The sequence below is a fragment of the Odocoileus virginianus genome, chromosome 6 (genome assembly GCF_023699985.2).
Source record: "Odocoileus virginianus isolate 20LAN1187 ecotype Illinois chromosome 6, Ovbor_1.2, whole genome shotgun sequence".
Lineage (NCBI taxonomy): Eukaryota > Metazoa > Chordata > Mammalia > Artiodactyla > Cervidae > Odocoileus > Odocoileus virginianus.
In genome coordinates, this window is record NC_069679.1 from 56,777,519 (window position 1) to 56,921,697 (window position 144,179).

Genomic DNA, 144,179 nt, shown 5'->3' on the forward strand with positions numbered 1-144,179 from the left:
CCTTCTTTCCTTCCTCCCACCCTTCCTCCCTTCCTTCTTCCTTCCCTCCCTTCCTTAAATCATCACAAAAGACTCAGAGTTGGTACACAATTCCTAACAAACTCAAAAGCTCTAAATCTCTGGTTCTTTGGTTGCTGAGGAAGCAGAGTGGCCGGCTCAGGGCAGCAGGAGACAGCTATCTGATGCAGGCTCTGGTAACAGGCCTCCCACGCAGGCTTCCTTCAAGGCCTCTGCCCCGAGCCCACTGCCAGCCAAGAGTGCTTCAGAGACAGCACATTTACCTGCCTTTCTGAAGAGGTTTATCCGCTGGGCTGTGCCCCTACCAGTTCTCCCCGAAATCACTTGCATTGATTCCCAAAAATCATCAATGTCTAAGCTTTTTTTCTTTATTCGACTGCTTGCAAGTATTAAGCACAAGGAAACTTTTCTGAAAAGTTAAATGGAAAGCGTGAGTTAACAGGTTATAGGATGTATAATGCCCTTTACTCTTGGTTGAGGGAAAGAGCCTTCTAAGCAATCATTTTAAATCCTTTTTAGTGGATACCTCAAAGCAATGAAAAGAGTAAAAAAGCAAGCTCTGTGGAGAGCATTAGGCAATTATCACTGAAAATTATTTAAGCTTAAATAACTAAAATAATTTATTCTATAAAATCATATGAAGTACTAGAAAGGATTCTGCATGGTCAATTTTCTTTCTCACGTACCAGCTGAAGAGGTAAGCAAAAATGTTGAATTCTGAAAGTCTCAACTTAGTGAATTAACATAGATTTGGGGGAGGCATTAAATACCTGAAGATGATGAAGAGTCACTGCCACCGATGCACTAGTAAATGGGATTAAATGATTCCCGGTGATGTGAAAATGTAATAAAATGAAAACATTGAGTCCCCCACAATGATGACCCTCTCTGCCATGAAATGAACACTTCTCAGTATTTAGAGAGAACCACTAGAATGTGCTGGTTGTAAACATAGACTCTGGAGTCAGGTCACCTGAACTTGAATCACAGTTCTGCTGATTCAAGCTATGTGCCCTTGGGCAAGTTAAGTAAGCACGCTGTGCCTTGGTCTCTTCACCTGATAAGTAGAGCCCATGAGTTACTAGTTTAAGTGCTTAGAGACAGGCCAGGCACATAGTTCAGTTCAGTTCAGTTGCTTAGTTGTGTCTGACTATTTGCGACCCCATGGATTGCAGCGTGTCAGGCTTCCCTTTCCATCACCAGCTCCTTGGAGCTTGCTCAAACTCATGTGCATTGAGTCAGTGATACCATCCAACCATATCATCTTCTATCATCAACTTCTCCTGCCTTCAATCTTTCCCAGCATCAGAGTCTTTTCCAATGAGTCAGTTTTTCACATCAGATGGCCAAAGTATTGGAGCTTCAGCATCAGTCCTTCCAATGAATATTCAAGACTGATTTCCTTTAGGATTGACTGGTTTGATCTCCTTGCAGTCCAAGGGACTGTCAGGAGTCTTTTCCAACACCACAGTTCAAAAGCATCAATTCTTCGGTGTTCGGCTTTCTTTATGGTCCAACTCTCACATCCATACATGACTACTGGAAAAACCATAGCTTTGACTATATGGACCTTTGTTGGCAACGTAATGTCTATACTTCTTAATATGCTGTCTAGGTTTGTCATAGCTTTTCTTCCAAGGAGCAAGTGTCTTTTAATTTCATGGCTGCAGTCACTGTCTGCAGAGATTTTGGAGCCCAAGAGAATAAAGTCTCTCACTGTTTCCACTGTTTATCCATCTATTTGCCATGAAGTGATGGAACCAGATGCCATCATCTTTGTTTTTTGAAAGTTGAGTTTTAAGCCAGCCTTTTCACTCTCCTCTTTCACTTTCATCAAGAGGCTCTTCAGTTCCTCTTCGCTTTCTGTCATAAGGGGGATGTCATCTGCATATCTAAGGTTACTGGTATTTCCCCGAGCAATCTTGATTCCAGCTTGTACTTCATCCCAGCCTGGCATTTCTCATGATGTACTCTGCATATAAATAAGCAGGGTGACAGTATACAGCCTTGTTGTGCTATTCCTATTACACACACATTCTTGGAACGGTGAGTGTTGGAAGAACTACATCCATCAGCATGCTGTATGCAGTGGTCCTTACAAGGGAATGCTCACACTCCATGGCTCCTCATCATTCCTGGAAGTAGGGGTAGGATTATGCACATTTATACTGGGTTGGGGGAGTGTCTTCTCATCTCACTCCCACTGCTCAGAATGTTCACTACCATTTGTGTGGAGAGGTCCAGTGGTTGCCTGTTTCTGCCTTCAGGACTCTACTCGACAAAGATTTCTTGAGCACCTGCCGTGTGACAGCCCCTGGTGAAGTGCTGGTGATACTGAGACTGACAGGCACTGCATGCCCTGGGGGCCGTGGTGAGACACAGTGAGACAAACAGACAGAGGCAGGCAAGAACTGCCATGAGAGCCAACAGGATGCACCAACTGGGCCTCGGAAGGATCAGGAAAGACTTTATCCAGAGGGTGACTTATTTAATTGAACGCTGAAGAATTGACAGAATTCTCCACATAGGAAAGAAGGGATGAGACTGGAGAAACCAAGCACCGCGGTGCCCAGAATGTAACTAGTTAGGGGAATGACTAGGTCATGTTTTATGGATCTTGCCCTGGTCTTGGGTGAACCCTCTGGAAAGGCTGTGGCTTGTCCACATGGCACCTTCCTAGGTAAAGGACAGGGCTGAGCAATCTACTCTAAGCCACGCTGCTCCTGGGCTAGGCGCCCCGTGCTTTGATCCTGAGCTCGGGCTCCCACCGTCCTTGCCACAACATGTTGCTGTCTTTCTCCTCAAGGTTAGGGACTACATGTGACTCTTCTCTCTATATCTCTGTGACAGCATCTTAAGCTGCGTTTCTTAAACTACCCACAGCATAATCATATGGGAGCAGGTTTAAAAATGCAGATCTCCATCCCCTATCAAGCACTACTGAAGCAAATATCCTGGGGTGAGTGCTGGAAATTTTCATTTCTAATAAAGAAAAAGCCTGAGGTGGAAATACATTTTTAAAAACATATTCCCCCAGATAATTCTGAGGGTCAGAATTCAATGGTTAATTTACATCATAGATTCCAGGTAAATATATCCAAATGAGTATATTTCAAATTCCAAGTAAGAGCTTTATAAACATAGTCCTTCTAAAGCCCTGGATTTCAACCTTGGCTGCACACTGGAATCACCAGAGGAGCATATAAAACTACTCTTGCTAAGTCTCAAGCCCAGAGATTCTGAGTTACTGGCATGGGGTACAGCCTAGGCACTGGGGATTATTTTCAGCTCCTGAAAGGATTCTGATGTGGGTTCACCATGACTGCTATAGAGACATCATCATCTGAGGAATTCCCGTAGTAGAGTCTTCAAGCCTTCTGACAAGTTGGTCCATGGAAGGGTAGTTGGGGGCAGGAGGGTAAAAAAAAAGAAAACCCCAATGGAGGGGCCCTGAGCTGGATAAAGGGAAGCTCAGCAAAAAGGTGCTCATGACCATCTAAAGTATGGTCATGAAATGGAAGACATTTCCTTCTAGAAATGGAAGGAAGTGAAGAATTGCAACAGGTTGGAAGGAATTCTTTGATAAATGTTTAAAATGATTACCTGATGTTTAAAATGATTACCCACCTCCAAAGGGCATGCTATGAGGGGCAGATGGTGATTTCCAAACTGTCTTATAAGAATGAATTCCATTAACTGCAGGAGTTTTCTTTTACTGGGTGGGAATCGAAATTTGGGGACAGAGCTGAGTCATTGATACCAGTAATTGGTGTTTCCCAACCTTGCCACTTTATGCCTTCAACTTTTCAACATACTGATCAAAAATGTAAAGCATATCACTTTGAAAGGGATCCAAATTACTGAAGTCTCTTGTCTCTGGATCTGCCCATCATCTCCTCTACCTCCCTGGAAAAAAGGCTCCAGTCCAGGACCTGCCTCGCACAGACAGTGACATCCAGTCCAGACTGCCACTCATAACAAAGGAAATATCAAAATATTCTTCCGAGATAGCATTTTTATTACAGCTATGGTAAAACCTCTAGCCAATTGAGATTACTTTTTTAACTGTCCAATTATAAAGTACATTTGTGAGCATGTTTCAGTGTTTTAAAAAAAATCCCTATGAATGCTGGTACTTAATAAACATTTTTAAAAACTTTATGTCTTTTCTTGGTCAATTCTTAATATTACTTAACAGGCACAAAAGTGAAAGGATAGGGAAAGGGATCCTGAGCAGAAAATGCCATCTTCCTGGCAACTGGTTGGATGACAAGGTGATAAACAGCTGAGTTCCCAGTGAGGGGGCATCAGGGGTCTTGCAACTACCAGCTGAAGTCAACCCGGCTGCACCCACACAGCTAGCGCATTTTTCAATGTCATAACCCCATTTGCTTGAGATGCTGCCAAAGAGGTCCCTTATCCTCACCTATAAACTACTAAGTAAACTAATTCAACAGGCATTTTATTTGAAACCAAGCCCTAAAGAAAGTGTTCAGTGGGTGTTTTCTCTTCTCTCTAGGAGCTTATAATCTTGATGGGGAGAGAAAGTACATTTATCCATATTAAGCATTTATACTATATGTGTGTGTGTTCAGTCATGTCTGACTCTTTGCGACTCCAGGACTGTAGCACGCCAGGCTCCTCTGTCCATGAGTTCTCCTGGCAAGAATCCTGGAGTGAGCTGCCATTTCTTTCTCCAGGGGATCTTCCCAACTCAGGGATCGAACCCGAATCTCCTATGTCACTGCACTGGCAGGTGGATTCTTTACCACTGAGTCACCAGGGAAGCCCTAAGCAGTTATAGAGCCAAGTCTATCTCAACATAGATTAGAGGATACAGCATGTATTTTAACTCAGTTATTTTACCTGCAAAATAATGATACTTACACACTGGGCTGCTACTAAGCAAAATAACTATACATTATTGAAACAAAACATGTAAATAACCTGAGCATTAAGTAACAGATCAAGAAATGTTACTTCTTTTCCATCTATTAATCAAGGGGAGAAAGAACTTAAAGATCATCCAGTCTAGTAATTTCATTTTAAAGATAAGGAAACTGAGACCTAGAGAAGTAAAATGACTTGCCCAAAGTCATAGCTAGGAAGAGGCAGAGCAAATAAATAAAGGAATTATATGTATTTGTGTTTGGATTTCTCAGAAAGTCAGGGCTTTTCAAAATTCCACACTGCCCTCTAAAATGAATGCCCTAGAACAATGACCTGAGATCATTTAAATGACAAATTATAAGTCCCCCATCTAGGCATAAAGCCACGTTCATCTGTTTTCTGTTGAGAAAGCTGCTAATGGCTCTTACCCTACCTTTCCCAGTTGAAGCACAGAACCAAAACATTTGCAGCCTAAGGATTCCCTCCCACTGTTTGTAGATCAAACACAAACAGAAACAGTGGGAGACCGGGCCATCTCTAACTGAGAGAATCAATATCAATGAAACAGACAAAATCCCAAAATCTCAAAATAATGAAAACAAAGATATCCAAGTAATAAAATCTGCTAGAATCACAAAGACAACACAACTCCGATCTCAGCTGGCTCAAAGAAAGTGTCCATTAACAAGGGATTAACACAAGGGAAGTACACAACCAGTCAATAGGAAATGAAAACATTTCACACAGTCTAGTCCCATTTGAGCCCACCCTTGGATTATGGATGAGGGTGTGTTGAGATGGTGTGGTTCTGACTAGAGAAAGAGTCTCCAGAAACCCTCAGCTATATTCCAACTTAAACATCCCAAACTGCTATTAGCTGGACTGAAAATTTGGTACTGATGAGCCAGAAGATGAGACATAGCACTGATTAACTGCTCTTTTTAGTTTTGTTCATTGTAATTTTCAGCAGACAACGAGAAAGAAAGCCTTAATTACCATAGTACCTTTTAAAATATGCATTTTAAAATACCAAAGTTCCTGAATGCCAGGGTGGGAGGGAAAGGGGGAAAAAAAAACTGAAGTAAAACAAACAAAAAACCCACTGTGGAATAAAATTTTATTAGCTTATCATAAAACGGCATTTCCATGCCCTATATGAAGATAATGTGGGCATTTTTAAATATAAAATACCATAGTCTGAATGAAATCAGAAGCAACTCTCAAATGAATATAGTAGACCTGTGAGCATGAATTAATAATCAAATTCCTATAGTGGTTGTAATACTCTAGTTAATAGCCACACAGCCCATAAATGTGCATTCTCGTGCTCTTATGTGAAAAAATTCAAACATTTCATCAGGTTAACTTCCAAATTAAAATAATTATTTATATTTGCTTATTTTTTGCTTTTATTTATGTTTTGCTTATTTATTCTATTTCAGGGGGAGGCTATAACTACATCCATTTACTCAGCATATCTGCAACCAGGTACAATGACTTCAGAGAAAACATTTTGTGAGTTTGCTGATCACTAGCAACTCCAAGAAGATCCTCCATTCAACAAGATTGCCTGGCACTGTGGCCACAGCAAATTCTGTGGTCTTAACTGCAGAACTGCCTTGACCTGAAAATGCAGCTTTTACACCTGGGAACTTATTACAACAAAAGGAAAAAGGTAAAGAACAAAGAAGAGGGAATAGCCAAACTTTGAATCCCTCATAGAAATTGAGCCTGAAGAGGTTCAGATCATTTTAATCGAAAATGTCCCAATTACCATCAGCTAAGGGGCCGTATTTCACACATGACCGACCGATCAGGACACACTCTCAAGCATTTGATCTGCAACAGGACAGGATACTTAAAACTAGGACAGCCACAGAAGGTCTGACTAATCCGTGAGTCTCCCTCTAATGGATTCTGCTGCTGTCTTAGAAGAAAGTCGTATTTATGGTGATTTCTTTCGTTGCTGCCTGAGTTCTGCAATCCAGGTTCTAACTCATCAACTGCTATCTCTGAAAAATCTTCCACAGTTTCCATGTCTACATGTTTGTATACACAGGCTCACAATAATCACCCACTTGTTTCCTAATTATTAAAATACTTCTTGTTTTTATCTATAGCATCCCACGTCTCCTAAGAAGAAAATGCTATTTTACCAAAAATGTGAAGCTTAGTTCCAGTAACTTGCCACCCAAAGGCAAAGGATTTGAGGCAGCTCTTTGGGGCTAAAAACATATTAGTAAAAGCTTAGACAAAATAAGGAACAAAAGTTAGCTTTGGAATTGTTTTCTCTATCTAGCTAGAGAAAAATCTTTTTATGCAGAAAGTTTCCAAACCTTAAAAAAAAATCACTTAGCATTCCTGCTTTAAAAAAAAAAAAAAGACTATTTTATTTATTTATTTAATTTTTTGGGTCACACCACATGGCATGTGGGATCTTAGTTCTCCGACCAGGGATTGAAACAGTGTCCCTTGCCCTGGAAGCAGAGTCTTAACCAGTGGACTGCCAAGGAAGTCCTAGCATTCCTGCCTTTAAAAAAAAAAAATTCTCTAAACAGAGACAATCTTAATATTGTACAACTGAACTATATAGCCAATGTTGCTGCATTCACCATCACCCAAGGGAGATTAAAAGGAAGGTGGGACACTAAACTTTCTCGGTGGGATTTCAACAGGGTGCCTGAAGTCACAAAACCCGTGTGCCTACTTGTGCCAGTCAAGCGTGGGAATGTGGTAGGGTCCTAAGGAGCCTGCAAAACACTTAAGACATGAGCATGGGTTTTGGACTCAGATAACCCTGGAATCCAACCCCAAAGTGACAGGAGTTAAATTACTTGTCTAATCAGTCTCTTCTTACTTCTTGCTAAAGAATCCAGCTTTAAGTTCATTGTTCAGACAAAAAAATACTGCCCTTGACTTTTCTTGCAGATAGAAGTAGCCATGAGACATGTTCTGTCCAATGAGATGCTGGATATGATTCTGAGGAAACTTTTTAATTGTTATAAGAAGGGCAGTCTCAGCTGGCAGGGTCCTTCACCTCTCTATCCTTCTCCCCCTTCCTGCTAGAGATCTAGCAGTCACACAGCAGTGATGAATCCAAAGACAGAAGCCAACTGACTCTGAATGGCAGAGAGAAAAGACACAAAGAGCCTGGGTCTTTGAGCCAATGCGGCAACCCTAGGTGGCCTCCCCACAATACCTTGCTGCATGGGCCAAGTAAATTCCAACTTGCATAAGCCACCTGGTGTCAGGTGTTCTAGTATTTGCAGCCAAGGCATTTCTCAGTGATAAACCAATGTCCCAGAGCTTCATTTTTTCATCTTCAAAATGGGGATCTAATCTTTATCAACTTGGAAGATTTGCTGTAAAGACTCATTGTACATGCACGCTCTGTTGCTTCAGTTGTGTCCGACTCTTTGCGACCCCATGGACTGTAGCCCATCAGGCTCCTCTGTCTATGGGATTTTCCTGGCAAGAGTACCGGAGTGGGTTGCCATGCCCTCCTCCAGGATCTTCCTGACCCAGGGATCAAATCTGAGTCTCATGCGTCTCTGGCATTGCAGGCAGATTCTTTACCGCTGAGCTATCGGGGAAGCCCTAGTTGATATATCTATAATTCCTAGCCCAATGTCTAACTCAGTAATAGTTAGAGGCTATTATTATTATTATTTACTTATAAGACTGAAATGAGTATTTCTTTTTCTTTCGAGAAACTTAAAGGAGCAGAGCTCAGCTTTCCCTGAGCTGGGGACTGTTCTGGGCAAAAGTTGAGGTCATATTGGGGTGGAAGCCTTAGTTTAGTAGGATGGTCTATAAATAGTCAATATCCAAAAACTTTGTCCTTCTGTTCTTACTTTAGGAGATTTTTCTGGCTTACTGCTAATGCACACTAGCTGTTTCTAACACTCAGAGAGCAAGCTGTTGCTTTGTTTATAGTGAAACCAAATTCCTTGACTATATTTCATTCCTGACAAAATAACCACAGCAGCAAACTGCAAAATTAGCATTTAATAGGGCATTTCAATTAAAAGCCAGAGAAATATTCTCTGGACCACAGATTCTTGCCTCTAAAGATAGCATTTTCTTTTTTTCTTTGTCCTTTTTTCTTGAGTATATGCAATTGCCAAAACTCTGCTTTATTTAGTGTGATATGCTTTTGGCCTCCTGGTTTCAATTTTGAGGACAAAATAATCAATTGTAGCTTTTTCAACTTGAGTCCCATTACAAGGGACTCAAAAACAGATTATTTGGTGATATAAAACATCCCTACAATTCAGCCCAATAACAGTAACACCTCTTTTTCTGAACTTCAGCTAAGTGAATTCAGAATGTTAATCAATGAAGGGTGAGATTTGGTCTAAGACAGAAAAAAGAGCACCTATTTGCTAGGCAGCCTGTTTGAGGAGTGATAACTAGAGAAAAAAAGCTATAATGAGTTTCTCCATCAGTAAAGCAGGAGTTTTCCATACTATAAAAATTCCAGTCCACTACTCTGAGGTATGTAAAGCTGCTCAGTTTCCTAGAGGAAGCTGTAGGCTAGCACTGTCCAACAGAAACAGTGTGAACTACAAATGCCAGCCACATATGTAATTTTAAGTGTTTTAGTAGTCACATTTTTTTAAAGTAAAAAGACACAGATAAAATTCATTTCAATAATATGTTTTGCCTAAAAATATATCCAACATATTACCATTCCAACATGTAATCAATAAAAAAGCTAATGAGATATTTTTTACCTTTTTTGGTAATAGTTAAAATCTAGTGTGTATTTTATACCTACAGCACATCTCAGTGTAGTCTAGTCACATTTCAGTGTTCAATAGCCACAAGTGGCCAGTGGCTAACATCTCAGATTGTAAGCACTAAAATTTCATGTGCTGCCTTGATCTCTTTGAGCCTCACAGGCCAAGTCCTAACTCAGTTCTCCTGTTCTTGCCAGATATGCCTTCCTCCCCCTCGAGGGGAAAGGATTCCTATCCAGCTAGTTCCCCTGGCAGCCAGACCAGCTGCTCCCCACATGGTCCTCCACCTAATGAGTTTCCCCTTTCTGCAAGCCTGTGGCATTTTTCAAACAATCCTCCCGTGGGAACCAGACGTTATCCCACCCTCTCGTTACTGCAAAGCCAGCCTCCTACAGCCCCTGCTGCTTCACTCTGCAGCCTGTATGTGGCGCTGCATGGTATGTGGTGTCCTCCCCCAGGCTGTGAGTATATCGGACCAGTAAACTGCTGTTCGTATCATCTGTTCTGTCCAGTATCACATATTCAGTCCTCCCTGGAACCTTGGGGTAAGACTCTCTCTCCTACCCTTGAGATTAAGAGAAGATGAGCAAAACAATAGCATGAGTCTTATTTTTATTGGGGGCTAATTACTTTACATCAATTACTTTACTTAATAATTATTAATTAATATAATTAATTATATTGTGGTGGTTTTTGCCATAAATTCACATGAATCAGCCACGGGTGTACATGTGTTCTCCATCCTGAAACCCCCTCCCGCCTCCCTCCCCATCCCATCCTTTAGGGTCATCCCAGTGCACCAGCCCTGAGCACCGTCTCATGTAGCAAACCTGGACTGGCGATCTGTTTCACATATGATAATATACATGTTTCAACGCTATTCTCTCAAATCTTGCCACCCTCACCTTCTCCCACAGAGTCCAAAAGTCTGTTCTTTACATCTGTGCCTCTTTTCGCATATAGGGTCATCGTTACCATCTTTCTAAATTCCACATTTATGCGTTAATATACTGTATTGGTGTTTTTCTTTCTGACTTACTTCACTGTGTATAATAGGAATGCATGAGTCTTTTATAGTCAATTTTTCAAAATATCTGGAAGGATCTGGAGTCAGCTCTTAGCTTTCCAACATTTATATTTATAGCACATTGTAATTTACATTTACCTTGCCAGAAAATGGTTGGTGGTAACTTTGTAACATATTTTCTTACTTGGTTAATATTTTTGACATTTCCTGGTACTGATCTTTAACTCAGCTTTGCAGATAGTTATGTGTTGGTTCTGCAGTATCTTGTTGGAACTTCTGGTTTTTAGCATTCATGCTGAAGAGGACCAATAAAACATCATTATCAGGCAATATGATGAGTTTCCTTCAAAGACAAAGGCCTTCTCCACGGCAAACCACTCATTCAGCCTGGAGAGGATGACATACACCCGGCAAGTGTGTTGCCACTGCTCTTCCTGCGCCTGTGGCAAGATCATTAGGCCAGCTCTCCACCTCAGAATCTCTCAGCATTCTAGAGGAAATCTGATTGTCATTTCTGGTCTAGAAACTCAGAGCTATCCTGAGCCTTCTACATGATCCCCAAACTCTAAACAGGAATCAGGAGGCTGCCTCCCTCTCTCCCACCATTCTACTTCCAAAACACCTTCTGAACCTTTATTTTTGTCTTCCTCACGCACCTTGCGCAAACTTTCAGCCAGGTCTTTGGCAGGTCTGAGGTAGCCCATCAGATTCAAGGTGCAATGGGTCTTTCGGTCTCCAATACCTCTAGCTTCCCTCCATCCTCAACGCTGCTGCCCAGGCGGTATAGAACTCAGAGCTTATTTATGACTTTTTGTTTTAAACATCTCCAACTGCACCCTACTCTTATGGGGTAACACCCGAATCCCTTAGACTGGTAATCAAGACCCTTAAAAATCAAGCCCTAATCTGTTCTTTCATTTTAGTCTTCAGTCACCTAATCTCATGTATCCCCATTCCAAACTATTTCCCGTACACCCCACATTAACCTAGCACCTTCATGCCATGGTACCTCTTTTTAAAATATTTATCTATTTATTTACTGGTTGTGCTGGGTCTCCGTTGTTGTGCGGGCTTTCTCTAGTTGCAGTGAGTGGGGTCTACTCTCTAGTTGTGATGCATGGGCTTCTCACTGCGGTGGCTTCTTTTGTTGAGAGGCCTGGACTCTAGGGTGCTTGTCCTTCAGTAGTTGCGGCGAGAGGGCTTAGTTTGCCCTGTGGCATGCAGAGTTTCCCCAGACCAGGGATTGAATCCATGTTCCCTGCATTGGCAGGAGGATTCTTAACCACTGGACCGCCAGGGAAGTCCCTATGGTACCTTTATGGACACTACTCTGTACACGGCTTGCCACTAATTCCTACCTAAAAGAAACGATAGACTGAATTGAACTTACTAAAATTACACTGCAGTGCAGGACACTGTCCACGAGTTCTCTCTCCAGGGCCGTGCACAATCCCCTCCATCAGCCATGCCGGACATAACAGGTAGCTTTTGAGTCTCAGCTGCTCCCAACAGATTTATTTGTGTGATCTGCTTTATCAGTAAAAGTAACTATAAAGAAAAGTTCATCTATAACACATCATGAAATAAAAGTTGAATTTCACTTTATATAGTCTTTTGAGGCTCAGCTTTGTGAGAATGACACCTAGGACAGTATAAAGAACACCACCTCTGCATTCATTCAGAAGGGCCTAGAAATCCTAGCTTTTTCAATTAGAAGAGATATTTTGCTTCTCTTGCCTCAGTTTTCTCATCTGTAAAAAGCAGATGATAAGTTACTTATCTCCTAGAAGTTCTGAAGGATGTAATGAAAAATTTCACACTATATACTTACACAGAACATATAAATGGTACTACTAATATGTAATTTCATACGCTTATTTTAAATTTTAACAACTATCACAGGAATTTGTCTTAGAAAACTCTCTTTGATTGGAAAAAATACTTTAATAAATATCTACTATAGATTATGGCTTCCCTCATAGCTCAGTTGGTAAAGAATCCACCTGCAATGCAGAAGACCCGGTTTGATTCCTGGGCCAGGAAGATCCCCTGGAGAAGGGATAGGCTACCCACTCCAGTATTCTTGGGCTTTCCTTGTGGCTCAGCTGGTAAAGAATCCACCCGCAATGCGGGAGACCTGGGTTCAATCCCTGGGTTGGGAAGATCCCCTGGAAAAGGGAAAGGTTACCCACTCCAGTATTCTGGGCAACTTTCACTTTCACTTTTCACTATGGAATATGGAACCACAAAAGCCTCTTTTTTTTTTAAACTTGTTTTTTCATATCACAAGAATACACCATTTGTGATGACCCCACCAATGATTAGAATCAGAGGGTAGAGGTATTTTGCTATCTCCAGTGCCTGGCATCTAGTAAAAGCAGAAAGCTCCCTTAGATATACCCTGGTAACTAGCCTTCTGTTAGAATTTCTTTCCCCTTGACAGTCGTTTACCTACATATTTCAGCCTGAAGAAAGTTTAGATTTTTCTTCCTGAAAACAGATGCTTTAAACAGAAGACACAGGGGTGTAGGACTCACCAGGGAGGGAGAGGAGCACAAGAAGAGGGAATGGGCCCAAAACAAATTTCTCTCCCTTCATCCCTCTCTAAGGCTGGCACTGAGAAAATTATCATCTTAAACAACAAGGAAAAAGGGAATGAATATTTATTGAGTATCTACCTTACACATGTACTTTGCTAGTACTTTATTATAATTAAAAACAATATTAGCTATCATTTAAAAACTAAGCATTTGCTATACTCTGACCACCTGATGTGTAGAACTGACTCATTGGAAAAGACCTTGATGCTGGGAAAAATTGAAGGCAGGAGAAGATGGGGACAACAGAGGACGAGATGGTTGGATGGCATCACTGACTCGATGGACATGAGTTTGAGCAAACTCCAGGAGCTGGTGATGGACAGGGAAGCTGCAATCCATGGGGTCGCAAAGAGTCGGACACGACTGAGTGACTGAACTGAACTGAGGCATTGTACTAATTGTCTTACATCTATTTGTTTCAGTTCATCCTCATGACAACGTTATGAAGCATTATAGGAAATAGAAACAGGAGATAAAGGAGGAAGTAGAAGCTCAGAAAGGCTAAGTCATTTACCCTAGGTCGAATAGCTAGTTATCCTAACTCCAGCATCTGGAACATAGAAGCTGGAGCCGTCTGACTTCAGTACCTGTGCTCCTTTCCAGGTACCACAGTACTTTTCAAAAAGCAAAGATCTCCATGGGAAGGATGGCTCTTTCTTTTTAATTTTCATATACCCAGTCCTAGTTGGAGTCCTTCACTCATAGTAGGTGCTCAGTAAATGTGTATAGAATGAAAAATCGCAGAGAAAAGACTGGAGAATAGTACAGCGTGTTGCAAAGAAGCAATCGAGGGATTGAGAGAAGGGACAAGTGGGTGTCCTTCATAATTCAGAATGACACCACAGAACACACCGCACCATCCTTGGATGACTACGTTTAACGATGTCCACACCTGATTTACACGGTCGGAAATAAAGTCAACGGCAGCAACTATCATTTTGTGAGCCTGGTCGGGCTCTTCATACCTGCTGATTTTCATTAAATGCTGTTTAGAAAAATAATTGTGTGACTCTGCCCTGTTGGCATTAAATATAAATCGTTGGTTTGGCTGCTAAAATACAACATTCAAGGAGTGCAGAGAGAGAGGCAATTAAAAAAAACCAAATGCTTTAGCTGAAGACAGGAGCTACTAGATGGCTTCCCATCGCATCGGCCACACGAGTGTGGCTCACTCCGCTGGAGGCGCTGTGCTGTCCGCGTCACAGAGCCATCAGTCACGGATTATGGGCTGCAAGGGGTGCCTGGGTTTAATCTCATTTTTGAATGAATTAATATTATTAGTTTTGACAAATTAATGGTATTAAATGTGCAAGGTTAGCGTGAATTATGTTCACATCCACCTATTACTAGAGGTGCCTTATTCTTGTGTGTGAAAGCTTATTGAATCAATTCAGTGGATCCTCTTTTCTATTTTCTAAACTACTTCCTTTGAAGCCTTCAAAATATGGACTAGTATACCCACGGACAAGAGTTTCCTGATACAAATCAATACTTAAGTCCATGCTATAAGGGGCTATACAACTGAGTCAACTGGATGAAGATATAAGTTTCTGGTAGTTTATCATTTATCACAGATAATAAACTGTAATCACTGGGGAAATGCTATCTTCTAGAAAAGTTTCAAGTCTCCCCTCCTGCTTTTTTCCCTTCCAATTAAAAAAAAAAAAATCAGTGCTAAGATATACCCATTTCCTTTGCAGGGAAGGAAGGAAAGTAGGAAGGTAGGAAGAGAGGGAAGAAGCAAGAAAAACAGGCCCATATGCTTCTATGTATCTTTTCCAATTTGAAATCTAAATGAAACACATATGTGAGAGTATTACATCAGCAAAACTAAATTTCATGCCCATGGTTGAAGCTGATCACATATGAATGAGCCCAAATGATTTTTTAGTAATATTTCTGGACTTTCCCAGTGGTCCAATAGTTAAGAATCCACCTGTCAATGCAGGGGACATGGGTTTGATCCCTGGTCTGGGAAGATTCCACATGCTGAGAGGCTACTAAGCCCTCGAGCCACAACTACTGAACCTGCGCTCTACAACTCATGCTCCTCAAGAGAAGCCACCACAATGAGAAGCTCGCATACCACAACTAGAGAGTAGCCCCCTTCATTGAGCTTAGCAATGAAGACCCAGAACAACCAAAAATAAAATAAATTAAAAAAAAATTTTTAAGAGAAACAGTTAATTTTAGTATTACGTTTAACTCAATATTTTATTTCAACACATAATCAATATGAAAAATTTAGGTATTTTACTTTCTCTTTTTCAGATTCTTTGTTCTAGTATGTCTTGTATATAACAGTGCATCTCAATACGCAATAGCCAGTAGCCAGACTTTCTCCCAGTCCAACTTATTCTATTGACCAGATAATTTCATACCATGTTTAATGTTTCAAAGTGTTTCCTTCCCCAAGTTATCTAATTTCTACTCATTTTATATCTTTCAATTTACTAAATATGTATTATTTAATACCAACTATAAAAAATGAAGGAAATATTTTCTACTTTTGAGCCATTTACCTGTTTGATGAAGAGTGCCCTACTTAGAACTAAGGGCTTCTTCTCCCTCCCTATCATGTTTTATATGCATCTGCCTTACTGTAATTGTTGGCCCTTCTGCATGCAGGGAATGGCTAGAGAGACAGAGCACAGATTCTGCTTATAAGAGAGATTTTTTCTTACTTACTAGTGATAAATATAATTTTGTATTACTGAGGCTTAAATTGGAAGAGGCTTCAGAAGGTGGGATGGTTAATTTTATGTGTCAACTTGATTGGGCCATGGGGTATCCAGGTATTTGGTAAAACATGATGATGTTTCTGTGAGGGAAATTTCAGATACAATTAACATTTAAATCAGTTGACTGAGTAAACTGAATTGCCCTCCATAATATGGGTGGGCCTCATCCAATCAGTTCAAGGTCTAAACAGAACTAAAGACTGACCTTCCTCAAGTAACAGAATTCTTTTTGTCTGAAGGCTTTAGAACTGAGCAGCTTTCTTTTTTTTTTTTCTTGCCTTCAAACTCAAACTGAAGCATCAGCTCTTCCCAGGTTTCAGGTCTACTTGCCTCCAGATGGGAACTATGCCATCAAATTTCCTGCTGACTCACCAGCCTCCATAATTACATGAACCAATTCCTTATAATAAATAAATCAATATCCTATTGGTTCTATTTCTCTGGAGAACCCTAACTAATACAGAAGACTTTTCATCTCCTCATTCTAGAGTTGAATCAAATAAGGCAAAGAGAGATTAGTGACTTGCTTAAGGTCACACAGCCAGTCAAGGATGGATCAGTACCAGAAACCAAGTCCTTAAACTCCTACTTTCAGTGCTCCTGCACACGGTACACACGTGTACAGTTCCACACTGGCACACTCACACACACATTTTAAAAAGGGAAGCAACATCCTTCAATGAGAATTTTGCTTTTGTAAAAGCAGGAAATACTTTCGGAATTCAAGTCATGATTAGATAGTCCATCTGGAGGAGGGCATGGCAACCCACTTCAGTATTCTTGCCTGGAGAATCCCATGGACTGAGGAGCCTGGCAGGCTATAGGGTCACAAAGGGTCAGACATGACCTAAGCAACCGATCACGCAGGCACAGTTACATGAAGAGAATTAATTAGCGAGGAGGCCCATTAAGGTTGGTGGTAAAACAGCTGTGGTTTTTCACTCAGTGGATAAACCTGGCTGGAACTGTGGCCATATCAGTGGATCTGGGTTAATGATTTCAGGAGTAAGCTGACCTGACATCTGAGGTTTCTGTTTGGCACATTCTCCTAGGACACTGTGTTCCAACCCAGAAGTGTCAGAACATTGAGAAGCTCAGGGGTCTATGTTAGAAAATAGCAAAGCTGGAGTGAGCCAGAGACACCAGCACAGAGGCAGCACTTGGCTGCTGAGATAGCCTCTCCTCACCAAGGTGGAGCGAGAAGAGCAGCCACTGTCTACTGGGTGCCGTGAGCCAGACAGTCTGCTAAGCCTTCCGCTGGAATTAAATCATTTAATAGAATAGTAATTCTGTGAGGAGGTGCTGTCTTTACCCCTTTTTAACCTGTGGTGAAACTGAGGTACACAAAGGTCAGGAAATGGTGGGTCTGGGGTCCAGCTCCAGTGGTCTGGCTGAAGAACCTGTGCTTTTAACACAAGGAAGCCTGGGCATATTTCCTCAGAAAACTTGAAGTTTTACATTTAATTCAAATATCTGACTTTCACCACTATATCCTGGGTTAGAGTGAGGAGACCTGAGTTAGTCCTAACTCTGCCACTAGTTAGCCACTTGCCCTTCAAAAAGCCACACCACCACTCTAGGCAATCATTTCCTCATATACAAATTATGTTGTCAGTTTAATTCCCACAATCACATCTAGCTATGAAGTCCTATGATCCTAATCCCTCACTCGGAGGTTACTCTATTCAAACCTTAGTTTTATAATTGTTGTTGTTGTTGTTTAGTCCCTAAATTGTGTCTGACTCTTTGCGACCCCACGGACTACAGCATGTCAGGCTCCTCTGTCCTTCACTATCTCCCGGAGGTTTGCTCAGATTTATGTCTACTGAGTCAGTGATGCTATCTAACCACCTCATCCTCTGCCACCCCCTTCTTCTTTTGCCTTCAATCTTTTCCAGTAACAGGGTCTTTTTCAACGAGTCAGCTCTTCGCATCAGGCAGGCAAAATATCGGAGCTTCAGCTTCAGCATCAGTCCTTCCAATGAATATTCAGGACTGATTTCCTTTAGGATTGACTGGTTTGATCTCCTTGCTGTCCAAGGGACTCAAGAGTCTTCTCCAACATCACAGTTCAAAAGCATCAATTCTTCAGTGCTCAGCCTTCTTTATGGTCCAACTCTCACATCCATACATGACTACTGGAAAAAACATAGCTTTGACTATATGGACCTTTGTTGGCAAAGTGATGTCTCTGCTTTTTAATATGCTATCTAGGTTTGTCATAGCTTCTCTTCCAAGAAGTAAGCATCTTTTAATTTCACAGCTGCAGTCACCATCTGCAATGATTTTGGAGCCCGAGAAAATAAAATATGTCACTGCTTCCACTTTTCCCCCTTCTATTTGCCATGAAAGTGATGAGACTGGATGCCATGATCTTAGTTTTTTGAATGTTGAGTTTTAAGTCAACTTTTTCACTCTCCTCTCTTCTCATTACATAGATTCTTAAAACCTTTTTCCTTATATTCAGGAAAAAAATTTAATAATAAATAGATGATTTAACTAATTTGTGAGTAAAACTCCGAGGGTATATATTTTATCCTCTGAATGATATTTTAACATCATGCCCTTCTAATATTTTCAAATGGGACCAGAAAAGACAAAGGATTGCAGGAGGAATTTTTCTAAGAGAAGGCTGAGACTTGTGTTAAGGGAACATTCCCCATAAAACCTGTGTTAAGGGAACATTCCCCATAAAACAATGATTCTTTTGGTTGAGTAGAGACAATTGTTCATCTTCATGATCTTCTTGTGTGTGTGTGTGCCAAAGCTGCCGCTTTCAAACTTGAGTCTTGCCAGTCTCAAACTTCTTTTCAGTGCCTCTGTAAAGATGCTGGGTATGCTTTTTGTACCACGCCTACCAACCCCCAAGTAGGTACTAATCCCCCAGAGTGACTAGCCCTAACCAATATTTAAGTGCTTAATTTTTTTCAAGCTCTGTTTGTTTTGCCCATGACACTAATTTATGGTTAGGTTATAACAATGGCTATTTAAATTGCTGGGGACTTCATTTGTGGGAAAGAAAAACCCCTCAAGTATTGTTTATCATTATTTTTGTTTTAAAATTCTTGCAGGATTTTCTCTCCACACTTTACCTCATTCTAGGTATTTTAGGAAAAACTAACAGTGAACTTGTCTGAGTAAAACTGCCCTGAGCTATTCTTTAAGTTAATTATCACTTCTTTTGGTTCTGTGAATGGCTGTTCAATGACACTGTCAGCAAGTGGAATGAACCAAATTACTTTAATTATGGAGTAATTGCACAGAGTGATGGTAATTAAATCTTGATCAGTTTAAGTGAGTGAATTAATTGCTCTAACTTGGAATGCACACCACAGCAAGAGGAGTTGTTTTGTAGTTTAATTAACACCATCCACTAAAGTCTTATCATATCTAAAATGTAGACAATTAATGAGTTTGATATTATTCTCACCTTCACAAGAACTAGGACAGAATACATGCTGAGAAAGGTAGTGTACTAAGGGAATGACAGAAAACTTAATATTCTTGTCACTTGTATAGATATACTGGTTGCAATCTCTACTTTGCCTTCTGGAGAAATGTGCAAATAGGAATATTTCCATGTAATTAGCTTCTGGCCCCATTTCATTTCAACATTCCCTGATCTATGCAACAGTACACATTTCCAAATTCGTTAAAGTCTTAAATTTCTACCACCTGGATTTCACTGTGAATCTATACATCATTTACTTCCTTTTAGTTTGAAGGAGCACTGCCCTTATGAAGGTGTGCCTGGGGTCTTCATAAAATTTGATCATTTATCATTCACTTATTGGATATAGATTTCCATGCCTGTTTTATTATCCATTCCCCAGTCCTAGTGAATGCTTTATGTTTTTAGAGGAACTTTCCTGCCAAGATCTAGATAAGTGATGTTCAGCCTTGACCATAAATTAAACCTACGAAGCTTTAAAACATTATTCATGCCCAGGTAGCCCTCCAGAATTTAGAGGGTAGACCCAGGCATCCTTAGGTGATCCTAATGTGCACCACAGGTCAAGAACCATTGATTTAGCAAGTTCACACAGCTCATCGATTAACTCTCAGAGGAAGATGGTATTATCACAAATTTTCAGGTGGAGACCCTCTGGCTTGGTCATGTGGTCAGGACAGAATTTGAGGATTAAGACCTGGGTGTAATCCTTGGACCCTCTACTGATGCCTCTTAAGAGCCAGTTCTTCATAGTTGTTTTACACCTGTGTGCTAGAATATATCAAATTGATAATTCCCAGTTTACAAACCAGAGAAGCAAAGGAATATGATTTATTCAGCCATCTTGGGCATTGTCTTATTAAGTTCCAAATAAGAAAAAGATGTAGTGTTCTCAGCCCCAAGACTGTTAATATGTGTGCATTTGGTTTCAGGGTCATTTCTTAAGTGTCAATGATGGTGGTAATAATCAAATAGAATTTGTTGGGGGAATAGCATTTGCTAGTTCAGCCCTAATTTGAGTAATAAGTAAGCTTCTCAATGTCATGCATTGCCAAAGCCAGACCTGAATCTGGCCTTCCTTGATTTCAAGGTCCACAGACTTTGAGCCTCTCCATCATAGGCTCTGGCTGAGACTCAACACTGAACAACGGGAACCTGATCCAAGGAAGAATGTTGGTTCTTGGCAATGTTCACACATGAGTTGACATGGGAGCTGGATTTTGAAAAGATTGAGTTTTCTATGTGGAGACAGGGAGAAAAAAGTTCCTAAAAGCCAAGGGAGCTGCCTGCGCTAAAGGACACAAGTTTGGGAAACTGCACGTGGGCTTGCTGTGACGAGAGCATCTGCTGTGGCAGGGAGAGATGTGTTAAAGCCCATGGACCAAAATTATTGAGAACCTACACCTGGGCAAAAAGGACAAATTTACCAGGCTCATTGCAGCAAGAGAGAAAGATCAGCGAAGGTAAAAGGAAGTTGTGAGGGATTCACTCTGGCTTCTGCTGAGCAGGTCTAAGGAGGGAGTAAGAAAGTGCAGACTTGTTCCGGATTGAGTGCCATCTAGAACAGGGGCTATTCAGTAGTTGGGTATTTGACAATGTGATCAAGGAGCTAAATGGACTAAATCAGAATTAACACTGTTGTAAAGTTTTCCATGTTAGTTGGGAAAAGGGGATATTTAGTTGTCTCTGTGATTGCAAAGCATCCTTGCCTGTTTTAGACAAGGTCATAGAGGGAAGCTGATTAGTGTTCTGTGAGCAGTTTATGTACAGTTGAGAACATCACAGGCGAGCTGCTTCACATGTTTTTACTTTCTCAAGCAACCACGCCACTGACTGCCATTTTTAAGGAGCTAGAATTTACATGTTAAGGAGCTTTTAAAAGTGAAATAACATATGAAGTTTCTGTTTGGGGAAGATCCCTCAGTGGCTATGTAGAGGAAGGTTTTGAATGTGGCAAGACCAGATATAGGTGGTCCATCAGAAGTAGAGGAAAAAAAATGCCCCGGGAGTGGGGATAGAAAGGAAAGCGCTGCTAACATGCTTGAAGAGAAAAGAGAAAATGTGCTACATGACAGTTCAGAGAAAAATAGCAGCACAAAGCTACTGGGACAAATCACAGGATGTCTCTCTATCTCCATTGCTTCATTGGGAAAACTACTTCTGGGGGAAAACTGTAAAGGGTTTTTCTTGAAAACTAAAACCCAGTGTTCACTAAATTCTTACAGGGCAAATAAAATTTCTTAGGCACCTGAAACTTGTTTCAGCTCTGGTAATGGCCCTACAGTAACCTTTTCTTACCTCAGATGCAAAAAGTTTACAATTTAGTCTTCCTGGTACAATTCAGAGCAAATTGATAAAGCACAGACATGCCCCAGGTTTTCTTGGGAGGTGGACTCAGGTGGTCTAGGAAAGTGAGTCCTGAACCAGCTGTCAGAAGCCTGAGTAGCAGATAGGAAGGACTGTTGGTAAAACAGAGTCAGGTCATCCAGTTCCTAGTCCCCAAGATAAAGAGCAAATGGGCCATTCTGGAGAGACAAGAAACTAGTAGAATATAGTAGAACCCTGGAAATTGGGAAGGAAAAAAACAGAGAAAAGAAAGAAAATTTTCTGTAATGTCAGGTGGGAGATTGGGAGTAACTGTGCACAAAGGAGAGGAGACCGTCTTCTTTTTGGAAACAGTGCTAATTATACTGTTGTCGTGCTTTTCTTTTAATCCATAAAATTGTCATTTACTGATGTAAAAATGGACACAGAAAAGACTCATGTAATAGAGGGGGAAATGAAAAATGAAATCAGTAAAATAAATCATATAGTATTATAACTATTAATGACCATAAGATAGACAATTTAGCCATTTAGAAGGAAAAAGGATATGGAAAAATCCAGTCTTCCCTTTTGGTCTTGTTTTGTTCTGGGGAGACTGCCTCAAGTCATAATTCTAATCTGTGACAGCACAGTTACATAAATAGCTTTGAGCAGAGTGCTTCTTAACACATACTCCATTTAACACTACTCCATTTAACGTAAATATTTTGAAGAGCAGACATTACTTTGAAAGCAACATTTCCTAAAACTCAGATGTCTTATTTATCCAGTTCTTCTACAAGCCTATTCAAGAGATTAATCTTTTCTAAAAATGTATTTTAAAGCCAAATGAAACCCTCAGAAAGTGAGGATACTATTAGTTCACGACCTTATGTTTTAGTGGAGAAAAAGTGGCTTTGCAACCCATAAAATGTATTAATGTAGGGATAGAAATCTTTATCCTTCCACTGATACTAGGTCCAATCAATAGGACAGATTAGACCTAAATAATCTGACATTAGTATTAAAATATATTTTAAAACATGTGTATCCATTACTGGTACATTATGTATGGAGCTTTATTTCTTGGTATTAAGACATATCCTGACCCCAAAAACACTGAGTAGAAATCAGGACTATATGTGAAGTTGGGTAGGGGATACAGATTATGACTTACAGCACTTTTTCAATTAGTAGCAAAGATTTGATGGCCATTTAAGAACTGATCAGCGAGTCAACGGATTAAAAACAGGATACCTTGTGACATATTTTGCTTCCCTGCCTTGGAATGTGTTCAACAGCAGTGAAGGACATCTGCCATGATCAACCAACATACCAGTGTTCAGATTTCACGACCAAACAATGTGGCAATGAGCACAAAAGGCATGTCAAAGTCTCCAAAAAGCATAAACCAATTTTTACTGTAATGACAGAAATAGTTAAAAAGAAATACTGAATTTAAAAAATTCATAAATCAGTTCTATTAACAAATTGGAAGTAGCATTAGAACAGTTATTTATATGGTTAAATTATCATCTGAAAATATGATTTTATGTGTTTAAAATGTATTCACTTTCCATTCAACTGCCTAGGTTTTTCTAGCACGTAATTATCAGCAAGTAACTCATTTCTTTAACATATTTTGTTTTGAGCTGAAAACACTAAGATCATGGCATCTGATCACTTCATGGCAAGTAGATGCGGAAAAAATGGAAATGGTGACAGAGTTTATTTTCCTGGGCTCCAAAATCACTGTGGACAGTGACTGCAGCCATGATCACTGTGGACAGTGACTGCAGTTGCTCCTTGAAAGAAAAGCTGTGAGCAACCTAGACAGCATATTAAAAAGCAAAGACATCACTTTGCCAACAAAGTTCCATATAGTCAAAGATACCGGTATTTCCAATAGTCATAAATGGATGTGAGAGTTGGATCATAAAGAAGGCTGACTTCTGAAGAATTGATGCTTTCTAACTGTGGTGCTGGAGAAGACTCTTGGGAGTCCCTTGGACAGCAAGGAGATCAAATCAGTCAATCCTAAAGGAAATCTAAGCTGAATATTCATTGGAAGGACTGATGCTGAAGGTCCAACACTTTGGCCACCTGTTTCAAAGAGCCAGCTCACTGGAAAAGACCCTGATGCTGGGAAAGATTGAGGACAGGATGAGAAGGGGGTGACAAAGAATGAGATAGTTGGATGACAACATTGACTCAATGGACACGAGTTTGAGCAAGCTCCAGGAGACAATGAAGGACAGGGAAGCCTGGCATTCTGCAGTCCATGGGATCACAAAGAGTCAGACTCAAGTTAGTGACTGAACAACAATTTTGAGCACCAGCCGTTCACTTTCATGCTGACAAACCCCATGTGGTAAATAGATAGCACACTCTTCCTGCTCTCATGGAGCTTACAAACCACAAGAAGAATCATTTAACGTTAAATGGAAAAATGTTAAGATAATTCTGAAATATCCTAAGCCACAATATATTGCTTAAGTGTCAAATAAATGGAATAGATTGTACACATGCTCTCAAGCCATGGCAGGCAGGGAATCCTTGTTGAGTTGGAGTTCAAGCTTTATGAGGAAATGAGTATGAAGCTGGTTCATGGAAGATGTATGGCTAGGAGCAGGGGTGTGCTGGTGGGCTGGGGTAGCCTGATTCGCAGCATCTGCGATTTCCGTAAGCACTCCCACCATGGATGACTGGAAGTTACCAACGTGATTCTCTTGAACGTGAAGTGGGAGAGTGCTCTGTTGTGCTTAGTTTCTCAGTCGTATCCGACTCTTCGCGACCCCATGGACTGGAGCCAGCCAGGCTCCTCTGTCCACTGGGATTCTCCAGGCAAGAACACTGGAGTGGGTTGCCATGCCCTCCTCCAGGGGATCTTCCCAACCCAGGGATCAAACCCAGGTCTCCCACACTGAAGGCGGATTCTTTACCATCTGAGCCACCAGGGAAGCCCAAGAGTACTGGGATGGGGCGGGAGAGAAATGTTCACAACTGGCTCTTGTAAGCCAGTGCAAGCTGATATTGATACCACTGAATGCATCTACAAGTGATGAAGATTCATTCAACAAGTATCTGAAAAGAAGAAAAGGTTGGTGTGGTTTTTGAGGTCTTCCTAAAAAGTAAAATAGCATTTTTGCCTATCTCTTTTCCCTTATCAATCCCCAATTAAAGCACAGTCCTAATTATAAATTGAATACTACTGAAAGCTACAGAAGGCTCTTTCCTATTAAAGGTGCAATGCTGACCTATCACCAGCAATGCCTTTGAGGTGCTTTTCCCAAGGGTGATGGTGGTAGTCTTGCCCTGATCGGTTTACCCCTTCTTTCTCAGTATCTCTTATGAACAGGACACACATTTTGCATCTCTTATTAGCAGGACCATGGGGCCCAAATTAGAAGTGCAGGCCGTGTTCCTAAAACAGATCAAAGTTACACACAACCACAAAATTAGACTGGATTTAAAACTTGGTAGAACTTGGCTAATTTGCTCTCTCTCTCAGCCGTACGTTTGAAGTGTTCAGTGGGGACCCCAAATACTGATCTCATCGCTCAGGAAATGTTAAAATGCCTCTAGTGAATCTGACTTTAATTCACCATGACTGATAAAACAGACGCTTTGAAAACTAAAGGAGTAGCAGTTTCCTATCCTATCCTCATAGGAGGATATTCTGCAGCAGCTGCTTTGGATATATATGTGAATCCAAAAAAATAACCTAACAGATACTTCTAGCAACTTTCCAAGTGCAAATGCATGGCTGAGGGGTTAAAGAGGCAAGTCATTCATTTGGTTCTAAAAGGATTAGAACAGACTTCATTTTCCTTGCCTCAAACTTTGCCTCCTTTCTTTCCCTTTTATTTTCTCCAGCCCATCCCATTGTGGCTACCTCCCCCATTCATGACTCTGATTAACAGACAACCTCTAAGCTTACAAAAACAGCTCTTGAAAGAACTATTCTGTTAGTTGCTGGGATGAGACTGCTCAATGATCTTCAGCAAGAATCAGGAACACCCAAAGCAATCTCTGACCATTTGCTGCAAGGAAAAGTTTGCAACAGTTAGAGATTAAGAATTGCAACCTGGGCCAGACCACAAGGTCACGTACTCCTTGCTTCTCAATTTATAAGATGCCAATACTGCTTCATTTTCAAGAGTTTCTGGGTCTTCAGGGCCAGATTTACATCAGCTGAACAAAGCCTTTAACCTCTATTTGGATCACTTGAACGATTTATTTTTCCCTCCAACACAACAAATATTTATTGAGCATCTCCTCTGGCCAAGTACTAACCTTGATGATTTGGGCACACAAGTGAACAATACAAAGGACACCTACCCACATGGGCTCACTGATTTGGATTTGGATAGGACAGCAGGTTTATACAGGGGAGCCGAAAGTAAAACTGAAAGAAAAATTCTAGGATCCTAGACCCATTGCTGATTCCCTGAATAGTTTACATACATAGTCCTCTCTCTGATGTCCCATTTTCCTTCTAACTTCGAATGATGATCTGACTTTTTACACTAGACTTTCCAAGAAAAGGTGAGGTGAGAGATTGAAAATAAAACACTTAACTTATTGGACAGAAGGAATTGGGAAGTCAAATACTTCAGAAAGACTACTGATTTCTCTGAGAGTAATATAAAGCACACAGCTCATACTGTTTCATAAGAATTACTAGGGCAATAAAGGCCTACTACCAGATAGTCTTCTACTGTCTAGAATTGCTGAGACACCATGATAATAAAGAGTGGACTTTTAGTTGGTTTAATTGTTTTTAGATTTTCTCCAGAGAACACACCTTCCTTTTACCTGCACCCCGGGCCACTCTCCCCGCCCCTTGATACACCATAGCTCTTCCGTCAACTATTTTCTTATCTCATCTGTCACATCTTTTTGACCAGCCCTTGTAAAGCCAACTCCTAGTCTGTGAGGATCTTCTGTAGCCATCATACTCTGTCCATCATCACCAGCCCTTATCTAAACACAAACTTAAATGCTAATTATTCCTTTCTGTACATCTTGTTCCTCCTCAAAGAGAACATAACAAGGACAGGTCTGGGTCCAGCATCCATCACTTGCTGAATGACCTAACCAGTGCACAGTTACTGTTTAGCTGGTGGTAGAAGACAGTGGGGATGGCAATGTACAGACCAATGCCCTCAAAGGCCCTACCCCTCTTGCAGAGGGAAAGTGCATCAGCGCCCAGCCTGACCCAAGCCGTGCTCCCTGCAGATTCAGCTCTGTGTGCCCAGCAATGTCTAATAAGTGCAGGTGGGGCAAAGAGGAAGTTGGGCCGCCAAGTATGATCTGGTAAAAACATTTAAGGAATAAAGGGCAGAATTACCTCTGAGTACAAGGTAAGGACTTGCACCTGGGTCAGAGAGAGAAAAGGAAGAAAGTAAAAGCTTAGTGAGACTTTGGAGCCCAAGTAGTACTGCCCTAAGAACAGTGTAACAAAATTCATCTCCCAAAAGGCTGGGACTTTGCCCATCTTTGCCATGAGCCCCTGTGCGGTCTCCAGACCATGGTAGGAGCATCGTGAGGAAGCAATCTGATGGGGGGAAAACAGCAGTGTTAGGGGCCTGCCAACCAAGTGGGGCCTTGTGGGGTGGCTGAGCCCAGCATGTGTCACCTATTAACGGTAAAGAAAAACCCTAACGTTTACTGAAAACATACCTTATCCCAAACACTAGGCTAATGTAATTTAGGTATGTTATTTATTTACTAGTCACAGTCCTTTGAGGTAGCTTGAGGTCTCAGATACAATGCAACAAAACAAAGAAGGTAACAGACTGGATTTGTTTAAGAACACACGTGAGCACCCCACCCCTACCCCATCCCCAGGAAACATGTTTGTGGGGTGGTCACTCAGGTGCTAACTATTGGGGCGAGATTTTCTGCTATTATAATCAAAGCCCATTTGATTTCATTGGCTGGAGAAACCGCAGAAAACATGGGTGACAATAAAATAACCATACTGGGTTAAGGAGAAGGTAGATAATCACAAATCACAAACAGTGTAGTCCTAGCTCAAAGAGCCAAAGAGATGGTGCTGTGCAGTGCTGATGTCCCCAGAGCAGAGATATAACTAGGGAGATACTGATTAGCACTGATGGCTGGCAGATTACTGTTCTGGTAAGATCAAAAAGAAGAAAGAGAAGCCTTAGGGGTGTGTATGGGAGGAGAGGGGCAGCCTCTCTCCCTCCTCCTCTCTCTACACCACCCCTGGGGAAGGCTAATTAGCCAGTGCCTATTACTAGGCTCCTTAGCTTACAGGTAGATGAGTGATTCCCAATCTAAGCTGAACCTCTGAACCACCTGAAGCTTTAAAATACCCTGCTTCGTTGACCCCTCAGGGAGTATGTTTAATTGGGCTGCAGTATGGTGGAAGCGGGGAGGCAGAATTGGGATTTTTCTAAACTCCTTCAGGTGATTCTTACGTGCAGCTGCCAAGGTGCCAAGTTTGAAAACTGTGGATTAGAGCAAGCCCTGATGGGAGTTAATTGTATCTGATATTTATTGAGCAACTACTATCCCCAGGCACTGCACTGGGCACTTTACATGGATTCTTTCCAGGCCTTAACATCTGACTTGCAGATAGGTGTGCTCATCCCCCTTTGAGAAGTGAGTACACTCAAATCAGTCATAGACAGTCTATCCCATCTGCCTGCCCCCAAACCTCATCCTTTCCTGGTCTAACTGCTGCTCTCCTGGAAGGACAGTACCATATTTAAAACACTGAAAAGAGAAGTAGGGAGAGACCAGAGGTGCTCTTATCAAACATTCTTCATGAGAGACTGTAAAGACAAGAAGAGGGCTCTCTGATACCTTTTCTGTCAGTATCACAAACTGTCCTTGAACTCAGGTCTCCTTCCTTGCATCTGTGCTGCATCACCTCTGGAAAGGTTTGCTTCTGAAACTGTTAGTTACTCCATCTTTTTTGTTCTGATGATGGCGCTATGCTAGGTGCTAAGAGATCTACCAAGGAGCTCGAATATGCAGTGCCTGTCTTCAGGAGAGCTCTTGTTGAGTTGAGTGGCAGTTCTTAAATGAAACTTCTTTGAAATAGTATTGAGGGGCAAGTATTTGAAGGGCCAGTAAATTGCTCTAGCCCCTAATTATTTAAAATGAGGTCCTCGAGGACGTCCCTCATAGTCCAGTGGTTAAGATTTTGCCTTCCAATGCAATGGGTATGCATTCAACCCCTGGTCTCAGAGCTAAGATCTCACAGCCAGAAAACCAAAACATAAAACAAAAGCAATATTGTAACACGTTCAATAAAGACTTTGTAAATGGTCCACATCAAAAAAAAAAAAAAAAACTTAAAAAGTAAAATATGGTCCTCAGACTAGCTGCACCAATATCCTGTGTGAGCTTGTCAGAAATACAGAGTCTGAGGCCCTACCCCAGACCTACTGGTCCACAATTTGTATCTTACACAATCCCCAGGTGATAGAATATTTACACAGTAAAGTTGGAAGCAGTGGTCAGGAGCAATACTGACATTACGTCTGTCCCACTTCGTTGTTTTAGGAACATCTGTTTTATCCTTTTTCCTAAGAATGTCTCTCATACGCATTTTTTAAAAAGAGCATAGCTGCAAATCTCCAATTCTTCCTGCCCTTCTTAAAGCACATGAAGCCATGATGAGCAGAGAACTGGGTTCTTGTTCATAACTAAGTCTTTTGTCAGGTCTCCTTATATGGCCCCAGGTGCCCTGGCACAGCTGCTGATATTTAGTTACGTTCTGCACCAGCAATTCTAGCATTTGGGAAGTGAAATTCCTTTTTCTCTCTCTGGCTTATGAGAGCCTAGGGCAAAGGAGGTGAAGAAAGGGGAGCTTGAAGGAAATCAGCCTTGGAAGTATCAAGTGTAGCAGAGAGGTCAAACCATTTTCATTTTAGGTCCTGGTGTTTCATTTAGGCCTTGGCAAGCTATCTCTTTAAATGGAGATGTGAGAATTTCTTTACCAAGGCCACAGACAAAGGTTTGTAGTTCTAAAGGGTTCAACATTTGACTCAGAAGTCCTTATACTGAGTTACACCCTAAACAGGGCTTGTGCTCTGCTCTGTGTTTGGAATAACTCTTGAAATGTCAAGAGAAGTCCTCTCAAGCAGGATCTTCAGACACTGGTAATATTAATTGTTCCATTTAATAAGGGAACTGCAGCCCCACTGATCCTGACATGGATACGATTTTCATTTAGTCAAGTAATAACGTGAATCACGTTCTCAGATCCCAGATGTCTTCTTTCATAAACCCATTCTGTTCCTTGTTTTAGCATTGAGAATAAAAGACCTACTTTTGCTATTGAACAGATTCACAAGCAAAACCTACTCAAAGCAGGGAATGAATTTGCACATATTGGGAAACTCTTTGGAGTTTAAGGATGTGCATGACTTTGAAACTGTATTATTCTTGCAAAGTTGCAGAATTATGCTATATAATGTTTGCATTTGGAAAAATTAATTATGATCCTAAAGTCATGGGTTAGAAATATAATTAAACTGATTAGTGTCATAGGATAAAAATAAAAAGCAAGGTCTGTGACAGCTTCCCACTTTCCCTCCACTCCCCAGAAAGGCTCTTAAAGGAACATTTAAAACACAGCCTTTGTTCCCTCAATCTATGGTGCTCAGGTCAGGTGGACCCTGCAGCGTGGCTGCAATATTTCAAGCAGGCACTCACAAATGTGTCATTTGACCTGCTGTTCTTCCAAAGAGGTAGGAAAAATGTGTTTCTTGCTGAGATAACTTGAAATCAAATAAACATAATCTCTTTAATTCTTTCTAAATAGTTCCATATTTTAAGTCTAAACACAATAGAACACAAAGCTTCTGGCTTTTAAAAAAAGTTTTTCTTTTTTTATATGTGTTGTTGTATTTTCTTCCTCCAGTTTGTGTTTGTTTGATTTTAAGTGTATAATTTACCTTTCAAACTAGTGAATCTATTTCTTTTGGTTGAGAGACACACATAAAAGATGGTAACATTGTTACCTGGCTAAATGAATTTGAGCTCTTTTCTAAGAATGCTATCTATAAGCAAAGACAGACATTCTTATTTATATTAACCATCACTTGACAGATCAGAGAAAAATCTAAACCAAGGCTTGCAACAAATTGAATATTTCCTTATGTAAAATTGGTTCTGGTCCATTGTTTTTATTTATCTGCAATAATGGTACTCACTCGAGTTTGTAATAACACTGTCATGGCTGAAGGGAGTTTGTTTTAGGTATTATATCTATTATCTGCTTCCTCTCCTTTCTTTAAACAGAATCTCCAAGGAGAAAGTCTGCATGTGGCTTGGATTTAAGAAGAAAAAACAAAAGCTTTCCTAAAACCTCACTGGGTAAGGTGTTATTTCAGATTGTTTTACGATTTTGTATAATTTTTATTTGTTTGCCGTTGGCATTGAACATTGGATAAAACAGAACTTGCCCTATTCTCAGAGAATTAGAAGGCTTGGAGTCATTGTAAATGTTCTATTAATTCCCTTAGCTGTTTTGAGGCAAGCCTACATAACCTTTTGCCCAAACAAGGAATGTTTATCTAGCGTGCCCTCGCAGTGGATAAATTCAAGTGTGGAAGAGTCTGCTGTGCCTCGCCACCACTAGAGTGTGCTCTAGTGCTGTCAGAACGTTTTCTTTAGGAAGTGGGAAAGGTAGATGGATGAACCACCTAGGAAAAAAAGCTTTGGCATCTAATTTCACAAGTGTCCTTTTAAGTGTCTTGGTAAGGCTGGATTATGTTCGTGGAGTTAATTAAAGTGGATCTGGAGACTTTACCTTCAATATTAATGCATACTGTTTTGGGTGAGTTCATTTTTTGTATCTGAGTTAGCCTTGTTTAGGTCCAATGGTAAAATTTTTTGCCTGTTCGTCTACAAGCTATGTTTTCAGGCAATAACTCTTTTGATTTATAAAATAACCATCACTACGACCCCAGGGCATGGATGCATAGTGGCAGGGATTTAGGAAGAATTCACACTCTGAGTCTCTGACAGAAGACCCCTCCCCCAGTCCTGGATGCTCTGTTGGTGATGGGAGCACAGTCTCAGTCTCCACTGGGGGCCGCTCATGCTGGAGGGTGATTCTAGCATGTTTTAGCAGCACGTCCTTCCCCTTCAGCTCCCCCATTGGAACAGGGTGCTTTCATCTTTACTTCTCCCCCAGAGGAAGTGGCCCCTCAGTCCCCCTTTTGATCCCTCTTGCTTTAGGGTCTTTGAACAACCTGAGACCCAACACAACTTCCTTTTTTGGGCATCAGTATAGTTGCTTCTGCAAAGTCTGCAACAAGGTCCTTGTAGCCCAGAGTTCTGTGACCACAACCTCTGGGGCTCACATTATCCTTCTGACCAGAGGACAGCTCAGGACCACTTTCACAGCAGTATGTGGCTGGGTGGGCCTGGACAGATGGAGACCCAGTTCAGGTCCTGCTTGGGAGGCCACCCTAAAGCAGACCAGCTCTATAGAGATCACAGCCCAGAGAACTATCTGAGATCTCCCAGTGCGCCAGGCTTCCTTTGCCCCTGGAGAGATCCACGTAGGTGTTTAACCACCCCTGTGCTTCCTCCTATGAACTTCAGATTTGGAATAGACAGTATTCCCACCCCCTTTTCAGCTGGGATGTGGCAGTGAATGCTCCTTAGTTCTCTAGCACAACAGAGTAATAGAGAAGTAGCTTGGAAGGTTTCAGGCCCCCTTTCCCCTGCGATAAACGTTACCAAGCAAGGGCTCACTACAAGAACCTCACAGAAGCCAGTAATATGGCACTTCTTTGAGAAGGCCGTTTCAGAGCCACCCCAAATAGAGACTTCTAGGGTGATCCAGGGGCTAAGACTCTGTGCTCTCAATGCAGGGGCCCCATGTTGGATCTCTGGTCAGGGAACTAGATCCCACATGCCACAACGAAAACTGAAGATCCCGCATGCCACAGCTAAGATCCAGCACAGCCAAATTAAAAAAAAAAAAAATTTTTTTTAAAGAGCCACCCTAAATAAAAGTAGAATCTAAATAAAGGTGGTGTACTTGCTATATCAGTAGAGTTTTAAGCCAAGTTATATGAAGAGCAGCCTTTCCAGCTTCCAAGCAAAGTCCCATCAACGTAGACACCAATGAGCCATCTTTCTTCCAATGCAACTCTGAATGGTTGGTCCTTCATATTCCTCTTCCAGAAACCTGGGGCATCCAGCCCTTGTGGTCTCTAAACCTCAAGGGACACCACCTGTCCTACTCCTGACCCCGAGATTCTATCGGGGCCAGGAGCCCCTCAAATACCTCACTGGCTTCTGAGAACACACATGAGAATGGTTTGTGTGACAGCAAAGACCCCCGGCAGGTCCTGCTTTTTCTCTTGCTCTCAGAGTTCTTCAGCCTTGTATTCCTATGACTTGCACTCCTTGGGCAGGAAAAATGAACACAAACTTCACCGTGTGATGCTGTGTAGGGAGAGAGCACCGGCTTCAAATTCCTTAGTTCATCGGTTGTGTGATCAAGGTTTACTCAAACTTTCTGGACCTCAATTTCCTTTTTTGTAAAACAGAGGTGCTATGAGAACCAGGCTGAGAGTAGCATAATGCTACCAAAAGTGAAAAATCGGAACTGTTAACTCAGATAATTCTTCAATCTACAGAATGGTTTACTCAATCCCATCTATCAAAACTGCCTTTAAAAAGGAAGAAGACTATTACTCCTTCTTGAGTTTATATTATTACCAAACAAGCTATAATGTCAAAAGCAACAAAGTTTTGACAGACTTGGGGAAAAAAAAGAACTCTGAGATTTACACAAAAATAAATGTTTTCCTACCACAACAGAGCTTTCACCACTGAACATATGTTAGTTTTTTTAAAACTCATTGTAATTATTTAACATGGGAGACACTGATGAAATAAAAATTTTAAAATATATGGTTCCAACTTCTGAGCCGCTCACATTCCACTTGGAGTTAGAACACTATGAAGTTGTGAAGAGAGATTGTTCATTGACTTTATTGTGCATAACTATGGTTATTTGCAGTTTAAAACGATGAACACTATTTTATAACTGCATACCACAACACCTTATATTTCGGAGTTTTCCCCCAGAAGCATTCTACCCATTCAATATAGTGACAGGAAGGTAGAGTATTGTGCAAAGAACATTGAATTAAAGCCCAGTTCCACTTCTACCATCAACCAGCTGTGTGGCTCAGGTGAGACACTTAACCTCCCTAGAGTCTGCTTCCTTATCTATAAACTAAGGGGTTGTAACTTTAGATCAGTGGGCCCCAGACCAAGCTAATCAATAGGTTCACCTGGTAAGGTTTGAAAATGTACAGATACCCAAGACCTACCTGGAATCACTAATTAAAACCTCCAGGAGTTGGCCCAGAAATTTACATTTTTTTTAAAGCACTGCCAAATGTTTCTGATGATCAGCCAGGTTTAAGAAAGACTACCTTGGAAAACTGGCCACTCTTGGTCTTTCTTTAATGAGCCTTTTTTCTCACCCTGATTAAAGGAATCTCCCTCAAATTCACCCTGGACTCTTTCATCACTTTCACACTCCTTGCCGAGGGGTTTCACGATGTGCTCCTATGAATCTGTGGCCACAGATATACGTCTCTGCTCCTCCTCTGTCCTCAGGTCCCTCCTCCACTGGAAACCCATCATTCTTCCCACTGCTTGGATTCCTACCACCACCACCACCACCACCCCCCAACCCACCCCCCCCCCCCCAGCCCCGGCAACAGCCGAAGTCATTGATAGGATAAATCCAGTCCTTCCAACATAACCCCACCACCCACACAACCACATATTCAAGCTCTGGGACCATGATTTGCCCAAGACATCAGTTCAGTTCAGTCACTCAGTCATGTCTGACTCTTTGCTACACCATGGACTGTAGCACACCAGGCCTCCCTGTCCTTCACCAACTCCTGGAGTTTGCTCAAACGCATGTCCATTGAGTCGGTGATGACATCAAACCATCTCATCCTCTGTTGTCCCCTTCTCCTCCTGCCTTCAATCTTTCCTGGCATCAGGGTCTTTTCCAATGAGTCAGTTCTTCACCGCAGGTGGCCAAAGTATTGGAGCTTCAGCTTCAGCATCAGTCCTTCCAATGAATATTCACGACTGATTTCCTTTAGGATTGACTAGTTGGATCTCCTTGCAGTCCAGGGGACTCTCAAGAGTCTTCTCCAACACCACAGTTCAAAAGCATCAATTCTTCAGTTCTCAGCTTTCTTTATAGCATTATACCCATTCAATATAGTGACAGGAAGGTAGGGTAATGTGGAAAGAACAATGGGTTAAAGCTCAGTTCCACTTCTGCCATCAACCAGCTGTGTGACTCAAAATGAGATGCTTAACCTCTCTGGCATCTGCTTATCTGTAAACTGAGGGGTTTTAACATTAGATCAGTGGGCCACAAGAAGCCCACATGTACCCTTTCCCATCAAAGCCCCCAGTCACCTCTAGAGGTAACTACCCAACATCTGAGATGATGACTTTTATTTTCTTTATAGTTTAAAATTCTATGGATATATCTCTAAATGATTTATCTTTCAACTTTAAATAGATAGAGTCATTCTGTGTGTATTGTTTTATCACCTGCTCCTTTCGCGCAATTTTGGGGGGGGAGTCATCGATATTTTTGAAAATATTTCATTATTTGGCTGTGCCAGGTCTTAGTTGTGGGATGTAGGATCTTTATTTGTGGCATGTGGGATCTAGTTCCCTGACTGGGGATTGAACCCAGGCCCCTGCATTGGGAGCTCAGACCACTGGACCACCAGGGAAGCTCCAGGAGTCATCCATATTATTCCATGGTAGCTAGCTGTAGTTTGTTCATTCTTTGTTATACAGTATTTCTTTGTATAAATATACCAGGATTTATTTCTCTATTCCAGTGTTAATGAGTGTCCGAGGTTGTTCCTATTTGGGAGTTCTCATGAACAATATTGGGGCTTCCCTGGTGACTCAGATGGTAAAGAATCCTCCTGCAATGTAGAGACACAGGTTCAATCCCTGGATTGGGAAGATCCCCTGGAGAAGGAAATGGCTACCCACTCCAGTATTCTTGCCTGGAGAATCCCATGGACAGAGGAGCCTGGCAGGCTACAGTCTGTAGGGTCGCAAAGAGTTAGACATGACTGAAGCAATTTAGCACACACGCATGCACACATGAACAATATTACCACAAATAGGTACAAACCTTGAGTAGAACTGCTTGGCTGTATGATCTGTATATCTTTGACTTCACTAGAAATGCTTGTTTTCCAAAGTGGTTGCACCATTTTGAATTCCTGCTAACATTTCCATTGTTCTACACACATGCCGACATCATATACAGTTAGACTTGCATTTTTCCTAACCTAGTAAATGTATAGTATTCCACTGTGGCTTTAATTTACATTTCTCTGGTTACTAATAAAGTTGGACACATTTTCATATATTTACTCACAATTCTAGGTCTAATTATATGAGTATCTCACAGATTGTTGATATATGTACCTATACTGCCCTCTAAAATGTTATACCAAATTCCTTCCTCACTAGTACTCTCCTGCTAAGTTGCTTCAGTTGTGACTAGTACTCTAGAGATACTAAGTATCTTTGGAATGCCTGCCTCCATGCTTAGTTGTATCCAACTTTTTAGACTCTAGCCCATCAGGGTCCTCTGTCTATGGGGTTTTCTAGGAGAGAATACTGGAGTGGGATCTTTGGAATGACCATCATCAAAATGTCTACAAATAATAAATGCTGGAGAGGGGGCTTCCCTAGTGGCTCAATGGTAAATAAAAAAAAAAAATCTACCTGCCAATGCAGGAGACACAGGTTCGATTCCTGATACAAGCAGATCCCACATGCTGCAGAGAAACTAAGCCTAAGTCTCAACCATTGAGAATGTGCTCCAGAGCCAGGGGCCCCAAATACTGAGCCCACATGCCACAGCTACTGAAGCCTATGCACCCTAAGCCTCTGCTCCACAGCAAAAGAAACCATGGAAATGAGAAGCCTGCCCACCACAACTACAGAGTAGACCCTGCTCGCTGCAACTGCAGAAAAGCCTGTGCAGCAATACAGACTCAGCAAAGCCTGAATAGATAAATACTGTAAAACTGTTGGTGAGGGTGGGGAGAAGAGGGAACCCTCCTGCACTGTTGGTGGGAATGTAAGTTGGTATAGCCACTATGGAGACCAGTATAGAAGTTCTTTAAAAAACTAAAAATAGAGCTACCAGATGATCCAGCAGTCCCACTCCTGGGCATATATCTGGAAAAGTTGAAAGCTCTAATTCAAAAAGATATGTACACCTCAATGTTCATAGCAGCACTATTTACAACAGCCAAGACATGGAAGCAACCTAAGTGACCACTGACAGATGAATGAATAAAAAATCTGTGGTGTATATGAATACAATGGAATATTACTCAGCCATTAAAAAGGATGAAATAGTGCCCAAAAGGTGGAGAGGATAAGGTAGACCAGACAGGAATCTCGAAACCTAAAGAACATGGTGGTAAGATCCTTGGGTTTCTTTTTGCTTCACGTAGCTCAGATTGGGTGCTAGAAAAGTGGGAGACTCCAATAGCACAGACAAAAAAAGCCCCCACCCCACAAAAACCTCTCTCTCTCTGGTCAAAGGACAAGGAAAAGGTAATACAGATACATTTAGAAAGTAACTCTCAATGTAACTAGAAACCAAAGAAAAAACTGTGGCCTCCCCACCTCCACTTGCTCCAGCAAAGGCTGAGTGGGGAACCGAGACTTCTACCCTCTCCAGATGCCCCAACACACCCACCAGGGTGATGTCAAAAAAGGCCGAGAAGAGAGCCAGAACTTCCATCCATGGCACCAGTGACGTTACCATGGGGAGCCCAGCCCTCTACCCCATCCAGCAGTGTTGAGCTGCCCCTCTTCTCCCTGCAGCGGCGGTGTCAGACAGGACCTAAAGGAGATCCCCGGCCTGCCTCCTCCTCACTGCAGTGTCAGGGGAAGTGCAGGGGAGCAGTCATGAGGCTCTCCTACCCCTTCTCCTCGAGGGAGGTGTCAGTGGAACCCAGGGGAAGAGCTGGAACATCCTCTCTGCCCAGATAGAATGTGGAGCCCTTGAATGTCCATAGATGTGGATGCAGACCACAATGCCAGGAAGGCCTGGCTTTCCCCATGGATTTCAGACGTGCCAAGCCAGCCCCCACAACCACGTGAGACAACTCCCTGCAATAAATTCCATAATATGTATCTCCCTCTAGTTCTGCTTCTCTGGTTGGATCCTGATACACACATTTTTCTGTTTTACAGTAGTAGCTATCTCTAATGCAATGTGGAATGGAGCAGAACATATATAACAGGTAAAAATACTCCTGTATTTTATTAGTCTGCTCCAGGATAAGGTCCACCTCACTATCTCTCTTTTGTAAACAATTCTTAACATTTCCTGTTTTCATCCCTTCTCTTCTTCCCTCCTTGGTTCCATCCCCTCCAGCCTCCTGTACATCTTTTGTTCCTCACTATTTCTCTCCAAATACTCCCCTGGATTACCAAAAACTCATGTGACACTTCAATCCCTGTGTCTTCCTGCACTACTTCTCTCTTTCCCTTCACTGCCAAATTTCTTGCAAATATATTCTATTTTCCCTTTTCCATTTTCTCACTTCTTATTCACTGTTCCTTTGTTTCCATATCTATTAACTTCCTGACACTGACCTGTGGAACTTTCAAGGTTCAAGTACCTGCAGGTCATCAGATCTAACTATGGTAGGACCTGATTATTGATATTCAGTCGCTAAATCATGTCTGACTCTTTGTGACCCCATGGACTGGAGCCTGCCAGGATCCTCTGTCCATGGGATTTCCCAGGCAAGAATACTGGAGTGAGTTGCCATTTCTTTCTCCAGGGGATCTTCCCCACCCAGGGATCAACTCACATCTCCTGCACTGCAGGTGGATTCTTTGACTGCTGAGCCACTGGGGAAGCCCTTTATCAGCCTAGAGTTACTATTTAAAGTCTCAATAAGATTATCTTGGGAAAGAAGGCAGAAAGAGAAAGAAAAGTCTATAACCAAGGCCTGGTGCACTCTCATTATGTGGAGGCTTGATAAAAGCAATCCAGGGCAGAGAGGCCAGGGGCGGAAGGAAAGTCAAAGAAGTGTGCTATCGCTGATACCTGAGGGAGAAACAGTTTCAGGGTGGAGAGGAGTCAGCTTGCTTACTGAGAGGTAGTCACACACAGATACACAGAGAACTGGTTGTTCTCCATCCTCATAGGAGATTAGCCATGAAGCTAACAAAGCTTATATTTCACAGCCTGAATCTTATGGTTACCAAAGGGGAAGGGGAAGGGAGGAATAAATTAGGAGTTTGAGATTAACACATACACACTACTATATATAAAATAGATAAACAACAAGGATCTACTGTATAGCACAAGGAACTCTACTCAATATCTTGTAACAACGTATAACAGAAAATAATCTGAAAAAGAATACATATATATATATATATAGCTCTGAAAAACTTTGCTGTATGCCTAAAACTAACACAACATTGTAAACAAACCATACTTTAATTAAAAAAAAACCTTCACAGTCTGTCACTAGCACAACCTCTTTCCAATGCCCATCATTAATTTTCTATCTGCAGTTTTGTATCTTTTTGCTTACAGGATTCTCCAACTTGATAAACTTAGCCCCATAAACCTAGATGTGGCCCTCCTCATCATCCTTCTCCTCTCTGTAACAACTTGCCCAGGTAAACATCACTGATGTCATTTCTTCCTTAGTTCCCTGTGGTGCATTCCTCTCTTCCACTGTTCTCTTTTCTTCTCCTGCCACTCCCTAAATGAAGATGTGGACTAATATTTGACCTCAACCTTGTTCTCCCTACATTATTCCTCTGTGAACTCATTCATTCATCTCATTCTTATGTAACAATTCCCAAATTCAAACTCCAACACTAAGCTCTACCTCTCAAACGTGGGCAAATAATTATGTTCTTGTGAAATCTGCCGCGATAAAAAGTTATCTTTTCATAAAGCTCATGAACAAAAGATGAAATGGATAAAAAGGGAAAGAAACATATGCTTGGCTCAGTCAGTATTACTCACTGGCATGTTCTTTCAGAAAAGAAATGAAACGGTCCTTCCCTGGTAGAAAGAATCTACCTTGCAATGCAGGGGACATACCGGGTCTGTGAAGATTCCACATGCCTTGGAGCAACTAAACCCCACGCACCACAACTTCTGACCCCGGGTTCTAGGGCCCGTGAACTGCAACTACTGAGCACTCAAACTGCAACTAGAGAAGCCAGGGAGCCCCAGAGCTTGTGCTCCACAAAAGAAGCCACTGCAAGGAGGAGCCCGAGCCCCAAAACAAGACAGTAGCCCCCACTCCTAGCCACTAAAAAAAGCCTGGGCAGCAACAAAGAAGCGGTGCAGAAAAATAAAGAAAGGGGAGGGGGGAGAAATGGAAGGCAGGCTGTGCTGGTAACCCATTGCTGAGAAACAAAGTACCCCCAAATTTAGTGGACAACAGCATTTATTATCTCAAAGTTTTTGCAGGACAGCAATCTGTGTGAGACTTAGCTGGTTCTCTCGCAGGCTGCAATCAAGGTCTTGGCGGAGGCAAGTCATTACTTCAAGGCTCCCATGGGGCAGGATGGGCTTCCTAGCTCCCTCAGGAGGGATTAGCAGGATTTAACTCCTCACAGGTTGTTGGACTGAGGGGCTCAGCTCTGCGTGGGCTGTCTGGCCAGGGGTGACGCTCAGTTCCCTACCATGGGGATGGCTCCATAAGACAGCTCACAACCTGGTGAAGCGGCTTCATCAGAGTGAGTAAGTGGGAAGGCAGCAAGGTGGTGCCCATGGTGGGGAGTGCAAGAAAGATGAAAAGTCAGTCTTTTATAACCTCATCTCCAAAGTGACCTCCATCACTTTTGTCTTATTCTATTGCTAGAAGTGAGTCACTAGGTTCTGCCCACACTCAAGGGCAGAGGATTTACATAAGGTAGTGAATATGGGGAGTCAGATTATGGGGAGCATTTTAGAAGCTGCCTACCGGTTCTCCAGGGACTCTCAATCCTGCAGAGAAAGCCTTATGGAGTACCTGAGAAAGACCAAGGTAATGCTGGCGCCATGGCTGCCAGTCTACACAGGTGTGTTAAGTCACTCTACCTTTGAGACACTGTGCTGTCAGCTTGCTTATAACACGTTTTAGACCATCACTGATCTTCAGTGTCTTTTGAGATGCATTCCAGGGAGGTATCCCACCTCCCCTCCCACTCCAGAATAGTTGCTACAATACTGTATAAAGTAAGCTTAAAGACCTTACCAAGAGTCCCCATTCTTTTTGGTATTGCAGCCAACTGGAAAATGCAGTGACTTCATCTCATTTTCCACTGCGTAGTCAAAGCTTCACAGAAACACTCCTCCTCATCAATGTTGGAGACAGTTTTATCATGATATAAATTATTTGTACTACCTCAGAAACAAGTTTTTCAACTCATCTCCCAAGTTTTCCTCATGCTATAAGGGGGAAAAAAAACCAATTAGCTTTCTTTAATCTCTTTGAAAATAACGACGATTTAACAGTTAGCACACGGGCATATAATGACTCGCTGTAAACATGCGATTTAGGTGTTTGTTGACTTACTAAGGCGCACACTGCGAGCTGGCGGGCTGGGGCCCCTCGTGCAGTTCCACCCCACACCTCAGGGGGAAGTCGCTACCCTTCCTCCCGTCCGCTTGGCGACCCGGCTCCCGTCTCTGTCAGACCCGACCAAGTGGCCAGGAAGTGGGGGAGGCCATAGACACGGCGGCCCAGGCTTCCTCTGTTAAAAGAAGGCTGTCCCTTGTGATGCGCTAGTGGAAAGCACACTATATTCTGTAAACCCCGAGCAGTCTGATGGCTGCCCGGGCCTGGCTCCCGCGAGACCCCGCGTTTTCTACCCCCGCGCCAGCGCAGAAAGGTGCGGTCCGGTCCCACCCGGCCCGACCCGGAAGCTGCCGCGGCCGCCTAGTGCCGAGCTCGCCTCTCGCCCTGTGGGCTCCGGGCGCCCCTACTTTTGGGGTCCGCCGCGTCCTCCTTCCTTGGTCCCCTCTGGCCCATGGGTCTCCATGGAGACGGCGGGGGCCCGACTGGGGGGGCGGGCAGCCCGAGCGGGGGCGCGGCGCGCTGGGGGCCTCCGCGGCGGCGTCGCCGTGTTCGCCGCTGTGGCCGCCGTGTTCACCCTCACGCTGCCCCCCTCGGTGCCGGGGGGCGACTCGGGTAATGTACTCTCAAGGTCGTCCCTCCTGTCCCCTCCCTGATCCTCACCGTTCCCACGAGGTCTGGTCAGTTCGCTCACTCCATTCTCCCCGCCGGAGCCCCCCGTAGTGTTTTGGGTGTCAAAACCAATCTCTGTGCTTTCATTTCTGTAATTTTCCTGTAGTTCTGGTCTCGTAGTTTTCAGGCTTTCGAGGCAGAGCTGGTTGGTTTCGCCTGATGGGACTTAACTGACCGCTCCGCTTCTCCAGATCATTTTCCTTGCCCTGAGTTTTTGCTTTCCATTCCTTTTTCGTCCACAGATATCAGTGTTACTTACAGAGTCTTTGTCGTGTACCAGACAAAGGGCTGACGGGAGCCGCGAACAAGTTTCATGGAGAGTGTTGTAGTGCGGGCAGAGGCAATACACAAACTACTGAATAAACACAACGTATTGGGAGGAGAAGTTATTGGAGACAGTAAGAGGAAAATGTGATTGATAGTGAGGTAGGCAGTGGCTCTATCCGGATGGCTAGTCCGGAAAGGCCTTTAATAAGGTGATATTTTAGCTGAAATCTGAACATTGAAAAGCAACCAGACTTGCAGACTATTTGCGGGAGAATACTTAAAATAGTGGAAACCAGTTGCGGCTTAAAGCTGCTTCTATTGAAAAGCGTGAGTCGGGGGCTGTTTAAATCACATGAATAATCGTTGCGTATTTGGGATGAGAGGCAGATGCAGGTTTTGGTTTATTGTCAAACTGATCCTCTAATACTGCCTAATAATGATCAGTAATTTTGTCAGAATGGTGCTGAAACTTTGAGTAGTGAATCTATAGACTAAAAAAAACTGTAGCACCTTAGTTTCTGCATAGTAGAATACCCCCAAATTGAGTGGCTTGAAACAACAAACGGTTATTCTCTCACATGTTCTGTTGATCAGGAATCTGGGTACAGTTTAAGTGGGTGCTCTTACCCAGTACAAGTTTGTTGTCCTGGTTTGGGCTGGGATGCAGTCAACTCAAAGGTTCAACCTAACAAGGATTAAATTCTAAACTTCATCCAGCTCTTTGATGTGGGGGTTTCACAGAGAGAGAGAGATGGCACTTCTGCCTACAGCTCTGTCATTTTGTAACCCAATCTTGGCAGTAGCAGACCACTGCCCTGTTTTATTCTTGGAAATGAGTCAGTATGTCCAGCCCACACTCAACGGCAGAAGGTTATCCAGTGAGAATACTGGAATTTTGGAGTTTTAGAGGCCGTCCTCAAGGCTGCCTACCACATTGAAGATCCCTGATAATCCTTTTACACATCATTACCTTTATTTTTTCTTTCAGATCCTATTGAATAGGAGCAGTGTTTCATTAGTATAGTGGGGAATGGAGGTACCATATTTCCAAGTTTTATGCCAAATAATAGAACTAACTTTATAGTTGTGAGAGCTTTGATTTTGGAGAGTATTACTTACAGGTTGAATAGTTCTGTACCTTTGGAAAAAAGCATTGATAGTTCTTGACCATGGTTGTCTGAGCCTGAAGGATGAGATTAGAATGAATAATAACACTTGTTGAGCACCTACTATTTGCCAGGCACTGTTCAAAGTGCTTTACATAGATTGCCATTTTAATTCTCCCAGCTGCTACCCTGTGAGGTAGGTACTCATTTATTTTATAGATGACAAAACTAAGGTTAAGCTGTGTCCAGAATCACACAAGTAGAAGAGAGAGGCAATAAAGAGAAAAAATACCCAAGTAGATTGAACTTGGAGCATACTGTCTTAACTAGCCTATGCTCTAAATTGTTTTAAATCTATCATCATGTATTTAGTGATGAAGTCTATTTAAAATTCATGAAAATTTATTTAAATTTATTTAAATTCAAATAATTGTTTAAATAAATTTAAATAATTATTTATTTTAAATTTATGTGTTACCAAGCTCAATTTCATGTTGCTCTCTGCACAGCAGGCCAGTAAATCAGGAAAACAGTTGTTGGAACAAGGACCACTTTAATTGTAAAGCTAGTAGACTGAAAAGATGGCAGACTAGCATCTCAAAAAAAAAACCTTTGTACATATACAATGGAATATTACTCAGTCATTAAAGAATGAAGTAATGCCATTTGCAACAACATGGGTGGACCTAAAGATTCTCATACTGAGTGAAGTAAGTCAGACAGAAGGAGAAATATTGCATGACACCCCTTATATGGACTCTAAAAAGAAATGATACAAATGAACTTACGTAGAAAACAAACAGACTCACAAGCTTAGAGAAAGAACTTACTGGTTTGCCAGGGGGAATGGATAGATAAGGAGTCTGGAATGGACAAGTACACACTGCTGTGTTTAAAATGGATAACCAACAAAAACCTACTATATAGCGTGTGGAACTCTGCTCAGTGTTATGTGGCAGCCTGAATGGGAGGGGAGTTTGGGGGAGAATGAATACATGTATACATGCGGCTGAGTCCCTTTGCTGTCCACCTGAAACTATCACAACGTTAATCCGCTATACCCACTATACCAGGTTTCCCTGGCAGCTCAGTTGTAAAGAATCCACCTGCAAATGCAGGAGATAAGGGCTTCACCCCTGAATTGGGAAGATCCCCTGGAGAAGCAAATGGCAACCCACTTCAGTACTGCCTGGGAAATCCTATGGACAGAGGAGCCTGGCAGGCTACAGCCCGTGGTGTCACAAAAGAGTAGGACACATCTTACCAACTAAACCACCACCACCCCAATACAAAATAAAAAGGTTGTTGTTGTTCAGTCACCTAGTCGTGTCTGACTTTATGCCTATGGACTGCAGCATGCCAGGCCTCCCTTTCCCTCACCATCTCCCTAAGTGTGTCCAAGTTCATGTTCATTGCATTAGTGATGCTGTCCAGCCATCTCATCCTCTGACTCCCTCTTCTGCCCTCAATCTTTCCCAGCATCAGGGACTTTTCCAATGAGTCATCTGTTCACATCAGATGACCAAAATACTGGAGCTTCAGCATCAGTCCTTCCAGTGAATATTCAGAGTTGATCTTCCTCAAGATTGGTTTGATCTCCTTGCATCCAAGGGACTTTCAGGAGTCCTCTCCAGCACTGCAGTTTGAGGGCATCAATTCTTTGGCGTTCTGCCCTCTTTACATTCCAGCTCTCAACAACTGTACATGACCACTGGAAAGACCATAGCCTTGACTACACGGACCTTTGTCAGCAGAGTAATGTCTCTGCTTTTCAACACACCATCTAGGTTTGTCATCGTTTAACTGTCCAGAAGCAATTGTCTTCTGATTTCATGGCTGCAGTCATCATCTGCAGTGATTTTGGAGCCCAAGAAGAGAAAATCTGTCACTATTTCCACCATTTCCCCTTCTATTTGCCTTGCAGTAATGGGACCAGGTGCCATGATCTTAGGTTTTTTAATATTTACTCTTAAGCTGGCTCTTTCACTCTCCTTCACCCCCATCAAGAAGCTCTTTAGTTCCTCTAAACTTCCTGCAATTAGAGTGGTATCATCTCCATATCTGAGGTTGTTGATGTTTCTCCCACCTGTCTTGATTGCAGCTTATAACTCATCCAGCCTGGCCTTTCTCATGATGTGCTCAGCATGTAGGTTAAACAAACAGGGTGACAGCAGACAGCCCTCTCATACTCCTTTCTTGATCTTGAACCAAGATCCTTGAATCCTGTTGTTCCATACAGGATTCTAACTCTTGCTTTTTGACCTGCATTCAGGTTTCTCAGGAGACAGGTGAGATGGTCTGGTATTCCCATCTAAGAGCTTTCCACAGTTTGTCATGATCCATACAGTCAAAGGCTTTGGTGTAGTTGATGAAACAGAAATAGATGTTTTTCTGAAATTCCATTACTTTCTCTATAATCCAGTTAAGGTTAGCAATTTGATCTTCAGTTCCTCTTCCTTTTCTAAACCCACTTTGGACATCTGGAAGTTCTTGGTTCACATAATGCTAAAGCCTAGCATGCAGGATTTTAAGCATGGCCTTATTAGTATGGGAGATCAGCACAATTGTCCGATGGTTAGCACATTTTTTGTACTACCCTTCTTGGGAATTGGGATGAGAATTGACCTTTTCTAGTCCTATGGCTACTGCTGGGTCTTCCAGATTTGCTGACATTGTTTAGTTGCTCAGTCATGTCCGACTCTTTGGGACACCATGGACTGCTACATGCCAGGTTTTCCTATCCTTCCCCATCTTCTGGGACTTGCTCAAACTATGTCCATTAAGTCGGTGATGCCATCCAACCATCTCATCCTCTGTCATCCCCTTCTCCTCCTGCCTTCATTCTTTCCCAGCATCAAAGTCTTTTCTAATGAGTCAGCTCTTCGCATCAGGTGGCCAAAGTATTGGAGTTTCAGCTTCAGCATCTGTCCTTCCAATGAATATTGAGGACTTTAGGACTGACTTTAGGATTGACTGGTTTGATCTTCCAGTCTAAGGGACTGTCAAGAGTCTTCTCCAACACCACAGTTCAAAAGCATCAATTCTTCGGTGCTCAGCCTTCTTTATGGTCCAACCCTCACATCCATATTTGACTACTGGAAAAACCATAGCTTTGACTAGATGGACCTTTGTCAGCAAAGTAATGTCTCTGCTTTTTAATATTCTATCTAGGCTTGTCATAACTTTTCTTCCAAGGAGCAAGTGTCCTTTAATTTCATGGCTGCAGTCAACATCTGCAGTGATTTTGGAGCCCAAGAAAATAAAGCCTCACTGTTTCCATTGTTTCCCCATCTATTTGCCATGAAATGATGGGACCAGATGCCATGATCTTCATTTATTTGAATGTTGAGTTTTAAGCCAGCTTTTTCACTCTCCTCTTTCACTTTCATCAAGAGGCTCTTAAGTTCTTCTTCACTTTCTGCCATAAGGGTGGTGTCGTCTGCATATCTGAAGTTATTGATATTTCTCCTGGCAACCTTGATTCCAGCTTGTGCTTCATCTAACCCAGCATTTTGCAATGATATACTCTGCATATAAGTTAAATAAACAGGGTGACAAATTACTGGCATAATGAATGCAAAACCTGATGGCATCATCCTTTAGGGATTTGAATAGTTCTGCTGGAATTTCATCACATCCACTAGCTTTATTAGCAGCAGTGCTTCTTAAGGCCCTCTTGACTTTGCACTCCAGAATGTCTGGCTCTGGATCACTAACCACACCATTGTAATAATCCGGTTCATTAAGATCTTTTTTATACAGTTCTTCCATGTATTCTTTGCATCTCTTCTTGGTCTCTTCAGGGTCTATTAGGTCTCTACCATTTTTATCCTTTATTGTGCCCGTCTTTGGATGGAATGTTCCCTTGATGTTTCCACTTTTCCTAAAGAGATCTCTAGTCTTTCCCCTTCTGTTGTTTTCTTCTGTTATTAAGCACTGTTCATTGAAGAACGTCTTCTTGTCTCTCCTAGCTATTCTTTGGAACTCTGCATTTAATTGGATGTACTTTTCCCTCTCTCCTTTGCTTTCCACTTTAATTCGTTCTTCCACTATTTGTAAAATCTCCTCAGATACCACTTTGCCTTCTTGCTTTTCTTTTTCTTTGGAATGGTTTTGTTCGCCACCTCCTATACAATATGTGGACTTCTGTCCTTAGTTCTTCAGGCACTCTTTTAACTAGATCTAGTCCCTTGAATCTATTCATTACCTCTACTGTGAATTCATGCGGGATTTGATTTAAGTCATACCTGTCTGGTCGAGTGTTTTTCCCGGTTTTCTTTGTGCTGTGCTTAGTCGCTCAGTCATGTACGACTCTTGGCGACCCTGTGGACTCTGTCCTTGGGGATTTTCCAGGCAAGGATACTAGAGTGTGTTGCCATGCCCTCCTCCAGGGGATCTTCCCAGTCCAGGGATGGAACCCAGGTCTCCCACATTGCAGGCGGGTTCTTTACCATCTGAGCCACCAGAGAATCTTCTATGAGAAGCTGATGATCTGAGCCACAGTCAGCTCCAGGTCTTATTTTTGCTGACTGTATACAGCTTCTCCATCTTTGACTACAAAGAATGTAATCAATTTGATTTCAGTATTGACCATTTGGTGATGTCCATGTGTAAAGTACTCTCTTGATTTGTTGAAAAAGGGTATATGCTATGACTAGAACATTCTCTCGGCAGAATTCAGTTAGTCTTTGCCCTGCTTCATTTTGTTTTCCAAGGCCAAACTTGACTTACTCCAGGTATATCTTGACTCTTCTACTTTTGCATTCCAATCTCCAATGATGAATAGAACATCTTTTTTCAGTGTTAGTTTTAGGAGATCTTCTAGGTCTTCATAGAACTGATAAGCTTCTTTGGCATCGGTGGTAGAGGCATAGACTTGGATTACTGTGATGTTGAATGGCTTGCCTTGGAAATGAACTGAAATCATTCTGTCATTTTTGAGGTTACACCCAAGTACTGTACAAGTACAGTTTCGGACTCTTCTGTTGATTATGAGGGCTACACCACCACCACCCCAATACAAAATAAAAAGTTTATATACACATACACAAAAAAACTTAACCTGAATTTGGGCTCCTTTTATACAGAAGAGGGGGAGAGTCCACTGTGGTGCTGACCAGTACCTGAGCAGAGCTCCTATATCTGGCGCCTGCTCCACACCATTACAATTGTTGCTTTGTTTTCATTAATAATGTCTTTTATTTTTTTCCCCCAAAGAATAAAGTTATCTGTTTGATAACTTAGAGTTATCAAACTTTTTAGGTATTCTGATTTGTTTAATTTGACGCTAGATAGTAGTTGCTTCTAATATTTTTGTTCATTTTTTGAGAATGGTAAATAAACTTTTCCAGTGTTGCCAGTAAAATTTGTATAATCACATCTTTGATAATTCTGCTTATATGTTTAATGTACTGTTCTCTTTGAATTTCATGTTTATGAATTTTTTTTAACCAATAAACAGAATGCATCTCAAGACCAACATAAAGCATATACTCTTCTTCCTGATAAATCTTAAATTATACTTCATGAATCCATCATATTGTGTGACCTAGCCAAAACTACTTTTTGTACTACTTGATATACATTGTTGATTTCTGGGCAAAAGCATTCTTGGTCATTTAGAGGAAAGGTTGGGAATCTAGCCTTCACTTGTGTTTGTTATTCTTTGGAAAAATAAATTAGTTTATATGTATATTTATATGTTTTTAACATATAGAGGGATCTGGGTTATGGAAAGGTGAAGCATCTACTAACTACTCTGAGTTTGCCACCCATTTGTGTCCCAGAGAAAGCTGTGGTTCTCAAGCTTGAATATATTGATACTTGAGAATTGCCTGGAAAACATGGGCCCTGATTCCAGAGGGTGTCATGTAAGTAGATTTGGGTTATGGTCAAGGAATCTTCATTTCTAAAAGGCATCCAGGTAATTCTGATGCAGGTTATATATGATGTAGGACTTAGATTTGACAAATTGTTTGTTGTTTAGTTGCTAAGTACTGTCCAACTCTTGGACCCCACGAACTATAGCCTGCCAGGCTCCTCTGTCCATGAGATTTCCCCGGCAAGAAAACTGGAGTGGGTTGCCATTTTCTTCTCCAGGGGATCTTCTTGGTCCAGGGATCAAACCCACGTCTCCTGCATTGCAGGTGGATGCTTTACCACTGAGCCACCAAACCCTTGTGTAAAGGGTTGATTGAGGGAAAGCAAGGTGCCAGAAGACTTTTTTTTAAACTATTTTTCTTTTTATCATGTTCAGTTTTAAGAGTAGTGCTTCTCTTTAGCTTTTTATCAAGGGTACATAATAGACTTTGAATACTAGCATCTTTTCTACTTAGATTTTAATTCACATACGAAGAGTTGGTGATGGAGGTTTGTAACATTCAAGATTCATCTTTCTACCAACAACTCCCACAAAGAATAACAGTATATTGACTTTTCAATGGTAAAAAGAAGTTAGAGAAAATAGTGCATTTTTCTTAATGTTAAATGTAATTCTAAATACATTTTTATATGAGGAGAATGAATAGTAACCTTGAAAATCTGAAAACTGTGCTTCATCGCACAGAAATGTAAGGATCATAAATTAATTGAAACTGGAGCCCATTATACAGAGCGAAGTAAGCCAGAAAGATAAAGACCATAACAGTATACTAACACATATATATGGACTTTAGAAAGATGGTAACGATAACCCTATATGCAAAACAGAAAAAGAGACTCAGATGTATAGAACAGACTTGTGGACTCTGGGAGAAGGCGAGGGTGGGATGTTTCAAGAGAACAGCATTGAAACATGTATATTATCTAGGGTGAAACAGATAACCAGCCCAAGTTGGGTACATGAGACAAGTGCTCGGGCCTGGTGCACTGGGAAGACCCAGAGGGATCGGGTGGAGAGGGAGGTGGGAGGGGGGACTGGGATGGGGAATACATGTAAATCCATGGCTAATTCATTTCAATGTATAACAAAAACTACTGTAATGATGTAAAGTAATTAGCCTCCAACTAATAAAAATAAATGGGAAAAAAAAAAAAAAAAAACCTTTTGGGACTGAAGACATAAGAGCAAACCCATTCTAGAGTAGAAAATGATAAATACAGTTTTGGTAACAATATATACAAAGGGAAAGTTATTTTAAGCATTTTAAAACCATGAATGATTTGTGTAAGATACAAAAAGGGCTTTTGTCTTCTAAGATGTTCTTGAATTTCTCTGGAAGACTTCAATGATGTCCTTAAGTAAGTGACTTAAGTGAGCAGTATCTGTCTTTCATGCCTTTGTGGGGCTTCTCGGAAGTGAGCAATTATCCCACCTGATGAGGATGTCTGAGTAACAAGGATGACAACATGATAGGTCTTTTTGTCATCTGTGTGCAGGACTCTTCTGGGTGGCACAAGGAGGGAGAGGTGCCGATGTCTTGACAGAACCCTGAAATGGATAACTTAGTGGAAAAGACAAAACAACTCACCAGAATAGAAAGCAATCTAAAGAAGTGCTAAATAGGTTCAAGCAGGTTCTATGAAGGAGGCAGAAGTAATGAATTCTGATGGGTGAAGCTGGGTAGAGGTGTGTGTAGAAAGGTGTCACTGAGAAGGGAACAATTGAACCAGGCCTGGAAGGATTTAGCAGAGAATGCTGGGCGAGAAAGTGAACGATAAAAGGTGCAAAAGAGGACCATTTCAGAGTAACAGTGGGGAGTCTGATCTGACAGAGGTGAGCCTAAGTTTCATGGACATAAGCCTTGGAAAAGGAACCAGAATCTGTAGAGGACTTAGGTGTCATGATGAGGAATCAACTTCATTCAGTGGGCAGAGAGCAGCCATTGAGAAATTTTAGACTAAGGAAACAATCTGACCTTTTGGGGGTGGGGGTGGCAGTAATTAGTGATTTCAGTGGGAAGATGAACTGAAATAGAACATTGTTCAAAAGCTATTGCCATAGCCCAGGACAAGAGAAAAGTTCTAAAATATGATCTGGGCTCTAGAAATGAAGGACATTGATAGCCACTGAAGGATAGAAAATAGACATTAATACATTTTCTGATAGATAATTTTTAACTTTCATAAATCAGTTGATACTGATTGCTTAAACTGTACAGTATTATGTGCATAGGAATGAATCAGAAATAGTCCCTGGATACTAAAAGTACTATCAAATAGGCACTGAATTACTACATCATAATTTTAGAAGTAATTGCTAATGGGGAGGAATTACAAAGAACTATGTAAATGACATGGTGATTCAGTGGTTTGAAAAAAAATGTGCTGTGGTAATCAAAGCTTGCCAAAATAACCTGCAGTTAATAAGCATTTGGCAATTGTTTAAAAATATCCAATGTAATTAATGTAGAGAAGATATCTAAATGCCAGCTTAGGGTGGAAAGGCACATTTTATAGACTGTTCAAATCCAGCTTCTGCACATTTTACATATAAGGTTACATTTTTACAGGCAGTTTTGCACTAAATTCTTGAGGGATAACATAGCGTTCTACACTAATGCTCTGTAAGAGTTTTTATATATTTGCAAGTGTAAACAACCTTCAGAACGGAAAGTAAGCTTTTTTGAAAAATTGAAGTATACTTGATTTACAATCTTGTGTTAGTTTCTGGTGTACAGAAAAGTAATTCAGTTATACATATTTTTTATTATAGGTTATTGCAAGATATTGAATATTATTCCCTGTGCAATATAGTAGGAGTTTGTTTAAAATAAGCATCTTTAGAAACTAGAATTCACCTATTTTTCCACTGACCAGTTATTAAAAACTGTCAAAGATAGTTTGTTCAGTGAGACCTAAGGGAGAAAATACTCTGAGACTATTTCATGCTGTTAAATCTCTACAGATTTACAGTTTTATCCAGTCAAATTAATGCAAAACCCCAATGCAAGCATTTGGATTTTGAAAACTTTGGAGGAGTGTCATTTTCTAATAGTAATTATTGCTTTTACATTATTTTTTCACAGGGGAACTGATCACAGCCGCACATGAGCTTGGAGTAAGTATTAGTTTTATTGTTTAATCAATGCTCTCATTAACAGTTTTAGGAATTAAGAAAGTTTAATTAAGCATAGAGTAAAGTAGATTAATTTATTTTCAAACCCCAGTTTTTAGTAACTTATAAGTACAGTACGTGACAATTTACTTTAAGTTTTAAATCCAATTAAACTAAATTATAAAGCAAAGCCTTTACTATATATACAGTCGCTGGCTTATTATCACCCCAAATTTTGTATAAGCTATGGAGAATAAAATAAATCGGGTTAACAGTTTTAATAAGTTTATTATTTAATAAACTTTATTATGGTGTATGATCCCTTTAGGCAAGACCTCAGGACTGTCAGCATGGTGGTAATCCGATAGCAGTGTGGTCTTTCAACTTTCTAACCAATACGATATTTCAGAACCCGCTTTTTTTCAATAGCCTTTTAAATGACCCTAATGTACTGTGAACCCAGAGAACAAACTGCTTAAGGACTGACAATGAAATATGTCACCCTTTCTCTAGGTGACACACCATGTGATAGACACTGCCAAATCCACTAAAGAAAATATTTATTTGTATTGGCACAAGAGGATTACAATAGAAAACCACTATTCAAACATTTAGTCATTGTCTCTTAATCTTTATACTTGCCTGGGAAAAGGGCTACTTTTCAATTAAAGCCAGTGTGACTTTTCCTTTAAAACTAGATGAAAACCTTCTGACTCTTGCTAATTTTCCTTTAGGTTGCCCATCCTCCTGGCTATCCTTTGTTTACGCTGGTGGCTAAACTGGCAATTCTGCTATTTCCTTTTGGTTCAGTTGCCTACCGAGTCAATCTACTGTGTGGCCTATTTGGAGCAGTAGCTGCAGCTTTACTTTTTTTCACCGTTTTCAGGTAAAGTAGTTGATTAGTTAAAATTAATTTTGACTAATTGGAGATGGAGCTTTCTTATGGCCCATGTACATACATGACCAAAAAAAAGACCTTTTGTTGCTTGAATGGTTTTCCTAATCACTCATGTGATTTCGCTTTCTCAATTTACAGTAATTTCATTTGTGTTTGACCCTCAAATGATTACACAGTTGGTTCTGCTTCATACAGTGGAGAGAAGGTGTCACCAGTTCATTATCACAATTCTCTGTTTAGGCAGAACTAATAAGGTTTGTCATTTTAGGAAGATGCAGATGGGCCAGTTTAATTTAACAGTATGAAGTTCTTCTTTTGGTAAATGGTAAATATTATTTAATTACTCACAGTATTGCTGATCGGCAGCTGCCTATCAGGTCCAGAGTTAATACCTAATTATATTGTATTTTAAATATGCACATGCATACATTTTGAAATGAGGCTATTAACTAAGGGAATCAATTTGGGAATGTGGTTTTAGTAAGGTTTCACTTTGTTGCAGGATAGCTGTAGGGAAGACAGACAAATGAGACGCCACTTACTTCATAATGAAAGGCTTTCCTCGTTTGGAAGGCTACCCTGCTTTTAAAAAAACAGGTCATTAGTTTAGGATATTGGTAATCTCCATTTGTCTTTGCTGTTTCTCTCTCTTTCAGTGCTTAGTCTAACCTATGCCTGAAAGGATTATAGTCAAAACTACAAATTATACTTTCTGCAAAGGGAAAACCAAGTTAAAACATTTCTTTCAAAAAGTATTGCAGATTTTATTATAAAAACAAATAATTTTGTATGTAAATATAGCATAATTTGAATAGAACATTTCAAATGTCATTTTTGGAGACTGTTTTATATACATTTGTCTTATTACTGCCCTTTGACTAAATTCTATCTAAATTCCCCTTTGCTTGTTTGTAAGAAGGTTAAAGTTACTAACTATGGCTAAAACTTACTATTAAATCTATTTGTGGAACGTTTCAGATTCGAAATTGTAATTTTTGATCATTGACTAAATGTTTATCTGTATTATTTAATTTGTTTTTAGTTCAGTCTTACAGGTTTTCAGTGATAGCCATATCTTTAAGTCTGAAATGTTTAAAATAACATTTTTGCTTGGATTAATTAGCATTATGAATACTTTCTTTTTCTAAATGACTAGAGTAATTATTAGAATTGTTCCTTCTGGTCTTTTATAATTAAGACTGTGTCATTATTTTCATTGAGAGAAAAACTATTTTAAATATCTAGGATGAAATTTAGAACATACTAGTTCTGTATTAAATGTATGAGTTACTAATTTTCCTAAGACATTTAAGACAAAGCCATTTAAAAAAAAAACTAATATTTGTTTTGTTAGTTCATTTGTATTTTAGATTATTTCTACAACATATACACACATTTAAATGCTATAGCTACCTCTTAAAGCAAGTAAAGCTATTTGTTTACTAAAACTTTTCCATGGTTTTTTACTATATTAATTGTTGATGCCCTTCCACATAAAAACCACTGCAAAAATCATATATAAATTCTTTGTATTTCCAGAATCCAAATAGTTTGGGACAGTAATTTTCCTTTGAGTTGTCTGCATTTTAAAATAGCTTTAATTATTATGCTTGATTATAATGGGTTTTAGATCAGCACACAGACCTGTGACCATTTTATTTTAATATATAGTCTTAATGATAAACTCATACTGACATGTTTTAAAACAAAAACTCTTTATAGACTGGATATTTGCTTAGTTTTAGTAATCTCGTACTTTGAAAAAGTTATTTTCTTCTGAAATGTGTCCTAACAATATTATCTCTCATGTAATTTTAATATGAAAATACTTCATTATTTTGAATACAAATAATTGACAAGGTACATGTCCTTTGGGAGCAACCTAGTTCAAGTAGCAAATCTGTTTTGTCAAACAATGGCCACCCTTCGGGAAAGAGCAAGCCATCTCTATGGTAATAGGACTAACAGTAGCCTATTGATTGAGTGGAAGAAGACATTATACAATGTCAGCTGGCTTGTTACAATTTCATTTGTCAAATGACCTGAACTTAACCTTTAAAACCTTCCTTCTGTGAATATAAACCCAACAGCAGGACGCGGTTTTTGTGCAGCCGTTACAGTGACGGCTTTTTTCCAGTCCTAGCATACCTTAAATGTATTCCTCACAGGTTGACTCCTTCATCAGAACTCATTCAGAAGACATTTCACTACTTTATTTATCTACCGACCAAGTCATCATTCCATTTTCTTGTTGAATATTGAGGGGTTTTGATCCCGGAGATGGTTGTATTCTTTCTTTCCCCCATCACTTAAGAGAACATTACTGTACATGTAGGATTAGTGCTGACTGGTGTGCAGGAAATTAATTCTTTTAACAGGTTTAGGTTTTTTTCAGGTAATTGTTCACAGAGCATTCACTATATTTAGCTCTTGGGGTGGACGTAAAGACCTTCTGTACCTTTTAAACAAAGATTGTATTTCAAAAGCAAATTTCTGTTTAAATATGTTGATGTAAAAAGCTCCATTTTTTTCAGTAAACATGACTTGGATTGAAAGACCAGTTACTTCGTTGTTTCCAATTACCGTGTAATTTTTGCTTTTCTTTCATCTTTTTTTTGCTTTTAAAAGCCTATAAGATATCATTAACACTGCATTTTTTGTCAATCTTTCTTAATGGTTGGCAAGAATTCTTTTATATTTGCTGAGGTAGAAAGGATATGAGTAAAACAGTACATTGAAAGCTGTATGTGTCACTGTACTTTATTGAATTAAAAATAGTAAGATTGGGGCAGTTATTTCTGCATGTATTTATTTACATATTGTCCCCTTTGGGGGTATTTTAAAGCATGATTATGTTAAAGGAGTTTAATCTAATACATTTCATTTATAGGAAATAGTATTCATTTTATTAATGTGTACATCTATGCATTTAAAACTCTGAACTACAGTTAAGTGATTTAGAGGAACTGGAATTTTTTTTTTCCCTGAAGGCCAATGAAGTAAATGATTTTTTAGTTTGACAGAAGGGTATTTAAAAGTGTCATATTTGAAATTTGCAAATCCTATTAATACAAAAATGTAAAAATTATAGGTCCTATAAATCACTAATAAGAACATTGTTTAGCTTTGCTTAGTACATGAATTGCCAACTTATTTTCTAAAAACCTCAGACTAGATCCCGTCAACATGCACTTAGTAAGGAAGAAGTACTGAACTCACTGTCATTAATATCAACATGCTTCCATTGTCTATGTTCTGGTATCACTAGCAGAGAATGGACCCTGTTGACACTGGAGGGAAGATTTAAATTGCTTATGATCTCAGGTGAAAGCATCTCTAGTATCCTATTTTTTTGATAAGTTCCAGGGCAGGGAATATGTTCTCAACAGGCTTGAGAGTTAGCATATCCTTTTCAAGCTAGCATGGGCCAAATGGAACTCATGAGCAGAACTCATTCAGCAACATTTGTTGTGCATTCATATGAATTGAAAGTAAACTTTTTTTTAGTTTTTATAATCAAAATTCAGTGCTTATTTTAGAGAAAGGTAAAGTTACTCTTAAATAAAATTTTTTTTAATCTTTTTTTCTAAAAGGCATTGTTTCAGGAAGCTTGCATTAAAAAACTTTGTAACTCCATTAAGATTGTACAGTAAGAAATCAGATCTCTTTAATATCAAGCAGGTTCCCTAGAATGTGTAAATATTAATTATAATTAAAGGTATCTTGAAACTCTGCCTGCTTACTACAAAGAACTTACAGCCAATTTCAGTGATATCTAAATATCTCCTGGTAGATTGTTTTGTGCCAGTATTTTGTTTATGCAGTATTTTATTTTTTATAAGTTATGTATTTCTAAACATTCTGCCACTACTAAAAATTAATTTGATTAAACTTTTGGAATAGGAACACTTGATCCTGAGCGCTGTGTCTGCTATTCTTAGGGTTTCAGCTAAGATTCCATTCAATAAAGAATTGAAAATTAAAATGCCATACCTTAGAGGATGTAGAATCTCCTGCTTAAGAGACATTTGGATTTTCCAGCTCAAAGAGTATTTTAGATTATTGCCATAGAGAATAATGTGAAGCTCTTCCTAATTTCGGAGGTAACTATGCATAAGTAACAAATATTCACCAAGTTTTTGTAGTTGAAGAAGAATGGAAAGTACTGGAGCATTAATTTCCATTCAGGAGAATATCTGTCTTGATCCCTGGTTAATTGATCATATATTTCTCTCATACTTGTATTAAAATTGCATTGACTCAGACTGGCTAAGCATATTAAGAGCTTGGTTCATTTGCATTTTCTTATAAGTAGAGGGCCATATTAGGCTCAAATAGCAGCACTTCATTTTGAAGGGAAAAAAGCAGGGCAAAAACTCTTTTTTAAGACTGTAGAGTCTTTTCTGACAGCTAGTCAGAGTTAGAATTAGTTCAAGGAAATGTTAATAATGCACTGCCTGGCCTAATCCCTTTGATATCACCAGGTATCCTCCTGTTCATGGGTTAATTGCTTTAAAAGCAAAGGCAATATTCTGAGCGGTGGGCCGCTTCACCTTTTCACAGCTGTTACCATTGAGTGACAACTAAATCCCATGTGTAAGATGAGGAAGAGCTCAATCTCCAATTGGGAGAAAATTTATGTAAACCACAATCCCTTCAGAATGTGCGGAAGTCATAGACTTTCTTGATTTACTCTGCTTTTCCCAGAAAGCTCTATTGTTCACTTTCCTAAGTCCCATCAACCCTTTGTAGCAGAATATCACAGCGGCAGCAGATAGCTTGAAATATATAAATGCTATCATAGCTCTGATTAATAGCAGTGCTTATGAGTCAAGTCTGATAACAGTGCAGCTCTCCACTCAATTTCAGATACTGCTAATGGAATCTGTCTTCTCCAATTGTAATATGAGAAGGCCTAATTTGCCATGGAGCTTGGAGCTGTCACCAGTAGGGGATTGTGGGGTCAGATGGGAGCTGCCAGGTTTTTGCCCTGCAGCTTGTATCTCTCACTTTGAATAGAGCAGCCCCCTGCCTGCCAGTTAGCTGATAGGCCGCCGTGGGGTTTATGCCACTATATACAATAGGAAAGGGCTACATAGGCTGACTTTATAATTGTGAAGCTAGCTCATATTTCCACAGCTACTGTGCTGCATAATTTCTAATAAGTGGTTTTAACAAATGTCAGATTATGAAAAGTTTCCCCAATTACAAAAACTTATAAAACATTTAAATTGCTAAATCTGTTTCCTGCCGAGATTTTTGCCACTGGAACTAGTCATCTGTCATTATGACTATAATAATAAATGTATACATTTCTCAAAGTTGCAAATAAAATGATAAATCGTAACTCATAGATTTCCTGCTTTTCAAAGCCATAAAAAGTAGAAAACACTCAACGAATTGAAATATTACTATATACTTTATAACTTTGCATAATAAGACAACTTTGTATTAAATCTCTATTGTTTAGTAAGTTGGTTAGTGTTGCTAGTGAAAATAGTTGAATATCCACATTCTGTTGATCTTAGTTATTTGGCTCTTTTAAGTTTACTTCATTTACCTTTAGTATCTTAACATTTTAAAAAGTGTGCAGCATTTTCTAAGTTTTCAGTTAAAAAGGACTTTGAGAATAATAATTCTGAACTATACCCTTAACCAATTTCAGTTTTGCTACCGAATACAAAATATACTATCAAGATTGAGTAATAAGCTCATCTTGAGGCCTTGCATGTTTTTAAACATTTCAAGCAAAATTGACGAAAATCTGCTAGATTGTACCTTAAGAGGATATTGCCTTGCATAGTGCAAGTTATTTGGCATACTATGGACACTTGGTCAAATGTTAAGTAAATGATGGTGATTCCTATAAGGCTCAGTTCAGTTTTTTTCTTTTAGGTATTTGGGTATAAGTTGATGAGATGAGTTGTTCTAAGCCTTGAATAGCTCCATCATTTATTAGTTAGTTTACAAATTTTAATTCTAATGGAAATTGCATGATTATATTTTATTTACGAGAACTATTCATAATCTTGTTCCCTCTGTTTCACTTGTGCCCTTTCCCTATATGAAAGCTTTCCCATTTTCTTCCCAATTTTATTTAGTGGTTTTAAAATCAAGGCTAATACTTTGTACTTTTCCTTTCAGTGTACTGGTAGTTGATATTTATGTAGCTGAAAATTGGGGGTAGAACAATCTTTTTCCTATTGATAGAGTCTCATGGAATAGAATAAACCTTGGTAGGATTTCACCTCGAGTGAAAGTAAATTTTTATAAAATATGAGGAAATGGACTTATTTGCAAATTTATTAAAGATGCAAATGTTTTACATTTTTTTAGTTATGGTGGTGATGGCTTTAGAGATAGAACTTTAATATACCAGGCCCTAAATTATTGATTGATGTTGATTAGGTCTAAACTTGAAAATGACAAGAAAAACATGTAGATTCTACTGCTCTCCAAATACCAACTGACTATAATTTGCCCCAGCTTCCCAGATGGCACTAATGGTAAAGAACCTGCCTGCCAGGAGATAATAAGAGATGTGGGTTCTATTCCTGGATTGGGAAGATCCCCTGGAGGAGGGCATGGCAACCCCCTCCAGTATTCTTGCCTGGAGAATCCCAAAGCCAGGGGAACCTGGCAGGCTACAGTCCATAGGGTGGCAAAGAGTCAGACATGACTGAAGCGACTTAGCACACATGTGCATAATTTGCCCATAGAGCACTTGGCACATATTAGATACTCAATACATATTTGTTGAATGAGTGTTGGTGAACTGCCGCTGAAAGAGAGAAGGTCAGCTGAAACTGAAGATCTTTGCTGTCAATGGCTTAGTTTCCCAGTTTGACGTCTCCAGGTGCATTAAGAGAGAAATCTATGGGTGATGATTTTGCGAATGAGAGCCAGAGGTAATATGTGTATAATCTTCATGAACAAGACTCAGAAGGATAAGAACTTGGGAGGATGGGAGCCGTAGATTTGCCACTAATTGTATCCTGCTTTACTGTATCTCTTCCCTGTAATCTGCTGCATTTTAAGTCGTCAATATGAGTTGACACTAAAAATAATTTTTTTAACAAGAATGCTCAGATGCATTGTGGCCTTCCTACTTGTACTTACTTCAAGTAGGAGTTTTCAATATTCAAGGAGCGTACTGTACCCTCCATGTTGGGTTCTTTGCACACTGAAGAAAAATACATTCATGAATTTTATGAAGCACGTCAAATGTGTGTTCTGAAAGAATTTCAGTTTTCTGTTATTTGTCTTTTGATTGAGGGTTAGACAAACATGTGACTACACATGAAAATCAAGTACTGTGTAGCAGAAAGAAAAATACACCTTATCATCAATAGCAAACCTGTGTCAATGGTGTAAATCTTAACCACCCCCCCCCCAATTTATCCATTGTGTCAACAGATGAATAGCATTCCATCAGTGAGAAAACTACTGCACAATCAGTACCTTTCTTAGGAATCTCGTCTAGGTCTCATAGAATTCTGAGCCTCACATTTGTTAGGATTCTCTGAGAAGCATCACATATTCCTCACCCTAGAATAGAATTTTTCCATTCTCTGGGTGAAATTTTAAATACTTGGCAACCCTTCTTATCCTGTCTGTCATACCCCTGGTGTATCTTTCCTCAGTGACTGACCACTGTGATCCCCTGGAATGTGAACGCCATGGTTTTAGCCTTAGCCCAAGTAAAAAGCAATGAGGAAAATTTATTTATTGCAAATATACTGCAAAATACATTTTATGTGTCACATATATGTAATATGTATTTATTAATACAAAACAAACCAGTAGCTTTTAGACTATTTGTCATTTTGAATCATCTGTATTATTACCTTATTCTGTTAGTCTGAGACCTTGAAAATTAGTAGTGTAAAAACTTGACTTTTATTGTTGACATGTGACTATTTTTTAAAATACAATGGTTGTCTTACTGAAATTTCATAATAATGTTTGAAGTGTGTGTTCTTTATATGGCCTCATAAGATGTTATCTTTCTGTAAGTCATGTTAGATTGTAAAATATGTATTTTACTTGAAGAAATAGCTCCCTTGATATCCTTCTGTGAGGCTCTATGAGCCTCTCAATTGAGAATAGAAAACATTTTTCTCATATTATGTATATATATATAATTTATCATAAGTTACTCTTTAATTAAAGTGGAAAATATTTTAGATTATTTTGCAATTTATTAGTGAGTTGTGCCAAAAACAGTTCTCATTTTATTCACAACTTCATTTAAATTTCTTTTTTCCCTCCAGTTTCCTGTTAGTAGCAGGTTCATCATTTCAGTAGAAAACTGTTTGTCTTTTAAATTTAAATGAGCTAATTTTAAGATATCACTTTTAGCACATTAAATGTAAATAAATATATCAGTTCTTCAGTTGCTTTATAAAAAATAACAACTACTTAAGCATATTTATTTAAAAGAATGAAATGAAAATTAAAAGTAGGCCTCCTTGATTGCCAAGTGAAAACACTTTGGTGTTTTTTTATTATGTCATTTTTCTTTGAAAAAAAAAAAGCCAGGCTTAATCTATAGGTAGAAGACAGTTGTTTTGTCTTATTTGGGAGTTATTTATATTTACTCTCCATCTACTCATTTGACTTTATGAATGATACCAAACAGCTTGTTTTGTGGGTTCAGAAAAACATTTTCACTTAAAACTCATGTTTAAATAACAAGGTCAGATTAAATATTACTTCCCTATATTTTTAAAAGAAGTATTGCTTAGCCAGAAATTTGGACTACAGTTCATTTACCAGCATTCATGCATAGTGTTTCACTATGCTTATATAATCTAAGTCTGCCAAAAAATTACAAAGGTATGTTGTAGACTTTTCAGGGGAAAAAAATTGTAGAGTATGTGTTCTGGTTAGAATTATTGCCCAAAAGAGCAAGTTAGAACTAATTTGTTCAGTCACCGGCATTGGGAATATTATTGGTCAAACTCATAAGATAACAAAGACCCTATCAATCAAAACAGATAATGGATTAATTGGAGGTTTTCAAAAGTCAGCAGATTCATAGAATTCATGCCTTAAAACAAAAAAAAACTGATAAACAGACAATAAAAATGCTTGCTAAGTCATCTTATTTAACAAGTCTAAGACCAGATTCACCTTCAGACATATTTGTCAGTGTGATTTTTGCAGCTTCACTTAGATAAGTCTTTTGCACATTTAATGTCTTTATCCAGAATTCACAGTGACTTTTGATATGAAAGATTCATTGATATTTGGCTCAAAAAGACATAAAGTGGAAACGTTGAGGTATTTTGTGAGATTTACAAAAGCTTGAGAAAATATAAGGAACCCCCTGTACACATCAGTGTGAAAGGCAATGTGAGTAAAGGACGACAACAGTAAAAAGTGAAGGTAAAGTATGTCTGAAATTATATATATATATATATATGTTATATAAACAGTTTCCAAAATATTGAACAGCTTTGTTCTGTGTGTGTGTGTGCAGTCACTCAGTCGTGTCTGACTCTTTGCAATCCCATGGACTGTAGCCCTCCAGACTCCTCTGTCCATGGCATTCTCCAGGCAAGGATACTAGAGTGGGTTGCCATTTCCTCCTCCAGGAGATCATCCAAATGTTTGTAAAATGAGATATTCTTTTAACTTTTAAATGTGCTAATATACTGACACAGCTATCTAGTGGTATGAGTAGTCCAAAAAATTCTATTGGCTCTGTTAATACTTTATTTAGAGAGTTTTAAGTTCCTCACATCTGGTTTCTTAAGTATGTTTTGATTAAGTTACAGTTAAAGTATTTTACTCCTCAAGGTTGTTTTTACTAAGAAATACAGAAAAATCTCCCTATTCAGATTTATTAATACATTTACTTAATCATTAATAATAATAATAAAATATTATTAATACATTTAATTTAATGAGAGTCTGGAGAAGGGGCAGTTACCCTAGTCTTTGCGAAAGTACTTCTGGGAAAACTTCTTGAAAAGGTGAAGCCTGTGCTGAGTTGTAAACAATCAATCAGTGGGAGTGGCCAAGTGAAGGCAAAGCCGTGTTCCAGATACAGAGAATCTCCTGTGCTAGGAAACTCTGAGGTGGGAGAGAAGCAGCCTGTAAGCACAGGGGCAAGTCATTCAGTGTTGCTGGAACACAGTTCAAAATAGGTTGTGTCGAAAATGAAGGTACAGGTGGGCTGAGACCAGATCATGAAAATTCGTGTCTGTTGTCATGGGAAGCTTATAATATGTTTTATAATCAAAGAGGAACCCTTGAAGGGTTGGAAACAGAAAAGCATAACATCAGGTGTGCCTTAGATCCCTCACTCTGGTGGCAGTGGTGGGCCCAGGGCTGGAAGCAGGAAGCACATAAACCTACAACATTGTGTGAGCCTGAGGTGATGAGTCAGATGAGGTGATGAGTCAGATGAGCTGACTCATCTGATTGGGGAAGTGAGCGTGGGTAGAGAGAAGAGTATGGTTTTATAAAATGTTGATGAAGTCCAATCGGCAGGATGTTGGAAAGGGAGGAGAGCTCTGATGATGACTCCTAGGGCTCTTAATTGAGATAACTAAACAAGGAAGATAATGAAATTCACTAAGATAGAGAACACAAGAAATTATTTCAGGGAAGAGGATGAGAAATTAATTTTGCACGTACTGACCCTGAGGTTCTGTGGGACATCCAGAGTCGGGGTGGCTTTGTGGTGAGTGTACAACAGTAAGTTAGGGATAAGATTAAGTTCAAAACTAAGGGAGAGGCAGTGCGGTAGACAGATTTGGTTTCTTTAGTTTGTCACTGGCAGGTGAAGTCCAGATAGTGAATAAAGTCACCCAGGCAAAGTAGTGTGAGAACAATTTCCTGAGAATGACATCTTTGAGAAAAACTGGCTTGAAAGGTGTTAAATGCAAGAAGAGGAGCCATTTGGAGAAAACACAGAAGGAAGACACAGAGCCATAAGAGGAAAACCAGAGGATGTGAAGTCCAGATGGTCAACTTGGTAGAGCGTGGCTGGGGCAGTGGTCAACACAGCAGAGAGGTTCCTCGAGCCTGCCCTGTTTGCTGGTCAGATAGTCACTGGAGACCCCAGTGAGAACAATTCCAATAGAGGACTAGGGTGAGAACAGGATGGAGGCTGCAGATATGGACAACGTGAGGCCAATCCTGAGCCTCACTGTGACCCTGAAATTGCCTTCGGGAAAGTGTTCTCAACATCAGCTTGCCCACTAGTCATTTTATTTCCATCTCAATAAGGGGAAACAAAGCATGCACAGATCTTGTCATATACCGTGAACAATGTAACAAGACTGCCTACCTACAGAGTCAGTGAATGAACTGGAGACCGTCTCTGAAGTCTTCACAAGCTCTTCATCCTCACCATTGCTGACATTATCCTTTGACCTGTCAGCCAGTCACAGACTCAGCTTGCTGTAGGCTGATGTGGGACATCACATCTGCTTGTTTGCCTGCTTGTGATGTTGTAACACTAGACCACACACCTCTCTTCCTACATTGCTCTCACCCTGCAGACTTCCTAATATACCATGTACTGCTTGTCTTTTGAGACAAATGCTTAATTTAACAGTTCTATTAAACTCCTCCATCTCTCTTCCCACTCCCTGCCCGATTTGAGCTTCCAGTTCGCTCATTTTCTTGGCGCCCCTACACTTGTCTTCCATTGAATTGAGACCTAGATCCCTTTGCTCATCCTTTTGATCTCCTCCATCAGCCCCCTACTGTCTCTGCTTCCTTCCCCATTCAGTGTAGACCCTGTAGTTCATTGCTTTAACACCTTGTCCTCTTGTCCTTCTGCCCTACCTACCTAGTAAAACTCACCCTGGCTCCTTACAGCCTTCCCAAGCCCAGGTCAGGCTGCTGCAGACCTTGCCACAGCCATGTGGACTGAGGCTGCCACCCCACATCCACAGCTTCTACAGTCTCCAGCTTCAGCTGACTGCTTATTTTTACACATTATTTGTTACCTGCAAGTCCTTGTTCTGTAGCCCTCCTTAGCTTGCAGAGTTTTGTCAGAGCAGACATTTCAAATTATCTCTACTTTTCTTAATCCACTAGACTATACATGTTACATAGTCAGTAAATGTTGATTGATTCTGAGTCTTAGCACAAAACAAGCTTTTAAAGGCAGTGTGTTCAAACCTGTGCGTTTGAAGGAACATGCACAGTTTGATATATAAAAGGCTGTTGGAAGCAAAGAGACTCTCAAAGGTATAGCCTATATATATTATTTTATGGAAACCAGAGATAGTATTAATAAAATGAGGCCTCCAAAATGTTTTATATTCTCTGTATGGATGCATGCATAACTTTTTGCCCTTAGGCATACTGCCTTCTTTTCTATGTTCCACAAAACTCTGACAACTGCAGCATTTATTTTCAGAATTTCCTCACACAGTTTTTCTTGAAGACAATAGAAATAATAAAGAAGGAAGGCAGATAGTTTTAGTCAGGATTCTCAGTGGCAAGTGATTGGCTGTGTTTAGCAGAAAAGAAGCATATTGAAAGGAAGTTGGGAAGAATGCTACAACTCAGTAATAAAAATGACACAGCAATTTTTTAAATGGGCAAAATATTTGAAAAGACACTTCTCCAAGGAAGATGTAAAAATGACCAATGAGCAATTGAAAAGGTGCTCAGCATTGTTAGCCATTAAGGAAATGCAAATCAAAATCTCAGTGAGATACCCTTTCACACCCAAAGTGATGACTAGAATCAAAGAGTCAGATAACAAGTGTTCACTGGGTTGTGGAAAAATCAGAACCCTCATCTATTGCTGGTGGGAACGTAAAATTGTATAGCCACTTTGGAAAAGAGTCTAGCAGTTTCAAATGATTAAATGGGTTGTTATAGGATCCAGCAATTCCACTGCTAGGTATATACCCTAGAGAAATGAAAACATGTCCACATGAAAACTTGTACTCAAATATTTACAGAAGCACTACTCATAGTAGGCAAAAGATGGAAACAGTCTAGATGTCCATCAGTGAAAGAATAAATAAGCAAAATGTGGAATAGCTATATAGTGGAATACTAATTCAGCTGTATAAAGAAGTAAAATACTGATACATACTACAAGTTGGATGAACCTTGAACACATATGTTAAGTGAAAAAAGTCAGTCACAAAAGTACATGTATTATATGATTCCACTTATATGAAAACCCAGAAGAGGGAAACTCACAGACAGAAGTTAGATTAGCGGTTACTTAAGCCTGGCAGTGAGGTTGGGAGATATAGTAAAAGGAGATAGAGTTTCTTTTTGAGGTGATAAAAAAAGTTATAAAGTTGACTGTAATGATAGGTGCATATATCTGTAAATATACTGAAAATCTTTAATTGTACATTTTAAATTAATGAATTATACAGTATATGAATTATATCTCAATAAAGCTTTTTACTTTTAAATTCAAGAAAGTAGAGAAAACCACTAGACCATTCAGGTATGACCTGTAATCAAATCCCTTATGATTATACAGTGGAAGTAAGAAATAGATTCAAGGCATTAGATCTGATAGAGTGCCTGAAGAACTATGGATGGAGGTTCATGACATTGTACAGGAGGCAGATATCAAGACCATCCCCCAAGAAAAAGACATGCAAAAAGACAAAATGGTTGTCTGAGGAGGCCTTACAAATAACTGAGAAGAGAAGCGAAAAGCAAAGGAGAAAAGGAAAGATATACCCATTTGAATGCAGAGTTCCAAAGAATAGCAAGGAGAGAGAAGAAAGCCTTCCTCAGAGATCAGTGCAAAGAAACCAAGGAAAACAATAGAATGGGCAAGACTAGAGATCTCTTCAGGAAAATTAGAGATACCAAGGGAACATTTCATGCAAAGATGGGCACAATAAAGGACAGAAATGGTAGGGACCTAACAGAAGCAGAAGATATTAAGAAGAGGTGGCAAGAATACACAGAAACTATTCAAAAAGATCTTCACAACTCAAATAATCATGATGGTGTGATCACTCACCTAGAGCCAGACATCCCGGAATGTGAAGTCAAGTGGGTCTTAGAAAGCATCACTACGAACAAAGCTAGTGGAGGTGATGGAATTCCAGTTGAGCTATTTCAAATCCTAAAAGATGATGCTGTAAAAGTGCTACCCTCAGCATGCCAACAAATTTAGAAAACTCAGCAGTGGCCATAGGACTGGAAACGGTCAGTTTTCATTCCAGTCCCAAAGAAAGACAATCCCAAAGAATGCTCAAACTACTGCACAATTGCACTCATCTCACATGCTAGTAAAGTAATGCTCAAAATTCTCCAAGCCAGGCTTCAACGGTACATGAACCGTGAACTTCCAGATGTTCAAGCTGGATTAGGAAAGGCAGACTAACCAGAGATCAAATTGCTAACATCTATTGGATCATCGAAAAAGCAAGAGAGTTCCAGAAAAACATCTGCTTTATTGAGTATGCCAAAGCCTTTGACTGTGTGGATCACAACAAACTGTGGAAAATTCTTCAAGAGATGGGAATACTAGACTACCTGACCTGCCTTTTGAGAAATCTGTGTGCAGGTCAGAAAGCAACAGAACTGGACATGGGACAATAGGCTGGTTCCAAATAGGGAAAGGAGTACGTCAAGGCTGTATATTGTCACCCTGCTTATTTAACTTATATTGCAGAGTACGTCATGAGAAACGCTGGGCTGGATGAAGCACAAGCTGGAATCAAGACTGCTGGAAGAAATATCAATAACCTCAGATATGCAGATGACACCACCCTTATGGCAGAAAGTGAAGAAGAACTAAAGGGCCTCTTGATGAAAGTGAAAGAGGAGAGCAAAAAAATTGGCTTAAAACTCAACATTCAGAAAACTAAAATCATGGTATCCAGTCCCATCACTTCATAGCAAATGGATGGGGAAGCAGTGGAAACAGTAACAGACTTTATTTTGGGGGGCTTCAAAATCATGCAGATGGTGACTGCAGCCATGAAATTAAAGACACTTGCTCCTTGAAAGAAAAGTTATGACCAATCTAGACAGCATATTAAAAAGCAGAGACATTACTTTGCCAACAAAGGTCTCTCTAGTCAAAGCTATGGTTTTTCCTGTAGTCATGTATGGATGTGAGAGTTGGAGTATAAAGAAAGCTGAGCCTGAAGAATTGATGCTTTTGAACTGTGGTATTGGAGAAGACTCTTGAGAGTCCCTTGGACTGAAAGAAGATTCAAGCAGTCCATCCTAAAGGAAATCAGTCCTGAATATTCATTGGACGAATTGATGTTGAAGCTGAATCTCCAATACTTTGGCCACCTGATGTGAAGAAATGATTCATTTGAAAGGACCCTGATACTGGGAAGGATGGAAGGCAGGAGGAGAAGGGGACGACAGGATGAGATGGTTGGATGGATTCACCAACTCAATGGACATGAGTTTGAGTAATCTCCGGGAATTGGTGATGGACAGAGAGGCCTGGCATGCCGCAGTCCATGGGGTCACAAAGCGTCGGACACGACTGAGTGACTGAACTGAACTGAACTGAAAGCTTTGTAAAAGAGGAAACATTCAAATCTAGAATTTAAAAATGAGAGAAGGAAGCTGGAAAGCTTGCAGAATTTCTGGGAAGTCTGGATTAGCAGGCTCTGATCCCAAAGTATTCATAGTCCCAGGCAAGTATGTGCTGGTGAAATCACCACGGCTGCCATCCCTGGGCCCCAGGCACCCCAGCTCACATCACCGACCCTGGTCTGGATTCTGAGCACTAGCCCTGAAAGTGTTCCCATTATTGTCTGTGAAAATGATTCACAAATCCCACCCACCATGTCTGATTCTGTCTCCATACCTACTTTTTGGCCTCATGAATTTCCAATTCAAAGAATGGAGCAGGTGATTCTGACAGGCAGAGCCCAGGTCATATACCCATGCTCTAGCTGCAATGGAGACCAGAAAAATATCCTATATTTCAGTGTGTGTAATAAGAGGGGCTGTGCCTCATAAGCTTGTAAACCTCTAGCATATGAAAGGATTTTAGATGTTGAGTAGCAAAAAAAAAGAGAAGGTCCACTACTCTTGTCTTCAGTCTATAGACTGAATTGATTTCTAAGCAAACACTTTTGAGATGCTAAAAAAATCAAGATTATAGGTTTGATTTTCATTACTGGCTTTATAATAAGTTACCTTCTCTTCTATAACCTTACTCAGCAGTCTCACAAATTATTTCTCTGATATCCAGAAAAATCAGGTGAAAGAGTATGTGGATTATTCATTGTAAAACAATCTTGACCTTGGCAGGGGGGGTGATATGGGACAGAAGTGAGGTGGGAAAACTTCAGATTTTAGACCTTGCTGATGTCGGATTAGTCTTCAATAAAATGCTAATGTACATAAGTATCTGTAATAGTCTAAGGTGACTGGATAAATTTTACCACTGATAATTCTACTTATGCTGTCTTCAATTTCTGAAACCTTATGAAATATTTGAAAAGACACTTAACATAGTTCATAATTCCAATAATTAATGTCAATAATTCAAACACTTTAGGATGTCTTCCTGAGCATAATAATGTGCTAAAAATCATTGTAGATTAATGAGTCTTGAGTTTTCTTCCGGAGGATTTGTACATATCAGTTCTCTTTAATTAACTATTTGCTGGTTTTAAACTTTAACTGCCCTTTCAAAAAAAAAAAAGATTAATATAAGTCTTGAGAGGTGTGTACAATTCAGGTTGGTAGTGTGTTGTTTAGATAACACGTAGACATAAATACAATTCTAATAATTGACAAAACTTCTATTCTTCACTCAAAGAGGTACATATCTAACTAAATAAATGTACAATATATCATTGAAAATGAAAGTGAAATCGCTCAGTTGTTTCTGACTCTTTGCAATCCCATGGACTGTAGCCTACCACGCTCCTCTGTCCATGGGATTTTCCAGACAAGAGTACTCGAGCAGGTTGCCATTTCCTTCTTCTTGACCCAGGGATCGTACCCGGGTCTCCCGCATTGTAGGCAGATGCTTTACCATCTGAGCCACCAGGGAAGTATATCATTAGTCTGAGATAAATGATTTGACATTAAAACTAAAATAGCCATCTCTCACCCATAATATAATTATTTTAAATAGCTAGACTAACAATTTTAATCCCGGTTCTGCCACTTAATTACCTACTATAGGACCCTGGAAAAATTATTTGGCCTCCCTGAGCCTCAATTTCTTCATTTGAGAAAAGGAGACAGACCACCATTTATTCACAGGGTTATTGTGAAAATTAAATGAATATAGAGAAGGCAGTAGAACAATACCTGAAACATGGCTAACAAGAAACTTAACAAATGTTAGCAAATTATCTTGGAAATTTGCTGATTTCTTTAGACTTTTTGTCTTGATGCAATTTCAGATTTATAAAATAAGTGGCACGAATGGCTCACTGTTTGTCTGCCCTTTACTCAGGCTCCCAAATATTAATATATTACCACATTTGCTTTATCCTTGACCCAGTGGATATGTATGTATTATTTTGCTTTTTAACCATTTAAGAATAAGCTGCAGTTATGATGTCCTTTTACCCTTAAATGCTTCAAGATATGTTTCTTTAAACCATCATTGTCTTACATATACACAGTGTAGGTCTCAAAACAAATTATCAGTAATACAACACTGTTTGCCCTTGGGCATGGGGTAGATCCTCAGAGTTCATCAGAGTGCCTGATGAACTATGGATGAAGGTTCGTGACATTGTACAGGAGACAGGAATCAAGACCATCCTGAAGAAAAAGACATGCAAAAAAGCAAAATGGCTGTCTGAGGAGGCCTTACAAATAGCTGTGAAAAGAAGAGAAGCGAAAAGCAAAGGCGAAAAGGAAAGATATACCCATTTGAATGCAGAGTTCCAAAGAATAGCAAGGAGAGAGAAGAAAGCCTTCCTCAGAGATCAGTGCAAAGAAACCAAGGAAAACAATAGAATGGGAAAGACTAGAGATCTCTTCAGGAAAATTAGAGATACCAAGGGAACATTTCATGCAAAGATGGGCACAACAAAGGACAGAAATGGTAGGGACCTAACAGAAGCAGCAGATATTAAGAAGAGGTGGCAAGAATACACAGAAGAACTATACAAAAAAGATCTTCATGACCCAGATGATCACGCTAGTGTGATCACTCACCTAGAGCCAGACATCCTGGAATGTGAAGTCAAGTGGGCCTTAGAAAGCATCACTACGAACAAAGCTAGTGGAGGTGATGGAATTCCAGTTGAGCTATTTCAAATCCTGAAAGATGATGCTGTGAAAGTGCTACACTCAATACACCAGCAAATTTGGAAAACTCAGCAGTGGCCACAGGACTGGAAAAGGTCAGTTTTCATTCCAATCCCAAAGAAAGACAATCCCAAGGAATGCTCAAACTACTGCACAATTGCACTCATCTCACATGCTAATAAAATAATGCTCAAAATTCTCCAAGCTAGGCTTCAGCAACATGTGAACCATGAACTTCCAGATGTTCAAGCTGGTTTTGGAAAAGGCAGAGGAACCACAGATCAAATTGCCAGCATCTGCTGGATCATCAAAAAAGCAAGAGAGTTCCAGAAAAACATCTATTTCTGCTTTATTGATTATGCCAAAGCCTTTGTGGGGATCACAATAAAACTGTGGAAAATTCTGAAAGAGATGGAAATACCAGACCACCTGACCTGCCTCTTGAGAAACCTGTATGCAGCTCAGGAAGCAACAGTTAGAACTGGACATGGAACAACAGACTGATTCCAAATAGGAAAAGGAGTACGTCAAGGCTGTATATTGTCATCCTGCCTATTTAACTTACATGCAAAGTACATCATGAGAATCGCTGGGCTGGAGGAAGCACAAGCTGGAATCAAGATTGCCAGGAGAAATATCAATAACCTCAGATATGCAGATGACACCACCCTTAAGGCAGAAAGTGAAGAACTAAAGAGCCTCTTGATGAAAGAGGAGAGTGAAAAAGTTGGCTTAAAACTCATCATTCAAAAAGCTAAGATCATGGCATCTGGTCCCATTACTTCATGGGAAATAGATAGGGAAGCAGTGGAAACAGTATCAGACTTTATTTTTCTGGGTTCCAAAATCACTGCAGATGGTGATTGCAGCCATGAAATTAAAAGATGCTTACTCCTTGGAAGGAAAATTATGACCAACCTAGACAGCATATTAAAAAGCAGAGACATTGTTTTGCCAACAAAGGTCCGTCTAGTCAATGGTATGGTTTTTCCATTGGTCATGTATGGATGTGAGAGTTGGACAATAAAGAAAGCTGAGCGCCAAAGAATTGATCCTTTTGAACTGTGGTGTTGGAGAAGACTCTTGAGAGTCCCTTGGACTGCAAGGAGATCCATCCAGTCCATCCTAAAGGAGATCAGTCCTGGGTGTTCACTGGAGCTAGGAATAGGCAAGTCTTACTAGGGAATTTTTTTTTTTTTTTTTACTAGGGAATTTTAAGGAGCTTGACTACTTGGTGTGAGTTCATGTTGGTAATTAGTGTCTAGGGGGCCCACTTTATTGGGAGCCTGGATTCCAGGTTGATTCTAATTCATCCTGTAGGAATAAAGAGTATTCACAAAGAGTATGCTTTAGAAAGTTTAGTCTGATGTTATATTGCAGAAGGATTAGAAAAATGTAAGGCAAGTTAGGAAACTATTACTTTGAATCTAAGGCAATAGGAATACAAATGGAAAGGAATCTGGAAATGAATTTGGAAGGAAGAAATAACTTTAGGTTATTGAATCAGGAAAACTGGGAGAATGGAGTGTTCTGCAAGAAACAGGAAACTGATGATTTTTATAAGGGAAGGAGAACAGGAAAACTGTGAAGAGAAATTCAAAGAAAACCAGGTTTGGTGATATTGAAAATTGTTAGCTTTTTTTCCTACTAAGTTTGATTTAAAGCTATACAATTACTCTATAATTTTTATATAGAACAATATAACTAAAAAGTAATGACCTATGATTTGACCTCTCAAGTCATATCTCTAAATTGAGAGAAATTCAAAGAAAACCAGGTTTGGTGATATTGAAAATTGTTAGCTTTTTTCCTACTAAGTTTGATTAAAAGCTATACAATTACCCTATAATTTTTATATAAAACAATATAGCTAAAAAGTAATGACCTATGATTTGACCTCTCAAGTCATATCTCTAAATTGAGATCCAGATTCCTCAATTAATTTGAAATATGGGCTTTCGTTGGCATTGGGAATGTGGAATTTGTTTCCAAGTGTAGCATTTGATTCTTCTGTGTTACTAAAATTCACACTCCCACCCTTCTCTTTAAAAAAAAAATATATCATTTTTAACTTTGACTTTGTGTAAAGAAGAAATCATTAGAAACTAAGAATTTAGCTTACAAGGTCTTAAAATCACCAAATATTATGACCAAGATATACTTTGCCATATGTTGGGAGATAGATGTGGAAAGTACCTAAATCCAAACATTCCACAAGGAGTGAGAGTGAGAGTTCCCGAACAGCTATTCCTTTTTTTCCCTTTTATTTATTTTTTAAAAGCTTTTTATTTTGTATTGAGATATAGCTGATTAACAATGCTGTGATATTTTGATAGTTTCAGGTGAGCAGCGAAGGGACTCAGCCATACACATAAGTGTATCCATTCTCCCCCCGGCTCCCCTCCCATCCAGGCTGACACATAACATTGAGCAGAGTTCCCTGTGCTATACAGTAGGTCCTTGTTGGTTATCCATTTTTAATTTAGCAGTGTGTACATGTCCATCCGAAACTCCATAACTGTCCCTCTACTCTGTCCCTTCCTCACTGGTAACCATAAGTTCATCTCCTAAGTCTGTAAGTCTGTTTCTACCAAACAGATACTCTGCCATTTCATTAATTTTTCAGTCTTAATCAGTCATGATCGTTTTTCTTCTTAGATATAGCAAGAAAAATGGCACAGGTTTGTTATCTTTGTAGTTTCTGTCTCTTCAGGCTTTCTGAAATAGCTTGAATCCTAAAGAGGACATCACTCAGTTCATAAGATACCAAGCAGGTTTGTTCATTTGTTTCTTAATAGGTTAATATTATGGACTTTGTAATTAAAATCTGTTGAAAGGAATTATTACACGAAGTAATGTACTAACCATCTAATGTGTTGGGATAGCGCTGGGCGGCTGTCATAATTTCTGCTGCTACAGTTTGTAAAAAGGAAAATAAAGTCAGTTCTTTTTGTTGGGAAAGAAGATTTCATGTTATCTGTATTTGCAGGCTTTCTGGCTCATATGCTGGAGGAATCCTTGCTGCGGGGGTGTTTTCATTTTCTCGTCTAACATGGCAGTGGTCCATTGCAGCAGAGGTTTTTAGCTTAAACAATCTGTTTGTGGGCCTGCTTATGGCTCTTACTGTACATTTTGAGGAGGCAGCAACTGCTCAAGAAAGATCAAAGGTAACCTATTTTGATCAAAGTGAAATCACTTTTTGTTTTAATTTTAGACAGATGCTCTATTTCTTTTTAACTTTGGTATAGATACTGTTTATCTATTCTGATTACTGTCAAGGTAATCTTAGCTTGTTGAGAGAAAAAACTCTCAAAACACTCTCAGTTTTTTTACTGTGAACTATGAGAGCCTTTATGAAACATGAAAATTTTTTTTCCGTCTCAGAGTTCAAAAGTTTTTTGGAGAATGAGGGTGTTATGAAATCCCCTTTGAGTCTTATTGGAAAGAAAGGCTTGTTAGCTAATCCACTGTTTGTGTGTGTGTGTGTGTGTGTGATCTTAAGATGACAAGCTCTAGGTTGACCACCTTAAATTATTTACCATTACGGTGCATTGGCTTATTCTCTAATTTCACAAAAGATCAAATAATTTGTACATTTTTTTAACTAAAAGGAAAGTAATCAGATGTAAAATGAAGTAGTTCTGAAGAGATTGCAATGACTTCTAAAGCCACCTCTATCATCAAAATAATTTGCAGTGTGGAGTAACCCTGTCTTCTAAGGGCTTACCATCTACACATTGAAGAGTGCCGGATTATCTTAATATATGGGCAACCTGTGTCATTAAATAATTTAGAAACAAAAGAACATCAAGGTTTATCTGTGGTTTCCATAAACAAACCTGTGATGATATTAGAGTTTATTTTTTGTTTAAAATAAACCTTTTTATGATTATGAAAATAACACATGTTCAGAAGTAGCAAAAAGACCACCCATAGGGAACCAGGTTTCTAAATAAAAGTGTTATATTTAATTAATTTAATAGAAGAAAATGTAAAACAAAGAATTGCTGAACTTTAGTTCTAGATTTCACTTGAACTATACTATGTCTTATTACTGTTAGCACTTGTCATCATATAGGACTTCCTGAAACCTAGTTTGAAGACAGTAATTTAAGATCTACATGTAAATCCGTGGCTGATTCATGTCAATGTATGACAAAAACTACTACAATATTGTAAAGTAATTAGCCTCCAACTAATAAAAATAAATGAAAAAAAAAACATCAGCCTGCAGTAATTTTATAAGAATGAAAAATATTAATAAAATAATGGTGATAAATATTAGTGAGTATTAAAAATGATTGTTTACATTAAAAGGTTGATGTTAAACTGGTTTACTGTATAAGTGCTTAGTTTTAATAGAAAGAATAGCTTTCTACTATTGTGCTTTCTTAGTTCTTGGTGAATTTTTAATTTGGATTATTTTCTTTTATTATTTTTCAGATAGCTAAAATTGGTGCTTTCTGCTGTGGCCTTAGCTTATGTAATCAGCACACCATAGTACTCTATGTTTTGTGCATAATACCATGGATTCTCTTTCGACTTTTAAAAGAGAAGGTAGGTTTTTCAGTAAAAATGCCCAATATGACATTTATGGCATCAGAAAACGTGGGATTTATTTATTTATTAGTTTCATACAAGGCTTGATAGGGGTATTATTAAATCGATAAACGGCTTTGGGTAGTATGAACATTTTAACAATTATTTTAATCCATGAACGTGAGATATCTTTTCATATGTGTCTTCTTAAGTTTCTTTCATCAATGTCTTATAGTTTTCAGGATACAGATATTTCAATAATACCTCCTTAGTTAAATTTATTCCTAAACTATCATATTTGATGCTATGCTATTGTAAAAGAAATAGTTTTTTTTTCAGATAGTTCATTGTTAGTATATAGAAATACAACTAATTTTGCATCCTGTAACTTTCCTAAATGTATTAGGTTTTACAGCTTTTTGATAGAATCTTCAGGATTTCCTATTTAAGATCATGTCATTTGCAGAGACAGTTTCACTTCCTTTCTAGTTTGGATTCCTTTTATTTCTTTTTTTTTGGCCTAATTACCCTGAATAGGACTTCCAGTACTATGTTGAACGTAAGAGGTGAGAGTGGGCACCCTTGTCTTATTCCTGATCTCAGAGGAGAAGCGTTCAGTCTGTCACCATTGAGTATTATGTTAGCTGTGGCCTTGTCATATGTGACTTTCATCATGTTAATATATGCCTCACATCAGTTAAATCAAAATTATTTTAGAGTAGGATCAGCCACTGGCTCGGCTCTGTAGATGCGCAGAACTGCTGGCTGAAACCTCTGCTCTGGCACCGCTGCAAGCAGGAATGTGTTCTCCCAAGACTGGAGACTGGTCACTGTAAGCCCTGCTTCCCTTCTCCATGTCTGTCTGATCCCCAGAGGTTGAGCCCCAAAGATCCACTCCCCCTCACCCCGCCACTGTGGCCCCTGCGAGTGAGAACTGAGTGAGTCTCCTGGGGAGCATCCTGCACTGCCTGGGGATCTGGATTTCCACCCTGGGGTCTCTTTTCCCACTGGAAAAAGTGTACCCCAAGGGGAGTCCTCTGATGCAGCGCTGTGCTGGCCTAGGGGAGGAGTGATATGGTCAGAGTGCCCCTCAAAACCTCGAGTGCAGTCCTTCTCAGTCTGTGTGGTCCAGGACTTCAGCCTCAACCAGTGTCTAGGATTTTCACAACAGTATCTTGTCTACAGGTAGTTGTTGATGGTGTTTTGTGGGAAGGACTTAAGTTGGGATTACTTATGTTGCCATCTTGATGGCATCACTCTTAGCCAGCCTTCTGGTATCAGAGAAGGTGCGGCTAGATATCACATACATTCTCTGGCATGAACTTAAAAAGCAGATCTTTTGTTTTAAGTCTTTGAAGGGAGAGCCATATTCTCATGTAAAACATACAAGACCCAGAGCTGACAAGTTAGGAACCTGGTCTTAGAGCCTGTTTACCCTGTACTTAGATCAACTTCTGATGAATGATGAAACTTGGGAAAGTGTGACTCTTCAAAGCACCTTTTATTTTTATTTTTTAAAGAGCAGAGTCTAGAAAATAAGATCTACCAGTGAAGTGATAGGGAATTGGATCTGACTGCTCAGGTGATCTAAGGCAGAGAAGGAAATTAGTTGGTTGCAACCCCAACTGCTCACTTAAATTATCTGGAAAGATTTAAGAAAGTAAGTAGGTGTTTGTGTGTGTGTGTGCCTTTGTGTGCTCTCACTACCCTAACATAATTCTGATTTATTTGTTTGGGTGTGAGGCCCTGGGAATGAGTTTTAAAAGTTCCCCAGGTGACTCCAGTGTGCATGCAGCTAGGACTCAGAGCCACTCTCCTGCACTCTCTGAAATAGTTCTGTGTTTATTTCTCTATGTCCCACACAGAAGGAAAATTCTGCAGCAACTGTGTCTTGCCATTCTAAACTGAACTTTATAGTGTGCAAAATCTGCTAAAATCTAAACATTTACTTACTTTAAAGCTACTTTTAAGAATAGCAAAGGCATATTCTTCAATTAGTTATTTCTTCCATTTTTTTCATCCCATCATTTTTTATGAATCTCATTACCACTTTAGAAATGTCAAACAAAATCAGTACTGTAATAAAAACACTCCATTTTAAACTAAGAATGTTTTTTGAAAATGCCAGTGTAAGTCAACTACTTTTCTACTTCTGGTGAATGCAAATCTTGGTTCTCATATTCATTGTCACCTATGAATTTCCCTTTTTCGTAAAGAAAAAATTGGCAATTTCCAATCACAATATTTGTAAGAGATGACATTTCCAATTACTAAAACAACCATAGAATTCTTTTGGGCTCAATCTTTGTAAAAATTTGGCAGAGTTTCCCTTGGCTTTAGAAATGTGCAGAAGCAGGACTTCCCTGGCAGTACAGTGGTTAAAACTCCATGCTTCAATTACTTCAAGGCTCGATCCTTGGTGGGGGAACTAAAATAACATGCCACATGACATGGCCAAAAAAGAAAAAAGCAAAGAAGAAACTTGCAGATGAGAAATATATTCTGTTTGAGGCAAGATTGTTGCATACAACAACACATTTCCTTCTAAACTTGAGTGTTACTTAAAAACTACCTTCATATGTGCTAAGGATTTCCATGAAATGTTCAAAACCCTACAAGGGGTTTCTACAAGAAAGAATATATTATTAATGTGCAGTCATAATATAGTATATAGTTAAAGCCTACTCCTGATGATGATAATGAAGTGAATCAGTATTAGAACAGTATCTTGGGCAGTTTTGAAAACAGTCAAACACCATAATCAACACTGTAATCACTTCCAAGTGGGTAGTCTCAGCTGTGCAATGCTGCATGTCTTGACATGGTTTTAAATGTAGAGGATGCAATAAACATGAAAATCATGTCTTTGCTAATATTATTTGCTTCACTCAGATTTCACTTGCAAAGGAGTTCAGGCTGATGCAATTTCCTGGTAATCCACAGTAATCAGAAGGTTTAACATCATCTTTCATGGTGACTTGATATAAATTGAGAGATCAGCTCTGAGTAAACATATTTGATGTTTTCCTTGATATGTTCTTGAAGTTCCAGGATGAATCTGACTAAAATAAACATTGTGATACATGTGACTCCGTGTACTCTAATGCAGGAACTCTCCCCAGGCTCCCTGTTGAAGTTGAGTCTGTGCTTCTCTGCTGGTCTGCTGCCCTATATCTACCTGCCTGTCTCATCCTACCTCAATCAAGCTCGTTGGACCTGGGGAGACCAGACAACATTGCTAGGATTTTTGACACATTTTCTCAGGGAAGAATATGGAACATTCAGTCTGGTAAATTTATATTTCAAACACTTTTAAGGAAATAAGTGGCAAAACTTCAGTGTTCTGCCTGGACCATGAGTGGGGAAAAAAACCAGTGTTTATCAATGACCACATGTGGAATTTTCTTTCGTTATTTATCTAGCAGACTTGCCCCTTGAAATGTAGCCTTTCACATGAGTTCAAAAAAACTGAATCACTTAATCTGACATCATCCTTTTGTGTATCCTGAATATATTTTTCAAGATAATAAGCAGTCAAAAGACTCTGCTCCCAGGAGCTGAAGCTTTTCAATCTTTTTATCATAGGGTATTATTTTGGGCCCTTGGTCTATGATTAAAAATATTTGGAAACAATTAGAGGTAAAACACTTCAGAAATTTTAATATACCTTGACCAAAATATTTCTTTCTTTCTTTTTCAAATATTTGATGAACAGTATTAATGCTAGTATTTAGTGGGAGACCTAAATATGTTAATGCTTCATAAAATATGATCTCACTCAATGGAAACAGTATGTTCCAGAGAATTTCAAAAGACTTTGCTTTCCCTAAGACATAGTTTAGGGTAAAACACTAAATGTGCTTGTGAGTAATGGTTATTGAAAAGTGAAAGGATATACAGATGGGTTTTTATTTTTAAATAGGCAGTTATATCTGATTTTTCTTTCATGATTTGTGCTTTTTGTGTCTTACTTGAATTAGGCAAATCTCAGATGACTACAATATTAAAGAATACCATTTATACAAAATTTTAAACCATGCAAAAACTAATAATCTGTTACTCAATAATACATAAAAGGTAGTAAAACTATATGGTTTTAGAACATAGGGTAATAACTAACACAGAGTTCAAGGTAATAGTTACCACTAGGGGATAAGAAAGCCCCTTTCGAGGGCTCTGTGAAATATAGTAGTTGTGCAGTTCTATTTCTTCAGTAAATGGTGAGTCTATAGATTTTTTTTAAAACTCTTTATCACCTAAATATAGATTATATGTTTTTATATATGAGATATTTCCTAATAAAATCATTTAATAAAAGGATAGTTATTATTCTTTGACTGAGAAGGTTTGGTGCTTTAAATTTATACCCTGGTTTACTTACATTGGTTATTCCATTGAAATATCGCTTGAGGGCCATTGCAGATTTGAAAACGTGTATAATTCACACATAATTGTGAAATTATAGGCAGGTGATAATGAGCTCTAATCAAAGTGCCCAAAAAAGAGCTTAAAGAGACTTTGTAATGAAAGTGTAAAGTCTGTTAATTCATTAATGTGTTAATCATTCCTGCTGGAAGAGTTTAACTGATTTTTAGCCAGTTATTATTTCTGAAATGATTCCTAAGGGATGTCTGTGTTTAGTGTTCACTGACTTCTCTTAAAAAATCCAATAAGACTCTGAAATAAACACTTTGAATGAAGAGGAGTTGCATCATATATTTAAAACATGTATCTTTTAAATCAGGGTAGTTAAAATACAATAGCCTTCCAAGTTTCAGTTTAACACTTGTACAAATAAACTTTTCTCTTTTATGTTCAGGCCAAATCTGAAATAGGATCCAGTATGTCTGAAATATTGCTGTGAGTATGAAATATTTTAAACTATTTTTAAATGAACTCCATATTAGTTCCTTTAAATGATCTTAGGGATTTCTGAGTTTATCTCTTTGTGAAGGAGTACATCTGAGAATGTACTCTGTGGTTAACAGTTTTTGCGTATAATGTCAAATATTCTAGCATCCCATCAATAACATAAAGCTTGAAATGAGCACTAAATACACCAGTGAACAAGACTATTAGGAGACTAAATAGAATCTATAAAATGAAAATTTTTACAACTTTCAGTTGCATACAAAATTACCCAATATATTGTGGCTTTATAAATAACTTTTTCTTTGTTTATATCTTCTTGCTTTTGGAGACATTTTAGAACATTGTATTTAGCACAATTTAAACAATCATTTTCTTGTTATTTTGGTTTGAACTATATTGAGGGGAGAAATAGCAATAACATCAGATATGCAGATGATACCACCCTTATGACAGAAAGCAAAGAGGAATTAAAGAGCCTCTTGATGAAGGTGAAAAAGCTGGCTTAAAACTCAACATTCAGAAAACAAATATCATGGCATCCAGTCTCATCACTTCATGGCAAATAGATGGGGAAACAATGGGAGCAATGAGAGACTATTTTCTTGGGCTCCAAAATCACTGTGGACAGTGACTGCAGCCATGAAATTAAAAGACACTTGCTCCTTGGAAGAAAAGCAATAACAAACCTAGACAGCATATTAAAAAGCACAGACACTACTTTGCTTTTGCCTAGAAAAGTCCATCTAGCCAAAGCTATTGTTTTTATTTCATGCAATAATAGACACAATAAAGGACAGAAATGGTAGGGACCTAACAGAGGCAGAAGATAGTAAGAAGAGGTGGCAAGAATACACAGAAGAACTATACAAAAAAGTTCTTCAAGACCCAGATAACCACGATGGTGTGATCACTCACTTAGAGCCAGACATTCTTGAATGCAAAGTCAACTTGGCCTTAAGAAGCATCACTATAAACAAAATTCGTGGAGGTGATGGAATTAGAGTGGAGCTGTTTCAAATCCTAAAAGATGATGCTGTTAAAATGCTGCACTCATGTTACCAGCAAATTTGGAAAACTCAGCAGTGGCCACAGGACTGGAAAAGGTCAGTTTTCATTCCAATCCCAAAGAAAAACAATGCCAAAGTATGTTCAAACCACCACACAATTGCACTCATCTCACACGCTAGCAAAGTAATGCTCAAAATTCTTCAAGCCAGGCTTCAACAGTACATGAACTGTGAATTTCCAGATATTCAAGCTGGATTTAGAAAAGACAGAGGAACCAGAGATCAAATTGCCAACATCCCCTGGATCATAGAAAAAGCAAGAGAGTTCCAGAAAAACATCTATTTCTGCTTTATTGACTATGCCAGAGCCTTTGACTGTGTGGATCACAGTAAACTCTGGAAAATTCTGAAAGAGATGGAATTACCAGACACCTGACCTGCCTCCTGAGATATCTGTGTGCAGGTCAAGGAGCAACAGTTAGAACTAGACATTGAAAAACAGACTGGTTCCAAACTGGGAAAGGAGTACATCAAGGCTGTATATTGTCACCCTGCTTATTTAATTTATATGCAGAGTACATCATGTGAAATGCTGGGCTGGACGAAGCACAAGCTGGAATCAAGATTGATGGGAGAAATATCAATAACCTCAGATACGCAGATGACACCACCCTCATGGCAGAAAGCAAAGAACAAAAGAGCCTCTTGATGAAAGTGAAAGAGGAAAGTGAAAAAACTGACTTAAAACTCAACATTAAAAAAGCTAACTAAAAAAAACTGAGATCATGGCATCTAGTCCCATCACTTCATGGCAAATAGATGGGGAAACAATGGAAACAGTGAGAGACTTTATTTTGGGGGGCTCCAAAACCACTGCATTTGGTGACTGCAGCCGTGAAATTAGAAGATGCTTACTCCTTAGAAGAAAAGCTATAACCAACCTAGACAGAATACTAAAAAGCAGAGACATTACTTTGCTGACAAAGGTCTGTCTAGTCAAAGTTATGGTTTTTCTAGTAGTCATGTATGGATGTGAGAGTTGGATCATAAAGAAAGCTGAGCGCCAAAGAATTGATGCTTTTGAACTGTGGTGTTGGAGAAGACTCTTGAGAGTCCCTTGGACTGCAAGGAGATCCAACCAGTCCATCCTACAGGAGATCAGTCCTTAGTGTTCATTGGAAGGACTGATGTTGAAGCTGAAGCTCCAATACTTTGGTCACCCGATGCAAAGAACTGACTCATTTGAAAAGACCCTGATGCTGGGAAAGATTGAAGGCAGGAGGAGAAGGGGATGACAGAGGCTGAGATGGTTGGATGGCATCACTGACTCGATGGACATGAGTTTGAGCAAGCTCCAGGAGTTGGTGATGGACAGGGAAGCCTGGCATTGCATCCAAGCTGCAATGCATGGGATCACAGAGTCATATGTGAATGAGCGACTGAACTGAACTGATGGTTTTCCAATAGTCGTGTATGGATGTGAGAGTTGGACCATAAAAGGCTGAGCACTGAAGAACTGATGACTTTAAATTGTGGTGCTGGAAAAGACTCAACAGTCCCTCAGACTGCAAGGAGATCAAACCAGTCAATCCTAAAGGAAATCAGTCCTGAATATTCATTGGAAGGATTGATGCTGAAGCTGAAACTCAAATACTTTGGCCACCTGATGCAAAGAGCCAACTCATTGGAAAAGACCCTACTATTTAGAAAAGACCCTGATGCTGGGAAAGATTGAAGGCAGAAGGAGAAGGGGATAAAAGAGGATAAGATGGTTGGATGGCATCACCAACTCAGTGAACATGAGTTTGAGCAAACTCCATGAGTTGGTGAAGGACAGGGAAGCCTGGTGTGCTACAGTCCGTGGGGTCACAAACAGTCAGACATAACTGAATAACTGAACAACAGTATTCATTTAATTCTTCAAATATTAATTTATTTAATGTTTTAATACTTCCTTTAAGCTGTCCTTAAGCTCTGTTTTTGACTTACACATTTTTAAACATCCAGCCTTACTATAACCAGCTTAATATATTTCATCTATATTATCTCTCAGTTTTCTTTGAAAAATGGGTTAATATTTGCTTTAAAACCTATGCAGATTAAGATAACTGAAAATTATCTATAACAATATTGTAATATTCCTACAGTATTTCAATATAAAATTAAGTATGAATAGGTTTACCTAACACTAAAGTGATCTCCTCAGTATTAATATGGAATTCACAGGACAACTTGAAAACTTTTAAAAATATGGGGAAAATATTTTAAATCTATATGTGAGGTAGCTCACATGTTCTCACAATTTCTGTCTTGTTCATTTGCTAATTTTCTTGCTTCCTTCCATACTTTGTTCTTTTCTTTTTAAATTACTTTCATTAAATTTTTTGACTACGCTAAGTGTTCATTGCTTTGTGTGAGCTTTCTCTAGTTTCAGTGAGTGAAGGCTACTCTTCATTGTGGTGCACGGGCTTTTCATTGCATTGGCTTCTCTTGTTGCAGAAAACAGGCTCTAGGTGCACAGGCTTCAGTAGTTGCAACTCATGGGCTCAGTAGTTGCTACTTGTGGGCTCTAGAGCTTGGGCTCAGTAGTTGTGGTGCTTGGGCTTAGTTGCTCCAAGACGTGGGAAATCTTCCCAGACCAGGGATCAAACCTGTGTCCCCTGCATTGGCAAGCAGATTCTTATCCTCTGTGCCTCCAGGGAAGTTCTAAATTACTTTCTTTCTACTCTAAATAAATGATACATAATTGTTATAGAAAATTTAGAAAATACAGGTAAGAAAACCAAGAAAATTAAAATTACCTATAATTCCAGCATGCAGAGATAACTACTGTTCTTAATCCATTAACATTCTTGTCTACTTCCTTCCAATATTATTAATATTTTTGCTTGTTTTTAAAAATGGAATCATAATATACACTGTTTTGTTAGCCTGCTGTTTTTCATTTAATACTATATCTTGAAAATACCTCCCTGCCACCATTTATTCTTGTACAACCTTTTAAGATTCTTACAATTGACTTTAAATATTTCTGTTTATGTCTGATAAAGACTTGTGGCTCCTTTTTCTTTTCTGTTGGGGAGAAGGTAGCAAGAAGCTCAGTTCCCCTTTTAAAGATAAAGACAACTTTATCAGTGTCTGTAGGCTTCTCCTTTGGGGCTTTTCTGCATGCCAAGACTCCTGGCCTGCTGTTTTCTACCTATCTTCCAAAACCGTCATCACGTTCAGGATCATTGATATATTTTGTCTTAACAAACCCCACATGAACTCCAGAGACACCTCAAGAGTAATCCTAGACCATACATCTCTAATTTTCCTTAGCTGCATGTAAAAATCATCTATGGAGGAACTCAAAGTTCTCCTTTACATTGGAATAATAGCAGTTACGTCACATACTCAGACAAAAAGACTTGATAAAAGTGATGCCCATGCACACCCACACTGTTTGTTCCAATGAAATCATATGTAGAATGGGGAAATAATCCTAGCACTCTCTGAGGGAGAGAATTTCTAGTCTTTAATTGTTTCAGGTAGACAGGAGTATTAGGAAGGCAGCTCATAATTAACCTACTAGAAAATTCTTGAATATGATAGAACCTAATCATCTACCCTTTTCCAGCCAAGCAAATTGCATTCTTTCTCCATGCATATCTTTAAATTGCAATCCTGTTGGATTACATACTGGAAATTATTTAATCTAACCCTAGGCAGTGACCATGTTTTAAAGCTTACATTTAAGCAACAGATCTCTACAAATTGATTTTGAGACTGACTTCATTCCTTTTGAAGGATGGTTTGAAATGGGCCTCATGCTGGAACCAATTTTTCAAGTGTATTTGAAAATGAGTAAAGCTACCTTCTCATAGTAGATGAGTCTCCATTAGTAAAATACACATTGTGTGGTTTCTATAATTATGGCATTACATTTTTTCCAATAAAATTGCCAGTAGGGAGAAGAAAGTTCTTTGAGATAGTGTTTAGAGTCATCTTTTATTAAAAATTGGAGATTGCTAGAGCTATTTGAAAACTCAGATAATACTTGGAAAATGTTTATTAGTTAATGAAACAATTTAATTATAGGGGGAAAATACATTTCTTGGAGATTGCTTAAACATTTTTTGTACCAAATAATACAGAAAACAAAGAAGACTTTTAAGAAGGAGATAACCTAGAAAAGGATGGTTGGAGATCAATTCTTTTTCCTTTTTTCTCCATGATTGGATCTCCAGAAAATTTTTTGAATTATTTTCGTTTTCAGTTTCACATGACTTCTTATCAAACTAATCTGGGATATAAATTGGTGTATAATATCAGTATAGGATACCAATATCAAAAATACCAAATAATTATCTGTTCTTAGCTCAAATAGTATAAGTTGGTAATTCAGTGTTACAACTGAAAAACATCTTAGAAATGTTTAGCTCTTTCTTGTACTTTTTCTCCCAAATTTAAAAGAACACAAAATAATTTTAAAATCTGACTCCCAGGCTTAAAATTATTTTTACTGCATAATCAGTTTTACTGCATAGTCTGTAAAGAATGCTTTATTTAGAACTAGCAAATTTGTTTTCTGCCAATAATAAATTAAATTGTCTTTTACAGTTCTCAAGTGACAAATATGAGGACCCAACTCTCATTCAACATTCAGGCCCTTGCAGTTTGGGCAAATATATGTTTAACAAGAAAGTGAGTAAAGTAATTCCTTTTTCTGTAATTTTTTCCATGTTCATTAATTGAATTAATATAGTCACTATATCATTATGGCAAATAGATGGGGAAACAGTGGCTGACTTTATTTTTTGGGGCTCCAAAATCACTGCAGATGGTGACTGCAGCCATGAAATTAAAAGACACTTACTCCTTGGAAGAAAAGTTATGACCAACATAGAGAGCATATTAAAAAAGCAGAGACATTACTTTGTCATCAAAGGCCCATCTAGTCAAAGCTATGGTTTTTCCAGTAGTCATGTGTGGATGTGAGTGTTGGACTATAAAGAAAGCTGAGCACCGAAGAACTGATGCTTTTGAACTGTGTGGCTGGAGAAGACTCTTGAGAGTCCGTTGGACTGCAAGGAGATCCAACCAGTCCATCCTAAAGGAGATCAGTCCTGGGTGTTCATTGGAAGGACTGATGTTGAAGCTGAAACTCCAATACTTTGACCACCTGATGCGAAGAGCTGACTCATTTGAAAAGACCCTGATGCTGGGAAAGATTGAGGGCAGGAGGAGAATGGGACAACAGAGGATGAGATGGTTGGATGGCATTACCAACTCAATAGACATGGGTTTGGGTAGACTCTGGGAGTTGGTGATGAACAGGGAGGCCTGGCGTGCTGCAGTTCATGGGGTCACAAAGAGTCAGACATGACTGAGCAACTGAACTGAACTGAACTGTCATTATATAGAACACTGCCAGTAGTATTTTATATTCCAAATAAATGACTGTGACCAGTTCTATAAAGGCAAATATATATTGCTTTTTTTGCTAGTTTTTTTTCTGCTTATAAATTAATGACTTTGAAAGATTGATTAATAATCTAACTAGGTGAGCCATCTGATGTCTTAAACTTCTGGTTGGATCTCTTACTCTCTCCACAGTCAATCATTATTGTTGCTTTGCAAAAGAGCCAAGCAATTATTTGAACTCCACTGAAGATAAAAGTAACCTCTGATGATAAAAGGAAACCTAAAAAATATCACACTATTAACCTCTGTTAATTTCTTATTCACTGACTTTCTAGTCTATTGAGTATATTCTTATATAAATGTATATTTGCATATATACTTATTGTTTTATTTCCTTTACCCTTAACATTATAGTGAGCATTTTTCCATACCATAAGAAATACTTAGAATCATTTAAATTTCTGTATAATAGTCCATTCTAAAACCTGGGACAATTAATTTAAATGTTTTCCTATTTAAGAGTCTTAGATTGCTTCCACTTTTTCCACTACTGTAAATAAATACCAAGGCATTATTATGGATTAATTCTTATCCAGTATTTCTGATTCTTACGTAAAGATTTATGCCCATATATCAAATTACTGGGTCAATGAATGTGAATATTTTTTAAGGCTCTTGATATATTGATATATTGTCAAATTAATTTTTCTTGAACATTGTACTAACATACATGCTCATAAAACTTCATTCTCACCAGCATTGAGATTTGTCATTTTTAAATTTTTATTATTTTGATGCATGAAATTATTCTTTTGTTTTGCATATGTGTGAAAGTGAAGTCTCTCAGTCGTGTCCAACTCTTTGTGACCACATGGACTGGAGTCTACCAGGCTCTTCCATCCATGGGATTCTCTAGGCAAGAATACTGGAGTGGGTTGCCATAAGCTTAAATTTAATAGGATTAGTAATTTATATTTCTTCTGCAGATTTTAATTTCATATTTTTTGCTGCATAGTTCCAAGTTATGCTTATAATATGTAATGCAATGTGGCTTGTTACTATGTTTTGGTTATCTATTCCAACTCACATTTTTAAGCCTAAGGTCATTCTTTGTTCCTATTTAAAAATGGAAAGGTTTTTAGTTCCAAATATTTTTCCTATAGCTTATAACTGTAATATTATTAATATTCATGTCACATAAGTAATTTTGGACATATTTTAATTTTTTTATAGGGACAGACAGAGCCCATCATTAGTATGGCTTTTTACTGGAATGTTTTGCGTTTATTCATTGTTCTTTGCCTGGAGGGCAAATTTAGATATTTCAAAACCGCTTTTCATGGGTGTGGTAAGTTTTGCCTAGATATATCCTTTGACCAGAAAATTCATGAAGAATGTACAAATCTGTCTTTCATGAATCTTGTAGAAGGGCAAGCTGTCTCAGAAATAGTTAAAATTTTGCATGAAGGGAAGTGAAGTGAAAGTCACTCAGTCATGTCCAACTCTTCTGAATGTTGTAGTGGGTAGCCTTTCTCTTCTCCAGGGAATCTTCCCAACCCTGGGATCGAATCCAGATCTCCAGCATTATAGGTGGATTCTTTACCAGGTGAGCCACAAGGAAAGCCCAAGAATACTGGAGTGAGTAGCCTGTCACTTTTCCAGGGGATATTCGTGACCCAGGAATTGAACCAGGGTCTCCTGCATTACAGGCGGATTCTTTACCAACTGAGCTATCAGTGAAGCCCTGATATTGTGTATACATGATCAGGCTAAGGCCTCTTTTGGGGGGTGAGGAAGCATAGTTTCATTAACACAATAGTTAAATAGAAAAATAAATGTAAGGTAGATTTAAGTTAGTCATTTTATGTGTGTGCTTGCAGATATGTTAATAGGAACCACTACATTTCTTCTGGAATTTTTTAAAATAGCTTGATGAAAATGTTTGATGGTGTGGGGATATCAATGAATGCATTGTTGATGATTTTTATTAGTGGGTATGATTTCTGAATGTTGGTCATTAGTATTCTTATAGTTGAATAACAATGATGGTTTTTCATATCATTACTTGTGGTAAATTCCATGTAAGAATAATGATAACATCCATCATATTTAAGTACTATTTTTGTGATTGGTTTTGTGGGGTTTTCTTCAAAACCTTCACCTATTTATCAGAGACTCATGATAATTGTAAGAGGTGGTGTTGGTTGTGGTATTGTATTGAATTTTGGTGGTTCTTTTTTAGGATTAATGGTGTTTTTAATTTTTTTAGAGGGGGATGTTGGTAGTATTTGGTTATACAATGGCTATGGCTACTGAGCAGTATCCTGAAGTTTAGGTTTCTGATAAGACTGCCTTAGGAATATTCCTTTCTGGTTTACTTATGGTGTTTTCAGTGGTTTTTTACACGCTGAGGATGCAGAGTTGGAAATTGTATTTAAATGTAGTGTTTTAGGGACTGAGCCTCCCTGGGGGTTCAGCTGGTGAAGAACCCGCCTGCAGTGCAGGAGACGCAGCTCAGGCCCCGGGCCGGGAGGATCCCCTGGGGAGGGCACGGCAGCCCGCTCCAGAACTCTTGCCTGGAGAATCCCACGGACAGAGGAGTCTGGTGGGCTGCAGCCCATGGGATCGCAGAGAGTCAGACACCACTGAGTGACTAACACTTTCACTTTCTTTTTCACATTTCTTCTGGAACTTTTTTAAATAGCAAAGAAATATGGGTTGTACTTAGGGTCTCTACCAACATATTCCCTCATTTTCTTACCTCACCAGTCCACACCTGTAGAAAACAGGAAGTATATTTCAATTTTCCCTGACTATAATATCTGAGATTAGAGTATTTCTTCTCCTTAGAACACAAACTATGTAAATGTAGATAGCAGCCAAAACCAACTCTGTGTGTGTGTGTGTATTTCCAAGAGACCTGAGGAATAATACCTTATTTGAGTACCTGAGTTCTGAATCAGTTGAGAACAAGATAAACCAGTACATTGGGTGGGAGAATCACCTTTGTTACCAATAACGATGGGGTTGGAGAATGTGGTTAATATCTGTGGGCAAGGGAGCCTCCTCATCCTGTATCCCTGAACAGTTCAGTCATTAGCAGTGCTGCTCAGGACCGGCCTCTTCCCTCCCCAGTTCACCTCACCCCAAAGTCTGCCCCTGGACAAGTGCTTCTTGTGGGCGACTCACTTCCAAGAGAAAGAAGAAGAAAGAGGAGAGCCCTGCAGGCCCAACCCCCAGACTCTCCAGTCAGCTCAGTCCCTACAATCCTTCCAGAAGAAATAAGTGAGGGGAAAGAGTGTTATACTGGTGGGGCTTCTCACAGAAGGAAACATCAGGAGTTAAGCAAAAGCATTTCTCCACCTCTTCAACTTTGCACGTGAGGATAAAAAATTCAAGATTAAGTGTGCAGTATAGAAAAGACTGTGTGGATCCAAAAAGGGAGATCCACATGTCCAACAGGGAAGGAAGAATGCTTGAAAATGGAAAAATCAAGTGACATGGAGTTGAGTTGGGGAAGTCAGTTAAGAAGACATAAATGACAGGCATAAGCAACTATATGCAATATATATTTTAAAATATATAAATACCTGATCGAATACATAAAACAGTCAGTTGGATTCACTGTTCCCATGCCTCGTTCACAGGTGGAACGATTCTGGATGCAGAGCAATGCAGTGGTGGCTGTCCTTGCTGGCATCGGTTTGGCTGCCCTTGTATCTGAGAGTAACCGAATGCTCAACACCAACGGGCTTCAGTATCTGGAATGGCTTTCAGCAATTCTTTTTGTAACTTGCCAAATATATTCTAACTATAGGTAATACTTGGTTATTTTTATGAAAAGTAGCTTTCCAGCCAGAGACATTTGGGATATTTAGATACTAGGGCTTTGTTTTATCTTTACCTTCCACTAGTTTTCAAAGTGAAATAGCTTGATCTGAATGCAGTGGTTGTTAAACCTTTGAACAAGAATCTCAGGATGAGTAATGTATAGTTTCAGGGCATTACAAACAAGGGTTCAAGTGGTGCTTGTAAACTATCTGTGTATTTTCCACTAAAAAAGATCGTAGAGCTACTTTGTACAATCTTGGATGGCATCAGTGACTCCATGGAGTTTGAGCAAGCTCTGTGGAGTATATGTAAAATTCCATGATCTAAAATACCACTTAGATGGAGAGTAAAGACATTTGAAATTTTGCTTTTGTTTGTTTTTGCCATACCACTAGGCTTGTGGGATCTTAGCTCCCCAACCAGGGATCGAACCTGCACTCCCTGTGTAGAAGCACAGTCTTAACCAATGGACTGGCAGTTCAGTTCAGTCACTTAGTCATGTCTGACTCTTTGTGACCCCATGGACTGCAGCAGACCAGGCTTCCCTACCCATCATCAACTCCCGGAGCTTGCTCAAGCTCATGTCCATGGAGTCATTGATGCCATCCAACCATCTCATGGACTGGAAGGGAAGTCCCAATTTGGGCGTTTTTTGTATGCCTTAAAATAATTCACTTTGTGCTTCAAAGAATTTATCTTTTGAGTAATCCTTGGCCCTTATCTAGTATACTCTGTAGCAGTGTATATTAAATATTTTGAATAATCAAAGTTCTGAAAGTTTCTTAACCCTTATGCATTATTAGTGTTGTTTGTATTTTTCAAAATCTGCTTAATGACCCTTATAATGTAAATGTCAGTCAAACATAAGAGATGTAAAGGCTTAGGTGATAGTTCATTTATTTGCAGGAATATTGAGTAAACTTTATAGAAGTGGAAGAGTCCACCAGAGTTTTGTTATAGTGAGATTTGATTGGTACTTTAAAAGATGGCAGTTCCCCTTTCAACCTAACTTTAAAAGCCAATGTACTTTATAATGCTGAGGAACAGCCATGTTAGGGTCACTGTGTCACCAGGAGGCCTTGTGGGAAGGGGAGGCAGATTCCTGATACAACTCCATAGCTGGCTCAAGAAGGGTTTGCCAGGCCCATAGTGTGTTTCCCACCCCTCTTTTATCCCATTCTTCTCCTGGCTCAGGTCTTTAGGGCAACTCAGTTTCCACACCAGGGATGCCTGCACAGACTGGGTGGCTTGGTTCGCTTTGGATTCTTTTTTGCCCCCAGGTGAATGGAACTTTGCTGGGTGGCAAAAGGTGAGGCATCAGCCTGCAAAGTAGGGAATCACAGTAGGAAACATTTGTGTCATCAGTTACAAAGTCAGGGATAGTATTTTGTTCCTGGAAGTATTAATTTGCTTTGTGATGCTAACTCAGTGATTCAACTTTAGGCTGTGTTTCTTAACACCATTACATGTAACGGAACTGATAATAAGAGGAAGGACCAAAAAAAAGAGGAAGGACATTTCTTGTTCAGTTTTTTGATGCTTTTTCTCTCTTATATTCATTTTCTTTTTGTGTGGAAAGCTCTGAGAATTCATGCCAGTTTTTCCTTTGAAGTTAAAAAGTCCACTTCATCATTGAAAAGAGCTATCCTGCTATTGTTGGCAACAGTAAATAATGCCTGGAGAGAAGTAAATATCTCAACAAATTATTCCTTCCCTTCTTTCTCATTGGGTTCATCCCCTAGTGATAAGCAGCTTCAGTCTAGAAGGGAGAGAGGAACACAGAGAGCGAGTGGTCCGGAGAAGTGGTGGAAAGGATCAACCTCTACATGCTGTCTTGCATGTCAGACAAATGTGCAAATTTATGCCAGAAACTGGCAAATTTCCTTTTGCATTTTTGAAAATCCCTACGAACTAAATGGAATTAACATGAAATTACCTTATACTCCAAATGGAATCAAAAACCTTACTTCTTTTTAGTGAAATTGGATATGTTTTTAGGGGTAAAAAGTACTCAATATTGAGTACTAACTGGTTCCCTTTTTATGGAAATGATTATAAATTCCAGAAGTAAAGCAGTATGCTGATTTTTTTCACTAGCACAATTAGTTCTACTTTTTTTTCCCCAGTTAGTAGTGTTCCCTTTCAAATATATGCATCCTCTTAGAAGATATGTTAGAATATTTAAAACACTAAGTGTAGATTGTGTAATGGGAAAGGAATGGAGTGGGGAATAAGCCAAGTCTTATTAAAACCAAAACAATATGTTGCTATTTTAATATTTTGTAATCCTTTTATTTAGCATTTGTGACCAAAGGACCAACTATGTGATTGATAAATTTGCAAAGAACCTTCTATCCTCTATGCCTCGTGATGCAATTATCTTACTCAGAGGGGATCTGCCAGGGAATTCTCTCCGTTACATGCATTATTGTGAGGGACTGAGGCCAGATATTTCATTAGTGGATCAGGAAGTAAGTATGTGAGAAATATACTTAAAATATAGTAGTAGCAATTGTTTTAAAACATGTGTATTTTAAAGAACTATTTCTTTTTTTTAACAGTGCATGGGTACAGTTTTCATGATCACTCTGAGGTAAAATATATATCACATTCTTTCCTTTATTGTAACTAATAGGATAAGTCATGTGTTTCTTCTTTCTTTTTTAAACTGAGTGATTTAAGAATTTATATGTCTCAGATTCAAACAACATCCTAGGTCTCTAGTTCACATGACAGACCATGACAATACTGTGTTGTAAATTTATTTTTAAATTGTTCTTTTACATCCAGTCAGCTCAGCCATTCAAATTAATACTGCCCACTGGTCCAGGGATTAAAATAAATTAGGCTGACTGTAAAATAAATCATACTGCAAGTAAGTAAACATTGCACTCAAAATAGAAATTATTAACCACAATTCTGTTATAGAATTTGTAAATTTTGTAGATCTTATGACAAAAGTATGTTGGGAAAGGACTTGTGAAAATTTCAAGGTCTCTTAAAACAATCTTCTGGAACTAAAAAAAATGTATTTAAACTATAGGATTTATTGTTTAAGCCATAAATAGTTAAAGGGAACAAATCTATCTCTGGTCTTTTTAGAACAGTCATCAGGAAAAGAGAAATTCTTTTTTTTTTTTTTCCATTTATTTTTATTAGTTGGAGGCTAATTACTTTACATCATTGCAGTGGTTTTTGTCATACATTGAAATGAATTAGCCATGGATTTACATGTATTCCCCATCCCAGTCCCCCCTCCCACCTCCCTCTCCACCCGATCCCTCTGGGTCTTCCCAGTGCACCAGGCCCGAGCACTTGTCTCATGCACCCAACCTGGGCTGGTGATCTGTTTCACCCTAGATAATATACATGTTTCGATGCTGTTCTCTTGAAACATCCCACCCTCGCCTTCTCCCAGAGTCCACAAGTCTATTCTATACATCTGAGTCTAGGAGAAATTCTTAACCTTGAAAAAGTATTACTAGTTTTATTGAGCAAACTAAAGGCACAATACTGATTTTAAAAATTTTTTGAAAAAATACTTATTTAATAATTTCATTCAATTAATAAATAATTTAAAATTTTTGGAACACTTTAAACATTTGCAAATATAGGGAAATTTGAAAATCACACATATTTTTATAAGCAGTTTGCATTTATGTCATGTACACTGATGATTAATTTGGCCTTGATTAAAATGATCTAGAATCTGACAAAAGCTAGATCATTTGTTAATAATATGGTATACCATGATTTTAAATACAGGTACTATGGTTGAGGAGCTTGGATTTCAAAGTTAATTAAACCTGAATTCACATCCTTATCCTCTCACTTCCTAAATGTGTGACTTAGGGCTAAAGAGTTTTCCTTTCAGAACTTCTGTTTCCCTGTCTATTAAATGGAAATAATCATTAGATAAGTAAGTTAGGATGCTTTTGAATGTAAGAAACAAAATCTCTGACTAAGAGTAGCTTAAACTATGGAATTTTTAACCTCACAAAACAAGTAGTCTGGAGAAAGGAGCTTTTAGGATTGATAATACAAGCAGTTCCATGATGGCCATGTTCTAGGGCAGCTTTTCTGCAGGTCTCTTGAACTGAAGGTTGCCTGGTTCCAAACATTGCATGCAAAGTGCTTCTTCTGAGTTCTCTCTCTCTTTCTCTCTCTGTATTGGGAATAACATGTGCCCCAGATGACCCTGCCAGACCTCTATTCAGGCCCCACTAACCAGTATTGGGTCACATGACTACTCCAAAGACTACTCACTAGCAAAGAAGAATGACTGTAACTCCCTGATTAAAACCAGGCTTGTGTTAGTTGAAAACAAGGATTGGATTTTGAGTGGGCAATCAACAGTATCAGAAATAATTATTCTCACATAATAAGGTTATTATGAGAATTGAATGAGAAACAGTAAGGTCCTAGTACATAGTGGGTATTTAATGAATGTTCAGTTCAGTTCAGTTCAGTCACTCAGTTGTGTCCAACTCTTTGCAACCCCATGAATCGCAGCACGCCAGGCCTCCCTGTCCATCACCAACTCCCAGAGTTTACTCAAACTCATGCCCATCGAGTCGGTGATGGGCCATCCAGCCATCTCATCCTCTGTCGTCCCCTTCTCCTCCTGCCCCCAATCCCTCCCAGCATCAGGGTCTTTTCCAATGAGTCAACTCTTCGCATGAGGTGGCCAAAGTACTGGAGTTTCAGCTTCAGCATCAGTCCTTCCAATGAACACCCAGGCGTGATCTCCTTTAGGATGGACTGGTTGGATCTCCTTGCAGTCCAAGGGACTCTCAAGAGTCTTCTCTAACACCACAGTTCAAAAGCATCAATTTTTCGGCACTCAGCTTTCTTCATAGTCCACCTCTCACACCCATGCATGACCACTGGAAAAACCATAGCCTTGACCAGACGGACCTTTGTTGGCAAAGTAATGTCTCTGCTTTTTAATATGCTATCTAGGTTGGTCATAACTTTCCTTCCAAGGAGTAAATGTCTTTTCATTTCATGGCTGCAATCACATCTACAGTGATTTTGGAGCCCCAAAAAATAAAGTCTGACACTGTTTCCACTGTCTCCCCATCTATTTCTCATGAGGTGATGGGACCAGATGCCATGATCTTAATTTTCTGCATGTTAAGCTTTAAACCAACTTTTTCACTCTCCTCTTTCACTTTCATCAAGAGGCTTTTTAGTTCCTCTTCACTTTCTGCCATAAGGGTGGTGTCATCTGCATATCTGAGGTTATTGAATGTTACTATTCCCAAATAGGGGCTTTCCTCATAGCTCAGTTGGTAAAGAATCCACCTGCAATGCAGGAGACTCCGATTCGATTCCTGGATTGGGAAGATCTCCTGGAGAAGGGAATCTTCTCCAGTATTCTGGTCTGGAGAATTCGTAGACTGTATAGCCCATGGGGTCACAAAGGGTCAGACATGACTGAGCGACTTTGACTTTGACTTTTGATTCTCAAATACTTAAACTATTGGGAAATAAACTCTAATTCAATAAGTATTTTTTGAGTATTTCCAATATGTTGTTCAGTAGCTAAGTTGTGTCCGATTCTTTTCAGCACTGTGGATTGTATCCTGCCAGGCTCCTCGGTCCATAGAATTCTCCAGGCAAGAATACTGAAGTGGGTTGCCATGCCCTCCTCCCGGGGATCTTCCCAATGCAGGGATCAAACCCACATCTCCTGCATTTTAAGTGGATTTTTTACCACTGAGCCACCAGGGAAGCACCCTCTACATACTTAGATTAAAGTTAATTTGTCACTTTTAGTTAAATGATTTGTAGAGACAAGTAAAACATAAACATAATTGCTCAAGTAATAATATCCAAACTTTAATGAAGTCTTCTTTAAAAAATTAAATCTGTACATATAAAATTGTAGAATGAAGTATATATTAAGTATAGAATTAAGAAAAAATTTTAATACTAATGATTTATTTTAACCAAAAGAATATGTAAGGACATGTAATTAATTTGGAGTTATTAATAAATTCAGATTATTTAGCCACGGGATTTTTAACTTTGAGGCCTAGGTTATATGATTGAACTTCTCAAGGGCAGGGATTATATCTTCTTCACTATAGGTCAAGCACTACTTGTTTTTATTTTCTGAATTAAATGAATGAAAGAACAGAGTTATGACACACCTCTTTATTTTGCCTAGGTTGTCTAGTCTGGCCATCAAAAAGACATTTCAGCTTCAGCAAACATAGTTTGGGAACTATTCTGTGCCAGGCATTGTGCTAGGTGCAGAGGCAATGAGGTGATAGGATACAGTCTCTTTCCTATAGGAGCTCTCAGTCTAGTGAGGAATGGGCTAGAAGCTATAGTCAAGGTAGGTACATAGTGCTAGAGGAACATCTTGTTCTGCTGTGAAAACTGGGGAGGACATCCTCGAGGAAGTGATGTTTAAGCTGGTTCTGAAAGTTCAGTATACTCCCTAGGTATAAGCACAGTAGGTCCTTCTGGTCATAGACTAGGTGCTGATTTTATTGATAGCTGATAATTATAACTTAAGACATAAGATCTAAGGGCCTAGTCATTAGAAGAATAGTGGCACATACCTTGGTTGCATTTGTATGTGTTTTTCAATTATGTTTATATTTAATGAGTAACTCCACATTTGGTAACTTCTTCATCGTCCTTGATAAACTTGGTTCTTTTTTAAAAAACATATTAAAAACATGATATCACATGTTATCTTTCTGGCAGATGATGACTTACGAGTGGTATTTACCCAAGATGGCAAAACATTTACCAGGCGTCAAGTTTCCTGGGAACCGTTGGAATCCTGTGGAAGGAATATTGCCTAGTGGAATGGTCACATTTAATCTTTATCATTTTCTTGAAGTAAATAAACAGTAAGCATTCTTTTCATATAATAGCTTTTCTAAAATCTTAAGCTTTTCTAAAATTGTTTATGTAGCAGCTGTGCTTCATCCAAAAGACCAATTTTCTACACCTATTTCCCTGTCACCGGTGAGATTATCTTTGTAATTAAATTGAATATCTGTGCATAAATGAGGCCAGGCAGAAATAAATGTTATTGTTCTGGGTAAAGGAAAAATAAAGACAGATTAGCAAGAATAGCAAATAAGATCTTAGTACAATTCAGAGAAATTGGAGATGTGCCTGCCTACTTGAAATCATTGCAGGTAGATCGCAAGCAATTATAGTTTCCCCCTGATCAACACCATGGCCCCCTTTTAAGTTTAATGCAAATGTTTTCCGGGAATAATCACTATATAAAAATAGCTTAAGGATTTTTTTCTAAAGGATAAGGCATTTTTATAAATAAGAAAAACACCTACAGTTATGCTGACTGAGATAACATATGAGAATTGTGAATTCTATACTTCAGAACATAAAATTATTCATAGTTAAGGTCAAGAATAAATAACTCCTGCAGTGGTATACTGTTGAATATTTTTCCTGTCCGTGAAATGCTTGGGATTGTCCAGAGCCTAAAGAAGAAAACTTATTTCATAATTTCTATTCTCTTATAAAGGGGATTTCAGAAATTTTTGTAATTTCCAAAGTTAAACTGTCCCTTACTAAGAACATAATGAAGTGATACTTTGGTGTTCAGAGCCTGAAGTTTACTGTGGCTCATGAAGTAATATGAAGGTAATAGGTACAAATGTGCTGTGAGATTAATAATTAATTGTTCTATTTTGGAATAAAATATTAACAACATCTCCTAATAAGCATTTTTGGTGCACTTTATTTAGTTTAACCTCATAAACATTAATTGAACCTACTATGTACCAGTTTGTATTAGGCAATAAAGTGAGACTCAGCTCCAGATTTAAGCAGACTACAGTCTAGTTTGTATATATACATAGATATGAATACAGTTGACCATAATGGTGTAAGCTCTGTACTAACAAGGCCTTGTAAAGTGTGAGACACAGTAAATGTTCAATGTGTGCTTACTAAATCAATGACTTAATTGACAGTTACAAGCCTAATGTTCAGGGACCATGGATGAGGAAGCAATTAATTCTGCCGAGGGGCATTCATTCAATGTTTATTTAATAAATATTGGGTATTCAAAATGTCCCAACACCTGTACTAGCTGTAGGTGGATGGGTGTGATCCCTGCTGTTACCATCTTTGAGACAGATGTCAAGTGATGCCTTAAATGTGAAACAGATAAGTTACAGTATCAGCTGGTAAGCATGATAATACCGGTATGGATGAAATTTGGAGACTCAAAGACTAGGAATTTGCCAAGTGGGTAGGAACAGTTAGGATACAGAACAAATCCATGATCCCAGAAGCTCCCTTTTGCTGCTCCTTTGTTGTTGAACTGTCCCCAGACCCCTAACCCTCACCACCTCTGTTACTATAGTTTTACCTTTTCCAGATGTCATATAAATGGACTCATAAAGTATGTGACTTTTTGATACTAGCATACCTTACTTGGCAAGACACCTCTGAGATCCTTCCAAGTTATTGTTGTGTATCAATAGTTTATTCCTTTTTGTTACTGATTAGTATTCCTTTGTATGGATGTACTGCAGTTTATCCATTCATCTATTCAAGGACATTTGGGTTGTTTCCAGTTATTTGTGAATAGAGCTGCTATAAACATTCATATACAGGTTTGTGTATGAATATGTTTTCATACCTAGGAGTGGGATTATTGGATTTATTGGATTGTTTGTTTTCTTACTATTGAGTTTTAAGAGTTCTGTGTATATTCTAGATTCAAATCTTTTATTAAATATGTGATATTTTCTCCCAGTATTTTTGTTCTCTTCAAAGTGTCTTTTGCAGGTAATTTTTTTTTATTTTGATGAAATCCAATTATCATATTTCTCTTTTATGGATCATACTTTTTGATCTCCTGTCAAACAACTCTTGCCTAATGCCAGGTCACAAAGATTATCTCATGTTTTCTTCTAAGAGTTTTACAGTTTTATGTTTTATATTTCAGATCAAAAATCACTTTTGAGTTAATTTTTGCAAGGGGGTTGCTTAGAACAAAGATATTTTTGCCTATGAATGTTATTTTGTCCTCATATCATTTGTTCAAAACATTTATTCTTTCTTCATTTAATTGCATTTGCACCTTTTTCTGTATTTACAAAAAAAAAATACTTCTGGGGTTTTTGACTGGTTTTAATTTGATTAGTTTTTTCATGGCGTTATCTTTTTTTTCTTCCTTTTGCTTTTAGCCACCTATGTCATGTTTAAAGTGGGTTTCTTGTAGACAGCACATATTGACTCTTGTTTTATTAGCCATTCTGACAATTTGTCTATCATTTCATTTATATCCAGGCCATTTGCATTGAATGTAAATATTGACATGTTTTAGATGTACATCTATCATTTTATTACTGTTTTCTGTTTTTCATTCCACTGTTTCCCTTCCTGCTTTCTTTTGGATAATTTGATTGTTTTTAGCATTCCATGTTACTGTGTCTCTTGGTACATTTTTTCAGTGGTTGATCTTAGAATTACAGTATACAGACATATTTAACTTTCACAATCTGTTTACTACTTTTGGAGAAGGAAATGACAAACCACTCCAGTACTCTTGCCTGGAAAACCCCATGGACAGAGAAGCCTGGTGGGCAATAGTCCATGGGTCACAAGAGTCGGACATCACTTAGTGACTAAACCAATTTACTACTTCAAGTGAACTGTAGAAATCTTAGTGGCATGTAAGTTCCTTTACTCCACTTTTGATTGTGTTGTCAAACATGTTATATTAGACATGTGATAATTTTTGTTTTCAACATATGTTTTTTAATTTAAGAGAAAAAGTAGTCTTAGATATTTGTTCAGATATTTACCGAATCTGTTGCTCTTCCTTCAATCCTGGTAGTCCAGCTTTCCATCTTGTATCACTTTTCTCCCTTCTGAAGTTAGTCCTTTAGTATTTCTTGCAGAGCAAGACTGTTAGCAGTGAATTCTCTTAGTCTTTCTTTACCCAAAAATGTCTTTATTTCACCTTCATTTTTGAAGGATATTTCTGGATATGGAATTCTGGGTTGGATAGTTCTTTTTTTCTCTCACCACTTTAACAGTGTTATTTTATATCCTTTTGCCATGCATGGCTTCTGTTGAGAAATCTGCAGTTATTCAAATCATTGTTTCCCTTGTGTGAAATGTGTTGTTTTTCTCTGACTGCTTTCAAGATCTTTTGTCTTTAGTTTTAAGCAATTTGATTATGATGTATCTGGGCATGAATTTCTTTGAGTTTAACCTGCTTGGGATTTACTAAGTTTTGTGAATCTGAAAGATTATGTCTTTCACAAAAGTTGGAAGTTTTCTGACGCTATTTCTTTAAGTACTTTTCCTGCTCCACCTTTTTTCTCTTCTTCTGGGATTCTGATGACTCCTGTGTTAGACCTTTTGATATTGTTCCACAGGTACCTAAGACTCTATACTTTCAATATTTTTTCCTCTTTGTTTAAATTATACAATTTCTCTTGATCTAGCTTCAAGTTCATTGACACACGTTCTGTCTTTCTAAAATTATATGAAGCCCATCCAGTGGAGGAGTAATGGGAATTTGCTCCCAATTCTTGGAACCCCAGCTCCTCTGGTTAGCGAGAAGCATCCACTTGGGCAGTGTTACGGGAACCTGCCCAGCTGCCCCGTGCTGCTGCTTCTGCTGATGGCACAGTGTTGTCTGGTGCCCGGGGGAAGGAGAGAAGGGGAAAAGTTCTGGGGATTTCCTCTGCTGTTCCAACCCTTACAAGTTCCTTTTCCTGCTGCTTGGACTCGGGAAAAAGCAAGGGGAAGGCTTCTCTTGAGATCTCTTCGTTCTCACTTGGTATGTATTTTGGGTTTCAGGCTTCCTTTGAGTTCGGGCCAGGTAATCCTGGAAGATGAAAAGGAGTAAACTCACCACGGATTTGGTGGAACTCAGAATTCTGATTTCTTCCCTCAATCTTCTTTCTACCATTTACTGTTAGAGTCTTCAGATAGTTGTTCCATGTTTAGATTTCAGAATTAATTTAGAGATAAAGAGCCTATCCTTAGGATACTTCTGGGCTACTCAGAAGGATTTGTAAATGAAAATAGTAGGTTCAATAAAATAATGCTAAAAGAGATTAAAAGTAAAATGCAATGGAAATTGGAGGACAGAAAGACTACTAGTATTAGTAGTATTACTAATATGAAGACATGTTTCCACCTATAAAATTTAGAAGGTATCAAATAATATGTATATTTACACATGAGACAGAACCACAGAACCACAGACTCTTCCCTTGTGTTTGTCCCCGCCTGATTTCTTACCATGTCACAAACAGGTAGGTTTTATTATTTATGTCTGTGTGCTTTCCTTCAATCCCCAGACAGCTTTTTTCCCCACTAATATAAATTTAAAGCAATCTATTGGCAGAGGTTTAAAGAAACCAAAGTGTTCACAAATGGTTTATTGATAACTGAGGTTTAGAATCAAAAATGACCCTTCCTGAGTTAAATGTATTTGGCATTTAGAACTTTAAGCTGATAATACATATTTTTCTTTCTTCAATAGAAAAGAAACATTTGTTTGCATAGGAATTCACGAAGGCGACCCAACCTGGAAAACAAACTATTCACTTTGGCCATGGGGTTCTTGTGACAAATTAGTTTCTTCAGAGATTGTATTCAACCCTGAGGAGTGGATTAAACTTACGAGAAATATCTATAACTGGACTGAAGACTATGGAAGGTATGGAGAGCAGTTGTTTCCCATCAGTGTATGGCTGTTTTGTGTGCCTAAAAAACTTACTAAATTTTGAAATGACTTTTATTTTGTTGTTGTTGTTTGTTTTTTTATTAGTAGCTAATATTGCTATTTGCTGCCCACAGAGTATCGTGATAGAGAAGGAGAACATATATTTCTTGTCCTCAGGCTTGAAGGACAATGGAGAGGTGGAGGAAGGCAGTGATGGTTAAGCGGGTACCGTATAGTTAGATATGTGCCACCATCCACGTCCACTCTTGTAATGCTACATGGTCCATCATCCTGTATCTCAGACCCTAAAAGTGGAAGAAATTCATTAACTGAAGCAGAGCTTTAAAACTCACTCTGTTGTCCCTAATAGTTTCCACACACATAAACTTGTCACTTTTTTTTTCTTCAGGAATGCCTGATCAGGGACTTCCCTGATGATCCAGTGATTAAGACTCCCCACTTCCACAGCAAAGGGCTCAGGTTCCATTCCTGGTCAGAGAACTAAGATCCTACCTGTCACATGGTGTGGTCAAAATAAGAAAGAAAAAAAAAGAATGGCAGATCACTTCTCTATAGGAAGACTGGGGTTTAAGTAACTTTTTCTTCACAGTTGTTTGTCATTAGCCTTGTTCTGTTGTTTTGATTAGTCTTCCTGGAAGCACCTCTACCTATAGTTAACTCTCTCCCATGTGGAAAATGAGTCACCATCTGAAGATAGCGCTCTCTATTGCCTGATTTTTTAACTAAATTATGAATTATGCAAAGATTAGATAATTACTGCTTATAATTCAAGTGGGTAGCCGTTCCCTGCTCCAGAGAATCTTCCCAACCCAGGGATCGAACCCAGGTCTCCCACATTGCAGGCAGATTCTTTACCAGCTGAGCCACAAAGGAAGCCCAAGACTAGTGGAGTGGGTAGCCTATCCCTTCTCCAGAGGGTCTTCCTGACTCAGGAATCAATCTGGGGTCTCCTGCATTGCAGGCAGATTCTTTACCAACTGAGATATCAGGGAGGCCTATAATTCAAGAGCAACACTCAAAATCATAGAAACAAATGCTACTGAAGTTTTCTGAGTCAATATGAGCAAACAGATCCCACTGCTATGCTCCAGCCAGAGCTGGATAAGTAGTTGTCTATCAAAGTACTCTGTGACCATTGTGAGGAAAAGCTGGAAAATCCCCTGTTCTCCAAACAGCTGATGACAGTGCGGATACACAGCGTCACTCACTGCCTCCAGTCTGTCAAAGTAGATACTTGCTAAGAGAAATTTTAATTAAGTGGGGAAAATTGGCAAATGGTTTAGCTAGGGCTCTTTAAGCAGCATCCTAGCTCCAACAGCGATTTATCAAAGCCAGGAGTCCCCTCTCCTCACAGTTCTACAGCTGTGCCCACAGAGGGACCCAGGCCTCACCCCCACCCCACTGCCCGCCTGACAGCTCTCAGGAACAGCTGACTCCCCAGAAGCCTCCAGCCTCTTCCCACTGAGCTTTAGTGTGCTCCTGTGATGCAGTGGGGCTCATTATGCAGATTAAGAATACATTTACCAAAACCTCAAATTCCTAACCATCAAATATTTCAGGAGAATAAGTTTTGTTATTTTGGTCTCTATCCGTACTTCAAGATGCAACCTATTTTATTTGCCTTGTAAGATTATAAAACAAAAATGATATGTCCATAACAATAAAGGTAGCTAGCAGGAAAATGTTACGATTTTCTTCTAACTACAGGTTTGATCCTTCTTCCTGGGAATCTGTGGCCAATGAGGAGATGTGGCAAGCAAGGTGACTAATGTATACTTTCGGTTTGCAGTCTATTTTTAATGTAGTAGAAGTAGCTTGTGGCACTTTTCATTTGGGGAGCAGGGGGGGCATGGTGGTAATAAAAATAGTATTTATGAGCAATCATTTTGTTTGGGGCATTGTACTAATTGTTACTAAGGCATAATCTCATTTCATCCATACAACAACCTGTGGAGAAGTCATTATTACTCCATTTTACAAAAAGAACAAACTGAAGGCAGAGAGGTTACTTGTCCAAGGCCGTATAGCTCTACCAATAGAGTCCAAAATTCACATCTCTCTGACTGGAACATTCGTCACTCCTGTGCTTTCCCGCCTCCACTAAACCAAAGTCAACATAATTGATTGAGGAGAAATTGATAATTACCACCCTGTCCCATGTGTGATGTGCTAGTTAGTTATTTAAACACTTACTGAAAACTTCCTAGAGACTAGGCACCGTGCTAGTCTTGGAGGCTACAATAGGAATATGACACAGTTCCTATTGTCAATGGAGCAGACAGACATAGTCCAAGAGATTTGACTATTCATGTACTAGATGCTGGACTTTCCTGTTCCTATGTGAATGAACACTTCACGGTGATGCTCTTGTCTGTGTTCCTGCCATTATTTTAAAATAATCAAAATATCTAACACTAACAGACTTTGGCCTAAAATGTAAAAGGCCTAAGTGATGCAGACAGGGGTACCAAGTATGAAGTACTTCCGCCAGGAAAAATGGGCTGATGCCCACTCTGGGCCAGGGGCTGAGTGCACCAGGAATTGAGTTAGAGTGTAATATGTTTGGGTTTTTTTTGTAATATGTTTAAAGAGGGTTTTTTTTTTAATTGTCAAGAAATATGGTTCTTGACAAAATAACAATTACAAAAAAGATAGTCTTTGTAGTAGTGTTTTGGAAATGTCAGAAAATTGCATATTTCAAGTTATCAACCCAGTTATAAGAACAAATACTTGCTTTGAGGGACTAATCAAAGATATACCAAATGTTCGCATGATTCTTCAGTGTGACAGTGTGGGAAAGCTGGGGGAGAAATCACATAAAAGAAGAAAGCAGGTCATTATTCAGGCAGGTATTGATTTAATTGGTGTGCTGAATACAATTTGGATGAGTTCATGTGGTCAAAGAGTCCAGGCACCTTTGAAGAACTGGTCACACACGGCATGAGCTGTCGTGATGGGTACCTTCAGGGATGTGCTGACAGACTCAGCAAGTCTCCCGCTCCCAGCTGCTCTTGCACAGTGAATATGTACATCTGGAGGGAAGGTGATGCAAGATAGTGATGATGAACAGAATGCAGTGTCTTGGTGTGGAGGGAGGGTTACTGTTGGTTCAGAGTAAACTTCTATGAATATGAAAGAAGTAAAAAGAATACAATAAAGGGTTCTGTATGATCGTCATCAATGGAAAAGTTTGGCGGATTTAGCTTTGAATGTGAAATTGACGTGAACACCCTCCCACTCCCAGGATGAAAACACCGTTCTTCATCTTTAACCTGGCAGAAAGTGCAAGTTTGCCTTCAAACGTGAAAGCTCAACTCTACACTCACGCCTATAACGTATGTTACACTTTTACATATATAAATACATTTGGTGGGAGGGTAGTGGTGACTTTGGGATGTTAAGAGTGTATCACAGTAGAGTTTTACTTTTTTGTTTCTAGCTTTATTTGGCATTATAAATCAATACAAATGGAAAAATAGTCATGTGTCTCTCAAATAACATTTAAAGTAAATGACTGTTGTTGACAAAATAATGTAAGAAGTCCATGTTCTCATCTCCAGAATTTGTGAATATGTGGTCTTACATGGCAAAGGGCACATTGCAGATGTGGTTAAGGATCCTGAGGTGGGGAGATTATCCTAGATTATCCAGGTGGGGCTAATATAATCACAAGGGTCCCTAGAAGGAGGAGGCAGGAAGGTCAGAGTCAGAGAAGGAGACGTGGCATTGCAAGCAGAGGTCAGAAAGAGATTTGAAGATTGCCAGGTAGCTGGCCTGAAAGATGGAGGAAGGGGCCACAGGTTAGGAAGTGCAGGCAGCCTCTGAAAGCTAGAAAAAGCAAAAAAAAAAAAAAACAGATTCTAGAGCATCTAGAAATATATGATAATACATTTATATTATTTTAACTGCTATGTTTTAACCACTACATTTGTGGTGATTTGTTACAGCAGTAATAGGAAACTAATATGATGGCTTTATTTTTTAAAAAAGCAGTTCCAATGGGTCGCCCTCTATACAAAAGTCTTGACCCTGGCAACACTTGAAACGATTGGACCATGGCTGGTTGAGATTTCATGAGAGAGATAAAGGGTCATGGAGAATAACCCCAGGAAGCCGGACAGCCTGCACATCCAGCCACGCCAGGGCTCTTGCTTAGCTGGTCCTCTGTGATGGGAACGAGAATACAGACCAGAAGCTTGCTTTGCTGTAGCACTGTGTTAACAAGGCCCTGCTTTTTTGTGATTTATAGCACTGGACTCTTCCACACCTTCTGAACTAGTCTTGGAGCCTACAGTATAGGAAACAGACATCCTGGCAAAAACCAGTGAGACCAGAGCCCAGGAGCTGTATATCTAAGCAAGTAGTTATTTATGCTGTCTCTGGGCTGCTGTGGATCTACTCAGCCAGGGCATTTGTTTGGGACTGAGTCAAAATAGCATGGTGTCCAAGTAGTGTGACAGCCTTTGCTCCTCAGTTATGTATTTTTTGGTCCATGGTTTACTCATGTATTCATTTACTCACAGAGCATTTATGGAGCACCCAGTCTGTACCAAATACTGTGATGGAGATGATCAGGCATTGACCCTACTGTCAAATGGGCACACACCAGAGAGGGAGATAGAAGATAAAGTCCTCAGTTAGTAGTGAGAGATGCAAGAGGTGTGCAGACGTGCCATGGGACAGAGAGAGGCATATGAGCCAGCCTCCTGGAAAGAGGCGGCGAGGAAGGGAGGGAAAGCTGCCAGAGGAGATGTCACTGCACTGTCATCTTGAAAGATCAGAAGAAGCCAGCCAGACACATGTGGTGCAGGAAACCACAGGGATGAAGGTGGACACCTCCGAGGTGCCCATCCAGGACAGCCAGGGACTAGATACAGGAAGCAGTGTTCTGGAGTTTTCTGACTGGCAGTCAGGGAGTCCCGGTTCAAGGCCTGCTCCACCATTCATTGTTAACTGTGTGCCAATTAACCTTTCTATTTTTTCTTTCACACAAAAAATGTGGATTGTAAACTTTATAGATTATCTCTCACATCCTGGCCATGTCAGATCCATTTCATCTCTAACACCCTGTGATTCTGTGAAAAACAAGTCATATTTAGTTGGGAGGAATCTGAGACTTAGTAATATTTTATGTTCTCATCAGTGATCTGTTCCATGGTCAGTCGTTAGGCCACCACTAAAGCCAATTCATGGATTTATTGTCCCTTTGGGTCTGCAGGCATTACTCTGTTCAGTGAATACAAGTCTATAACATAGTCTATAGGTATCTCCTTCACGTATGTCTCCAGGTGTGTGACCTTGTTTGCAAGACAGAGGAGCTCAAATACTTGATGGGTCAACACAAATCACCTCCTCGTACAGGTTTTTCGAGAACATTCTTGTTAGGTGTAGAAGATATTTTTGTTATTATTTACATTGTCCTGTTCAATAGTTACCCAGAACATTAAGTTCAGCTGTATTGGAGAGCAAGAATGATCTGTTATCTTTAGGAATACAGTTGATACACTGAAGATATCCCCCCAAACTAGACTATGTTCCCCTAGACTTAATGTCACAAAGACTCACGCTTAGAGGAGGAAATACTGTTCCCACATGATGAAAAATGACTGTTAGCTTCTTAAGATACAGCACCTGTGGCTAATGGGCCATCCGGAATGAGCTGATGAGACATCAGGATCAGAGTGTTTTAGGAAAGGGGAGTATGGCTGTTCTGATGTCCGAAGACGTAGCAGGGAGGTCATGAGTGAGCCTCTTATTCTATTGAGCCATTGAAAAGTGCTTACTGAGTTGCTGGCATCCATCTTGCACTCCAAAATCTAATCAGGATTTTGAAAACAGCTAAGAAAAGAACCTGAGCAGTTCTTGAGCACCGACTTTGTGCAGGGCAGCCTGCCATGCATTTTACACATGTCCCTCATCAGAGGGAGGCTCAGGAAGAGCAGCAGCAGATAGAGAAAATAAAAAAAGACCTATGAGAAAAAGTAGAGAAACTTTGAACATTTTACCAAGAAAATAAAATGCTGACTTAATAGCTTTGAAGTCTATGAAAAGTACGAGGTGACTCTTTTCTATTTTATGGAGTGAAGGCAAGGGAACAATAGCTTTAAAAGGCAGCTTCAGGACTAAGGGTTATTAAATATCAAAATGACATGAAAAATACAGATTGGAGAATTTTTCATGGGGATGTTGTTTTGAAAAAGATTGGGTATGCGTTTGTCTACTCTAGAGTAGGAGTTGGGGAAATAGATAATATAATTGGGTCCCTTTCAGCTGAATGATGTAATGAGTATAGTTCTAATTCAAAAAGCCCTTGTCCCTGGAGAAAGCATCATTACTTGTCCTGTGCTCTCATGGCAGCTACCGGTTAACTCAAGTGCCTGTGGATTTGACTTCAATTTGATAATCCCTAAGAAGGTTGTGAAATTCCCCAATAAGCTAGCATAATATTGTTTTGTAGATTTGCATCTAGTTATTTTGGTTTATTTGTTAACTTTTTATCTTTTTTCCTCTAGAAAACTCAATATTAAAGATTCTAATTCTATCCAATCAATACTATCTCTGATATTGAAAAACAAAATTCTGAATTCCTGGGGGCAAAGTTTTAACTATGAAAATTTTTATTTTTAGGACACTGGAGATTTTCAACATCTCACTTTTAAGGATGTCTCTTAAATTATATTATGCCCACCCTGTTGGATGCTGGATTTGTTAGAGGTTTTCTATTGCTGCTATTGTTAATACTGTTGCTTATAATGTAGAGATAATTTTATGTAAAAATGAGGGACAAAATTGAAACTTCTTCAAGTTCTTTTTCCATGCAGTTTTCTAAAGAAAGCTACTTTTTTTTTCTTTAGTAGCTAAATTTAGAGTTTCAACCTTTCTGCCTGTTGAGTAAATAGCTTTCCATGAATTAGAACCAAATCCCTTTCCCAGAACATCTTTCTGGAGGAAGAGCATTTTGTCCTGACACCGTGTGTCTAAAGTTCCCTCCTCAACATCCAAAAACCCCAGAAGCAGGTTTATATGAAGTGCATTTGCCTCCTGCTACTGTAATAATTACAGTACCCTCCTTGCATTTTCTGCATGGCCTGGCAACGATTAGATTTTTACTGTAGGCTGCTTGCATTTTTTTTTCCTTGTGTTATTAATTCCTCTGTGTTTCTAGTCTTTTTTTTTAAAAAGTCAAGGGATAATAATGGAATGCCAATGTTTTTGCTGTCTTCCAGCTTTATAAGGAGATTGTCTATTTACGAAAGGAACACCCAGTGAATTGGCACAAGAACTACGCCATCTCCTGTGAACGGATGCTGCGCCTTCAGGAAAGAAGTGCAGACCCTGAAGTCTTGTTGTCTGAAACCATCAGACACTTCCGTCTCTACACTCGAAAGGCCCAGAATGATCCCCAGCTGGCCGATATTTCAGTTGCTCTAAAGCACCTAAGAAAGGAACTACGAAGTCTGAGAAATATGAAAAATGGCTGAGACAGCAAACTGTGAAAAACCAGCTCGGCTTTCAGCTTCCAAAATTCCCAAGTCCAAAAGTTTTTCCTCCAAGAAAAGAAATGGCATTAAAAAATGAAGACTAAGTCATCTCCCAGATATAAGTAACATGGTGTCACGGAACTGTTTTACGGCCAAGTTAGAAACTGAGATGTGCTATTTCCACAAATTCTATTTAGCCTGTGTTACTGAATTAGCATTTCAGTGAGAATATTTTGAAAAATCTTCCTACTTCCACAACCTTTCATCAAATGACTTGCTTGATTAAATTCTAGAAGAGAATGAACTATCTTCATATACTTAAAATATCGACCATGAATCTTAAGGGCCCTGCTTATTGGGATTGGTATTAAAATTAAATTCTTAAAATATTAATACCAGACCAAAGACATTCTCTGGCTCCCAGAAATGAAATTTTTATTATTATTTTTTAATTAATTTTGTTACACTTCAAGCTAGAGTACTGTTTGGGGTACAGGGGATGGGGCGCGGGGGGCGTTGGTTTTCTTTCATTTTTTTTTTTTTGAGTAGCTGTAGTTGTTACATAATCTCACACTTCAAACTAAATACCAACCAGATGATATTTTGAAAAAAGTTAAGGTTTTATTGTGTTCAATCATTCTCTGAAATCACTAAAAATGTAAGCTAATTGTTGTTTGCTTTTTTTTTTTCAGTTGCTTAAACTGGCAAGTAAAAAGGATTTTGTCTTTCCTTAATTAATTTTATATTCATGTTTTACTTCTATTTGGGCTCATAAATCTGGACCCAATAATTAGGAGGCTTCCTGCTGCCAAAAAGGGGGGCATTGGGGGTTCAGGGGTGTGGGGAAGTGGTTCAATAAATTCATTTCTGTTACAAGCATCTTTTATACATATTACTAAAGAGAACATAGTAAGAAATGCAAATAATAGTTCTTTATTTTATTATGACAGTTAATTAATAGCAACCTGTTTTAATGAATAAAGTCACTCAGAGTCCTTCAGCACTTCCTAAGTAGAGGCCTGATTCTGTAGGGATTCTTTTCCCCCCAGTTGTATAGCTCCTAAACTCCAAGCACCATATAGGCCCCTGTATAGAAATGCTCACTAATGAAGAGGGAGGGCTAGAAGCTTGTCTGCATTCAAAGATCACTGGTGAGTCATTCAGCAAGAAAAGGCCCCTTACCAGGAATAGTCACAGTTCCGTGGCATTGTACTAGCGAAAGGGTCTGATCAAAGGTCTCCTGTGGAGCTTGCATGGTTCCCTTTCATACCACGACCATAATTAAAACCACTAATTCTCTTTTAAAATGCTGCAGGATGCCATGTAGGCATCTGTCTGGAGTGTCCTTTGTGATGTCATAAGCTGTTAAGGACCAGTGCCGAGGGCTTTTGAGTGAAATGCCAGTCATGAAGGTGCTTCAAGACAAGGGTGCCTCTAAAAGCTTGACAGGGCCTTGACTGCACAATTCGAGCTGAATTTGCCCCTTGTCAGCTGCCAGTAAATAAATCTCAAAGGGGGAAAAGCTGAAGTTTCATTACCTGATCCATGGGGCTTTGTTGGTTTTGGCACCACACAGGGGAAGCCCTTGCCCCTCCATTCTCTGGATTTGAAGATGTCCATCGGAGCCTGCAGCGCCTGGACAGGGTTCAGAGCGGAACCTTTTGAAGAGTGGCAATAGTTGTAACAGTTCGGCTGTTAGGAAGACAAATAAATGGAGGAGCTCATTAATCCGCTTTTGGCTCCCGGTGCCTTTTGCCCTTTTATCACAGCCTTATTAGGCTCCTACTCATCTTGAACCAGAAAAAAATGAATTGAAGTTGTTGAGTACTAATTGGCAAAGACTTTTAATCATGGGCCAAGAACTTTCACTGACTTGAAAGTAACTTCTCCACAGGGAAGAACCAAAAACCTGGTTTACCTTAAAACAAAAAACCTGTTGGAGTTCATTGTGGTGTAAAAATTTAAGGAAGCATTGAGAAGTTGTCTCAGTTGATCCATTTGAAAGAATTATGTAAGATTATGATTTCTACTTTTCTTTTTTTTTTCCACTTTTCTTTTTAAGCAGTGCAATAAAATTCATATACTCATTCCCTGGAAATGCACTGTCTCTATTTTTTCAGAAAAGACACTGTGTGTGAGATGATCATGTTGGTTTTTGAAATCTATATTCTGTATAGGGAATAATATGTAAATATTCATTTCAGCATTTACCTACACATCTTGTTTTGGAGTAATATTTCCTACTTATGGCCATAAGTATGGCAAATGAGGGCCTCTTCTTGAAAAATATCTGCATTTTAAATATCTGTACTATGATTCCTCATATACATCTGAATATGCTTTGCATATTGACTGTTGTCAGATGGTGCATAGATTATTCTGTATTTGTGCAACAGTGACTTTGGACCACTCTCTTTGAGAAAGCAGTGATACGATGGCCCACTGTAGATGGGGTCATAATTATTTAAATTTCTAAAAACCAGCAGTGAATGGAAAAAGAGCAAACTGAGCTGAGATTTGGGGATGTTGGGCTTCATTCCCAGATCAACTACTTTGAATAATTCTTTCCTTTCTATTTTGTGAGGTTAAACCATTTGCTTTCTTTTCTTTCCCTTCCTTCTCCTGGGCTAGTGCACAAACACCATAAAATCTGACAGAAGGGGTTTCCTTCAGTCTAACCCCTGACATGGAAGAGAATGTGAAGGAGGTGACTTCTCATGGAGGATTTGGCCAGCATTCCCCTAGCAGTGTCCCTGGAGTGCCATGGGTTGGCAGGATGACAGGAACCCCACAAGGCCAACTTCTGCCTGGACTTTGGCCTAAGGAGCAAGTTGGAGCCAGAAGCACTGTCTGCCTCTCCACAGGCTGCAGGGCCCTCCCGCGCAGCACCAAGGCTGGCACACACACCAGAGGGCCAGTGGAGAAGGGGCTAGTGGCTTCCATGTTCCCTAACAAACCTCCCCAGCCCTGTTCCGGCTGATGCGAGGTATACTTGCTTCTTGCTGTTGACTTTCCTCTTTGTTTTTCCAAAGAATCCTTTTTTTTTTTTTTTCAATGCTTTTGTTCTATTATTCAAAATGTAGCCAAAATAGAAGGGAATCAATGACTTGTGTCCTATTTTGAAGTCTTCTAATAGAAGCGAAATGTTATTTCTGCCTGCATTCTTAGTACTTTCTAATGATAGAACCAGGATGTTTATAGCCTTTATGATACTTAAATAAAGCTCTTTTTGAGCGTTAGGATTATTGTATGATATCCTGCTGATTTCTTTAAGACATCAGACTAGGATATGAAGAGTAGTTTTTAAATTCATATTTTGAAAGTTAAACAACGTGAGTCATTTTTCAGAGTTCCCATCAATATCTCTCAGAATTTAGAAATATTAATACTTTTAATATTTAAGAAAAAAGTTAATACCAAAGATTGAAAAAAATGGATCCCATTAAAGCAAATCCTTTTATTCTGTTTTAATTCTGGTATATTTTGTAAAAGCACCAGTGTAGAGTAATACTTAAAATTCTGTTCTTCTAACTGGCTCTGAGCCCTATGGTAAAACGCTAAAGAAATTCTAACCCAGTAGGAGATTCACACTGCTTTGTTCATCCTCATATCTTGTTGTGGATGCAGGCCCATCCTAAGACTAACACTTAGAAACAAATAACTGTTTCCAGGGATTCTGGGAACATCTAAAGGCCAAGATCTTGGCACAGCCTTACAGAGCAAACAGGGAGCTGAAGCTTAGCAGCGATCATATTCAATGAAGACGTCATTGTCAGTACCCTCTAAAGGTCTGTTTGATTTGGATCAGCGTGGGAGATATAAAAAAAGCCTCAGGAATAGCACGATGTGCTTACCTGGATATTGGAAAGTAAACTAATAGGAATATATCTTGAGAAATGGATTTTTCTGAAGAAAACTTCTGATTGCTCTTCAACAATGTAATATATATTTGCATGTACTGGAAAGATTAGCTTATATCATATTGCAAAAAAAAAAAAAAAAAGATGGGGGGGGAGAGACAGGTAGAGGTTCCAAAACTGTAAACATAGAGCCTGAAATTGTTGCCCTGTAAATGGAATTACCTGGATCTTTTCCACTGATCCCAAGTGTTACTGGTGAAGGTTAATTTTCAGTAGCACAGATAATGTGATGATTTTTTAAAAGTTGATAAGGTTAAGAAAGTTTCAAGATACAGATCGAACACAAAGGCAAATAAATGGACCACGCCGCCATCCACGTGCTCCAACTTCACAGGGCACCCAAGTAGTCACAGGTCTTTTGGGTGCCACTAGATGAAGTTTATGTTAAACAAAGGTCTAATAAAAGGTAAATAGAAATAAGCCATATCTAAGTTTTAACCCACTCAGAATGTTTAGAATTTGTTATAAATCTGTATAAGTAGTATGAAAGGGTAAGAATAGATGAAGTATAATTTTTATATTGGCAAGTTCTTTATATATTATATATGATAAACTAATAAATGGAGATTGTCCTTTGTTAAAATATGCAAACCATAACCACATCCTATTTTAGAAATGTTATCTGAAATGGAGTTATTGGGGACTTCCTTGGTAGTCTAGTGGTTAAGAAGCCACTTTCCAATGCAGGGGACGCAAGTTCAATCCCTAGAGGAACTAAGATTCCCACATGCTGCAAGACAGCTTAGCCCAGGTGCCACACCTAGAAAAGCTGACATGCCACAAGGAAAGATCTTGAGTGTCGCAACTATGACCCAACACAGCCAAATAAATAAATGTTTAAGGAGTTTTTTAAAATAATGTAAACTTTTAAAGAAAATCTTTTGGGGACGTCTCTCATATAAATAAAATATTCCCTAATGGTTGAACCATTGGAAATACCCTTAATATCTGTGGTTGTCACTTATATGCATAAGTATGTGTGACTAGAGGGGCTTCCCTTGGTGGCTCCATGGTAAAGAATCTGCCTGCCAGTGCAGGAGACACAGTTTCAAACCCTGGGTCAGGAAGATCCCCTGGAGAAGGAAATGGCAAGCTGCTCCAGTGTTCTTGTCTGGGAAGTCCCATGGACAAAGCCTGAGGAGCCACAGTCCATGGGGTTGCGAAGAGTCAGACACAACTTAGCAACTAAATAACCAATGTGTGACTAAAGCCACAAAGGGAACAATGCTTGGGAAGTTAGACTCAATTTTCTCTCCCTTAGACTGTAGTGTGAAGGAACCTAAATGAATCACTTATTACCACACATCCTTGTGTACTGTCTGAGACCAAGAAATCCCTGGCATTCCAACACTTGAACTCAAAAACTGCAACAGAGGATTAGAGGACAGGGCAAAGGATGCAAGGACTAAAATCTTGTTATGGTATCTTCCCCCAAATGGGTTTGGAAAGTGGAAGGAAAGCATTGTATAATTTTTTTGGGCTGCACCACACAGCTTGCAGAATTTTAGCTCTCTGACTAGGAATCGAACTCAGGCCCCCTGCAGTAGAAGCACAGAGTCTTAACCATGGGACCACCAGGGAATTCCCTATAATTGTTTTATTATTAACAGTGCTTTTAAAAGTTAATATTAAAAAAAAATCAAAGGCTCTTTTAAAATACTCTGGCAAAAGCCACAGGAACTTTTAAAAGGGTTGTTTATAAACAGAAGATGATTAACACCATATTGTAAAGCAGCTATACTCCAATAAAAATTAATTTTAAAAAAAGATGATTCATTTATCAAAACACTAGATTCCTTTGCTTGAAGAGTTAAAAACCAATCTAACAGGTGAGAAGAAGTTTCAAAAGTAATTTCGCTTATGGAAAAATGAAAAACCAAAGTTCGGTTATGCAGAGCTTAATAGAGAGTACTTGTGGTTAGGTATTGTTTTTGTTTAATGTGTCATAATTTTTCACTAAAATTAGAGCATATTCCTTCAATATGTGGACTGGTATTTACACAATTTTTAAATTTCTCTTTTAGTAATCAGAGTTATGCAGTTACCTGCATTCAACTGGAGGCAGTTCTTCCGAGTGCAGGACTGCCTGGTTAAGGTGATTATGACTGCCTCCAATTGTGTGTGTTAAGGTGGCTGTCAAACTGGGTCATAAAAGTCAGTTTAGTGGAAATTGACAAGCTTTTTCTTAATGAAATAGAATAAAAGATATCGTAATGCACCAGAGGTAAGGAGGGTAACTATTGTGTTATAAAACTTTGTTTCATTTCACAGATATGGATGTGTGGTTTATGTCCAGCATATCTTACTATGAGTGATATTAATATAGAGAGATGTAGATATAACACTTACATACAAATCTATAAAGGTAGGTGAACTAGGTCATAATATAAAATATACTTCTTATTGGGGATCACAGTAAAGAATAACTCTGAAAGCCATTGGACTCAGAAAATTTATCCAAATTTATTGAATGTTAATGCCAAAAAGATGGTGAAGGGATCATCTAATATAACTAGTGTAACTAACCTAGATAGGAACTAGAGCACAAGCTTCTTGGCTCAATCTGGTATACTTTCCCTTCTTCCACCACAGTTAAATGAAACTAGTTACATTCCACTCTCAACTCTGTGTCACACTGAAATCCCCAAATTATGCAGTCATATTAAAATTATGATAAACTTTTCCTGCAGTAAATGGTGTGTGAAATCAAGAACTATGTCATAAGAAATTGTTTAAAAGCCATACATCGAACTTCTTTCTTGCCCTCCTCCAAAATTCTGGAATATAATTTCATTTTTTTTCCTTCCTTTTTACACAGGGCCAGTTGTATCCCTGGCTTTTGATAGAGATTTTTTCTACCATTCTGGACTTAGGAATATATATCCAAATTAAAAGGTTTTAGTGTGATAAGAAAAAGTCACTTTGAAACCCAGGAACTTATTAGCATAAATTACATTCCAGCTGAATCAGCTACTGAAAGTTCCATTTGAAAAATGTCCCAGTAGTTTATATATTCCTTCCTGCTCATATGCAGGGTTCAAAACATAATAGTATTTCTATGTTTTGCCGGAGGAACCATGTCCTAGCTCCACTGGAATGTTCATTGGGAATTAGACTTTTCCTCCCAGAAACTAAAACCAGCTACAGCCAATGTTCATGATTGTTCTATTTGGTTCAGCCATGCTATTAAAAAACAGTGTCCAGAAGGTCAGAGGCCTCTTTGAAGAACTAATTATCTGGTTTCCTAATCATGAGCCTTACCAATTCAGTGTCTAGATGACAATGATTTATTTCAAATTTGGCTCTGAAGTCATGTATGTGATTTGTAAAAATGATAACAATAATAATTATTGTCATAACAAGTAATTCCATTTAATATCCATTGAATGGCTTCATTTCTGCATTTACTGTCAGTATTGAAAGTAGTCTGACTTTTCATCTTTGGCAGGCAAATACATTTAGTGGTGCTCATAAGACGAAGATTCCTGATGTCACCACTCAAGCCATGCTACATGAATTTATGTGACAATACTTTTCTCCTTTCACATATCCCCTTGTGAACAATTAAATAGTTGCTCTACAGAGCCTAAACTTGTTGAAAACTATGAGCTAATTTGTACAAGATAAATCTGAAAGTGAAAGAAAGTGAAAGTTGCTCAGTTGTGTCTGACTCTTTGAGACCCCATGGACTATACAGTCCATGAAATTCTCCAGGCCAGAATACTGGAGTGGGTAGCCTTTCCCTTCTCCAAGAGATTTTCTCAACCCAGAGATTGAACTTAGGTCTCCCACACTGCAGGCAGATTCTTTACCAGCTGAATCATCAGGGAAGCCCAAAAATACTGGAGTGGGTAGCCTATCCCTTCTCCAGCGGATCTTCCCAACCCAGGGATCTAACAGGGGTCTCCTGCATTGCAAGCGGATTCTTTACCAGCTCTGCTACCAGAGAAGTCCAAAGGAAAATACGGGAGCCTATATAAGAATCAAAACTAGAACTTTATTTTAAAGCAATTTCATGAGATTTCATAGCAATTGTGCTTATTAATAATAACTATCTTGTGAAAAATGTGACCTGCTTGAAATTTGTGTTCTTTTTTATTATAAGAAATTTATGTTCTTTTTTATTATAGTGATGCTGGATTAAGGAAATACCTTAACAAACACCTTGCTCTCATCTGAAAGCTCCCCCAGTGGTGTGCAATCTCAGCAGGAACTCACTGGGACCTCCCATAGAGGGAGGGACAACTCAAGATCTCCTTGCCTGCATAAAGCAGCAGCGCGCGCGCACGCACACACACACACACACACACACACACACGGGCACACTTGTGCCTGAAAGAGCAGAAACCTAGTCTTTCCCAACTCTTCCATTCACATGTCCAGGAGACAGGCTATTCCAGAAAGCACAGACCTTTTTTAGACAGCACTAGAACACCCAGTGGATAGGGCTGGACTCCCAGCTCTATACTCTGTAGCTGGATGACTTAGTGCAAGTGTCTGCGTGCCTTAACGTCCTCATCTGTAGCGGGGGTTATAGCCACATGGTGCGTCTGTGAGGACGAAATGGGCTGATGTAGACAGCGTGCACTGAAGGGGACCCGGCTCAGAGTGATTGCTCACGGTGCTGCCTGTTCTCGTGAACGCGCGGGAATACCGGAGCTCATCCACTCTACACACCCGAGGACAAGTCTGCAAAGCCTCCTGTTGCTTTGCTTCTCTCCTGAATAATTAAAAAGTTCTCACTAAACATGCATCTGAAAAGCAATTCCATTTAAATTACAATAATTAGACATAATGTGTCATTTAAATTATAAGGAAAACGGGCAGTTTTAAGAGTGTAACCAAGAAGCGCTGAAGGGATGAAGAAATGAATCTTGGCGGCAGGGCCACAGACTTCCAATAAGGAAGGAGTGGAGTGCCCATCAGGGTGTTTCCTAAATGAGGACCTCATCCCCTCACTGCTTTACAGCTCATTTTTAAAATTCATTTCATCAATAATCACTTTTTGAGTTCCTACAGTGTTCCAGGCCTGGGTAATAGGTTTTCAGAGGGGCTGGGGGTGGGGTGAGGGGTGAGGGTTGGGCAGAGGTGGGAACCAGAAAGACAGGAGCCTGTCCCCTAGGGAGCTTCCAATCTAGAGAGGGTAGAAAACCAAATGCAAGCACTGAAAATCTACCGAGTATTCTTTTGCACCACAGCTACATTTAACCTCACTGAGCAAATCTCTCATTGTTACAAATGCTGATTGAGAAATGTTTACCACCACTGCTTCAATAGTTTAACAAGCTTCCCACCCATTTAGATGTCCAAGTCTCATTCTTAGGACATAGAGAGCCCTGATGAACCCGTACATGGCTTCACTGGACTACAGAGCAGTCCCTCTCCCCACACTTCCCCTTGGTCCTCCTCTCCCCACACCTCTTTTCCCCCTAGAGTCCACAATACTCTACCTTCGTTGGCCACACCTTGTTTTTTCTGCAGGTCTCAACAGTGCTGGATTCAAAAAAAACCAAAAACTGGTGCTGTCTGCCTGCAAAGAAGAAACCTCACTTCTGCATTGCTAGCTTGGCAACCAAGAAAGGAGAAGTCAGGTAACAGAAGCATGCTGAGTGCTTTTAGGCTCAATGCCTGACTCTCTGGGACCCACCACCCAGATTCTAAGAGGTGCAGTGGCTCCCTTAGGCCCTCAGCACATGCTATTGCTTCACTCCATTGCTGGAAGAGAACGAGCCCCTCATCCACAAAGCAATGGGAAAGAAGCAGCACTTCCATGGCATTCTTGCCAAAAATGTATAACCTCAGTGTAGTCACAAGAAAACAGCACCCAAGCCCAAATGGAAGGACACTCTGCAAAATATCTGACCAGGACACTTCAAAGTGTCAAAGTTGTGAACGACAAGGAGAGACCGAGAGCATGACACAGATTGAAGGGGACTAAGGAGTTGTGACAACTAAATGGAATATGGGATCCTGGGTTGGATTCTAGAACAGAAGTATTAGTAGAAACACTAGTGAATCTGAATCCAAGTCTGCTGTGTAGTTAATAATATTGCGCTAATGGCAGTTTTTTGGCTTTGTTGTACTGCGGTCACGCGTGCTAAGTTGCTTCAGTTGTGTCTTCTTTGGGACCCTATGGACTGTAGCCTGCCAGGCTTCTTTGTCCATGGACTTCTCCAGGCAAGAATTCTGGAGTGGGTTGCCATACCCTCCTCCAGGGGATCTTCCTGATCCAGGGATCGAACCAGCATGTTTTGTGGCTCTTGCATTGCAAGCAGATTCTTTACCACTGAGCCACCAGGGAAGCCCCTGAAGTCATGTTAGATATTAAATTAGGTGAAATTGAGGGAAGGGTATACAGGAACTCTCTGAGCTATCTTTGCAACTTTTCTATAATTCTAAGATGATTTCACAATAAAACAGTTTACATTTTTAAGGCAACGTGCTCCTTTTTATTTTGGTCCTTGTCATTTTGTTCCTTATTGAAAGCTTTAAACCTCAAGACATGCCGTAGCTAACACCACGGTCTTTACTACTTGGGTGCTCCGATGATCAAAGGGACAAGATTTTTAAGGCCAAAGACCACAGACCTGCCATTCGGGTAGCTGGTCCTCACTGGCCCTGAGCCTGAGCCCCCTTCTAGGGGCCGTCCACTGGGACCTGGGTGAGGACTGGGCATCAACAGGGAGCCTGCAGCTCTGGTTCAGCACCTTGGGGGAGCTCAGGAGAGGTCTGTGGGATTAATTTCCCCGAAAAGCCACTGGACTCAAACCCAGTTTGAAGACAGCAGGGTCTCGCCTCAGATTACTCCTGTGGTCCGGGTTTCTCTCTTTAGGCAGTCCTTCTCCGGGAGGAGAGGGACTGAAGGCAAAGCACCCTTAATTCCCTAATTCTTTCCAAAAGTGATTCAGGTTTTTATAGCTTCATTAGCATTTGCAGATAGAAATACATTTTAAGTGGCATTATGCTAAGTAATTATTCTTACAGGATGTGAAATTAAACACATTTTACTCAGCATGAAATTATTCCTGCCACATACTGAGTTTGGTGACAGCTTGAGAGTTGGGACAGTGGGTTGCAAGGAGAGGAGAAGCAATCTATGCATTTTTTAAAAAATGTGCCAACCCAAAATATTCTACCAAAGGTAAGTCCTTGTAGCAAAATAATTTTGGCTGGCTGGAATATTAAACCTGCTACTATAAATTTCACGCCTTGCATTCCTAAAGCAGATGCGAGAGAGGATGCCAAAAATTAATTGGAAATAATGTGACTTGCTTTGTGTACTCTATCCAGTAGAGGGCATAGCAGATAAGCGTTGTGTGCATTGGTGACTTAGCGACTGATAAGGCTTGTTTGTAATTGCTTCTGTAAAGATATGTAGCAGCATGCTTGGATGCTTATTTACATTTAGGAATGTGGTTCGGAATAGGAGGTTTAGATTTATAACTTTGTTTTTGTCTGTCAATACATGGGAGACTTCGGGTCGTTGCGAGCATTATATTTACCAATGCATAATGTTAAATTGCTGGATTTAATTGTTACAGTACAGTGAATTATTCTATTATTTCTTACTTTTTTATCCTAAGGAAAATTCAAACTTTCCAGGCTTTAGGGCAGGATAAAATGGCTCTGAGCATGTCAATGTCTCAAGAGCACATTATTTTCTTATTGGATTGTATTAACTTTACAGATGGAAATTTGAAGGAGAATTAGAAGGCTTAGGGATGGGAAATTTGGAGAAGAAAAGAATAATGTCTTAAGATTTCTGGAGGGGTTAACTGGTAAGTCATTTTGAAAGCTGCTGATGCTAATTCTCATAGCAAGAGACATAGTAGACCCTAAAATTATCAGGAACGAGGCACAGAATTGCTAAGAAAGAAGAGAATCCTGTGTCACACTCAGAATTGCCAAGGATTATTCAGGTTTTCTGTCTCTGTCTCTGTCTCATTCCCTCCCTCCTTCTTTCTCAATACCTGCTGTAACTGGCAGAGATTTTTCTTCTGTAAACTCCTAATAGGGTAACTTTCCATAATCTAGGAGAGGGTGCTTGGCAGTTCCACTTAGTTTAAAAAACAAACATGGTCTCCTGCCTCAGATGCACGTGTTTGGCCCTGAAAGGACCGCAACATGACATATATAAACAAACATTCGTCCAGAAGCACTCTAATTTGCAGCTGAAGGGAAAGCTTGCTGTGGGAATAACCCACAACATTAAAAAAAAAAAAAAAAAGCCTAACAGACAATAACGCTAAAAAGAAGAAGTCACAAGCCAGCCTCCTGCCAGGGAATTGGCTATTTCCTGAGGATCAGGCGGCTGGGAGGGGGAACCGCAGGTGTCCTGTCCACACTGTGGGGTCGGATCTTGGCCAGGCACCAGTCGACTGGTGTGGAATCCTGGTTGTCATCACCCCTCCTCGCCTCCAACACAGAGTTTCCTCCTCACCTCCCCCATCCCAGAGCTTCCCCCCACCATTTTGGAGGTTTCCGTGCCATCCCCAGATCAGAGGTGCCCCTTTGAGAAGAAACCACGGAGCGGGCCTCTGAGTGGAGAACCAGGAGTCTGGGCTCCAGGCTGGCAGGAGACTTACTATGTCCCCCCTTTTTTTTTGGCTTTGAATTTTGTACCCTGAGCAGGTATTGCCTAATCTTAAAATTGCAGAGAAATGGAACTTGAACCTAAGATAGATGAAGAGTGACTTGCCCGTTCCTAGACCTGTTCTTGTTAACTCCCTCTTTGCAGCATCATTTACTTCCTCCCCTTCCTTGTGCTTTTCATGTAGGAATAACGATCCTTTCTCTCAGGAGCAAACTCTCCTGCAGATCTTGTATCACTTGTCCTCGGAAACTTTGTCATTTATATCATCTGTTTCTTTACAAGTGGACTCTTCCCTTGTGCGAGTGTGAGAGAGAGAGCTGGGTGACTAGGTGGAGGTGCTGAAGAACTCCTGCAGGAGATGAGAGGAGGAAAGAGAGACATGACTGGGGGAGAATGGGGAGGGGCTGCTCATCATTAGAAAGGTTGTGGCAGGAGAATTCAACCTGAAAGCTTATAAATTTGGGGTTGAGTTTTAGGATAAATTCAACTTAGGGTCTCCAGAGCTCTGCCCCCCGCCCATTCATCACTCAAAATCCTATTGGCACAGAGAGATATACAAACCCAAAACAGCACAAGCCTCGATTTGGTTCCTACATAGCTGCAGCTGCCAACAAAAAGTCTGATTCTTATCTCTCTTCTTAGCTGCTTCTCTTGCCCTAAAATCTTGCTAAGCAGAAGCTATGTTTAATATTGCAAATAACTACTCCCATGGTATATCAATCAGAGTCCCCTTGCAAAATCCAGAATCCAGTCCAACTAGCTTCAGCAGAAAGGGACTTAGTACATACCATTAAAGGGCTCATGAATTAGTAGAGACAGGCTCTAGGTTGATCCTTTCTAGGATGACTTCAACACTGCTCTGCAGAGCCCCATTTCTAGCAGAGCTGCGGCCTCTACCACCAGCAAGCTCTCCGGCAAAGCAGCAAGCTACGTTCTTGCCCCAACCCCAGAACCACAACACCACTGCTGCCTTCAGGGAGCCACCATGGTTAGGAAGCCTAGGCATCTGCTGCAGCCAGAAGTACCCAAGTGTCCACTAGAATCCACACCAGAAACAGGTGACCCACCACAGCGTTCAAAACACAGAGCAGCGGTTGGACACAGTGAAATGGAACATGAGTGACCACACTTTCCGGAAAAGAGAAGTGAGGGCTGTGCCTCACTCCTGCCTTCCAAACCCCATACATCCGAATGGCTGAACAGAGCTCAGTCCCAGAACCCCAGCGGCAAGGCTGGTGTCTGGGAAACATAGTTCTCAGTTCCCAGCCTCTGCAGTATGGAGGGCATTCCAGAAGGCGGTGGAGTAAATGTCAGACATCAATATGCTATGTCTGCTACAATTTCAAACAGTGCTGAAAACATGCTTTTTTGCAAAAGGCTCATTTACAAACTCTACGCAAGAGAAAATGGTTTCTTCTGAGCCAAAATTAAATGTGCATTCTGAAATGGACAGATTCATGAAGCAGGATTGTCCCAACAAGAACGTATCGGTATTGAAGTCAACACACAAAGAAGGAGGGGATGGGAATTTTCATTTCCTCTATCCTGCCAATAGAGGAATCCACAAAGGTCAGTTCACTGTGTCTGTTTATGTGATATCTGGAACATGGTAAGCAGTAGTACATTATCAGAAGATGGGGCAGAAGGGCAAATAGTAGCCTATTTCACCTAGTAATGGCACAGGAACTAGTATGGACTCCCCTGTTGTGAAGGTTACAACTGAGAAGGGAAACTACTGCATCATCAGTGGAATGGGTTAAAGATGTAAATTGGTCATGGTCCATCTGCAAGCAGGACTAGTGGAATCAACATGCCTCCAACAAGATCAGAAAGCCTGCCCATCACAGAGAAATACACGTTGTATTTCTTTTCCATTGTCACTTGAGAAGCCATCTGAGGACAACTTGGTCACGAGTGGGAGGATATCCTTGGGCCACTGCTGGGAGGCAGAGCACGAAGTACCACTCAAGAGTTAGAACGAGGACAAAGCTGTTTTTGCTACAGGAAAAAAGCAGCTTAAAAAAAGAATTTCTGAGAACTCAAAATCCAATGACCCAAGAGACTACAATACGCATGCTGTCCCAAGGCTTTAAGAAGCTGGAAGACCACTTATAAAGGAAAACATAACCTATAACCAAATAACAGAGACCACAGATTGCAGGAGGAGGTGGAAAGAGCAAAAAGACAGCAGAGATTATCCTGTGGGGAACCCTTACAAAGCTGCGTGCAATTTATGATGGAAAGTCAGGAGTCCAGCTGAGAACTAGCACGTGAGACAGGAAGCTGAGCTGCAATGCCCACGCAGAGTGCGGTTCCCTGATGTCACCAGCACATCGTTCAGTTGCATTGTCGTGCCTTGAGGCGAAGCAGTCGTCTGCTCAAAAGCTTTGAGTTACTCACAACCTTCAGCACAAACTTTAATTCATCTCAATCTTTTCATTTATTTACCTTTTTAATAGTTTAAAAAAAATTCTATGTAGAAGACAACATGAAAAACATAGGCATGGTACTTTCGGGAAGTTGTTTTATGAGAGCCAAATAGAAATAAGGAAGCAATTACATCGTTATATGGTACCTGCTTTTGAAAAAATAAAAGAAAAGGGAAGTGTAGAGGGTTATGCAGGAAACCTACCCAAACTCAGAGTGGGTGAATGACAGATGAAAGCTGCATGAGGAGGGGGCCACTGAAAGGGGGGAGGAGTTAGCCAGGCAGACAGGGGAGGAGGGGTGAGCAGAGGGGAAGGAGAATTTCAGGAAGAAGGAATGGGGAGTGCAAAGTCTCAGAGCATGTAGCACATTCAAGGAATTTATAGTAATTCTGGATGTTTGAAATGCAGAATTTGAAATGAAAGTGGCAAGAAATGAGGTTGTGAAGCAAGAGTGGGCGGGCCCCTGAAGGAGCTGAAGGCTCCGATGGAGGAGTTAAGGTTGTGTGTTAGGGCGATGGGAAACGATTGAGAGAGTTCCACGCTGGTGTGTGATGCCATGTGAGGGTAGGATGATCAGAGAGATAGCGATGTTGAGAACAGACTGGAGTAGGGGCAAGGTAGGAAAGAGAAACCCATCGGATGGATGTGGTCACAGTCACATAGTGGTGATAATGTGGCCTGAGCTGGGGAAGTGACTGTGGAAAGGCAGGGAAATGGGCCTATACTAGAGAACCTTGAACCTGGAAAAGGCTCTTAACTCTGCCTACCCATCCTGGTAATCCTGATCTCCCTCTCCCCAAGACAACTATCACAAGTTTCTTCTCTTCTCCAAACTCCAGCTCCCTTTCCTCCACCTTCTAGCTATCTCCTGCTTAGTTGAGCAAAAAGGAGCCATTAGAAAGGATTTCTCTTTTTCTCACCATCACACTCACCTGCCTCTGCCCATCTTCCCCTTCTCCACTTTTGAACCTTCCTGCTATCACAGACCAACCCTGTCCCAACTGTGACAGCCTGTGCTGGCCACCTTGTCCAGGATGCTGACCCTCTGGACTTCTCTTCCACATCATTGGTGTCTCAGGCTTTCCCTCTCTCTCCCTCCCCCCCCCCCCCCCCCCGCCCCGCGCCGTTTGTCTGTGATCTGGCTTTGCCTCTCTCTCCAAGCTTCTCTGGGTCTATTCTGCTCCTTAGGCCCACTTCAGCCACACTGGCCCCAAACACTCCAAGCATCTTTCTCCATGGACGGCCTGTGTGAAAGCTACTCCACCTGCCTGGAAAAGATCTCGCCATTTGTATTGGGTTCAGTCATGTCCCCAAATTTTGGGCCCTAAAATTCTTGTCCATCCAGAATTTCAAGATGTGACCTTATTTGGAAATAAGGTCTCTGTAGATTTAATTAATTAAGATTAAGTCATACTGGGTAAAAGTTGGCCCTAAATCCAGTGACTGGTTTCTTATAAGAAGAGGCATATAAAGATACAGATATGGAGGGAATGAGACCCTGTGAAGATGGAGGCACAGATATGGAGAGAATGAGACCCTGTGAAGATGGAGGCAGAAGCTGAAGTGGTGTGTCTACAAGCCAAGGACTGTGGACAAAAGCAATAGGAAGAGGCAAGGAAAATTTCTTCCTTAGAGCCTTTGGAGGGAGCATGGCCCTGCTGATACCTTGGTTTCTGACCTCTAGCCTCCAGAACTCAGAGAGAGTAAAATTCTGTTGTTTTCAGCCCCCCAGTCTGTGGCCTTTTGCTACAGCGCCATTCTCACATGACCCATCCCTTCTTAGCCCAGAGCCTTCCCTGTGGGACTCTTCACTGGCCACCTTATCTAAGTTTTTCTCTCATATTTTTCTTCTTTCTTGAAACAAGTTGATTTTCTTTATAGTCCTTAAGAGAGGAAGTCATGAGAGTATTGGCTTACTTTTGTTTGTATTATTTATTTCCCACAGTAAACCCAAAGCTCCAAGAGGGCAGGGATCACATCTGAGTTTACCTGCCCTTATTGGCCTGAAATGTAAGTTTCAGTAAATATCTGGTAACCGAGTGAAATACTGAACAAAGGAATGAATGAAGTACTCATAGGCTGGAAAAAAGAGGGTTTGTAACCAGTTAGATATGAGGGGAAGGGGCTGGAGTGGTCAGGGGTTCCTGGTTCCCACCCCAGTCCTTGGTGAATTCAGTTGTCCTCCACTGAACTGCAGAGCGTGGGAGGAGGAACAAGTCTGGGGAAAGTTTAGTTTTGGCTTTCTGAGTCTGAGGTGCCTGTGCGTCATTCAAAAGCAGAGGTTGGCTAACTGGCACCCCAGTTTCTGCCTCCCCACCTCCCCTAGACTGTTTGTAACCCAGCATCCAGGTTGAGCCTTTAGATACTTGAGCAGCTGACATCCCTTCTCTGCTTACCACTTCCGGTGGCTCTCAAATGTGTGTGTTAGTTGCTCAGTCATGTCCAACTCGTTGCAACCCCATGGACTGTAACCCACCTGGTTCCCAAGGCAAGAATGCTGGAATGGATTGCCATTCCCTTCTTCAGGGGATATTCCTGACTCAGGCATCAAAACCATATCACCTGCATTGGCAGGCAGATTCCTAACTACTGAAATACCAGGGAAGCCTGTGGTTTCCACATACTATTTACTTTCCTGGTTAATTTACTCTCTGACTTCTCTAGTAAGATATTTGTTTCATGAGGGCAGGGCTTTCTGTCTGTTTTGTTCACTACCTATATCCAGCACCTGCAACAATGTCTGGCAGATAAGAGGTGCTCAGTAAAATGTTTGTTGGATAAAGGAATAAGATTCCATTAAGACTTCAGGTTTTGGATCTGGCACTAAGGAGTGAGTTCTGGGCTGATGAGGATTGGAAGCCACTGACAGATAGTTAGGTAGATAGATAGATAATAGACATATAGAGCTCCTGGAATGAATGTGATCTCCCATGAGCAGGGCATAAAGTGAGAGAGAAAGGGAATTAGGACCAAGTCCCATGAAATATGAACCTTCAAGAGAAGGACAAAGAAAGTGATATCCTCAAAGGAGACTAGGAGGCAACAGCTGGTATGGTAGCAAATCTCCAAGGGTACAGAGCATTCCACAGAGGGAGTGATCCACAGTCAAACATGACTGAGAGGAAGCAGACAAATCGTAGCCTCGAGATGGTAGAGGCCACAGTCCAATTTCAGTGTGGAAGAATGAGTCAGAGGGAGGATATGCAGACAGGAGTTTAGCAGCTGGTGTGGACAAGTCTCCAAGAAATAGGACTGAGAAGACACAGGATGATTACTGGAGTCAATATGGTCAAATACGGCTGTAGCCCATGTGCCCCAGAGCCCATGCTCTGCAACAAGAGAAGCCATCACAATAAGAAACCCGCGAGCCACAACCAGAGAAAAGTCTACGCAGCAACAAAGACACAGCAGAGCCAAAAATAAATTAAATTTAAACATTTATCTTAAAAAAGATCCTACATGCAACTAAGACCCAGTGTAGCCCAATCAAACAACAACAACAACAACTTAATTACATAGGAACTTAAATATAGCGACTGAAATTATGAATACGTTTTGTTTACACATTTACTAAACAAATATTTGCTCTTCTCAGCCTCCATTTGACAACCAACTAATATGTGATTGGCCTCCTACCAGGAGTTGTGTGCCTATTGGAAACCTGGGAGAGTGCTGCCCCTGCAGTCTCCAGGGGAGTACAAAAACAGATGGAGCAACGGGTGATCGCAATGCGATAAAGGCTGCCCTGGGGGTGGGCATGAAGAGTTCACAGGAGGGCACCACCCCAGTTTAGAGGAAATGGAAGGCTTTCCAGAGACAGAGCTGGTTGATCTGGGGCTACCTAACCCTAAGAGAGGGTGACGTGGTCCAGGCTGAGAGCAGAGCATGGATAAAGGCACAGAGGCTTGAAGGCATGTGCTGTGTTTAGGGGGTAAGGTCTGTGTGATGCCCATACAGGAGTGAGAACTGAAATAGCAGGGAGATGGCATGGAGTGGTTGGTTGCAGCCATTTCCTGAAGGATTTGGTGTGCCAACCACAGGAATTTGAACTTTATCGGGGAATGAGGATGAGATGAGGTTAGAGACACATCTGGGGTGGAAGGGCCTCTCCTTTATGTTTCTTCTCCTGGTCACGCATGGTGGTATTTGCCCTCCAAAGGGCAGTCAAGTATTGAACATACAACAAGAGCCCCAGGCCATCCTACAGCCTGCTTCTCCTGTTAGCGTGTCTCAGCCCAGACCTGAAAGGGGATCTTTGAGACGACTTAGCAGTTTCCCACTGCCAGACAGTCCCCAGATCCTCTGTCCTCGGCACCTCCCAGGATGATAGGAGGGGATCCCCATGCTGGGTGGGACTGCATCAACCCTTGCACTGCCCTCTTCACTCCTGCCTGTAGCAATCATGGACTATCCTTTTAGGACCTGTTAACATAGGCTTGATCTTCAACTTGACCTTCAATTTATCCCTACTTTAGAGAAAGGAAGAAGTATTTCATCTCCCTCCATTTTTCCTAAGTGTTTTCAGACAGCACACATTGGAGCTTCAGTGGCTTAGCATACGGATCCCTTTGGAAAGTTTGGAGCCCTCAGAGGCTGGTGGTAATTGAAAGTCCCCATCACAGGGTCACCTCTTAACATTGCTCTGCATGTTCTGGAATTTGGTAAATACCAGGAAAGATAAAAAGACCTCAGCAGCACAACACTGCTTCCTTTGTTAAATCATTCATATGCTGTTGCCCTTCCTCTCAGAGTTCCATGTAGAGGTGCACAGATCATTCAATGTTGTCCCACGGCCCCCAGACCATTCAATGCTCAGGCCCTGTACTTGATAAGGTAGACACTGACTTCCTCCCTCTCACTGCTGGAGACAGAGGCAGGACACCCCCAACGTCCACAGTTCCATGGTCTTCACATAGGAACACCCAACCCAGAACTGCTTTCTGGCTCCATCTGCTTTCTTTGCCTTCAGAGACTGGCAGAAAGCTTCCCACATAGCTCTCTACCTACACATTCAGAATGACAGGTGTAATTTTATTGTAACCTGAGGTATTTCCAGAGGTCAGTGAACCATGCTAAGCCTTCAAACATTTCTCATTAAGGCTGTTACCCAAAGCACCTTTACATCTTACCACCATAATCTGTTTGTTTTCTTGAGATGACCATGCATTTCCCTGGTTATGAGGATGGAGTCGGGACTGCCCACTCTAGCTTCTGGTCTGCATCTCCAGGCACCTATTCCAGGAGCACTAGCCCTGGGTGAGGAGCTGGCAAGTGGCATGTGATCAAGAGCATGAGCTCTGAGCCCAGGTAACTCATGATGCTGTCCTCCCTTCTCACGTACCAGCTAAGGGGTCTCTGTGTGGGTTGAAGCCACCAGCAGATGGTAGGAATTCCGTTCTTCCTTCTGAAGACCCGAGTTTGAATACCAGCTTTGCTGTCTTCTTGTTGAACAACCTTACCCAAATTCCTGAACTTCCCTGAGCCTCTTTTGCTACCCTGTAGAATGGGCACACTGCTTACGTGGAAAAATACATTGGAAATACACATGGCAGTTAATACTGCAATAGCCATTTCGTCTCTCCACTATTAGGTAGCGGCAACGTTACCATCTGAAAAAACTGGGGAAGCTTTCAGAAGCCATCCTATAACTACAAGGAGAGTTCTGACCCTGTGGACTACAATCAGCAAGACAAAGAAGCTGAATTCTTTAGTGAAATATTTATAATGGTGCTTGAATTGTTGTTTCTCTGATAGACCATGGGCTTCTCTAAGATAGGGACTTTGATGGGTCTGACACATAGGGAGTATCATTCCTCAAACTTCATTCTTCTTGAATATTACATTGACTCTTCCAAGTCTTTTGCCTTTCTATACATTTCTAATCAGTTTGTTAATATTCACTTGTTGGGGTTTTGATAGAAATTACATTAAATCTCTATAGATCAAGTTGGGAAGAATTGACATCTTAGCAATATTGAGTCTGCCTAGCCATGAGCATTAAATATTTCTCAATTTACTGAGTTAGATCTTCTGTGATTTCTTTCACCAGATTTTTTTGCTTTCCCCATACAGATCTTATACACATTTGTTCAATGTATACCTAAGTATTTCATTTTTATGTGCTAATGCAAAGATTGTTGATGTTATGTGGTAGACAATAGGAAGTCAAAGAAGTTGCTAAACAGAGGAGTAATATAGTACGTCTATTTTATTTGTTAATAATTTTATTTATTTATTTATTTTTGGCTGTGCCAGGTCTTTGTGGTTGCTCAGACTTTTCTTTAGTTGCAGCCAGTGGGGCTGCTCTCCAGTTATGGTGCACAGGTTTCTCTTTGCAGCGATTCTCTCGTGGTGGAGCACGGGCTCCAGGGCATGTGGGTTTTGTAGATCCACGGGCTCAGTGGTTGCGGCTCCCAGACTCTAGAGTACAGGCTCAGTAGTTGTGACACATGGGCTTAGTTGCTTCACAGCATGTGGGGTTTTCCAGTCCAGAAATAGAACCCATGTCTTCTGCATTGGCAGACAGATTCTTTATCACTGAGCCACCAGGGAACCCTAAAGTACATTTATTTTTTAAGAAGATTGTTCTACCAGTATAGAAGATGGATTATTATCTGAGTAAAATTGGATGGAAAAAGACCAGTCAGGTTTTTTTGTTTTTTGTTTTTTTTTAATGTATATAAGTGGGAGCAAAGACCTGAGAGAAGTAAAGGCAGAAGATATGGGAAATAAATGTGACTCAAAAATACAGAAAATAGTAAGGATGCTCTTTTTCTGAGAAAGCCAAGCAGACAGACCTTCCAACAGCCTTGATAACTGTTCACCTACACCAATCTTGACATCCAGGGAGGGGCATTTAAAGACCAAAATGGCAGTGTTAGCTGTCTGCTCCAGCATCCATTAATCCCCTGCCCTTTTTCTTCCCTAACACAACCCCAATTTTGATCAAGAATCCTCCTTCCCCACCTGGCCAAGAACTATAGGAGTGGCCTACTTGGTCTATGGGTGGCCCTATCCCCCTTGCCAGGACTGAATCAAGAATGGGCATGTGGGCCAATTCTGGCCAGTAAGATGAAAAAGGAAGTCTGTTGAATGGGGTGGGGACAGCAGCAATAAAACATTCCCTCTATCCTAAGTGAAAGTCACAGGAAGAAATGATCTCCTGCCTTGCTCTGAAGGTTGTCCTGAATGTGTGACTCCCAGAATTGCTCTCAGCCTGATGGAGCCAATGGTGGATGGGGGTAGAACAGGGAAAGCATGACTGAGCAGCTGAACCAAAGAAATCATATTTCTTTATTATTTAGGCCAGTGTGAGGTGGGATTTCTGAGACTTACATCTGAAAACATCCTATCTGTTACATCTGACAGTATTCTGCAACTAAGCTAAAGAGAACTTGCCTGCTATCCCCCCCTGCCCCTCTGAGGATGCAAGCTCTTTTCTAGTGTCCTGTAGGTCATAGCTCTAGAGTGGGACTTTGCCTGCTTGTTTATTGCTCTAGCCCTCCACATCTAGACTGTCAAACATACTGTATGTTTTCAGAGTTCTTTTACCAAGTCTTCTACAAGAAACTTAGTGCCAAGAAAAAAGCATACCTCTCTTAGAGAGTTGTTCTTCTAGTAGGTTGTATGGACTAATTGAATGTCCCTTTTTGCCATGGCTGCCAGGAAGCTCAAAGCCTAATCTGATGCTAAATCACAGTAACTCTATTACATTTCACAGTCAATGCTTGCTTCGTCTTTCTTTCCACCACTTTCCCTTTCTAATTTTAGTTGAATGACCTTATTGTGTTTGCCTTTATTATAAGTTGCTTCAAATCCTTTTTCAGAAAGAGGTGCATATTTTTTAAAAAAAATTAACAACTCAATTCTAAAAAGCCATGCAGAGGCCAAGTTGGCACCACTTGCTCTTTGTAATAGCCTGGGAGGGCCCCCAAAGTAGCCTGGTGTTTTATCTTTACAAACACATGTCAGCCAGAGCAGCGGTGCTCACGGGAGATCTCCCGAGACAAGGGCAAAAATCACCCGTCATTTTCTCCTGAATGGGTGTCTGGAGGACCATTCAGGCTCCTAGTGGCTGGATTTGGTGGGGCGGATTAATGTGGAGAGCCCTTGGAAAAATCAGCATCGCCCTTGCCTGCACCAGCTATTGTTCCAGAGGTGAGCGCTCTGTCTAGTTTCGAAGATAGAATCTCTTTCCTGCCTGGTCCCCCAGCCTCATCAGCTTTGTAAGCAGAGTCCAGTGCCCTCCCCTAGCCCCACCCCCAACTCTGGACCACAGGTCTTTCCAGCCAGCCCTCTGTGCCAACTGGCAGAGGGTGCTCTTGTATAGCAGATCTGAATCCCTCCCCACCAGTGAACTCTCTGCTCCAGCCAGGCTGCCTCCACCAGCTGGAGGCCCTGGAACCCTCACGTGGGGCAAATTGCTGTTTTTTTCTCAAAGACTGACCTGGGCCATGCCCCCAAACACTGCTGAGCTGGCCACATTCCCCTTCAAGCTTGTGTGCCCCACTCTGCCCCCCAGTTTCCCCACAGGTGGGACAGAAAGAAGCTAAATATGGGGGACATTGTTTAATTTGTGATATTATATGTATCCTGGGGGAGGCAGAGCGGACAGCTCTCACCAAGCTTTGCAATCATAGATTTCATGATTTAATTGGAAATTTAGTAAATCTGCTAAAACATTTAGTGGTTTAAATTTTTCCTGTTCTGCAAAGAAACAAAGGCTTCTGGTTTACCCTGTGTCTTTCAACAACTTTAATTTCATTTGTAGATTACAGATGGAAGTAGCATTTCCACTCGATTGCATACTGGGCATTAAGAAGACAAAAACCTTCATTGTTTGCAGCCCTCAGAAATTTTTTTTCAGACATTAAGCTGTAGGTGGCATTCTTTATACCTGACATCAGAGCACTTTTGTCAGGCATTTAGTTGACAGGATTTACTGCAAGCCCATCCTAGATGTGTGAAGCAGGGAAAACAAGAAAATATCTCTTTTGGGTGGGCAGAGAGAGGAGTGCACAGGCGATCAGCCCGATTGGGTAACCGCTGCTTTTCAAACTGTGCAATTAAAGATCTTTAGAGTTCTTTGAAGGGAATTAATTAGTAAAGAAAGGCTGTTTTGTTTACAGTCTTTATCATCAACATAATCAAAAGCCAGCCTTGATATTGGTGGCAAATTGAACTGAATTCTCCCATAGCCAAGAATGCTTCCCACAGAGCTGTTCTGTTTTTGGAAGTTTGTTCCATCTGTGTTAACTTGCCGTTGGGCAGAAGGGAGAGGCCCGAGTGGAGATGTACACTGTGTCTGGGGCACAGGAGAGGCATCCTCAGTGTTGCCAAAACACCCATGACCCAAATGGAGTTGCCATCACTAATACCCACCTGTGGATGGTGTGTTGGCAGGTTGAGATTATTGTTAGGGTCACCTGTCTGGATGGTTTGCCCATGCGTGACTGTGTTTTCAGGCCTGGATCACTGCACCTGGGAAACCCTAAAAAAATCATCTGGCAATGTGTCACAGTGGTTATCACTGTATGGCCTGGTGGCATCCGAAATACCTGGAGTGCTTCATAATCAGTGCTGACATCTGGGTCCCTCTCAGATCTACTGAAGAACTGCCTGGGATAGGAGTCAGGAATCTGTGTTATTAACTCACTACCCAGGTGCTCCTGATATGCAGCCAGGTCTGAAATGCAGAACTACTGAGTGAAACCAGTTAGTGACCTTTTGGTGAAAGGGCATGGGCATGAAATGGGAAGAAAAGCAGAGGTACCAGGGAGATTACCTTGGACCAGCGGGGCACAGGGTATCATGACCGTAGCCTCTGAGTATAGACTAAAGCTGGTGGGAAGAAGGTCCCCATTTTCAAAGTGCAAGCAAACCCAAAGTGCAAGAAAACCCAAAGTGCAAGACTCCTATTGTTTAGATATGTAGGTCTACAAATCTAGCCTGAACAATAGGAGTCATTCTCCAAACCAAGACAAAATGCTGGTTGCATCCCTTCCCCCAAGAATCCCATTTCATGGTACCAGGAAGTGTTCTAAAGGACCAGCAGCTTAGGGGAGGGAGCTGAGTTGCTCATATGGTTATCCAATGAGTGAGAATCAGGTCTTAATAGAATCTAGGTGTTTTGGGCCCCATTTCATCTGATTATCTTATGATCACATTTCAGATCCTATCCTGTCATGGTCATCACAAAACTTGCAGGCTTTCCCGGCTGCCCAAACTGTCTTTACCTGGTCATGCCTATAATAATTAACACTGTCTCCTCTGGATCTTAGAGAGTATCTTGCCCTAGCCCTTTAGTTTCATGTTCAATGAAAGTTTATGTTATAGAACTAATACAAGTGTGTTGTTAAGGAGAATTTCCTTAAACAAGTAGCGGTGTTCACAGTGGGGAGGGAGAGTTCTCCCGGCAATCTCACACTTCAGAGAGAATCCTTGTTACAGGCATCGACCACCTTGTTTTCCAGATGTGGACATGAGGGTTTAGAGAGGTGAAGTCAATGATAACATGGCAGAGCAAAGACGGGGGCCCCAGCCTCTGCATCCAGTGCTCTTTTCCACCCACTCCTTTTTTTTTTTTTGAACAGAAAAAAAGGGCTCAGAGATAGACCCAAACATTTAATAGGCAATTAATTTCCAACAAAGATGCAAAGGCAGCTCAGTGAAGAAAGGGTAGTCTTTTTTTTTTTTAATTTACTTTTGGCTGCACTGGGTCACCATTGTGCGCAGGCTCTCTCTAGTTACAGCAAGTGGGGTCACTCCGGTTGTGGTGTGTGGACTTCTCATTGTGCTGGCTTCTCTGGTTGCAGAGCACAGGCTCTAGGATGCCTGGGCTTCGGTAGTTGTGGCTCACAGTCTCAGTTGCCTCATGACATGCACCCACTCCTCTTTGAAGGAGACTCTTCCAGCACCCCAAGCTGTCAGCAACTTTTCAGTACTTTTAACAAGGAAATGACTTGTTTTTCTTGATTCAGTAAAGGCTATCAACACACTTCTCTGGAAGCCCAAAACCGCACCTTAAAACAGATTCTTTGGGGTTACAGGAAACACATCCTGCGGCTGATTTTATTTCTCCCTTCTGGCCTTTATATCCATCACTTTCTCATTACAGGGCTTCAGTTTTCTGAACCAGATTTCCAAGGTTATGGAGTCTCAGCTAGGAAAGCAGAACTGAGCTAGCTGGGGCCCATAAGCAGAGTAACTGCAGCCATGTTGAAAGATGCTAAGGGAAAAGATAAGAGAATAAGGCAGGTGGAGTTAATGTCCCCAGCAAAACCCACTCTGCTTTTCCAAGAGTTCTCCTTAGGGGTTCTTCACCTTTCCCAACATTCCTGGGGACTCAAGCCAGCCCAGGGTTGTCATACACAATATACAATCTGGTGAAGGAGTGGTGAGTGAAGAATTAAATATTCTTAATTCCCAGGTCATGGGGGTATCCAGGCACAGTTTCTAATAGTGAGAGGTTTTCAACAACACTAGAAAAGTGGGGGTTTATGCTTCAGTTAACAGACCAAGTGAACAGTCACATTCAGTTCTCAGAGTCACATTCAGTACTTGCAGAGTCATAATACAACAATAATAAGTTTCATCACATTAACTGCCCTGTATTAAGCATCAAGGGGCTTCCCTGGTAGCTCAGCTGGTAAAGAATCCACCTGCAATGCAGGAGACCCCTGTTTGATTCCTGGGTTGGGAAGATCCCTAGAGAACAGATAGGCTACACGTTCCAGTATTCATGGGATTCCCTGGGGTCTCAGACGGTAAAGAACCTGCCTGCAATGTGGGAGATTTGGGTTAGATTCCCTGAATTGGGAAGATTTCCTGGAGGGGGACAGGGCAACTCACTCCAGTATTCTTGCCTGGAGAATCCCCATGGATGGAGGAGCCTGGCGGGCTACAGTCCATGGGTCACAAAGAGTCAGACACGACTCTGTCTCAGCACATTAAACATCAAGCATGCGCCAGGCACTAGGCTAGCTGCTTCACATAAATTATCTCATTTCATCAACTCAAGTAGAGGGAGTTATTTTCATCTTCATTTCTAGACGAAGAAATTGAGACTCAGAGAAGGTACCCAAGGTCACACAGCTGGTTGACAGGAGAGTCAAGTTTCCAGTCCAGGTTGATTTGGTTGCAAAGCCGGGTAGTTTATGAGTGTAAATGCAGGCCTGGTGTCAGATCGCAGCCTCTAACTCCCCCACCTTGAAACAAAGCTCATGAAGAAAGGCAAGGTCAGCTAAAGTGAGGGCTGGCTTCCCACTGTGCATCCCACGTAGATGTGAGCCATGAACACCTGTCTTGTTGGAAGGACAACACATTTGGGGGACAAACTTGTTACTTGAAAACATGACAACTGCCTCAGGTGAGGCTAGGAATTGGTTATTCTGCCTTGTTGGTTTATTTATTTTATGTTTAATCCCCTTTTCCCCTAGAAAAATGATCTCCACCTCTTTTGAAGTCCTTTGCCAATAGTTCTGTTGACTGCAGTAATGTATACTGACCACAGCAGTTGATAAAGAAATAAGGCTTCTGTTAGATCTCAGGATGGAGGGAAGCTGAGGGGTCACTGATTGTTAGGGAGACCTGGCCAGCTCAGAAGCAATTTTCAGGCGAGTCAAGAACGCAGAGTGGTGGGTTTTTATTTTTTATTTTTTTCCTTTTCTTTTACTATTTTAAAATCATGTCAGCAGAACCAGGTTCTTGGTGCGCCCCTCTGAGAAACCTCTTGCTTTTTCAGCTTAGTCAGAATCTGCCCTGTATTGACCATGCCATTGTTGGAAGAGACCTTGATTTTAATTTTCTTTTCTTCTGTGGGCCCCTCTTCTCTCCCTCCTCTCCAAATGTTAATCCCGGTTGGAAACCTCAGCAGATAAAAGTCATGTTCTGTCTAGATTGCTTCCAGAACAAATACAGGGTAGTAGATAATTCAGCATTCGGTTTCCGGAGGGCTTAGGGCGGGGACTACAGAGGACAGCGCCTCTTCCTCATGAGGCATCCAGTAAAAGCAAAAGCAAAGTAATTCCCCAGCTCAGACGGAATGCATGTAGATCAGGTTCATTTCCAGGACAGCCACTGCCTGCGTTTTAGGTGGCATTAGAAGCCACCATGTCAGCAAAGTCGTTTTATGCAGAGCGGCTTAGGGAACACTCTGAGAACCAGTTCAGTGAAGCTCTCAGGTTGAAAAATACCAAGTCACAAAGTTTTAATGAAACTAAATGTGGATCAACGTATCACAAAGAGCATCCAGGATGACTTAAAAGACCCACGGGTGGAAATTAGAATGGATCTCCAGGATTTATTTGGCAAAGCCCGTCTATTTTGACCTTTTTTTCCGTTTCATATTAAGGCTACTGAAAGTGCGTTTTGTTTGGCTAAGGCTGGAAGAGTTCAGCAGCTACTGGGGCTGTTACACCGATGCCGCCACTGAAGTTTAGCGGCATTAATTGACTGATAAGGGCCCCGGCATCAAATAGCAGAGAGAGAAAGGCCATCGGAGATTTTCTTGCTTTATTTCTCTCTGCACTTCATTTACATCTTAAGCCATATTGGTGATCCAGATTTGAATAAAGCCACAGCTTATGCAGTGATTAGATCTCAATAGCTTGGATTTTCTATGAAATTGCTGCATTTTTTACTAGATGTATTTAGAAATACTGGTGAAAACTGACACCTTGGGTAACTTTATCATTTAAAATGGAGCTTCGGGTGGATAAAAAAAAAAAAAAAAAAAAAAACAGCTAAAATAGGGGTATTAGTCACCAGGCCTTTGACTCAAGCAGTGTCAGAGGTTAGAATTAGACAAAAGCCAAGCCCAGCACGACTTGGGCAGGAAAGAATGCAGATAAGTCAACCCACCACCTTCCCCTCAGCCTACTCTCCCCCAAAATGTTAATCGAAGCAGTGATCCCATAACCTGAAGAAAAATAAGGAAGCCAAAAGGAATATATAATGCAACAAGAAGCTTTTTTTATTCTGAGATTTTTTTTTTTTTTTTAATCATGAAGCAATATTTTTAACTCTGAGGTTAACCTACTAATCCTTAAGCTGGTGATATGACAGTGTCAAATGTGATGGGATTTTGTGATTCTCATTATTGTTATGTATTGTTCTTTCCCTGGTATTCCATATTAATATTTATAAATGCCCTTTTTATAGAACCAAGAGGACCAAAACCCATTATTAAATTTTTAAAATGGACAAACCTCGCATCCAATATAGTTGATTACAATTTAGAACAAAAAGGATTTCGGTAGTAATCCACTTCTTGTTTCTCGTTGTTGTTGATTTGTGTAGACAGCAGAGCTCCTGATGTTATTTTTTTAAAAACTACTGTTTGCACAAAGTAGCATCCAAATAACAGAGAATAACAGAATATTGATTCTGTTCCACAAGAAGATGGTGAAAGGCACCATAAGCAGGTAAGACAGCATAATGGAGAAAAGGTGTGCATTTAAAATGCTAAGTCACCCACCAAGAGCAAGGGCAAAATGAAAGAATCGATTAAAATTTTTAAAAGAGGGGTTGTTCATTCAGTTGTCTTCAAGTGCCTCATTTTGCTTGACAAGTGGTCTCTGAAGAGTTCAGTAGGCATCCGTGTGTGTGAAAGAGGAACTCTCTGTAATAGAGGTAAATCAATCATGCCATGGCCTAACCACAGAAGACAGTCAAAATTGACAACTAATCTACCCAGTCCCTTCTCCTTTCAGCACCACAGGATGCAATCAAATATCGTTTAGAATGAGAAGGAAGAAATGTCTACCCAGTTCAGGATGGACTATGTTCCCAGCCCTAGGCAGCCAAGAATATTCTTCAGCCCCAGAGAGGAATATTCATAGAAGAAAGACATTTTATGGCCAACTGACCCCACCACTCCCTCTGCCTTTAAAAGGACCTAAATAATTCAGCATAATTAGCAGGAGTGTGTAGGACTAATTGGTTGTGGTTTGGGGGAGGGGTGGGGGATGGCTGGGTGACCTGGTTTTGTAGAAGAACAACCATGAATTTAAGCAAACTCTGGAAGATACTGCAGGACACAGGAGCCTGAGTTGCTGCAGTCCATGAGGTCACAGAGTCAGACATGACTTAGCAACTGGAAAACAACAATAACAAAATCATCTCTGCTCATGAAGCTGAGAATCCGAAGCAATTATGACAAATTGTTAGAAACATCTCAACTCAGCCTGAGAGAAGGTTTTTTCATGGGGTATATTTTTATTCTTGTTTATTAACATCATTTTTTTCCCATTCAATGTCCAAAGCCTGGGCTTCGGAATCAGACCTAGTTGTGAGTCCTGGATCTTCCTCTTAAGGTTGTGTGATTTGGGGCAAGTTACTTTATCAAGTTTCCTTGATTATAAAATGGGAGAAATGGGGAAGGATAAATTAGGAGTTTCAAATTAGCAGATACAGACTACTATATATGTAAAACAGATAAACAAGGACCTACTGTATAGCACAGGGAACTATATTCAGTATCTGGTAATAAACTATAATGAAAATAATATATATATATATCTGACTCACTGTTGTACACCAGAAACTAACACAGCATTGTAAATTAACTACACTTCAATTTTTTAAAAATGGGGAAGTGGACACCTACTTCACGCTGTTGTTGTCCTAAGGATTAAAAAAGAAGATATGTGCTGTACAAGGCCTGACACAGGGTAAGGATGCAAGAAATGGCATCTTTAGTTAATAAAGCTATGATTTTGAAGATTTGAAACTCTATTTCTTTTTTTTTTTTAACTCTATTTCTTGTGGGGTTTTTTCTTCTCTTTTATCCTCTCCTGGTTTAGGAGCTACAGTCCATGCATATGGATCTCTGCAGGTTTGCACATGTGAAAAATAAACTATGTGGGGTATTATGGGGACCCAGGTTACTTGAAGAATTCCAGGCTATATTTGGTCTTCTGGGATAAAACACTTGGGCGTTTATTTTTAAACACAACTATGGTATTTTCCAACACCAATAAGGAAAGAAGTCATAACTGACGCCTAATGGTTCTGACAGTTATTCTATTAGAGCACAGAGCTCCAGCCACAGAGCTAGTGTGTTAGCTCCCCGCTGAAGCGTATTGTATGTTCAAAGCAGCAAGAGTGTAACTCAATTCCAATGAAACCCAAGTTTGGTGAAGCAATGAGAAGGCTATTCATTATGACCAATCTCTGTAGAAACTGGCCTCCCCTTCTCGTCTTATGTTTCAAGTATGTGCAATGGCCTGGGTTTGCAGTGTGGTACCAGTTCAAAAAAAATATGCTAAGGATGCAAGTTTCTCAGACTCCTCAAAGATTTGTCAGCCTACCTCTTCTTGAAGTCCCTGGGAGAGATTTGCTTTGGGCACTTTTCTCTTCCTTTTCAGAGGAGACTCCAGGCGTAGGAGATCCCAGGCCCCTGCCTGCGTTCTTCTCAGGCAGTCAGTGATCTGAGTTGTACTCCTGGGTCTTCCCTCTCCACCATCAAACTGTTCTCCTCCTACTGACCAATTAGAGCGTACTGCCTTCTACACTGTTTCCTCAGGAGGACCCTGAATGAGCAAGCCAGGGTCAGACAATAAAAGCTTCATCAGAGCTGAACATATGTAATCAGTGACTGACACTAACCTAATGTAACAGGGACTTTTTTGTATTAATATTTATTTACTTGGCTGTGTCGGGCCTTAGTTGCAGCACTGGGATCTTTGTCATGTCATGAGGATCTTTTGTTGCGATATACAGACTCTATAGTTGTGTCATGCAGGCTCCAGAGCGCACAGGCTTAGTTTCTTCATGGCACATGGAGTCCTAGTTCCCCAACCAGGGATGGAACCCATGTCTCCTCCATTGCAAGGTGGATGCTTAACCACTGGGCCACCAGGGAAGTCCCAGTAGTGACTTATTTCCCCTCAGATAACATTCTTTTCACCAGATAGTTTCTGTGCCCTTTCTCATGTGGACTCAGGCCACCTTTTAGCTCCAGCTGTTACTGGGGCCCACCTGCACCCACTGGAGCCCGACGGTCCCTTCCCCCAGCTGTGCTTCCTTACTCCTCCTTTCTGCCCAGGGCTCCATCCCTCCCTGCCTGTGAGAGCCAGCGTGCTCATGCCGGCATCTCCATGCACAGACCTGGAGGTGTGAGGGAGTCAGCACTCCTTGCAGCAAGCCTTGACCAAGGGAGATGAGAGCCAGTGGCTAAAACTCCCCACTAGGGTTAGGCAAGGAGTTCTTATACTTGACACCAAAACCATGGTCCACAAAAGGAAAAGTTAATAAGTTGGTAACTTCATCAAAATATATTTGCTCTGCAAAAGACCCTCTTAAGATGAAAAAAACAAGCTACAGAGTACAAGAAAACACTGCAGATCATATATCCAATAAAGGAATAGTATCTGGAATATACAAAATTCAAAAACTCAAACCTCAATAGGAAAAAAAATAGAACAGAAAACGAACAATTCAATAGAAAATTAGCAAAAGACATGAAAAGATACTTCAACATAGATGATATACAAATAATAAATGAGCACATGAAAAGCTGTTCCACATCATTGGGGAAATGCAAAATAAAACTACAATGAAATATTAGTACACACCTATCAGAAAGACTAAAATAAAAAATAGTGACAACATTAAATGCTGGTAAGGATGTGGAAAAACTGGATTGTTCATGCATTGCTGGTGGGAATATAAAACAACTGGGCAATGGCTTAAGAAACTAAGCATGTAACTATCATACAACTCAATAATTGCAACCCTGGGTATTTTTCCCAGAAAAATGAAGACACACAAACCTATACACAAATATTCATAATAACTTTCTTCATATTAGCCCCAAGCCGGAAACAACCCAGATTTTCCTTCAAGTAGTGAGTGGATAAACAAACTTGGTGCATCATACCAAGGAATACAACTTAATAATAAAAAGGAATGAACTTCTGATGCATCAGACTACCTGGATGAATCTCTAGACATTATACTGAGTGCGGGAGAAAAACACAAAAGATTACAGCTGCATAATTCTGCTTATGTAATCATCTTGAAATAGTATATTTATAGAAATGGAGAACAGATTAGTGGTTGTCAAGGGTTAAGGAGGTATGGAGAAAAGAGTGAAGTGGGTATGAATAAAAGGACAACCTAAGGGATCCTGGGGTGATGGAAATACTATGTATCTCAACTGTATCCATATCAATATCCTTTTGAAATTGTCTGTCTGACAATTTCTGTCATTGTTCCATTGGAAGAAACTGTCTTTTTATTTTCTACAGTTGCATGTGCATCTACAACTATCCCAAACTAAAAAGTTTAAAATAATGAAATGAAGGACTTCCTTGGTGGCCCAGTGGCAAAGACTCTGTGCTCCGAATGCAGGGGGCCAGGGTTCACTCTCTGGTTGAGGAACTAGATCCCGCATGCCACAACTAAGAGTTTGGAAGCTTTAACTAGATCCTGTGTGCTGCAACTAAGACCCAGCACAACCAAACAAATAAATATTTAAAAATGAATAGTTAAACGAGTGAATATCCACGACAGACACCTGGGAAACCTAGGGATACATTTTAGCTATTGTTGATAGCATTTTCCTGCTATTACTTAATACAGGTGCTGTTCTGTACCCCTGTCCCTTCTGAAATACTATGAGGCAATGTGGCACAGCAGTAAGGCAGGGAGTCAAACTCAAGTTCTAGTCAGAACTCTGACACTTATGACTCAGCTGTGTGACATTGTTCAGTCTCTGTCATGTCCAGTTCTTTGCGACCCCATGGACGACAGCATGCCAGGCTTCCCTGTCCTTCACCATCTCCAGAAGTTTGTTCAAATTCACGTCCATTGAGTCG

General features: G+C 40.0%; 1 protein-coding gene and 1 long non-coding RNA gene across 2 annotated transcripts; one reads left to right on the forward strand and one right to left on the reverse strand.

Moving 5' to 3' along the window:
* Positions 1–40,324: 40,324 nt before the first annotated feature.
* On the reverse strand, positions 40,325–41,766 carry LOC110125266 (uncharacterized). Its single transcript, XR_011488324.1, has 3 exons — positions 41,417–41,766; positions 41,096–41,289; positions 40,325–40,585 (listed from the first exon to the last, which is right to left on the reverse strand). It is a non-coding gene; the product is annotated as an uncharacterized lncRNA (long non-coding RNA).
* A 14-nt stretch (positions 41,767–41,780) lies between these two features.
* TMEM260 (transmembrane protein 260) lies at positions 41,781–111,150 on the forward strand. Its single transcript, XM_020874177.2, is given in 17 exon segments — positions 41,781–41,897; positions 41,899–42,031; positions 52,428–52,459; positions 53,191–53,342; positions 74,554–74,731; positions 76,008–76,121; positions 79,213–79,392; positions 80,923–80,963; positions 86,585–86,668; positions 88,622–88,736; positions 91,036–91,205; positions 93,519–93,690; positions 97,943–98,091; positions 102,732–102,908; positions 104,643–104,696; positions 106,180–106,270; positions 110,162–111,150. Coding segments are annotated over 17 exon segments (2,124 nt in total). The 5' UTR covers positions 41,781–41,870; the 3' UTR covers positions 110,417–111,150.
* Positions 111,151–144,179: the final 33,029 nt, after the last annotated feature.